This window comes from Oryza sativa, chromosome 11, assembly GCF_034140825.1.
Source record: "Oryza sativa Japonica Group chromosome 11, ASM3414082v1".
In the NCBI taxonomy this organism is placed as follows: domain Eukaryota; kingdom Viridiplantae; phylum Streptophyta; class Magnoliopsida; order Poales; family Poaceae; genus Oryza; species Oryza sativa.
In genome coordinates this window covers 27,421,177-27,524,312 of record NC_089045.1, presented here as the reverse complement: position 1 = coordinate 27,524,312, position 103,136 = coordinate 27,421,177, and the positions used below count along the sequence as shown (strand labels likewise).

At 43.7% G+C, this 103,136-nt stretch overlaps 11 protein-coding genes and 1 pseudogene across 15 annotated transcripts; 5 read left to right on the top strand and 7 right to left on the bottom strand.

Annotated features, from left to right (window-relative positions):
* Nucleotides 1-18,409: 18,409 nt before the first annotated feature.
* LOC4351013 (DNA damage-repair/toleration protein DRT100) lies at nt 18,410-19,939 on the bottom strand. Its single transcript, XM_015761100.3, has one exon. It carries the CDS (start codon nt 19,862-19,864, stop codon nt 18,665-18,667), a length of 1,200 nt encoding a protein of 399 aa, XP_015616586.1. The 5' UTR covers nt 19,865-19,939; the 3' UTR covers nt 18,410-18,664.
* A 4,789-nt stretch (nt 19,940-24,728) lies between these two features.
* LOC107276456 (receptor-like cytosolic serine/threonine-protein kinase RBK2) lies at nt 24,729-29,452 on the bottom strand. Of its 4 annotated transcripts, none has more exons than XM_066305122.1 (7): nt 29,193-29,452; nt 28,647-29,101; nt 28,133-28,548; nt 27,397-27,476; nt 26,389-26,524; nt 25,993-26,172; nt 24,729-25,087 (listed from the first exon to the last, which is right to left on the bottom strand). In XM_066305122.1, exons 2-7 carry the CDS (start codon nt 28,852-28,854, stop codon nt 24,860-24,862), a joined length of 1,248 nt encoding a protein of 415 aa, XP_066161219.1. In that variant the 5' UTR covers nt 28,855-29,101; nt 29,193-29,452; the 3' UTR covers nt 24,729-24,859. The 4 variants fall into 4 exon arrangements, with proteins under 4 accessions (XP_066161219.1, XP_066161218.1, XP_025877496.2 ...); XM_066305121.1 differs by having other exon boundaries at nt 28,647-29,107; nt 29,193-29,379; XM_026021711.2 differs by having other exon boundaries at nt 28,647-29,111; nt 29,193-29,372.
* A 1,954-nt stretch (nt 29,453-31,406) lies between these two features.
* LOC9266436 (sugar transporter ERD6-like 16) lies at nt 31,407-34,832 on the top strand. Its single transcript, XM_015761906.2, has 17 exons — nt 31,407-31,709; nt 31,836-31,898; nt 32,054-32,143; nt 32,243-32,302; nt 32,379-32,444; nt 32,548-32,613; nt 32,720-32,795; nt 32,887-32,951; nt 33,029-33,121; nt 33,208-33,373; nt 33,459-33,505; nt 33,589-33,651; nt 33,744-33,803; nt 33,923-33,976; nt 34,064-34,123; nt 34,232-34,346; nt 34,506-34,832. Exons 1-17 carry the CDS (start codon nt 31,587-31,589, stop codon nt 34,625-34,627), a joined length of 1,389 nt encoding a protein of 462 aa, XP_015617392.1. The 5' UTR covers nt 31,407-31,586; the 3' UTR covers nt 34,628-34,832.
* On the bottom strand, nt 34,788-43,789 carry LOC4351012 (nuclear pore complex protein NUP107). Its single transcript, XM_015761905.3, has 25 exons — nt 43,550-43,789; nt 42,440-42,798; nt 41,822-41,891; nt 41,411-41,526; nt 41,251-41,282; nt 41,015-41,140; nt 40,720-40,878; nt 40,279-40,371; nt 40,021-40,188; nt 39,771-39,869; nt 39,437-39,654; nt 39,300-39,357; nt 38,748-38,836; nt 38,536-38,667; nt 38,135-38,257; nt 37,591-37,689; nt 37,292-37,483; nt 36,959-37,130; nt 36,685-36,841; nt 36,351-36,553; nt 36,011-36,152; nt 35,773-35,933; nt 35,556-35,672; nt 35,380-35,469; nt 34,788-35,023 (listed from the first exon to the last, which is right to left on the bottom strand). The coding sequence occupies exons 1-24, from the start codon at nt 43,642-43,644 to the stop codon at nt 35,383-35,385; spliced, it is 3,267 nt and encodes a 1,088-aa protein (XP_015617391.1). The 5' UTR covers nt 43,645-43,789; the 3' UTR covers nt 34,788-35,023; nt 35,380-35,382.
* A 4,976-nt stretch (nt 43,790-48,765) lies between these two features.
* Nucleotides 48,766-49,323, top strand: LOC136354227 (protein SUGARY ENHANCER 1-like). The gene has a single exon (XM_066305917.1). It carries the CDS (start codon nt 48,766-48,768, stop codon nt 49,321-49,323), a length of 558 nt encoding a protein of 185 aa, XP_066162014.1.
* A 7,348-nt stretch (nt 49,324-56,671) lies between these two features.
* On the bottom strand, nt 56,672-62,538 carry LOC107275596 (serine carboxypeptidase-like 2). Its single transcript, XM_015760506.3, has 9 exons — nt 61,791-62,538; nt 61,148-61,277; nt 58,416-58,517; nt 58,242-58,325; nt 57,864-58,028; nt 57,664-57,735; nt 57,293-57,525; nt 57,135-57,180; nt 56,672-56,768 (listed from the first exon to the last, which is right to left on the bottom strand). Exons 1-9 carry the CDS (start codon nt 62,381-62,383, stop codon nt 56,685-56,687), a joined length of 1,509 nt encoding a protein of 502 aa, XP_015615992.1. The 5' UTR covers nt 62,384-62,538; the 3' UTR covers nt 56,672-56,684.
* A 5,403-nt stretch (nt 62,539-67,941) lies between these two features.
* On the top strand, nt 67,942-68,360 carry LOC136354226 (tryptamine benzoyltransferase 2-like). The gene is made up of 2 exons (XM_066305916.1): nt 67,942-68,139; nt 68,259-68,360. The coding sequence occupies exons 1-2, from the start codon at nt 67,942-67,944 to the stop codon at nt 68,358-68,360; spliced, it is 300 nt and encodes a 99-aa protein (XP_066162013.1).
* Nucleotides 68,361-68,800: 440 nt separating this feature from the next.
* Nucleotides 68,801-70,384, bottom strand: LOC4351010 (tryptamine benzoyltransferase 2-like). Its single transcript, NM_001423228.1, has one exon. It carries the CDS (start codon nt 70,343-70,345, stop codon nt 68,999-69,001), a length of 1,347 nt encoding a protein of 448 aa, NP_001410157.1. The 5' UTR covers nt 70,346-70,384; the 3' UTR covers nt 68,801-68,998.
* A 2,436-nt stretch (nt 70,385-72,820) lies between these two features.
* Nucleotides 72,821-75,122, bottom strand: LOC107279408 (uncharacterized; annotated as a pseudogene).
* Nucleotides 75,108-79,732, bottom strand: LOC4351008 (glutathione synthetase, chloroplastic). 2 transcript variants are annotated; one of them, XM_015759589.3, is made up of 13 exons: nt 79,407-79,732; nt 78,414-78,583; nt 78,067-78,142; nt 77,797-77,927; nt 77,591-77,713; nt 77,414-77,494; nt 77,054-77,134; nt 76,905-76,974; nt 76,557-76,678; nt 76,192-76,331; nt 75,916-76,108; nt 75,686-75,812; nt 75,108-75,594 (listed from the first exon to the last, which is right to left on the bottom strand). In XM_015759589.3, the coding sequence occupies exons 1-13, from the start codon at nt 79,707-79,709 to the stop codon at nt 75,589-75,591; spliced, it is 1,623 nt and encodes a 540-aa protein (XP_015615075.1). In that variant the 5' UTR covers nt 79,710-79,732; the 3' UTR covers nt 75,108-75,588. The 2 variants fall into 2 exon arrangements, with proteins under 2 accessions (XP_015615075.1, XP_015615077.1); XM_015759591.3 differs by having other exon boundaries at nt 75,108-75,377.
* A 13,433-nt stretch (nt 79,733-93,165) lies between these two features.
* On the top strand, nt 93,166-95,060 carry LOC136354080 (uncharacterized). The gene has a single exon (XM_066305712.1). The coding sequence runs from the start codon at nt 93,166-93,168 to the stop codon at nt 94,939-94,941; it is 1,776 nt and encodes a 591-aa protein (XP_066161809.1). The 3' UTR covers nt 94,942-95,060.
* Nucleotides 95,061-96,257: 1,197 nt separating this feature from the next.
* Nucleotides 96,258-98,123, top strand: LOC136354042 (putative F-box protein At3g44060). The gene has a single exon (XM_066305616.1). The coding sequence runs from the start codon at nt 96,339-96,341 to the stop codon at nt 97,818-97,820; it is 1,482 nt and encodes a 493-aa protein (XP_066161713.1). The 5' UTR covers nt 96,258-96,338; the 3' UTR covers nt 97,821-98,123.
* The last annotated feature ends 5,013 nt before the right edge of the window (nt 98,124-103,136 follow it).

Here is a 103,136-nt window from a genome sequence, read left to right as displayed (position 1 = left end):
TCTGGGTGGACCTTCAAGAGGCCCACCTATGAAAATATATTTTCCCATGCGGCCGCTTAAGACGCCAGTCTGGAAAAATAGTCCTATTTTGCATATGGCTCCTTAAGAGGTCCGTCTGTGAAAATAAATTTTTGTATGCGAATCTCTTAAGGAGCCGTATGCAAAAATATAGGTCGATTTTTGCAGATGTGGACACTTATGATCCGCCTGCAACTTATTGGGGTGCTCGTCCAGGAAAACTATTTGTGTAGTAATGTGAAGGAGGTCTCCGGTGTTCTTGATGGGTGGGACCAAGTGATGTGGATCGTCTTTTCCCAAATAAGTGCTCCCATGTATTGTAAAATCTAGGGTTCTCTATTAATTAGGGGGATTCCTATTAATGTGTATATGTGCTAGCAAGAAGTACTGGATACCTTATCCAATCGCCTTTTCCTTTCCTTGTTCAAAACTTTCAACTCAGATTTAAAAAAATAAAGTTAAAATTTAAAAAAATCAACATATATTTCATAACTTTCAACATAGATTTAGAAACATTTAACTCAGATTTGAAAACTTTCAATTCCATCATTGAAAAACTTCAACTCAAATTTAAAACTTCCATCTCACGATTCAAAACATTCAACTCAAATTTAAAAAACTTTCAATTCAGAATTCAAAACATTAAAATGAAATTTTAAGAAAACTTTCAAGTGAAAATTCAAGTTGAAAGTTTTCAATAAAAGGTTTTGAATTTTGAGGCAGATAATTTAAATTCTTAAGTATAGTAAACAATTCAATATAAAGAAATTATGTGCATGGGCTCGCTCCAGCAATACAGCTGGCACATTTGTATCGAATATGTTTCTCTGTTAATTAGGCTGTTACCATTCACATTCGAAAAGGCTAGCAGGCGATTGATTGCCTGGAGCGATCAGCCCCCCTCCTCCACATGGTTTCCTTTTTTGGCACCGCATTACTTTTCTATTTTAGTAAAGTTTACACATCTAAAGTTTAGAGACCCAAAGTTTATAAGTCAAAAGTTTATAACATGCATATTTAAAGCAGTCAGCAAATGGCAAAAATACAGCATTCGATTGCACTTTGCAATCATCTCCTAATCCCCAACCTCAACATGTTTTCTTCTGTTTCCACCAATGCAGGACAAGATCACATGCAGTCACTATTACAACTGCAAGTTAGTGACGGTACCTTATCTCATCCATTCAATTTTTTTTAACGAACGGTTTAGATTGAGTGCTATAGTACCAATACTATTGTGTGTGTGTGTGTATATATATTCTCATTTTTTTTGCAAACAATGCCTTCAGCAATCACAATCGTTGGATATGATCTGGATAGCCCTAGCTAGTGACTGCTTAAGTTGCAGTTACACTAAAAACTGCTCAGGAACCGAATCCGAACTCACTACTTTACCACCACCCTCACTCCCAAAAGGGCCCATCAGAATTCAGAAAGCCAAAAACCCAATAGAAACCCAACCAGCAACGTATAACTTGATGTTTAATAGACAGTATACTTAAACATTGAGTTTTCTTCACCATGTGCCCAATGTCTGGTCTCCCCTAAATTTATCAATCCTTAGTTAGATAACATAATGATTCAATCGACAAAAGATAAATAAAATAAATAGTATAAATCAGGTGGCATAAAACAAATTATTTTATTTTATTTATTTGGAATGAATGAGAATATATCCATTATCCTCTTCAACTCTTCCATTCTTATACAAAATAATTTTTCTATTAGGTATGAATCGTAAGATGCTTCAACCAGTATGATTAAAGCCAAGCTTCTTCCTTCTCTCTACTTTTTCATTCTCATATATAATAACTTTTCTCACAAAATTATGATCTATAGTAATAAGAATAAGAATATCATTAGAAATGTGGAATGCAAGCCAAAATCACCCATCTACATTAATGATCATGTTCGAACAGTATAACTTAATAGAAGATCAACACCATTCATCCATCATTTGAGAGGTGTTTCACGTCTTCAAAACCTGTTTCCATAAACATATTTAATGTAAGAATCCATTTAAGAATCGTATTAAAAAATAAACGGTTGGTTTAATATAATAATTGAAATAATCTCAAATTATGCTACCCACATATTGGTAAATAAGATAGCAATATTTGCTTCTCCCCAAGATCTCATCACCGAAAATTTTTTGGGCATTCATACCCAGAGTGAGATATTTATATGCACAAATATCACAGCATTGACATGAGCATCTCTTCTAAAAATAAAATGTGAATTCAAGGGCATTGGCATGGATTGGGCTACTATAAGGAACCAATCCAATGGTAATATATATGGCACTGACTGCAGTATATATATAGATATCTTGAGAGTGTACTGCAACACCCAAATTAATTAAGCACAAATCTGGGATTGACTTTCGTCCAGCACTTTAACATGAAGTTCATAAACTAAAACTTTTATCACAAAAACAATAAAAAAATGCTTCATATTGCTCATCCGGTGCCATTGTAAGCTAGCCCAGCCCATTGCAGTTTGGCCAAAGCTCCAGCTTGTGTGAAAAAAAAAAGAACAGACAGAAAACGACAGGAGCATCGAATATTTTTTTCCCGTGTAGCAAGATCTTTTTGGTTTATCGTATGACTATCACTATGTAGCATATGGCTATCGAAGTGTAACAAAAAGAAATATAAGGGGTAGTAGTGTGCTTATGTGATTTTTAAGCGAGCTATTTATGTGGAAACTTTCACATTGAGGGCATGAGCTTCACACTTCAAGTGGTTAGATTCATAGGATATTAACATGGAGAACAGATTAGTCGACTGGTGAATTTTGAATCAGTTCCATGATATGCATGCAAGAAGCACCGCTGCTGACTAGTGCCCGAGTTTAGTATTTTCTCCATTTAACAGCATTGGTAGGGCCCAGACAGCAAGTGGGCCCACAACACAATCAAAAAGTAAGAGTAATACAGGATTAGCTAAATTGAATTAAAAACCACATAGGAAATAGTCATCATGGAAATCATCTTCCAGTACCCTACAAGCAAGCAACACAGTCTTCATGAACCCAAGCAGAATACTCACAACAACAGGCAAATATTTCTTTTGTCCATGCCATTCAGCAATCAGCAGGCACAAGATGAGCAAAATCCATCACTCCATTGCATTTTTTTCCTGTCATCTACACTGCCCCAATCCGGTTTTGGTTTGCTTCCATTACACCAATGCAGAGCTAGAACTATACATACACAATTACACACACCTGTGAGCTGAAACACAATGTGCAATGGCTGCCTACTGCTGCTGTTTCTGAAACTCTTCTTCACTTTCACTGTCACCCTCATTCCCAAATGGACACATCAGAAAGAAAAAAAAAACAAGAGAAACCCAACAAGCAGAGTGGTGTATATAATGGTGTTGGAGTTTGAGCTTCTCTGTTGCTGTACTGTTTTCTCACTAGTGTGCATACTGCATATTCTGCGTTCTTTTCAGGCTAGTAGGATTAGATTCTACTCGTTTTCCGTTAGCACGCTTTTCAAACTACTAAACGGTGCATTTTTCTGCAAAAAGTTTCTATACGAAAGTTGCTTAAAAAAATCATATTAGTCCATTTTTGAAAAAAAATTAGTAGATACTTAATTAATCATGTGCTAATGGATCGCTCCGTTTTCCGTGAACACTATTGAGGGTGGGGAGAATCTGAAAAGAATATAGATGCCAAAGCAATTGGCACTGGACCAGCACTACTCACCCCGCCATTGCACTCACTGTTTGTGCATTAGTAGCAGCAGTATTTATAGCAGAATTGAATGTACAATTTGATTAAGAGAGAAGGAATCGTTCTCTCCGGTACATAAATGTACGAGGTAAATCTGTAACTCTTCCAAGCATGAGTATAATTTTATATAAATTATGATTGGTCCGAAGCAATAGGGCTTAAACTTCTCCTATTGTGGGTGCGTATGTATCTCTCTAGGGCATGTTGCTGCGTCACGCATTGCTTGCGCTGTGTGTGCCTCTCTTTGTGTTCTCCTCAGGTGCCTGGGGATCGATGCCTTTTTAGGCTGCGACAATAACAACGGGTTCGACTAATCCTCCTATAATTCCAGTCAAGATAACGCGTTTATATGTTGAAATGATCCTCCACTCTCTGGATAAAATCTTATGAATTTTAATATGAAAACACAGGTGGTGGCCTCACACGATGCATGTATCTTATTTGTAGGTTCATCTCGATGACAGGGGTGATCATGTTATTAATCACGCAAGTAATAACATTGGTAATCAACCAGCATGGCCTATTAGTTGATCCCTCTTCTCGTATATGTTCTTTGCATCATTATTTTTTACTTGAAATATCTAACAAACAAGTCTAATACTAATAATACCATCTATTATTTGATAATCCGGAGCCCACATGTCACTGTGCCATGCATTTATTCTGAACTGTAAATATTATTTTGCCTATGAAAATAATGCCAAGCAATTTTAGTAATATTTAATCAAATGGATTTATTTATACGAAAATTTATCGAATAATCAAATTGTGAAATGTTAAGACTTCATCAAAGACAAGACATATGCAACGAGTTATACAATGATTACAAATAGTTCTTTCCTATAAATATTCATCGATACCCTAAACTTTGCAGGATATATTTTTTAGCTTTCACCATAAAAGGTGACCTATAATAATTCCGCAACTCCACTCTAATTACACTCCGCAGCTCTAATCTGATTACACCACCGGTAAACTCTGAATGCTAAGTCACAGACAAAATCCTTGTTTGCACCCGCTATTTTTTATGAAGAGTTTCTATTCCAATAGTGAGTTGATTCATCCAAATGTATTTGGTTTTCTCCAAAATCTCACAAAGTAGCCGCTTCACCATATTGATAGTGAGTTGATTCATCCAAGTGTATTTGTTTTTCTCTAAAATCTCACAAGTAGCCGCTTCACCATCTTACCTAATGACTATCTACCTCTAATTCTCAAATGTAAAACGCAGCAAAATTAATATCAAACAATAATTTACATGGAGTACCTCTTGGTGTGATTTTTCTGATTCTAAAGAAAGCTATTTATATAGAAATGTCACAGTTAGTGCATGAGCTTCTCTCCAATCATGTTAGACAGGTAGCTTAAGAACCAGCTCCATGATATGCATGCAACAAGCTAGGACTCTCCAAACGGTAATGTTTTTGTTTCCTGTATTGCAGCCCATGTACAAAACAAGGTCCAACCGTGGAGCTTACCGACTCAACCTTGGAGTACTTTGGAAACAAAAATTGGCAACAAACTGTCCTTCACTCATATTTCCAATGAAAACAAATTAAAGAACTTCCCAAACAAGCGTGTTGTGGTAAATAAGCTGATTAAACTTTTTTTGGTTACACGGTAGACATAGACGCGCACACAACACTGCACAAGCAACACCACACTCACACACTCGCGAATGCGCCTCCTAACGCATGCTCAACACGATGGAAACCAATAGTATATCCCTGATCTCACTAAAAATCGTATTAAAAGTCCACCAGGATTTACGTCATTATGTGCGTAAGAAAACTGTATGAAATTCATCGTTGCGTGAATAAGCGTGGAAGGTGGAGTTGAAACGCAGTCACAGATTGATCACGATGACAGCAGTCATCAAGCTTTCTCAAGAATCACCCAGCAACCTGTTGTTGCGTCTACGTGTACGTATGAAGAGATTTCGTAACTATGCTACCATGCCAATTGTAACATGTATTTTTAAAATTCTCCCTATAAACCAATTTATTGCATAGGCCCACCCGCCTAAATTCTAACATCTAGGTTCTGTTAGTGGTGGCATCATTAGTGGTGGCATCAAAAATGCTATAAAACAATATGCCTAATCAAACAGACTCATCACAAACATCTCAACAATCATTTCTCATTACAAACGCATATACTTTATCAACTTCCATCTATAGTAATTATGAATTATTTTGTAACGATCGAGAAGCAAAGTTAGTTTGTTAGTTTGGATACACGGACTAGATCAAGATTGTTGATTTTTATTTACAATGTTGGTAGACTAAAGATTTTCTATATAAATCTAATCAAACATCTCTAACAGATGTTAGAGACTGAAACATATAATTTTGACTATCTAATTGAATAGCTCAATTAATTCTCATAAACTTGGTAACAATGTAAGTTATGGAGTATAAATACATATGCACCATAATTTGTCATCACTCATTCACAACTATGTGTATCTTTACTCCATGTAGTGGGCATCTATCGATAAGAAACCAATCTATTTGAAAAAAAATGAGAAAGTTAAAAAGGTAGAACTTAACAAGAAGAAAAAGAGGGATATCATATTATAGTTAAGAAAAATGTAGCGTTGGATTTTTTTGGAGAGTACATACTACGATTTTAACTTAAGTAAAAAAAAGTTAAATCACTGTATAAGTAATTTATGAGTGTTCAAATATCCTTACCCATATATGAATACATTAATAATATTTAGTTTTCTCCAAAATCTCATCACCACCAGTGCATGTTTATTTTATATATGATTATAGCAGTATTATCATTGTTAACTCTATCTTCTTTAAAAAAGAGTGAAAAGAGTTTGTAAGTGATAGGTCTGGTGTTCTTTTCTAGGATTCCGAAGCAAACTATTTATATAGAAATCTCACATAGAGGGCATGAGCTTTCTCTCTTCAAGTGTTAGTTTTATAACACAATAGCGCAATGGGGATAACAGATTAGGTGGATGACTTATCAATCGTCGTATTTCCTAGATTACCCATGTACGGCTCAAGGCCCACATCTGCAGCTGAGTTCGGCCCAGGATTTTTTAGGGCCCCGACCGAACAGTTGGTCCACAACACATCCTATTTTATTCTCCCAAAAAATAATAAAGTGTCAATATAAAAAAAATCAAGATTCGCCGAAATAAATCCCATATAGAAATTGCGGTTCTACCAGCAACCAGGGTTTGCAATTTCGGAACAGTGTTTTTGCCGGTGGGGACTGAAATCACAGAAATTTCGGTAATTTCGAAAATTTTTGGCCGAAATTTTTTGAATAAATTTTAACCAAATTTATAAATGTTTGGCAAAAACCGAAAATTTTGGGGAGATTTTAACCTTGCCGGTGGGTGTTGAAATTACTGAAGTTTCTTCCGAAATTTCGAACCAAAATTTCAAACCATGCCAGCAACAGTTCTTTCATAAATCCAACCAGAATAGTCACAACAACAGGCAAAATTCCGTTTTGTTGATGCCATTGGATCTGCATTTCAGCAGGCAGCAAATAAGCATGAATCCATTCATTCTGTTGCACTTTGCAATCATCTCCTATTCCCCAACATCAACCAGTTTTCCTCTGCTTCCACCAATTCAGAACAAGAATAACACTGAAAAGTTGCACAATTACACACACCCGTAAGTTGAACGCCAATGTGCAATGGCTGACTGCTACTGCTGCTTCTTAAGCTTTTGTTCACTCTCACTGCCAAACGAGCCCATCAGAGTTCAGAAATTAAAAAATCTTCTGCCGAAAATTAAGAGTAACACAAGATTAGCTAAATTGAATTGAAAACTACATTGGAAATAGTCATCATGGAAATCATCTTCCAATACCCTACAAGCAAGCCAACACGGTCTTCATGAATCGCAGAATACTCAACACAACAGGCAAAACTCCCATTTGTCCATGCCATTCAGTAATTGTCTGTATTTCAGAAATCAGCAGGCATCAGATGAGCAAAATCCATCATTCCATTGCATTTTTTTTCCTATCATCTACGCTGCCCCAATCCTGTTTTCATCTGCTTCCATTACACCAATGAAGAGTTAGAACTATACATACACAATTACACACACCCGTGAGCTGAAACCCAATGTTCAATGACCTACTTCTTTTTCTGAAACTCTTCTTCATTCCCACTCCCAAATGGACCTATCAAACCCAACAAGAAGAGTGGTGTAATGTAATAGTGTTGGAATTTCACTTTCTTTTGCTCCCTTCTGCTCTGCATTTTACCCTTTTTCTCACTCTGCCAAGCGTACTGGCAAAGCAAACAAGACATGCAGAGTCTTCAAGCTTTCAGACAAGCAGCACCGTTTGTGTGCATACTGCATATAGATGCCAAAGCAATTGGCACTGGACCAGCACTACTCACCCTGCCATTGCACTAACCATTTGTGCAGTAGTCGCGGTATGTAGTATTTAGAGCAGAACTGTATTTACAACTACATGATGGGTACAAAAAGAAAATGGAGCTAGTCAGGTTGTGACATGAGTACAATTCATCAGTCCATTAGCCTTGTTTACAACTTTACATTACCTGATTTCAATGCCCCCATGTAGTATTATATGTGGTCATGAATCATGACATTGTGCACAGCATTATGAACTCTGTTTGAGGTATTTCCATAAGACATTAATAACATTTTATGATCTTGAAAACATAATATTTCAGGTGCATGCCGATCAGATTTTCAATCATCCACGGCACATACAATCAAAACGTCACAGTAATAAAATATTCACATTACTACAGTTATAGAAACAATATATCTCGCGATGCAATTGAGCACCTTCGAACCTAACTAAATTATGGTGAGAAGGAAATCTTTTTTTGCCTGACATCTACAATTTTTTTTCAAACCCCAAATTATGCTACAATTGATGGCAAATTCTCTATCCAAACTGACCTTAGTGAGAAAAATTTACACTCCACTGTATTCACACAACAATTGATATGCTATAAAATTGATGGCAAATTCTCTATGCCAACTAACCTTAGTGAGGAAAATTTACACTCCATTATATTCACACAACAATTCACCAACACTATGCGCATTAGGCAAGCACCATATACTTCTTTTTCCGACACTGTCACATCTTCATCAGCACTTTGCCGACTTTCACAATGTAACTTTTGATCTTTATACATGCACCATGAAAAAAGATTGTCCGGAAAACCTTGTAGGATAAACTCGTCAGTGGAAAAAAAAAAAGATTGCCTCGACCTTGTAGAACTCGAACCCGTCACCGTGAAGTCTTCATATAATCATTTTGCTTCATATTTCCTTTCATATAATCATTTTGGTTCATATTTCCTTTTATGTGTGTATATGTAGTAAGGCAACCTTATCAACTTCTCAAACTTCCCACTCTTACACTTACTTACAGAACTGCTTGTTGCGTGAAAACCCCTTATAGCACCACGAGCAGCTGGTGGTACAGTAACGAGGCAATAAAGCTGACAAATAGTGCAAGATTATGTATCAGCTAAAGAAAAACTACAGTTTTCCTCCAGTTTCAAAATTCTTGACGTTTTAGACATGATCTCACATACCAAGAAATGATTTATTAGGGTGACTAATATCTAATTTGCCCATATTAAATATGCTTGTTAATTGAAATTTAAAACTCGCTCTATCACATATGGTTTGGACCTATCACCATACTGGGTTCAAGTCCCCTGAGTTTTTCTTTTTATTTAATGACATGCACAACGCAAGAAACAATGAGTTGGATTCTTAGTGGCTGCATGCATGCAAGGGCAAGCAGGTCCAAGATAGACAAACAAAACTAAAACGTCAATAATTTACATGCTTTGCTTCCACAACTAAAACATCAATAATTTTGACACTGAAGGGGGTGTAAAATAGTTATGCTCGTCAAATCTTACATGATTTCCATACAACGAAACTTTGGTAGTATCCAATTCTTATCCATCGATAAAAACAATAATTATATTTAGTTCTCTCCAATATCTCATCACCACAAAACCTTTGTCATTTTAGTATGATACTATCACTAACTAGCTAGTTGAAGCTGAAATGTCAAAAAAAAAATATTTTTTAGGTAGATCATGGTGTGCTTATGTGATTCTGAAGTGAGCTATTTATGTGAAAATTTCACACTGAGCGCATGAACCTCTCCCTTTAAGTAGTTAGATTCACATGACATTGGCATGGTCGCATGAATAACAGATCAGGTGCTGCTGAATCAATTCAATGATATACATGCAACAAGTCACTGCTGAGTGCCGCGCAACTTGGAGAGCTTTTTCAGTTAGCTACTCTGTTCGTTTGTCAACCAAATGTTCCAGTTAGCAGCTATATTCCTGAGTGCCCTCTATGGGTGTATGCCTAAGACTTTGGTCATGGTCGTCACCTCGCAACAACTTGTTGGCACTACAATGATATGTATTTTAAAATATTTCCTCAAATCTTAGTAAATTGGCTGACGTTCTGTCATCGGCCCAGTGAAAAAAAAATAAAGGTCTTGTACAGCTCAAGGCTCAATTCTAGATCTGAGTTTGGTCAGCATTGGTAGGGCTCAAACAAAGTGAGATACAACAGCCTGTTTTATAGGCTATGTATGTTACATGACGCAGAGGCTAGGATTTTTATTTCATTATTAGAAAACATAGTCTATTTTATTCTACCACGAGAAATGAGTGTAAATATAAAGGTTAGCTACTGAAACACACATAGGAAATGATCTTCATGAATCCAACCAACATAGTCAAAGGAACATGCAAAAATCTCATATTGTGTTCCACCTTGCACATGATATGCATAGTGGTGTTACACTCTTGATTTGATTTTTTTTTAGAAAATGGGATAAACCCAGCCTCTACATCCAATCAGATGTACATAGCCAGCACTATTGATTTGATAGTAATAAATATCTTATTCCACAATAGATGGTGCAATACATATACACTAACTCATTAGAGTCGTAGGGGGACAGCAAGCGCGCGCGTGCGCATCAGGAAATGAGCTGGCGGCCTGGCGCGCACGCCAGCTGGCGTCCTGCACGCTTTTCTCTCCAATCTCCTATTTTGGCGCTTCCTTTTTTTGGATTTTTTTTAAATCGCTTCTTTTTTCTCTCCACACACACATGATTTTTTTTGCAATATTTTACAAATTCAATCTTTCACCTTCAAATATCAGTTGAGAGTTTTGAATTTGAGTTGAATGTTTTGAATTTTGAGATGGAAGTTTTCAAATTTAAGTCGAAGGTGAAAGTTTTAATTTAAGTTAAAAGTTTTCAAGCATGTGTTAAGTTTTCAAATCTTGAATTGATTTTTTAAAAATTTGAGTTGAAAGTTTCAAATCTTCAGTTGAAAGTTTTTGAATCCGAGTTGAAAGTTTTCAAGTCTGAATTGAAAGTTTTCAAATCCAAGTTGAAAGTTTTCAAATTCGAGTTGAAAGTTTTTAAATCTTGACTTGGAAGTTTCCAAATCCGAGTTGAAAAATTCAAAAAAAATGAGTTAAAAGTTTCAAATCTTGAGACCCCCTACACGCGTGCGGTAATCAACTGCGAAAAAGAAAAAAGAAAAAAAACGACAGCGCCAAAAAAAAGCAAAAAGAACACCACGTCTGCGTGGGCCCCTCTTTTGGCGGCGTCTGCGCCCGCGGCGCGTATGCGCTAATTAGCTGCCGCGGAGTCATAGTGGTTCTTTTAGCTTGCTGACTAGTTTTTTCTTTCCAATAGTAGTTGGGGCTTTGTCCACCACTCTAAATTCTTGTAACATTAAAGAAATGATTGGTTACATGTCTTGTTGTTGTTTTTTTTACTTGACTAGCAAAAGTGCCCGTACGTTGCAATGGGTGATTACGGAGTGTGTATATTGACCAAAATTGTTGTTTGGTTTAGCAAAAGTGCCCGTGCGTTGCACCGGGAAGCGCACAGATCAGGAAAAATATGCAATTAATTAAAATACAAATTCGCTAAAATATTTGGTATTTTTAAGTAGGTATGTGTATAATTAAATAAATTTACAAGTAAAGCAAGTGTGAGAAATAAAATGACATTGTTAAATTTAATTTTATTAAATTCTCCATGATTAGTTACGCTCTTTAGAATTTTATTGGAATTTTCAGAGCTTAATTGCTAATTTTAATAATACAAACATCATTTAATAATTACTACTATTTAATTGGAAAAAGAATGAAAATCCTTCCTTTTAGGTTTGCTTAGAAATAAACACATTCAATAACTATAATTGTATAAATGCTTCTGAAAAAATGAAGCACTAAAAATGAACTTCTCTTTTTTTCGGCGCAAGGGACCTAATATAGACTTATTTCCGGCCCGAGGGACCTAAAATAGACTTATTTCCGTCCCTTGCCGGTCGGCCCACGGCCTTATCAAAACCCTAACCCTAACCCTCCCCACCCCTCCCCCCCCCCCCCGCCCCCCCCCAGCCGCTCGGCCGCCTCCCCCACTCCCGACTCCGTCTCTCCCCCTCCCCCTCTCCCCACCGGCGCCGCTTCCTCTCCCCTCCCCTCCCTCCGGCGCGCCGCTCCCTCTCCCCATCTCCCGCCTCTCCCCCTCCCCCTAGCCGGCTGCCTCTCCCACCACCGACGCCGCTTCCCTTCCCTTCTCCCTCCCTTCTCGACGGCACGGCGCGGCGACGGCGGGCTGCGGCGGCGGCGGCGGCAACGGAGGGTTGCGGTGGCGGCGGCGGCTTCCCCCACGCTAGCGGCGGCGGCAGCGCTGCCCTTCCCCATGCTAGCGGCGGTGGCGACGGCGGCTCTCCTTCCCATCTCGCCGGCACGGCGCTGCGACGGCGGATTGCGGCGGAGACGGCGGCGACGGCCGTCCCTCCCCCTCTCCCTCTCCCTCTCCCTCTCCCCATCGGTGTCGACGGCGACGGCGGCGTCGACGGCGACGACGGCGTCGACGGCGACGACGGCGTCGGCTTCGTCCGAGGGTGGATCCGTCGGCGGTGGCGGCCACCGCGGGCGGTTTCGGCAGCGGCGCTCCCTCCGCCGCCTCTCTTCTCCTCCGGCGGCGGTGGGTTTTTTTTTTTTTTTGCAATTTTTTCTATCGCTATTTCTAACCGAATAGGATTGTGAATGGACGAAAAACGGACGAAATTAGATGTGACGACCGGAAAAATAAGAATATTTATATTAGTTATTGATATAGATATGTGCCTTGTTTTAGAGGTGGAGACATTGTATATTTGCATTATCTAAAAAATTATTTTTGTTTATGTTATCTCTACTACCTTAAAAGCGAAGTTGTCCTCCTTCCATCGCCTTCTTCCACCATGCACACCACATTCGCAGGCATAGTGTACTTAGGTAATCACGGGATCCAATCATCCTATATTATCCTAAATTATCCTATAGCTCATATATATGGGCATGGCATGTTATAACGTAAGGATATGTTATTAGTGTATTTGAACACGCAACAAATGAACAAAAATACATCATTACATTGCACTGCAATCATCTCTCCTTCCACCGATGCAGGACAAGAAGAGCACTGAACAGCCACCCGTGAGCTGAACCCCCAATGTGCAATGGCTAGCAGCTGCTGCTGTTTCTATACTCTTCTTCACTCTCACTGTCACCCTCATTCCCAAAGAGGACCGTCAGATAGCAAAAACCCAAGAGAAACCCAACAAGCTGGATGGTCTAATGGTGTTGGAGTTACAGTTTCTTTTGCCTCTTCTGCTCTGTCGCTTTACTACTTTTTTCTCACTCTGCAATAACTACCAGCAAAGAAAAAAACACGCAGTGTCTTCAGGCCTTCAGACAAGCAGCACCGTGTGTTTTCATACTGCATATAGATGCCAAAGCAATTGGCACTGGCCGTCTGGCCCAGCACTCAACCTGCCAATGTACTCATTTTTTGTGCATTAGTAGCACTAATACATATTTGGAACAGAATTGTATGTACAACCACATTATGTGTACAAACATAATGGAGCAAGTCAGGCAAGCCCTTATACCAATTTTTCGTATGAGAAACAAATTTTATTATCCCTAAATCCTGATATAATTTATTTCTCTTTAAAGAATAACTAAGTTTTATTATCTTAAAAAAAAGATTCCTAACTAAGTTTTATTATCTTAAAAAAAATTCCGGGTGCATGCCAATCAGATTTTCAATCATCCACTGCGTATAAAATTGAAACATCATATAATATTTAAATATTCACATTATTTCAGATTTAGAAACAATATATTACAACACTTCTATAGTCTGACTAAATTCTGACGAGGGGGACATCTATTCAACTAGAATAAATATTCACAAACTAACTTACAGTACCTACTTATTGATGTACAGTACCTAATATTCAATCTCACTAGTACTGGTGGAAAAAAGTTGCACTTACCATAAGCTTACATAATACACTTACCTTCTCCAATACCGTCTCATTCGATCAGCACTTTCCCGACTTTGACTACTGTGTTGGACAGCTTCATTTCACTTTTGTAGCTTATGCTACTGGCCACGTAAAACATTGTAAACTCGATGAACCTTACAAAAAGACAAAATTATATCTCAGAAAAAAAAAACTAATGTTGTTGTGCTAATATAACAGTAAAATAGTTGTGCTCGTTGAATCAGACATGATCTGCTAGTAAAACTTCACAAGTATCCGATTCTTACCCATCTATTGAAATGGTAATTATATTCAGTTTTCTCCAAGATCTCATCACCACCCACTAGACTTGCTTCTTTTATCGTCGTTTCACTATAATACTATCACTATATAGTTGAAGTTGATAAAAAAAGGGTGAGAGTATTTTTAGGGTAGATCTGGTATGCTTGTGTGATTCTTAAGCGAGCTATTTATGTGCAAATTTTACACTGAGACTATGTTTAGTTCACACTGAAGTTTGGAAGTTTAGTTGAAATTGGTACGATGTGATAGAAAAGTTGTGTGTGTATGAAAGGTTTGATGTGATGAAAAGTTGAAAGTTTGGAAAAAAAAAATTTAGAACTAAACAGAGCTTCTCTCTTCAAGTTTTAGATTCATAGGACATTGACATGAAGTCATGGATAACATATTAGCTAGGCACTGATGAATGTGCCTGAATCCTGAAATACATGCAACATGCATTGCTACGTACTCCGTACTGACCAGTAGTCATTGACCGAGTTATTATTTCCTAGACTAAGATAGGCTATGTTCGGCACTATCATATCTGAGGTTCTACTCCCTCGTTTTTCACATGTACACTTCTCGAACGGCTAAACGATATAGTTTTTCAAAAAAAAATACTAGATATATAGAAAAATTGTTTTAGAAAATCATAAAAATTCATTTTTAAGTTTTTTGTTATTATTTAATTAATTATGTGCTAATAAACTGCCTCGTTTCACACGCCGGAAGAAGTTCCCAACTTCTCACACACACACCCTAAAGCCCAGGTACAGCTCAAGGCCCAAATATAGAACTGAGTTTGGCCCACCATAGGGCTCATACAAGCAAGTGGGCCGACAACACAGTCTATTCTCTTCTGTCAAATCAAGATTAGCTATTGAAACCCATATAGCAAATAGTCATCATGAAAATCATCTTTCAATATCCTACAAAAAGCAGTCTTCACGAATCCAATCAGAATAGCCAAAACATCAGGCAAAATACCTTTATTTTGTTCCACTATGCATATGATACTACTATGCTTGTTGATGTTATACTCTTAAAATCTGTAGTGAAGAGTCTTTCATTCCACGATTAAAATACTCTTACAATTGATAGCAAAGAGTGTATGATTCCTTGTAATAAATGTAGGCTAACCAGTTAGAATTGTTGTGATCCTTTTAACCTTTCCAGTGGTTTTTTTCTTCCCGACAGAAGTTTAGGCTTTGTCCCACTGCTCTGTCTTTTTTTTTTTGGACATTAAACTATTTGCTACTTTTTAATTTAGCGTTTAACTATTTACCACTGACATATTCGATTAAAACTTATTTTTTTAGTGGGACTAAAACTTGTTAACTGTGTGTTTTATACTTTTGCGTAAGAGATTGAGGATGTAAAATATTTACACTATAAATTAAACTATCCCTTTTGTTTATGTCATTGTGTGTGTTTCAACGGGCAGCAAATGAGCAAAATCCATCGTTCCATTGCTCTCATCTCCCAGGGGAAAGAGGAGAAAAGAAGGCAGCCTATAATCATCTCCCAGGCCACGTTCATTTTTTCATCTCACCCGTGAGCTGACAATCTGAACTTTGATGGCTACTGCTGCTAGTACTTCACTCTCACTGCTACTCACTGTCACTCTCGTTCCCAAATCAAAATGGGCCCATCAGAATTCAGAGATCAAAAACCCAAGAGAAACCCAACTGGATTCTTTATATTCTAGCCAATATTTTTTTAAAAAAAGTTATTTTTTAATTTCTTCGGTGCCAAACTTTTCATATGTTACATTTTTGGATGGAGCTAGTAGAAGTTTTTTTTAAAAAAATCAAATAAACCTATTTTTAAATTTATAGTAATTGATTCTAACTTAATCATATGCTAATGATCCGTCCTGTTTTTTAGCCATCAACAACTATAGCCGTACAACACATTCGAATTGAACCTAAGTTTTTGAAAATTATAAAATTGTAAAAAAAATAAAGAAAACCCAACAAACAGGCTGATGTAATGGTGTGGGAGTTTCATCTTCATTTGCCTATTCTGCTCTGCACTTTTCACTCTGCCACCATGCGTACCGGCAAAGCAAAAAAAAAAAAAAACACAAGAGTCTTCAGGCTTTCAGACAAGCAGCACCGTGTGTGTAGTGTACATAGATGCCAAAGCAATCGGTACTGGACTAGCACTACTACTGCCCTGCCATTGTACTCACTAGTGTTTGTGCATTAGTAGAACTAGTATTTAGAACAGAATTGTAGTATGGCTGCGATTAGTTCGTGTGCCAAAAAATAGTATACGGACACACATTTAAGTATTAAACGTAGACTAATAACAAAACAAATTACAGATTCCACCTGTAAACTGCGAGACGAATTTATTAAGCATAATTAATCCGTCATTAGTAAATATTTACTGTAGCATCACATTGTCAAATCATGGCGTAATTAGACTCAAAAGATTCATCTTGCGATTTACATGCAAACTGTACAATTGGTTTTTTTTTGTCTATATTTAATGCTCCATATATGTGTCTAAGCATTTGATGTCACGGAAAAGTTGGAAGTTCGAAGAAAAAAATTTAAATCTAATCACGGCCTATGTACAACTACATGATGCCTACAGACATAATGAAGTATATAATTCATCAATCACACCACTCATTAGCCATGTTTCCATCACCTAATTACAACCCATGTTAGCATTAGATGTTGGCCCTGAATCATGACAGTGTTGCACAGCAGCATTATGCAGAGATGCAATGGAAACAGAGGCAATGATACCTCATGATACTTCACATGTCACCACTATATACATACACACAAGCATCATTCTGCTCATCTAGTGTTATGTGAGCAAGACAAGCAACCAAAAAAAAGAAAGGATTTTGAGGCCATGATGGTGAAGAAAGAAGGTGAAAAGGTTTTGCTTGCATAGAGATGGATCATGCTTTGCATGTACTGATGATGTTCAGAACGTCAGATGCTTGGACAGATGAACAGGTTCTCCAATATGCAGCCATAGTGTGTGACAACCAATTTCCAGCATGTTTATATGGCATGGCATGATATGAATGTCTCGGATTCCCAGAGATTGAGACTGTAACTTTGTTTGTAGCTTTGTTTAAAGGTTAAACAAAAACAACAACAGACACTCCAACAAAGCAGGTTAGACAGACATGTTTTGCACAGCTTTGCATGAGGTAGTAGAATCCGATATGGAAGACTGTAACAACGGATCATTCTGGTGAATTCTTCAGCTCCTAAAGTGAATTTGAAAAAGGGAGAAAGGAGAAGAGGAAAGGGAAAGCAGCTCGAATCTTCAGATAAAATTCAGTGAAGAATATGATGCAGCTTCAGTGCTTTTAAGTTTTTTAGAACAAAAGTGATTTCATGTTTCATCCAAGTAGCTACACTGCATTTGTTCTTCGGAACTACAGTTGGTAAAGTCTTTTCCTCTTCAATGCTGAATGTTTGCTTTGCTGTGGGTATTAATTCCCAAATTTTCAGAATTAAAGTAGATTCTGTATTTCATAGTAAATTAAATTATTTCTAGTGGTGAGAGATACAACAATCTTCAGCAGATCCTTACTGAATCGTACAGGGGCAAAACATTTCCGAATTGTACTGAATTATTCTTCAATGCTCAATATTTTAGTAGTTAAACCCTGAATGTATTTCCATTTTGGATACTGGGATCAATTCTATGGCTCGTACAGATGTAATTCATGTCAATTCACATCAGATAAATTATGTCCAGCGTACTGGTTCTTTTTCACAATCAATTCCATAATAAACCTTATTGTACAATTTAGTCCAGGATTTATAGCACATCAAGATCAAATTTATTCAAGATACAACTCATCATGACAATTTTCACTTGTTTGCATCAACAACTCTCAACAACCCAAAGTACTTACAGCTCCACATAACAGATTGTTGTCATTTGATTTGAGATTCACAAGAGGCAATTTTAGATGAAAATTCGCAAAAGACTGGATTAATAATAGATAGAAACAGGGAACATATCTTTACACCAAAGCTTTTCTATGTAAATTGCATCATTGGCACTGAAATACATCAATCCACCGTTCATGTTTAATTGCAACAAATCACAGCCGTGTATCTAAAGATTAAGTGATGATTAACCCCAAAAGAATTTACACCAAAAACTAGTATTATTCACCCAATCTCATGAGTCATGAGACCACATTTAACCACTAAACCCCCTCAAAACCCAAACCTTAAACCCCCTCCTTAAACCCAGTTTGGTCCTCACCTCACCTCACCGCCTCCGGCCGCCGCACTGCGACGGCGGCCGGCGGCGACCCCTGCCGCCCTTCGCCGGGCACGCCGCCACCACCGGCGGCGGCGGCGCCACGCAGTTCATGTGCGCGCACACGGCGGCGCTCGCCGGGACGCCGCCCACGCCGATGCCGGTCAGGAAGTTGTCCTGCAAGAAGAGCACCCGCATCCGGCCGCCCTCCGCCGCCGCGGCGATCTCCCGCGGCACCTGGCCGGCGAACTTGTTCCCGTTCAGGTACACCGCCGCCGCCGGCGCCAGCTCGGCGGGGACGCGCCCGGACAGCGCGTTGTGGCTGAGGTCCACCGTGGCGCCGGCTGGCACCCGCCCCGATGGCCGGAGCTCGCCCGAGAACGCGTTCTTGCGGAGCTGCAGGTAGCTGATCCGGAAGGAGAACACCTCGCCGGGGACCTCGCCGGAGAACCAGTTGCCGCCGAGGTCAAGGAACGAGAGCCTCGGGAGCCTCCGGAGCACGCCGCCGACGCGGCCGGAGAACCTGTTCCCGGCGAGGGACAGGTACACGAGCGTCGCCGGCAGCGGCGGGACGCCGCCGGTGAGGCGGTTGTTCCTGAGGTCGAGATGGACCAACGGGGAGCTCACCAGCTTGGGAATCTCGCCGGAGAGGGAGTTGTGGGAGAGGACGAGCGTCCGGAGGCTCCGGATGAGGGGCAGCGACGGCGGTATCCTGCCGGAGAATGAGTTCTTGCTGAGGTCGACGGTGCGGAGCATGGGGGAGAACGTGGCGGGGAGGTCGCCGGAGAGGAGGTTCCCGGCGAGCGCCAGGAACCGGAGCGACGGGAGCGCGGCGACGGCGGGGGGGAGCTCCCCGGACACGCGCCCGGGGACGAGCGACAGCGACGCGAGCTCGGAGAGCCGCGCCAGCGCGGCGGCGGGGAGCGCGCCGGACAGCCCCGGCGCCCCCGCGCGCGGGTCGCCGAGCGCCAGGGTGACGACGCGGCCGTCGCCCGAGCACGACACGCCCGCGAACCCGCAGGGGTCGCCGGTGAAGTCCCACGACGCGAAGAACCTCGACCCCGGCATGTCCGACAGCGCGCGCCGCACCGCCTGCAGCGCCAGGTAGTCCACCGGGTGCAGCGTCGCCGCCGCCACGGGCACCGCCACGAGGAGGACGGCGGCGAGCAGCATTAGCGCCCGCGGGCGCCGCGCGGCCACCATGCGCATCGAGAAGATCGAGAAGGAGGAGGAGGAGGAGGCGAGGCGGCTGCGGCAATGGAGGAGTACGCGAGCTCTGAGCTTGGAGGGAGAAGGCTATGGGGATGAGAGCGAGCTATGCTTTGATAGCCGTGCGAGGCAGCGGGAGGTGGGGCCCACGGAGATGGTTTCTCCGCTCACTGACAGGTGGGGTCGGTGACCAGGGTGGCCCACATGGCAGTGGGTAGCCTTTTCGGAGTGAGGTGCGCGTGGAAAAGCGTGCTGGTGGTGGTGGTGGTGGAGGTGGCGAGGTCAATGCGGTGTTGAGGCCTGACGGGTGGGCCCGGGTGGGCAGCTCTCTCAGTGGAGCTTGTGGAGTAAGCTCTGCTGCTGGTTTTTACTGGAGCAGAGTGTAGTAGCTTTAACCCATCGTGCAAGCCATGACCACGCTCGTGTCAATGACAGGTGGGGCCCAGAGTTATCCGATGGGCCCGCATGTCAGTGCTCCGTGTTTCTCTCGCGTGAGCGTGTTGTGCGGAAGACAAAGTTTTACTACTACTTGCAGTACTATCCTACTCTTAACTCTTGATACATCTGATAGTTTATATAATAATTTTATATAAATATATACCATATAATTATTAATATCTAGTTCATCTCTTACACACATACTCCCTCTGTTTATATAATTAATTTTATATATGTTTGATTTTTTCAGACGGGGAGAGTACTGTTTTAGAGTGGTGATGTAGCTAGTATAAATTTATAGTTCGTTTTTTCTTCTCTTCCCCACATGTGCATGTACATGTAGCTAGCTTACGATCTTTTATCGTATTTTCTCTAACTACAATGATCCTGTTATTTTCTCAATAAAAGTTTCACGCAAACTCTTCTGAAGATGAAGATAAAGATTAAGTATTTCACGTAAAACAAGATTATAATAACGTGTGATTAATTGAGTTTTAATTATTACAAACTTGAAAAAAATGGATTAATCAGATATTTTAGAGCAACTTTCATATAGAAAGTATTCAAAATTTCATCCAACTCTTGTTGGAGAAATGAACGCTTAAGATTAAGTTGGATGAAGATTAAGATTTTAGTGGCACGCTTTTTAAACTGCTAAACGGTGCGTTTAGTGCAAAAACTTCCTATATGAAAGTTAGTCTAAATAAGTAAATATCATATTAACCTATTTTTTAAGTTTGTAATAATTAGAACTCAATCAATCATACGTCAATATCACATCGTTTTGCGTGAGAAAAGAAGACCACCAATGTGGTGCTATGTGCAACGAGGAAATTACTACTCTACCATCAACACCCGCTCAATGACAGATGGGACCCACGCAACGGGGAGAACCACGTGGCATATCCTACTGGCGAGGACAAAGCTAGCTGTATTTGGACCGTGTTGCCACTGTGGCCACCACCGGGTACACGTCGGCACATGTGGACAGTTGCTGCTTCCCCACCCCCCACCCCCACTCTGACACGTGGTCCCGGATGTGGTCCCCACATGTCTGTCACCTCACCTAGGGGCGGAAAAAGGGCGCCGCTTTGACAGTGAGTTGCAGAAACAGAGGAGATACAGGTCAAAACAGTGGGAGGCGTGGCACCCGTGCGCGTGTCACTGGCAGGTGGGGCCCACCGTCCCCAGCACGAATCTCCACGCGGCCCTGATAGTTTTTCTTTCTTTTTAGCTTTTTCATGGGGAGGAGTGATCATTAGGATAGATGACACTATGACCAGTGGGTAGAAGAGAAGAGACAAGCAGAAGGGTAAAAAGTGAGAGGATTTGTCACAATTTGGAGGGGTTTGCTACTTTGGTTTTGCACTAATGATGGGTTAGAACAAGAGAGACAAAAAGGTGGATTAAAAAGCATGAGGAGCAAACACACTTGTTTTTGCTTTACCCTAATGTCCCTATCAGGTCAGAGTATCTACCAACCTATCTAATGTATATATCACCTTTTCTTGTTTACATTACATGGCATGCTGTCTTCATGCATGCTGGCTACTGTTAAGCTAGGCTCCAATGAACTCCATGTTTGACTGATAAATCCATGGATGCTATGACAAATCACAAAGGCTAGCTCAGGTGTGCCACACAGGAAACTGAAATTCCATTTCTCTCTTCTTCTTCTTCCTCTTTTGTTGTTCTTTTACATTGTAGTTCTAATCATTGGTTTACTTGGGGGTACTCCTAATAAACAGGAAAAGCGATGAACCATGCATTGATTTCTGACCTGTTGCTTTGCTTTGCTTTTCAGTAATGTGGTTAAGACAGCTATATATATGCAAATGTTGAACTCTAGTACAATGCTCTCTATATCTGGCGCCATTGCAACTGCTTAACATTGATTCCTGATTAGTTTTGTCATACCCCTTTAGACAGTTTTGTAAATGTAGTGCCAGTATATTAGGTTATTTTGTCGGTTTTTCAGTAATGTGATTAGACTGCATTACTGTCGTGCAGACCTATTACTAAACATAACTTGGCTTTCAGTAATTGCAAACGATTGGTTCCAGAGTAAATATCTGTTTTGTCAGATTGCTTTCAATTTAGATGGCTCTATAATTGTACTAACACTACTCTACTATATAATCATCATTGTAAATTCCCTGACAAAATATTAGGTTATCTTGTCGTTTTTCCAGTAATATCATGATTTACTGGAATTGCAAACCAATGTCTCATTTGTCAGAATAACATGCTTTCAATTAGATTGGCTCCGCAAATGTACTATTACTACTACTTTAACTACTGTATAATGATCTCTGTAATTTCTCCATTTTTGTCAGCTACTTGGTCCAATCCTAACCCAGACCGATCTATCCTACAATCTGCAGCAGCGCTGTGCATCTCGTAGTACATTGTATTTGCTGTTCCTCAGCTGTATATATTGGCCAGGCATGTGAGCAACAGCACACACCCGTATGAAAACCTATAAATTTGCTGTCCTTAGAGGTAGGTTACAAATCGACAAGAGCAACTTTAAAGAGTGTGAATTATGAGCTTCCTCCCTCCCCTGAGGACAGTTTTATATTTTCAGATTTGCATGCACATATGTACTATACTACAGTAGCATTACACTACTGCATCTGCATGCTCATTTTCAGTTTTTTCACCTTCTCTGAAGCCTGAACCCTGAAGCTTCGTCAGATATTGCTCTTGCTGTGTTGCTGAAATCTCTGCATGTGTGTGTGCATGACTTTCAGTTAATGCACCGAACAAACCAAATCGATCGGTGCATTGAATCGATCAGCGTGTGTGTGTCTGCTTCAATGGAGGTAGAGATGGTTACTACCACTACTACTGAATTACTACTCTCGTTGGCACTGGTCTACTGGCTGTTGCATCTGTTGCCTGCTTGTTCTTGGCAGGCAGTAATAGTAACAGAGGTGGTGATATTCAAGATTTTTCAGGTTCAGGGCTGGGTTTAAATTAAATGTTTGATGAGCCATGGGATGCAGGGGGTCTGGGGGACCGGAACTCTGCGGTTTGGAACGAAAAAAGGTTTGAAATTTGAATACATTTTCACTGAATTTGAACAGGTTCAGAATTTTTTTGGCGGAGGCACATTTTTACAGTGATTACACTGATAGATCCAATATTTCAGACATGCTTCAGTATGGTGGTTAATTTATCACCATGTGATGTCCTGATGAGACAGATAGCAATGTGCCGCGTTCCTATGTTGCAGAGATTGCATCGGTTTTAAATTTTGCTTGGACAAAATACGGTGGTTAATTAAATGCACAGCGATTAGTTACGGAATGTACGCTTGGATCATGCTTGCAATTAAGCGCATCAGTGTTGCAGGTAGATCAATTATAAGTGTCGCCGGTCACAAGATTTAATTGCTGTGGATTGCACGCGTTCCGGGCATGGTCTAATCACTCATCTCCATTGCTAAATTGTCCGTTAATTTCGTTCATATGGTTCTTTTAAGCTAGCTCATTGGTCATGTTATAAATGCTCCGGCTAAATCTAATGACGGGAGAGGTGAAATGGTAGCTTTGAAGCTTTCAGTGTAAAGTTTGGATTTTGGTTGAAATTGGAGATGATGTGACTGAAAAGTTGTGTGTGTATGTGATGAAAAAGGACTGAAGTTTGGATCCAAACTTTGGATCTAAACACTGCCTTAATTCAAGCTGCTGCTCTAGATGTAATTTATGGTCTTTCGATATATGAACCTTCCCTTTCCATAGAACGCGGTCAGTGAGAATTAATTATTGGTGTCGTTTTTTTTTTTAGCACAGAGGGTTTGAACTCATTTTCTCTGTTCCTTCTTCTTCATGTTAAACAAATTTTGGCGATCAAAGCATAGGCTGAGTTTAGTTCTCAACTTTTTCTTCAAACTTTTAACTTTTTCATCACATCGAAACTTTCCTACGCACACAAATTTTTAATTTTTCCATCACATCGTTTCAATTTCAATCAAACTTCCAATTTTGGCGTAAACTAAACACACCTATAGACCAAATGTTTTAGCTGCACATGTCAGTCAAATGGTTTGTTATTAAAATAAATGGAGGAAATGTTTCATCTTGCCGATAGTCTAGCTTAGAAGTGTCATCGCAAACTATTCGCAAAATTATCTTCCAGGGATAAAGGAACAATCCAACCTTGAAAGATTGAAGAAGTAAAATACATTCCCTGGCACAAAAAAAAAGTTTAAAACACTCGAACCAACAAAAGACACTATCACACTAGTAGTGGACCACTTTCCGTAACAACCGCGAGCGAATTATTTACTCCATACCTATAATATTTTGTTTTCTCAAATATTTTTTTACTACGTTGCTCAGATCATTTGTTCTAATCTACTGTCTATTAAATTTCTTGATCAAAATATATAATTTATACCTATAATCATATAGATAGTCCATTATAATAATTCGGTCAGTACTATAAATTAAACGCGAGGAAGTTTAATTAGCTTTTCAAATATGACAAAAATTGTACGCATCAGAATAAAAGGTGTACGTACACTTGGATCAAAATTGGCCAGAAATTCAACTAATTACTGTGATCAGAGAGTTGTTCTATTTCTGCTGATGACGTGTGCTCACATTCGAAATCGAAGGCGAGCGCCATGTGGCGCCTCAGATCGTCCAGCTGTCGTCTCGTCGCGGAATCCTGGCCGTTCGTTTCGTGCATCTCAACGGTGCGATCCAAGGTGAAAGTCCTCCTAGACCCCTCCACACTTCGTCGATCCTCTTCGTTTTCTTGGAGTATCTGTGTAACCTACACAAGCAAGATCAATCGTTTTACATTCTAACGCAATCAAGACTAATTATTCTTACTTAATAACCATATTGATTTGCATAAATATCATCCCAAAAAATAGCGGGTGCCTCGGTTCCTCTCATCGATTTTTTTCGCGAACACGTAAAAAAATTACACGTCAATATATTAAAAGAAAAGAGTTTTTCTTACACAACGTAATCAGCCAGACCAACTTATGCTAGGGGAAGGGAGAAAAAACAAAACCAAGGAAAATGAACTACTACGACGGCTCAACGCATCTCCAATCAGCGAGAAGGGGGATGAGCCACACTACACTCCAAAGAACTCCCCCAAAAGTAGTAGTGCCAGCTAACGACCACAAATAGCCCTCCAAAAGGATGAACTCTAGAAACACAGCTAACGACCACTCATCGGTTCCTCTCATCGATGACGGACGGTGGCATCGAGAGCAACAGCCTCAGGATTGGCAGCGGTGGCCTTGGGAGCGGCGGCGGCGACGCCACGTCCTAGTTAGGAGGGGCGGATCCGTCCCCGCCAGCCTTGGGAGCAGTGGATCCACCACCGGCGAGCACAGGAGCAGCGTCGATGATCGTGCCAACCTCAACATTGACCTCGACCACGTGATGTCGACGGCCTCACGGCGATCCTGGTTAGGGTTTTGGATTTGTCCTTTCTTTTTGAAAAAAATCATTGCAGTCTAGCCTTGGCCGGTTAAAAAATTGGTTTTTACAAGCGGCCTCCTTAGAAAGTCTACCTACGAAATAGGTTTTCACGTGTGGTTGTAACGTCTGCACGTGAAAGTACCGATGTTTCACACAACTGAAGCAAGGCGGGCATGCCCACCTGACTTGAAAACGAGTTTTGACTTTTTGTGAAAATCATTTCTGTAGCAGTGAACGTACCTCGCTCATTTTGGGCCTGAGCTCCGGCGAGTTCTGTATGCAGATCTTGGCGGCGTAGGCGACGACGGCGAGCTGCCCGGCGTCGTACTGGCCGCCGAGAGCAGGATCCACCATCATCCTCACCGCGTCGTCGTCATCATCGTCGCCATCACCGCCTCCTCCGTACAGGAACGGCCTGGCCTGCAGAGACGATGACACGCGGTGGATCACGCGGACACGCACGCCGCCATGAATGATCATCACTCCATGATTGGTTGCATATTGCATCCGTGCACATGCAGAAATAACTAACGGTATGTCGAAGAGTGTACGGATGCCGGAGGTAGAAGAAGAAGATGGTTGGTTGGTAGCCTAATTAATTTAAGGTCGGAGTGAAATAATTAATTAATTACGTACCCAAGTGAGGAGGCTGAGCTTCTTGGCGTCAATGGCGCGGCGGCCGGTGAGGAGCTCCAGCAGCACGACGCCGTAGGCGAACACGTCCGTCTTCTCGTTGAAGATGCCGTGCGACGTGTACTCCGGTGGCAAGTACCTGCAAATTTATCGTGTGTTTGGTTATCGGCCACACTTTATTACAACTGAGGTTAATTAAGTTGTGATTTTCATAAAAGTATGGTGAACAAAGTTAGCCATAAAGAGTGGTAAAGTTAGTAAGAAAGTGGCAGTATGTGACATGTGGAACCACACTATTTAAAAAGTGTGACAAGCTATAACCGTGACAGTCACATACCTAACAAAATATAGCAGCTAAAAGTGTAACATGATAAAGTGTGGCCAGAAACCAAACACACTCTTAGAGGATGTATGATGATGTCTAAAGATGCCACAACTAATCTTAGATAAATTGTGGTATGAAGACTAGAAAATATTTGACCATAATGTAACATAGTTAGATGATATTTAGGATGGCCTAAGGCTAAGAAAGTACTCCCTCCGTCCCATAATATAAGGGATTTTAAGTTTTTGCTTACACTTTTTGACCACTCGTCTTATTCAAAAAATTTTGGGATTATTATTTACTTTTTTGGGACCTACTTTATTATCCAAAGTACTTTACGTACAACTTTTCGTTTTTTATATTTGCATAAATTTTTTGAATAAGACGAGTGGTCAAACATTATAAGCAAAAACTCAAAATCTCATATATTATGGGACGGAGGGAATATGATATGGCATAAATATTGCGTAACAAAATGAGGGAATGAACCAAACACCCCTCTAATCATTCATAATCAAGAGGAAGATTACTAATAAGAAATTCATTGGATAAATCGTTGATTAGTTCCTTTGAGAACATTATGATGTGACTAATTATAAATGCGTGTGAGCATAAATAATCATCAGAATGCGACATTAATTTTGCATTTGAATTGAAGTGTGCGTGCTTGGTGATTTGAGACAGACCCGAATGTGCCTTCGAATGTGGTCACTTGGTGATGCGTCATGCTGGCCGGCAGCCACTTTGCAAGCCCAAAATCACATATCTGAAAATTAAGCCCAAAAACCAAAACCACAATTTGCGAATTAAGCAAGGCCCAAGCAAAATTACGTTTTCCCTTCTGAACCAATGGACATTCCTGCAAATTATTGATATTCACAACTATGTTTGAAAAAGTTATGCAGTACTCCATTCGGTTATAAATAATTAATGTTTATATGAGAATATTCGGATAAAATTTTAAAACTACAACCATCATAACATTAAAATTTTATAAACAATAAATATTCGGTTCTAAAGTATTATAGTTAATTTTTTTCGCCGGGAAGTACTATAGTTAACTTACTACATTTTTAAAATTTGACTGATTCTTATTTTAAACGTTACTCCCTCCTTTTCATAATATAATATAAGCTGTTTTTACTTTTTTTCTAATTAAACTATTTTAAGTTTGACTAAGTTTATAGAAAAATATAAAAACATTCTCAACAAAAAACAAACATATCACCAAAATATATTAATCTTATGTGATAAATATATTGCTAAATTTTTCTACAAACCTGATAAAAAGTTTGATTATAAAAAAAAGTCAAAACAATTTATAATATAAAATGGAGGTAATAGATATTTATGACCAGATTATTAGGAGGATTTAAAAAGAATATTGCATGCAATTCAAGCCAGAGTTAAGTTGAGAGATACCATTGGCTCGTAGTCGTCTTTGAGGAGGATGTTGGCCGGCTTGACGTCGCGGTGGACGATCCGCCGCGCGCACCGCTCGTGGAGGTACTCCAGCCCGCGGGCGGCGCCGACGGCGACCCTGAACCTCGCCGCCCACGGCATGGCCTCCTCGCCGGCGGCGGCGCCGTGGAGCCTCCCGGAGAGGCAGCCGAGGCGTGAGAACGGGAACACCAGGTGCTCGCCGCCGTCCACGCCGACGCCGACGAGCCTCGCGACGTTCGGGTGGCTCAGGCTCACGATGTGGCCGAGCTCAGCCAGGAAGCTCTCCACGCGCCCGCCCCTCTCCGGCGCCGACAGCCGCTTCACCGCCACCAGCTCGCCGCCGGGGAGGCAGCCTCGGTACACCTTCGCGTGTCCTCCCCTCCCCACCACGTTCTCTGCATCCATGGGGCACGTGTTCGTGATCGATCAGTTCTTGATTCGAGCTCGATCGAGCTTGCTATGTGTTAATGGCGATGGCGGCGGCGGCGGCGACCTTTGCTGAAGTTGCGGGTGGCCTTCTTGAGCTCGGAGAGGGAGAAGGTGCGGATGGGAGGGCGGAGGGCGCAGGCCTGGCTGCCGTCGGCGGGCGCCGCGGCCGCGGCGGAGGCGGCGCTCGGCCACTGTGGCCACGCGCCGCTGCGGATGCTGAAGCGGCGGAGGGTCGACGACATCGTCGGCGCCAGCGACGGGAGGCGGCGCATGGTCCTCGACCTCCACGCCTCCGCCACGCCCTTCCATGGCTGTCGCGCCGGCGGCGTGCACAGCTTGTCGTCGTCGGCGTCGTCCTCGTCTAACGAGCTGCTGCCAGACGTCGTCTCCGTCGCCACCGCCGCCGTCGCCGCCGTCCCGGCAATATCGCAGCTGTTCTCCGCCGCCGCCGTCCCGGCAATATCGGTCGCCGTCGTGATGGCGTCGCCGCCTCGTCGCTGCTCCGCCGCGACGACCTGTCTGAGCCTTTCTTGATGGAGATTTCACTGTGCATATTTACAAACCAAATGGGATTTTACAGAAGCAAACGAAATGAAACGAAAATCTTTACCAATTGACGCGAGCAGACACGACACTCTGCAAATCCATCTCCGTCAGAGATTTCAGCTAATTAATCTGCAGATAAGCACTCGATGATCGAGTCATCCTTGGTTGTAAACTTGTAATTCAGAAGTAATTCATTGATCTATTGAATTGCTTCTCCTTGTTCCTCGATCGCCTGCATGCAAGAACAAAAAAAGAAAGAACATTTTTCCTCTTCTTTTTTTATTTATGGTTTTGGTTTCTGACAATGGCGATCTTGTTTTGGGCCTTTAAATTTTGGCGCGATATCTACGCAATGGCGCCTCTTCTTCAACTAACATAGAAAATTTACAGTAAACAATTCAATTCAACTTTCATATGAACATGAAAGTTTCCACACGTTTCAAACAGGGTCTCACAGGTTGGCAGTAAACAAAAAATTAGACAGACTAAAAAAACATTTAGATGATAACCTTGTGGTTTAAACCTTTAAGGTGAGCTGTCATCTGTATCCATTTTGGTACATTGGCGGTTACAGGGAAATTTTTTGGACTAATTTCAGTCAATTTTGATGCTTGTTGCTACGGAAGTAGAAATACTCAAATACTCCCTCCATCCCTGAATATTTGACGCTGTTGATTTTTTTAAACATGTTTGACCGTTCGTCTAATTCAAAAAATTTAAGTAATTATTATTTCTTTTCTTATTATTTCATTCATTGTTAAATATACTTTTATGTATGTATATTTTACAAAAGTTTTTGAATAAGAGAAATGGTCAAACATGTTTAAAAAAGTCAACGGCGTCAAATATTTAGGGATGGAGGGAGTATTTCCTTACAAAAAAAAAGTAGTAGAAATACTTGGGCCAATAAGGCAATAACCATGCATATTTGGTTTGCTTAATGGGCTGTATCTGGGCCTGACAAGTTGTCAATTAAAAACGAAGTATAAACACTTCTCTAGCAAACAAATTCCCGACTCATATCTGACTCAGACTCAACCAGATTCTTTCAAACTTGAGCTTAATTATACAGTAAAAAAGACTCATCAACACCTACCATTAGGCAGCAGATGACAGAAATGTTCTACATGTGCATCAACGTGATCACATTTCGACAATGATCGATAATACACCAACATGCATCCCCAAATAGCTTGGGACTGTACTACTTGGTATATAGTATAATACCATCTCCAATTGTTCTTGCCATGTTTGTTTCCTGTTGATCTCCTTGTTTTGCATGAGCTGGACATTGGTAATTAAATTACTCGTTAGACAGCTCCCAGATCCATGTGGGTAATCAAGTTTTTAAATTTGTTTATGCCTTGATGACAAAAATTAGCCATGTTGTCCCAAAGAGATCAAACCAACCCTAATTGTAAATTTGAACTTTGCATCGAGTTCCATGTTACTATATGTCTATCAAATCAGGCGTGTACGTCCTTATTCCAAATTTAAATTAAAGAAGTTGCAGTTTGTAACTTAAAATTGTCAAGATGTCAAGATCAGTATAGCTGCGGCAATCATAAGCCTTAACAAGAGCATGGGAATGATAAGAGAGAAGCATCCTTTGGAGACTCTACTTTATTATCACTTTTACTTTTGCCATCAGGATATGTTGTACAGCATGATAAAATGAGGTCATATTTGTTTGTAGCCTTATATCAGACTAAATTATCCATATTGCAAGTCATTTTTGTTTTGTACTAAGTCAAATTTACATAACTTTAACCGAGAGAATAGAAAAAATACACTAATATTCACAGTAATAAATATATGCAAAGATATGTTTCGTGGTGGATTTCAATGAAACTAATTTAATGTCATAGATGTTGGTATACTTTTCTGAAAACTTAGTCAAAATTAGAGAAGTTTCACTTATAATAAAACTAAAATGACTTACAATACGGAAAAAGAAGGAGTATATGCAAACATTTAGGTAAATACTCACAATTATTGTTCTTCTACAACATGTTTCACAAGGAACAGTACTTGTATGTCACTCCATTCCTCAATGTTATGTGGACCTGAACTCACATGTCACATAGACAACTGGAGATTTCAAAAATATTCAGCCGCAATCCTTCTCTTTTTACACCATAGAATATTTTCTTCCCTCACTGATTCTTCATATTTTAAAGCCATTGTTGGATATAAGCCACAAAACTCCAGATCTGGCAGCTGATAGAAAATTATAAGTTTCTAACCAAAGCAAGGGGTCCAGCTTGTGCCATCCATCGATCTCCCTATAAATTGGAAGCCACTTATCACTCTAATCACTCATTGCATACACGGTTAATTACATAAAGCCACTTACTATATATGCAGCTTAGTAGCAGAGCTCAAGGTTGTAGCTTCAGTTCAAGCAAGAACTGAACTTGTTGAAGGTTAGCATCAGTTAGCAGCTAAGGCCATCGCCATGGGAGTGTCCAGTGGTGCAAGCGAGTCCCTCCTTCCCCGGGCCGGCGGCGATGGATCGCTGGCCATGGTCATCGCCAGCACCGGCGTTGCCGTGCTCGGCTCCTTCGTCTTCGGCGTCTCGGTGAGTTCAAAGATCAGAATAGGATTGAAACACACTTGTCAACATTCCTTTAGATAATGGAGATTTCATTCAGAAATTACTTCTGAATTTGCAAGTGCATGAATTAATTGTATTATTCTCTTGCAGATTGGTTACTCAGCACCAACTCAGTCCAAGATCAGGGAGGATCTTCAGCTCTCGCTCTCCGAGGTTGCCGAAATTTTCGCTACTTCACTCAAATAGTATTTCTGAAATTTGTCGCAATGCCATTCTCAACTGAATTTCTACTTCTGTACAAGTTTCCCAAAAGGGGAGGACAATGTAATTCTCAGTTCCTGATCATGTTGTCCTGTTATTCTCCGCAGTATTCGGTTTTCGGATCAATAATAACAATTGGGGCAATGATAGGAGCAGTTGCAAGTGGGCACCTTGCTGACATTTCTGGAAGAAAAGGGGTATCTACAAGCCTGAATAATCTTTTATCTATTAAAATCTTTGTGAGAATTCATCAAGAGTTATAATTCATTAACCAAAAAGTTTTGTGAGTGGAGCAGGCAATGAGGACTTCTGCTCTTGTTTGCATTGTCGGATGGCTTGCAATCTTCTTTGCACAAGTACGTTTTCTTAATCTTATACTTCAATAAGTCAAGAATGTCAAGAAACTGCTTAACTGAATTCACAACTTTTCAGGGTGCTGTTTCACTTGATTTTGGGAGATTCTGTACCGGATTTGGAGTAGGAGTATTTTCATATGTGGTATGAATGATCAATCAAGGACATCACTTACTGAACATATTAATCTTTCGAGCACTGAACATATTGTTTAGATTCACTGACAGCAGCTCTTGTAACTGAACAGGTACCGGTTTTCATAGCAGAAATAGCTCCGAAAGCTCTTCGTGGGGGGCTTACAACACTGAACCAAGTAATTTTACTCTTAACAAAAACTAAACAACCTGAAGGTGCTGCAACACTTTTTAGAAAGATATATCATATTAGTGTTTGAAATCAAATTGGCGTTTCAACTGCAGTTGCTGGTGTGCACTGGGTTATCTGTTACTTATATTGTCGGTACTATGGTGACATGGCGCATGTTGGTCATAGCAGGTATATTCATAGGAAAAATCCCATACTATCATCTGGTCATGTAGAACTTACAACAAGGTAGTGATAATTTTTGTATTTGACACATTTACAGGACTTGTACCGTCCATAATTCTTATAGTTGGTCTTTCCTTCATTCCTGAATCCCCTCGGTGGCTGGTAAGGCATTGAACAATATACTTAGATTTGATTCTGAATTTCCATTCTAACAATTCAGCACCAAATTGAAAACACAGGCAAAGGTTGGACGGCAAAAGGAGTTTGAAATAGCGCTCCAACGCCTCCGTGGTAAAGATGCGGATGTGTCCATTGAAGCTGCAGAAATCAAGGTTCGACATCGTTAACAGTATATTTTAAGATACAATTATGGTGCAGAAAATTGTGATTGTTATCAGTAATTCCTCAATATATACAGGAGTTCATTGAGACCATTGAAAACCTTCCAAAGGCTGGAGTTCAGGATCTTTTCAACAGAGCCTACATCCGTCCTGTCATTGTTGGTGTTGGCCTGATGGTGTTCCAGCAGTTTGTAGGAATTAATGGAATCTTGTTCTATGCCAGTGAAACTTTTGTATCAGCCGGTAAAGTCGCAATTTTTCGCGCTTCAAAACACTAGATTTTGTCAGTTCCAGAGATGTCAGACTAAATTGTTGGTTCATTATGCAGGGTTTGCTTCAGGAGACCTAGGAACAATCTTGATGGGGTGTATCCAGGTTAAAATAATAGACGTGCAGAACTTGATCAAATTTTCCTTAAATTCTAAGTAAAAGTTTTGACTGTATACTGTTAATAACAGGCGCCAATCACAGCTGTTGGAGCATTACTGATGGACAGAAGTGGTAGAAGGCCACTGCTGTTGGTAAGTGCACTCAAATTTTCAGCACTTGGGGAACTGTTACAGCAGAAACTACTGAAAAACACACTTAACCACTTCCTTTTATTTCTATCCAGATTTCAACATCAGGACTCCTAATTGGCTCTCTCATGTCAGCAGTATCCTTCTACCTGAAGGTAATATTTGACAAAATCACTCAATCCTTACGCCTATTTTGCATTTTCCCCCAAGAAGATTTGCACCCATCTTTGTTGGGTTATGTAAACCAAATTGAAGCACATTATTTGTTGTGTAGATTCATGGGCTTTTCTTGGAGCAAGTACCAATCATCGCACTCACTGGCATATTGGTACATTGAAATTTTTATTCTGTTTGATTATTTCGAAATTTATCTGTAGTTCAGTTATGCTAAAATCCATTTTTATAACTGAAACAGGTGTACATTGCTAGCTATTCAATAGGAATGGGGGCAGTCCCTTGGGTCATAATGTCAGAGGTAAAGTGCCAAACATTCAACCACCAGATTTCAGCCTTCACTAAAGATTTCATCAAATAGAACCAGAATTCAGTGTAACATTAGCATGTTTGTTCGTATTGGATGCAGATATTTCCCATAAATATAAAAGGAATCGGTGGAAGCTTTGTGACTCTGGTGAACTGGTCCGGTTCATGGGCAGTTTCTTTTGCCTTCAACTTCTTCATGAGCTGGAGTTCTTCAGGTGAGCCAAATCTCTAGTCATGTTTTGCTGACTTTAGCCGTCTTTCACTACAACCGTGCAAAGGATAATCTTGGAAACAGTTCAAATGTACACATTTTCAAGTTTACTGTTAAATTTGTAACATGAGTTTGGAGATAAACCACATTCTGTTTCATGCAGGGACATTCTTCCTTTTCGCATTAGTTTGCGCAGTGGCCATCCTTTTCATTGTGAAGATCGTGCCAGAGACAAAAGGCAAAACTCTGGAGGAGATTCAGGCCTCAATGAATAGTAGCACATAGGTGCCAAAGGGAAAACAGAAGCCCTGACACTTTTTTGTCGGTCCATGCACTTGTTGAAAGCCATTTACCGGTTTGAGTCTTTTCTGCTCTGTAATAGAATTCAAGTTCATTTGCTGCTGCTATCAGCCAGTTCAGTCTTTCAAACAGTGCAAAAGAAATATAGTGAAAATAAAAGGCTGAGATCAATAGATATTGAGTTTGACAACCAGATAACCTTTTTACATTTGTTTTCAACTCTTCTGATGGAGCATGAACAACACAGTTACTTACAGCTGGTACTTTCTATTTCTTTCGTGAATGGATTACAAGTGATACCTAACCACACGGTGGGGTACGCCATGTTTGCAAACTAGATTTGGACAGCTGGTGGATACACCCATCACAGGTATACACATCCTGCATGCACAAGTTAGCAAAATGTCACCTGAGCGAAATACCAAACTCGACAATGATGTGATATTGAGATCAATAACGAAGAAATAGAGATGAAATATACTGGTTTTGTACATAACTGCCGTGAGCAGCACATTTAGTTATTTCAATAAAAACAAATACTGAGATGTGCAATTTCCCTATTCCCTGAAACATCATTCTACATTGGGCCATACAACCACACATTTCCTAAATAAATAAGTAGTTTATGTTGCATGTTTCGAAAATGTAAAATATGCACAGACTAGTCTTACTGATTCCTCTGAGTACAGGAGAAAACGGTTAAATGGTCATTATTACAACCAAAATGTAACATCAACCTTTTAGCCATCAGCAGGTAACTGCTCTAACTGCTCTTCCTCAAGCTCCATTTTAGATAGGTAGCATTCTCTCTCAAAAAGCAGGAATTCCTGAATTAATTACAAAATATTGCTGTTGACATTAAGAAGTTCACAAGTAATTTATATTGACCAAATAAAAAGAATATAACACTAACCTGCAACTGCTGTTGGCTGAACAAATGCATTATTCCAGATTCCGATGAAGCAACCAACTCAATGAGCTTATCACAATGATCTAGAGAATCACCTGCTTCAGATAGAGCGATGGATGCCTGAAAAATATAAGAAACATGTATCAATATATTAGCTATATACAAGCAGCACAGTAGCAATCATTTCATCTGCAACAAATCGGATATATTGCTACATCACCTGCATAGATCGTAGAATAGTTTCTGGCAGGCAGCATCTACGACAAAGCCCACGAATTATGTATGCAGCAGTGCTTTCTACTGAACCATGACCATCAGAATACCAAGCATCAAGCCGTGATATTTCAATTGAAACTCCAGGTTGAAATCGATTGAGTTCACCTGCCATAATGAATTATTCACATAAATATTACAGACTATTCCAAATCACAGTATCATAAAGTGTCGATAAATGATACCTTTGAACCCAGCAGCCATAATTGCAGCAAGAAGACCTCCATCATTGGCTTCATGAAGCCCCAAACCATCACCTTCTACTGCTAGGCAGAGGAGAGAAACTTGAATACAGCAAGGATCTTTAGATGAAACATTCACATCCACCTGTTCCATGGATTAGTCAGAAAGTGCAGGACAAACTTAGCTAAACAGTAAGTGTAAGTTAAAATGCAAATGTGTTTTGAACATTCAGTGTTCCTTATTAAAGACAGGTTACAAAAAACAATTGAGCATGGACTAACACTTCATCTTTTTATGCTCAAGAATAACATGGCATAAATTTAGGCAAAGTTTGGAACCAACCTTCAATTGACGATGCAACACTTCCGTTTCACTAACAGTAGAGTACAATGCACTTGTCAAAGCTGTGCATGATGTTGCATCTGGCAGCATGCACTCCCCAGAAGGTAGGCAGAGTATTGCAGTTGCATGTAACTCAAGAAAAACATGTTCTGAGGGCTCGATTGGACTACTCTCGACAGCATTTAACCATGGAATATCTTCCCCTGGTTATGAATGATAACAGCGTAAAAGAGGTGGTAACAAAGTTGAATAGATAGTTCCATATGCTATCAGAAGTTTAAAGTTTTGAGAAGAATATATGCAGATGAACATATATCAACATTTAGCAACTTACTGTATAATAATAAGAATGCTAACTCCAGCGTTTCTTTCGCTGCAGCAACAGCTTGACTCTTTTCTTCTGCTGAAAGCATTTCAGGAGAAATAGACGCATTCTCCATCTCAAATTTAAGCCAACTCCGGTAAGTAGCATCCAGGGAGTAATATTCATGCTGTTTGAACATATAGCAGTTACTTGGTCAAGAAAACTAACAAGATTCATAAATAAAACTATCAGTTCTAACATAACGAATAGAATATGCAAGTCAGGAGAAAAGGAGGCATCTTACCCAATCTTCAAACTCCCGTAAATTATCAGATACCTCAGGATCTTCGAGTGAAATTAAATTTTCTTTTTGTTTCAATGGTTCAGCCAGGATGGCAAGCAACTTGTGTGGTCCTACTGGTAGCTCAGGAACTCTCCTCATTGATATCAGGGAAAACTCTCTGAATAGTGTGTTGCTGATGGAGAAAGGAGTAAAAAAATAAATTCCATGGACAAAGGGAAAAGATAAATGAATACCCTTTCACAAACATGCAGTGCAACAATGAATATACAATATGGAATGACACAAAAGAGGGTTCCAAAGTTAAACTGGCAAAACAATTGAACAATCAGTTACCTGTGCATCAGTGCCCGTATCAGAAGCTTTCCACTGATCATCTGAAAATCTGGAATCGAGGATGGCGGTGTGAAGCAAAGCCACTGAATGACCGTTGCTTTCTGGAGTGCTTGTAAGTGATGCATTTCCGCAACATCAAAAATATCTTCGTCATACTTAATGGGTTTCGGTTCGCGGGATCTTGAAAGAACCCTGGAGTAAATTGAAATTCTTGTTACAACTTATCCATGAAAACAGATAAGCTAAATATCTCAAAATAAGTTCATTTCATTGCCATATACATCCCATAATCATCAGACCTCTCAATGATCTCTTCAAGAGAAGCCTTGGATGCATCTCCAGATGAGAATGGCAAATACTCCACAGCAGACAGGAAGAGCTTGAACATGGTATGCAAGCTGTTGCCAGGGGAAAAAATGAGGGTATTTAACCAAGTATTACAACTTGCAATGGCAGTCAGTAAAATAAAGAATCAAATAAAAAAAAGATTGAGAATATTTTAACATAAAACAAGGAAATCACGGTACATCAAGAGATATAGTTGCCACTTGGATATTGACACTATTTTCTATAGCAACATGCTTAGACAAACTCAAAACCGTATAGGATTGGAAAGAAAAAAGAGAAGATCAAGCTAATAAAGCCTGTACTATATATGAAAACCATATTCTATCAGGCAAATATCACATCACATTTTATCAAGGTATGTATGGACAACTGAAATACTGTTGTTGATTTTACTAATAGTGTTAAATACACTATGTCAGGAACAAAGATGAGCAAGCTTATAGAATATAAGTAAATTAATCCCACAAGTAGATGGTAAATATACGATAGTAATACCTGCTATTTAATCTTAGTTCCATCATTTCAACAAACAACTCAATGCAAAGGTCACGCTCAAGCTGAGAAGCATATACTCCAACCAATTCCTCTTGCTGCTCTGAAAACAAGTACCTCACATACCTGGAAAAAATCAATGACTTTCTGATCACGAATGAATGAAGTAAATAAAGACAAGCTAAAAACAGAATACTTAGAAACATGAGAACAAGAGTCAACTGAAGATAAAATCCCTATTTAACCATTAGATAAGACACAGAAGGCTAGAAGCAATGGATGTGAACTACTAATAAACACAATTAATATCTAAGGTTTGACCAAATGGATATCAAGAAACAACAATACAATTTGAATAATTCCATGCAGCATAAATTGCAGTTCATTTCATCAACAATACTTACATGTTGATGATGAGATCACCAACAGCAACTAGCTTTTCCTCAAACTCATCTTCCATTTCGTCGCTGAAAAGGTATCTCAGAACAAGAACAATATGTGCTCCGAAGCGTATCATATCAGGGTCATCACGGGGCCTAAATGACCAGAGAAGTTAGTCGTGAAAAAAATGTGGAATGTATTTGGAAACCATCTCTTGGAATCATAAAATACATACCTCAATATGTTTTGGTCGTCTTCAGACGGTGACACCCATGACCATAAAAGATCAAGAAGATGAGCTATATTTCCACTCATGAGATTCATCTATCAAATAATAATACGGGAAGTGGCCATTAGAGAGTGGTTAAACAACTTCCTATGTTCACTATTATAATGGATGACTATGCAAGGAGTGTAGTTTCTTGAAATTGTCTATATGCTCCATTTAATACCATGCGAAAATGATTTTTTGTGAAGAATTGAGTCATGGAAAATGATACATAAAAATTTGGACAAGTGGGAGAAATAAACAACAAATATAATATTCAAATGCTTGGAATTTAAGAACCATAAACGACTACAAGTTTAAAAAATTGACTGCCCTAGTCTAAAACTGGCTTTAGCAAGTAATTTTGGATGAGTTGCTCCCAGTTTAGAGCATTCTAATGAAGAATGCATAAAAAATTTATCTAATTTAATTCTGGCATACCACATTAGATAAACTAAGCTGAGAATGCATAAAAAATAACATGACAGGTGGTTCACCGTTCTTGCAAGTCTATTTTACCTCGATTTGTCTATGCTGCTCCCGGCATGCTCGAGAAACAGTTTCATGGACAAGGTCGCTGCATCACAAGAATGACAGAACATATAAATAGGCAAAAGATGGATTGATAGAAGTGCCATGCAATGCAATGTTAATACCTCGAGTGGAGTTTCTGCAGAAGCGCAGATATATCACGGGGTTGCTGATCAAGAACACTGTGTGGCCAACTTTCTGGGCCAGCTGAGTTCAACATAGGTTGGGTTCCATTCATCTCGTCATCAAACTGTTTCTCTTCTGGTCTACTGGTTTGGTACTGAGACAATACTAGATCCACTTGAACACCTAACCAGGATTTTGTCATTGCCCAACAAGCTGACTAGGAAATCAGAGAGAAAATAACATATCATATGGAGGTCACGCATTCAGTCAAGGAAAGAACAACTTCAAGAAATCAAACTCAAAACGTTTGCATGAGCTGAATAAACAGTATACCTCCCAGTCAGTACAGATCGGCAAGATACGCTTTAAGTTACTGCATTGTAAAGCATATACTGCCATCTCATATCGGCCACCATCTTGTTCAGCAATTTTCTACATAAATATTATCAATTTCAGATTTAGGTTTGCAAAGCATTATGTGCTGGCTACACAAAAGTGTAATGAATTTGAAGAAAATAAAAAAATTCAGACCATTAATTGAGAGCACAACAGAGCATAGTTCAAAAACAAGAGCATGTTTAACCTCTGAAGCACAATATGAAGCCCATTTCCAAAGACATAACTGCCGTCCAACACCACTTTCCAATTCAATCGCTTGCAGTGTTCTAGACTTTCCATTCTTCAGCATGGCCTCCAAGGAAGGAAACAAATCTATGCCACCAAAGGGGCAAAGAGTTGCAGCTCTCCATGACTGAAAACATACTCAAGGATCAATACACAACCAAAAGAAGGTAGAAAGATACATTATAAGAAACACATGGGATACAACTAACTGGCCTACCTGACCAGCAGACCGACACAGTTCAGATGCCTCTTCTAACCTTCCTGCTCTCAAGAGAGTCCAGATATCCTCTAAAAGCAATTCATCTTGCTTCTGCTCCCACACAAAGAAAGATGTTAACCATTATTACTTCATTAGAGATGCTAAAACATGAGATATTTAGAAAATGACTATTGAAGGAAGCAGCTTTATTTTCTAAACACACAGCACTGCCTGCTGCTGCTAATCATGTGGTTTTGCTCGAGTCTAGTTAAGAAATAAAATTTGAAGCATTAGACATGCTAGAGTTATCCACGACCTGCTATGCTATAATGAACTTAGGGAGGTCTCACATGCTATGCTGCACTACTGTTCAAACAAGGAAATTAATATGTAATGAATGGTTCTGGTAAAGTCAAACCTACCAAGTACAGTTGAACTTGCGATACATCAGTAGCCTACCTTGTCATCAGGAAGAAGTTGGGCTCCTTCACGAGTTGGAGCATCAAAATCCACATGCTTCACTATAGTAGTATCATTGTTCTTTCTCTTTATGTACCTTTGTGTACGATGCCAAACACCAGAACTTGGTAGGTATGAACCAACATGAGATCCTCTCACCTACATGGCATAAAGGCAGGATATTCTATTCCATGTCAATTATGCGGCAATAAACAATTCCTACCAACTTCTCAGCAGAAAATGAAGAACACTGAAGTGAAGTCTTCGAAAGAAAAAAAAAAACAGGCACTTTTACCTTTTTCTCCAAATCAAGAGCTTCAGAAGCAAGACCCTCAAGCCAAAGTACAATCCGTAGACATAACTGTGCCGTAAGGTCTGTTACAACAAAGCGGCAAGCTTCTTGATGGGAAGTAGTCGGTGCCTATCAACAAAAATATTGCAGACTTTAGGTGATTTTACAGTTTTGACTTCAGAGGACAAAGTATGCAGATAAATGAACTTAATACATCAGCAGCTATATATGTCTCTTACCACAAATAGCTCTCCAGGAAGCTCCTCATTTCCTGGCATGTAGCAGATGAAATTTCATTGAGGGTACAGTAAAATGATTACTTAAAGAATAATGCTGATCTATGGTTTCCATTACTGAAAGGAAAAAAAAGGGTCTCGCTTAAGTGATTGAAACTATTACCTTTCCCATAGAGGTACCAAAGAAGTGACCAAGAAGCAGCCTCATCCAGTAACAATTGCGCTTTTTGCTGCATAAGTCTATCCTCCACCATCCGAAGCTTTCCTGTCCCAGCGGACCTGAATATTGGATGGCATTGCCCAGATACCAAAGAATAGGCATCAGAGCTATGATAAAAGTATTCATCTTTGCAACTGTCAGAAATTATACACAAATTGTTTGGAGTAATCATGCATAAGATTTATCAGTATAGCATGATGCAACAAAACTATGAGTTAATGATAGGATAGCAGGAACGTTTTCAATAGCAGAGAGATAATCTAAGAATCGCTGACTGGTGACAAACAGACCGAATCTAGCAGCTCATAGGAGGCTATAGAATTGAACATGGTATAGTGCAAAGCAATAGAAAACCTTATCGACTCTGAAGCATTTCGACATGTCCTCTCAAATTGTAAAATCACATCCGAGAAGGGCATCAATCCTGCAAGAAGAATCACTCGTCAGAATTCAGAAGTCATTAACCCTTTCAAAGTAAAATCAACCATTGACTGGAAGGGAAGTTAAAAGGAGCAAAGATACAGTACCAAAAATGTATCTCAATTTAAATTTCTGGTCACATAAAATTGCCAGCTTCTGGTGCTACTATTAATGTTAACCATTTATTTGGCTATAGTATTGTGCAGGAAGAGTTTCTCTTGTAAAGTGAAAAGACATATTTTTAAGAGTAAGTAGTGGGCATGATTTGCAAGCATCCATCGTTAACTGTGCTACATGAGTTCCATGCAAGTTAGCTTACAGAAGAGCCTTCGTAGTTTCATGGTTGATCAAATTAAAGCTAATAAACAAACGCAATGGCATGAGGTGAAAATTACAGAGACAAAAGGGTGCAAATAAAGCTTGGAAACTACAGTCTATCAGGCACCAAAGAGACATCAAAGAAAAACACACAAGTAAAGGCTGCCTATGCCAAAATAGATACAGAACAGTTCATAAGACGCTTGCTATCCAAACTAAATTGCTTGTACCAACCTTGGATTGCAGAATCAAGGAGGGATGCAAAAATTGTAGAAGTTGTTTCTCCTTCATGTGGCATATCCTCCTCCAGTTTGACTGATTTCAATGCCGACCGCACTGCCTGCCTACCTGAACTGAAACCTGCATCTGAGGCATCCAATGATGCCCTTTTTTTTCCTGATCCAAACAGCTTAGATTCATCCAGGCTATCAAAATCAGAAATATCAGCAGCCTCCTGCTTGATATCTTCAAGGAGTAGACCAGCATTGGGCCGCCTCTGTATGCTGTTTCCATCACAGAACAGCCTTGCTTCTGAAAATTTGGAGACCGCAGTACCCAACAGTGGAGAGGCATTTGAAGAAGATAATCTCTTTCTGTTTAAATTATAGAGGAAAGAAAAATAATCAGCTAGTATAGTAGCCACCCCCGTAAGAGTAACAGGTTCTCACCATTTTATGCAACTAAGTTACATTTACTCTTTTCTGCAATTTTAGCTACAGCAAGTACTCAACCGTACACAAAGAGAACTCAGTGAAGAAATATAAGCTAGAGTACTGACTATATCCTGGCTTAGAACATAACTGGTTTCGTGCAGATCTTTGCGAATACAACCTGCTTGGGCATGGATCACTCAAAAGCAAAACGAGGCAGATTCATGTGCTCCACAATAGACCTTTGCCTCATGGGGAAAAAACACTAGACGGATATCTGGTTTGGTTGATTACTTGACTATTGATTTGGTCAATTCCCATTTCCCAGCACCAAAATTGACCATAGATTTGTTGAAACAAAATGGACAATCTAAACTGTCACCAAGCTGAGGCGGACAGTACTTAGCAATCTGAGCCTGACAAGAGAGACTTAACTACTGTTCTGCGACCGACTGCGACGAACCAACAGCCTGAACACCTCGTCATCAAACGCAACACCAGCACATCTAGTGTCCTCACATACAGGAAATCGATCTCTCCTCAACCAATTTCACTCCATTTCCCCTCAAACTAAGAAACCACCACAGCATCACGCTCACTCGCAGCAACGCCCGCATCGGCGCCACTCACCCACCCCGCCGGCGAGCGCGCGAAAGGGTGGAGCGCGAAGAGGAGGGGGAAGAGAGCGTCTCACCTGTAGCGGCGGTACTCCTCCCGGCGGCCGGACGACTCCGGGTCGAAGTAGTTCGCCATCGGCGGCGGCGGAGGCGGCGGCGGGTCCACCTCCATGGCGAGGCCTCAGGGACGGTGGCAGCTAGGGTTTGCGCCTCCCCCCTCCCTCTCCAATGGCCGCCGCGAGAGCTCCAAACCCCCAAACCCTAGCGCCGCCGCCCTCCTCTTTTTGGCTCGACGTGTTCGTTCGAACGAATTTTCCGAAATTTTCCTCGAATTTTCCTTCGAATTTAGAACTGGACCTTTTTTGCATGGGCCTTTCTTGTCTGGGCCCATAAGTAAAGTAGGCCCATCAAAACGGCTCAACGCCGGAGCTTTTGGGCCTAATGGGCTAACTGAATTTGGATCCGTGACAAATCCATTTCCACGATGGGCTGGGCCACACGGAAGCACAGTTTCCACGTGCGCTTTTCGTGTTCGTGTATAACACGAGTGGGTTTAGTTTATCCATAATGGTATATGATGACTAGGATGCTTTGGCGTATGTAGTATGTTTATGGCGAGCCACGTCATCTTCTTCGTGCTAATGATCATCCGTTGATTAATTAAGGGCCCACTTGTGATTAGCATAATCATAAGTACGTAAGTGAGGTACATACGTAACCATATCTCTTGGATTGGAAGAAATACATTAAAGTACTGTCAGCTCCATTAGTTGCCTAAACAAACCAAAGCAAATTGTAAAAAATGGATTCTAAAATTTAATTTTAAAGTTGATTTAGCCTACTCGGTTATACAGTTAAAATCATATATCTCAAAAAATAAACTTAGCCAATTGTTGAAATCCATGTGGTTTAATCAATATGGCCCAGTTCTTTTTCTCAACTCCAAACTACAACTTTCTCATTTTCTATTAACACGCTTTTCAAACTATTAAATGACGCATTTTTGATAAAAAAAATTATAAAGTTGTTCAAAAAAATTCAAATAAATCCATTTTTAATTTTATAATAATTAATACTTAATTAATTATGTGCTAATGATCTTTCTCATTTTACGTGCGCTGAAAACTAAGAGATCGAACGGGGCCTAAGTAGAATAGTTTTTTTTTAGGAAAACATATTTTTCCAAAACATGTAGAAAATATTACGTTTTAATAATCTGGAGAAAAAAGCTTGGAGAAAAACCAAAAATAATACTCCCTCCATTTTATATTATAAGACGTTCTAGCATTATCCACATTCATATAGATATATATGTCTAGATTCATTAATATATATATATATATATATATATATATACACACACACACACACACACTAGTAAAAGTGCCCGTGCGTTGCACCAGGAAGCACACAGATCAGAAAAAATATGCAATTAATTAAAATACAAATTCGTAGAAATATTTGGTATTTTTAAGTAGGTATATATGTGTATAATTAAATAAATTTACAAGTAAAGCAAGTGTGAGAAATAAAATGACATTGTTAAATTTAATTTTATTAAATTCTCCATGATTAGTTACGCTCTTTGGAATTTTATTGGAATTTTCAGAGCTTAATTGCTAATTTTAATAATACAAACATCATTTAATAATTATTTAATTGGAAAAAGAAAGAAAATCCTTCCTTTTAGGTTTGCTTAGAAATAAACACATTCAATAATTATAATTGTAAATGCTTCTAAAAAAATAAAGCACTATAAATGAACTTCTCTTCTTTTTCGGCCCGAGGGACCTAATATAGATTTATTTCTGGCTCGAGGGACCTAAAATAGACTTATTTCCGTCCCTTCCGGTCAGCCCACGGCCTTATCAAAACCCTAACCCTAACCCTAACCCTAATCCTCCTCTCCCTCCCCCCCTAAGCCGCTCAGCCGCCTCCCCCACCCCACTCTCGACGCCGCCTCTCCCCCTCCCCCTCTCCCCACCGGCGCCGCTTCCCCTCCCCTCCCTCCGGCGGCGCCGCTCCCTCTCCCCATCTCCCGCCTCTCCCACCACCGGCGCCGCTTCCCTTCCCTTCTCGCCGGCACGGCGCGGCGACGGCGGGCTGCGGCGGCGGCGACGGAGGGCTGCGGTGGCGGACGGCTGCGGCGGCGGCGGCGGCTTCCCCCACGCTAGCGGCGGCGGCGCCCTTCCCCACGCTAGCGGCGGCGGCTCTCCTTCCCGTCTCGCCGGCATGGCGCAGCGACGACGGGGTGCAGCGGAGACGGCGGCGACGGCCGTCCCTCCCCCTCTCCCTCTCCCCGTCGGCGTCGACGGCGACGGCGGCGTTGGCTTCGTCCGAGGGTGGATCCGTCGGCGGTGGCGGCCACCGCGGGCGGTTCCGGCAGCGGCGCTCCCTCCACCGCCTCTCTTCTCCTCCAGCGGCGGTGGTTTTTTTTTGCAATTTTTTCTATCCCTATTGCTAACCAAATAGGATTATGTATGGACGAAAAACGGACGAAAATTAGATGTGACGACCGAAAAAATACGAATATATATATATATGTGTGTGTATGTATATGGGTGTGTGTGTGGGGGGGGGGGGCGGGGGTAATACTAGAAAGTCGAAAGTGTTATCATATGAAACGGAACGGAGGAATTACATAAACTGGCGTGTGGTACCGCTCGTGGCTCTCTCACATTCCAAAATTGGGTACAGATCTAAAAATCTCATCTCCTGTACAAGCTGCGATGGGAGATGTAAGCAAAATATGCTAAGTTAGCTCGTAGCTATAGAACCCTAGCCATGGCAGTATCTACACACAATAGTACAAACGCACAGTACATTGGGATGTGGTCATCCCCACTAGCTCGCCCAGAAGATAAGAGAAGAACGTATCATCGCGTTAGGTGCAACACACATGCACATATATACAAGACCTGTCCCTCTCGATCGTCGGGAACTTATTGCAAATTAAATCGATGAAATGCACAACTTATGCACGGCCAAAGGGCAAAGGACGAGATCGGGTGTGGTGTGATATGGTCGTGTGGCAGATATCTTTGCCCTTTCTGGAGCTGCAAACACATGCTATCGATCGTATCGTATCTGTGTGGCTTTGGGACTTATCTGTTGTTGTTTTTACAGAGTTTTAACGAGGAAATGTGTATGGTTTCGTCGCAGTGGACAGTATGCAACAGGGGCAGAATGAAGCACAAAGATATCCACATGGTCTCATCTATATTGTACTACCATATGGACATTGAATTTGCTTGCTAGTGATTTAACGATCATATATAAACACTACCTTTAATTGTATTGTTTTAGTGGAAATGTAGATCTAATTCTGTAGTAGCTAGAATTTTGCCATAGGAGTTATATGACCTGGTAAAATTATATTTGATTTATAATTGCTGGGTGAAGTTTTATGCCCTATTTGAAACGGAGATTATATTATTAGATCATTAAAATGGATTATTAACAAGATTTATTTTTTAAAAAATATTTTTAAGAAGCATATGGAGCAAAAAAAAACCAATGGCAGTAATCGCTAAAAAAAAAGAATAGGGCATCCCTAATTATCGATTTAATTTGCATCCATGGTTTCTTTTCTATGAAGTGTACTACTCTCTATATCCCAATTTGATCATTACCTAATTAGGTATTTCCAAAATATCATCCTTTAATGAGCATCTCTTCATTTATTTGTAAAAAAACAATATTTAAAACTTGATGCAGTCCACGAGGTACGAAGCGACGTAGCACCTTATGATAATTAATTTTAGAATAACAAAGATTTTCTTACTCTTGGTCTCTGGACTTTTTACTTAGGTAGTGTTTGGTGGTAAGGATGGGATGGGACGAACCCGCTTTTAGGGGTGTTTGGTTAAGAGATGAGAGGGATGGGTTGGTCCCTGAAGAGGAATATTCCTCTCAGATTCGGGACTAACTGATCTCAGGACGAGCGAACGGCGTGACGACGCCTTGCTCGCGCGCTCGCCTACTCGAGCTCCGGAGCTCCAGCGTGCTCGCCCTACTCGCCCTTGGGAGCAGCGGCAGACGACTCGGGCGACGGCGACAGCGGCGGGCTCAGCAACGGCGACGACGATGGTGGGGGACTCGGCGATGGCAAATCCAGTGGTGGGGAGGACGGTGGTGGCGGATCTAGCGATGAGGAGGACTGCAGCGGTGGATCCAGCGATAGGGAGGACTACGGATCTGGTGACGGAGGAGGAGCGGCGGCGGTGTGCGAAGAGGAGCTCGCGAAGGTCGAGGGGCGGCGGCGTGCCATGGTCATGTGGGAGGTGAGCAAGCCATGGTTCTCTTCCTCTTGCTCTTGCTCGCCGCCGGCTTGCTCGTCTGCACGCCCGCTGGAGACGATCTCTTCCTCTTGCTCGCCGACAGCTTGCTCGCCCGCACGCCGGCCTGATCGTTGACGGTGGTTACAAACAGCGTCTATCCCATCTCTATCCCATCTCTCCCTCATCCCTTCAACCAAACAAAAAATTAAAATCGTCCCATCCTACAAATCAAACATGTGAGTGGAATCATCTCAATCTAAAAATCAGGGATGGTTCCATCCCATTAGTCCCAAAACGAATCACATGCTTAGGTGATAGATTAAACTGGAATGGAGGGTGTAACAAGTGATCTCAGCTACCTGGAACTAATTTACTAGTACTACCTAGTTAGGGATTTCGAATTAAGCTCGATCACGCTGCCTACTTGCCACTTGTACGCAAGAATCCATCGTCCCTTTGTTGGTGCCCATTTACTTTCTCCTCCAAGGCACCAGCATCCAAGGCCGGCCGCCTTGAAACCCGTGCCCCCGGGGGAGCTCTTCGTTGCATTGCACTCCAGCTCACACGTCTCACCCCGCTCACGCGCCCCTACACCCCCCACCCACGTCACCGACCACCGGGCCCCACCCGCCCACGGACCCCACACGTCGGTGACTCTCCGGATAGCGTCGTGGGTGGCATCCACGTCCGATTCATCCTCCCGCCAACTTGGAACCCCCCATACGCTCCCGCTCTCACTGACGTATGGGCCCGTCGCCCCCACGGTGGGGCCCGATCGGCAGTGACACGTCCTCCTCCCCGAAATGGCAGGCTCACGCGGCGTGGGCGACGGATTCGGTTGCTGACAGGTGGTCCCGCGGGGTGGATGGGGCCCACACGTCAGTTGGGGGATCAGCCTTGGAATAGTGTGGGAGCAACGGAATTACGCTTTCGTGCCACTCGCCTCCTCCCTCCGTATATAGCGCTCTCCGCCTGCATCCACTCCGGCGAGAGACGGAGAGAGAGAGGTCGCCATGCTCCGGCGAGCGGCGGCGTGGTCGTGCACCGAGAGCTTGGGCTCCGAGAGCGGCGACGTCGGCGGCTGTGACGACGACGTCGTCGTCGACCACCACGAGCAGCAGGCGGCGGAGGCGGAGGGGCCACAGACGTCGTCGCCGGAGAAGAGGAGGCGCACGGACCAGAGGCGGCTCCCGCCGGCGATGCCGCGGGCGGCGGAGGGGGGGCCGTTCATGCGCGCGGAGCGCCGCGGCGGGCGGCTGATACTGACCGAGGTGGCGCGAGGGCCCGACCGGCGGCGGGAGGTGTTCCGCGCGTCCCGCGCCGGCGGCCGCCTGCAGCTGCGCTTCGCCGGAGTTGAAGAAGAAGAAGAAGAAGAAGCGCCCGACGGCGCTGACGCCGACGCCGAGCCTGCTGCGCCGGCGGAGACGGCGGAGAGCGTCGCGACTACGAGCGGCGGCGGCGGCGGGGTCGTGGTCAGCGGCTACTGCTGCAACGGCGGCGGCGGCAGCTTCTGCCAGGTGGCGGGCGGCGCAGGGCGGCGCCTCGAGATTGGTGCCGTGATGGGGACGTGAGGCCGAGATGAGCCGCGTCATCCTCTTGCGTCACTGTGGATGGATGACTCCTGCATGCGAGCTTAATTAGCTGCATTTTATTGTTTTTTTTCCGAGCATTGTTGATTTTCCTCTCTCTTATTTTGTCTCCATTTATTTGATTTTCGAGAGAGAACAAAATTGGTAGAATTGAGATCGAGGTAATTTTGATTTTGTGTTGGTAAATTATATGTAGTTTATTTAATTTGTGCCCTTGAAGAAACATTTTTTCATTTTTGTTGTTTACTTGCATAATGTGCAAAATTTGCATGAGAGAACATTTTTTTTAAGAACAGAGAAATTATTAATTTATGGATCAATCATAGGATGGATTAATTAAGCCAGGGCAGAGCTTATCTCAAGCCTTGCGTTTATCTAGTGATAAGGATTACCGTTGCGCATGCATCAATTAGCGGCTAGTATCTTTTTTTTTCATAGTTATGGTTTTATTTGCTTTACAAGAAAGTAGAAAGAGTAGCTATTAAAACGTGAGTAGTAGTTAAGAGAATTTAGAAAGAGAAGAAAAAAACATTATCTAGCTAAAACAATGGTGGCAAGCACCTCATGAAGAATTAATAAGACAAACTTCACTACAAATATCTCACATGCAAAAAAAACAAATATAGCTAAGCAGACAATGATTACTTACTGTTTTTTTAATTTGCTGCTTTATTTTTTTTTTACTAAATGGAAGAGAAGATTATTGTGGTGTGTCTGACATGGTAAGTTAGACCAATAACAATATAGCACTACACTGATTTCTCATTTGCCCCTTAACATGCCATCTCTTATTTAACCATTATAAGTCACTCACATGTGAGTCTTAGACCCATGTATCATCGAGAGAACGATGAACGAATAACTGAACAAGGGATGGGGGCAACTTTCATGAGAAAACAAGAATCATGTTTTCTATGTGCGCAACAATTTGTTTTCTATATTTTTTTTATCAAAAGTAGCAGGGGAGTAATACTGTTTTACAGTGCATTACTACTACAAAATGGCATAAATAATGCCAAAAAGTGCAAGCTCCAACAGATCAATGACGTAAGGAAAAAAAGAAGCCGCACACATGCTATTTTCATTACGTAAGACGGAACAAACCGGTATTGTACATAAGTTGGACATAGTCCCTGTTTTAAAATAAAGAAATGAATAAATTTCAGTCGTTGGTATATAGTCCCTGTTTTATAAGTCGGACGCCATTACTTTTTATCTTTTTATATAAGTGGGGCCATTTATCTTATTTAAAAATTTGTGTACGTATGAAAACTATAAATCATACTTAGAATATCTTTAGTGATAAAACTAATAAATAATATCATATTTTCTTAATAAGATGAATGGTTAAATGATGAATGTTTAAAAGTCAAGATGTCATGGAATATCTATAATATGCATGCCAACTATTTTTATGGTATAACAAGATATCAGATCTAGACCATATATTTATATGTGTTGCTCCACTTCTGTTATGTAATTAAGATCTAGCCAACTAAAAGGGAAAAAACAACAGTCAGGGCATGGCATTCAATCTTATTGCGTCAGCATATAGAGATATATGCTTGTTGCAACCTCTTCTATCTCAATTTTGACAACTATATATTTTAGATGGTTATGGTCAGAATTCAACGAGACGGTCACCTATCGATCATTGGCAACACCATGCATAAATATACATATGACAATCTTTTTTTAAGGGTATAGGCCAACAATTTTAATACGCAAGCATATGCATTCATGCATTCGGACTTGGTGTTGTGGAAGGCATTTGGTCTCCATAAACTACAATAAAATAAAATAAAAAATACATGGCTCACACGCTTCTTCAAGCCAAATTAAATAAAATTAAGTGAAGATGATTATTTGTCGAATGAATCCATGCAGGGAAATAAAATTTACTCCCTTTGACACAAAATATAAGAAGTTTTGGTTGAACGAGACACATCCTAACACTATGAATTTAGACATACAACATATACAGATTCGTATTCTATGATATATCTAATCCAACCAAAACTTCTTATATTTTAGGACGAAAAGACTCAAGAGTAATAAATAGAGTAGAGAAATACTAAAAGAAAAATCATCGCGGGAGTTCATGTTTCATAATATGCAATCTCATATATTTTTTAACCATTTCTTTTATAAAAAAATGCTAAATATATATGTCGCATAATTATTAACAGAGTATTATGGGGAAGAGGAGTTTACGTGTAAGAGCGAACTAATTAGAGACCCTGAATCAAAACAAATAAAAGGGCTGCTAGCTCTAGCTATAGTTTGAGCACGGCGATCGCTCTCATGGAGAGGAAAATGAAGCAGCACCGTCACTCCGAAATCAACAACATGCATTTTTCTTTTTCTGCAGTGATGTTTAAACACATATTCACTACACCAGATCCTCACACCTGTGACGACATATCTGTGACGGGCATAAGTGGTAGTCAGTGATGATGGTCACCTTTGACGGGTTCTAAAAGATTCCGTCATCGGTGAGCTATTCAGCTCTGTGACGGGTCGAAAACGGAACCCGTCAAAGGGGAGTTAATCCTCACCTCTGATGGTTTCTACTTCCGGCCCGTCACAGGTGACTAATTACCTGTGACGAGTTGCAACCGGATGGCCCGTCAGAGGTGAGGTTTACTCACCTCAAATGGGTTCAAACCCTAAACCGTTTGAGGTGAGTTGTCCCACTATATATACTCGAAGCCGTCACCTACCTTCCCAAGCCGAGCCAGAGGAGATATTTCTTCTCCCGGCGGGGCCCACACTCAGAAGAGATAAGGTTGTCCTCTCTCTCTTTCTCCATTTCTCTCGAGTTCTCTCTCCCTTTCTCCATTTCTCTGCGTGTAGCGGCTGCGCCGGCGCCGGCCTGGCAGGGGCGGCGGCGCCATCCCGTCAGATCCGGCAGGGGCGAGAGGGGAGGCGCGGGAAGGGAGGCGTGGTGGCGGAGGACGGCGTGGATGGTGGGAGCGCCTTCCCTCCGCCAGATCTGGAGGCCCGACTGAGGGAGGGGAGGCGGTGGCGGCCCGACGGTGGCAGCGGTGGCGCCCTCCCCTCCGCCAGATCCGGCGGGAGGGGAGGCGGCGGCGGCTCGGGCGGCAGCAGATCTGCCCGTCTCCTCCCTCGGGAGCGACTGCGGCGGGCTTAGTTGAGTGGGAGCGAGCGGCCATGGCGGCGGTAGCTGCGACAACGACGACGACGATGCTGACGGCGGCTGCAATGAAGACGATGAGCGACCGCCCCCATCGACGGCGCCACCAGCTTCTACGCCCACAAACCTCGGATCCGCCCGCGTCGTCTTCCAACGCCCACCCAACAGCCGCCGCTGGATCCGGCCTCCACGGGGTTCTGGTACGTGGATCCGGCTACCGCAGCCTCCATCCCCCAACCGCCGGTGTCCACGCCCTCTCCCCCCGACCACCGGCGTCCTCCACCGTCTCCTTCACCCACGAGCGCCACCGCCATTTCTGACTCTTGTAGGTTGTGCTTGATTTTTCTTATCTTGCAAATGTTCATTGCCAAATTTTAGATTGGGCCATATTCTGTGTTGTTTGTGTGGATGTCTAGTTTGTTAAGATGCAGATCATTACTAGTGTGATGTATATTGTTACTCAAGATGTGTGATGTATATTGTTTCTCTGATGTTATCAGATCTGCCAAAGAAATGCAAAGTTGTTGTCTTGCATCTTGAGATGAATCTTGCATCTTTTGCTTCATGTCGTGAGCTGGGGGCTGAGGGGTTTTGAATTTTTTTTGGATGATTTTTCACACCTGTGACGGGTGATAAATTAGACCTGTCAGAGTGTATGTCACCTTTGATGGGCTGGAAAGAGTCACCCGTTACAAGTGATTCTCACCTGTGACGGGCTATTTCTATGCGGCCCGTCAAAGGTGTTAATCACCACTGACGGCTTTTCACCCGTCATAGGTGAGGTGCAGTCATCAGTGACCACTAATCTCTGACGAGGGCTAAATCCATCAAAGGTGATGACATGGGCCCGTCAATGGTAAGAGGGTCCAGCGTAGTGATTCAAAGAGAACGACACGTGCTTAATATTTATACAAGCATTACGATTTAAACCCAGGTTGATAGAGGCGGAGCCACACATGAGAGATCTGGCCAGAAGCCGATCAAGAAATTAATTAAGTATAATTCATCTATTTTCATACATGTATCGTCTTAATCCAAACAAAAATAGACTAAAACAAGTGATCGAGTGACACATCTTTCTTTCATTTTAGCTCTGCCTCTACAGGTTCATGGAGTTATGCATCCGTCTACTCCCTCCGTCCCATAATATAGTAACTAGGACTGAACGAGATATTTCATGGTATAACGAATCTGGACATATATAAAATGTCTTATTTTTATTATTATATTTTGGGACGGAGAGAGTACACGAGTATGACTTAACCACTGCACCAACGGTCCTTCTGCCCAACGTGCATAAATTATATATGTACTTGAAAGTAACCCATATATGCATGGAGTCTTAATATACCTATCAGCGATTTTGGCTTTTGTATGACAGCGCGCGCGATGGACGGCTCACACACATATTGTCAGCCTAATTTTGTCACCATCGAAAGCTTGGTTTCCACGCGTAGGTTGTAGGTTGCGACTTTAGTACGTGACGGCTTGGGGTTGCCACGTTGCATTCAACCGCAGCCGTTGTTAATTTTTTTTCCTTTTTTTTTTTTGGGGGGGGGGGGGGTGGTGGGGGGGTGGGGAGGACGGTGATGGATGGCGTCAATCGACGGGTCTGTTGCAACCCAATAGCTCTGGGCATGGGGTTAGACCAGCTGGACCCGAGCTCAGGTGGAGCAGGCTAAGGCCCTGTTTGGAGGAGCTTGTCCCAGCTGCAGCTTTTTCTAAAAGCTGCTTCTGCTAGAAGGGTCTAGCAGCCCCAAATAGTCCACAGCTTTTGAGAATATGTAGTTACATATTTTGAAAAATGAACTAAGAAGCCAGAAGCTGGGTTTCAGAGCTTTTCCAGATTCTCAGAAGTTGGCTACCAAATAGCTGCTTCTCAGAATCTAAAGCTCCTCCAAACAGTTCCTTAATTTTGTTCGATCTCTCCATGCATCGCCTGCGTACCTTCCTTATTTAATTTCCTTCAATGAATTCCACCGACGACTTGTTCTTCTTCTATGCGTACGTCATCGCCGATCGTCCGATTACATAGTTCACCTTTTTTTATAAACACAACATAACATCAGGTGTTGCTCATCCCTATAAACATATACAAACACACCTTATTGGCCCCCCACACATCCTACCCCTATAAAAACTTCCGAATGACTAGGTCAGTATATCCGCATACCCTACTCTTATAAACATATCTTGAGATTGGTGAAGTCATCATAGGTGTCTCATTGTAAGCATCCTCGGAAGACTGAACCGACATATCTTGATATCGATAAAGTTACCAAGAGCACCTCATTGTCGACATACATCGTTTATCATTGAAAGAATAATTAGCTGTAAATACGACACACACGCGTATAGTCTAAGACTTGAATCCGGGTGAGTAGGTTACATCAGCTAGTTAGGTTTCCTTGTGATGTTTAATTGAGTGCGTTTAATTTGTGTTCAAATCGAAGAGCAATGGTTTAGTTCAGGGAGATTCAAGAAACAATTATAGAATTAGTGCTGGGCCGTAATTGCAGGCCCAAGCCCAGCATGCAGTCATGCATCACGAGGACCCGAAATGGCTGCTGGCCCACTCAATCTGATGGAACTTGATCCAGTTAAGCCCACTAGTGAGTGACCTAGATTCATCAGTAATTCAGTATTAGTCTCAGTATTAGTTAGCTGGTCAAGTATTCTCATGCAATCTTCACAATCTGATGTGGTTTCATCTTTTTTTTTCTTATGTTTATACTTATCAGCTAAATTTTGAATTTTCACCATAAATTTTAAGCCGATTTTAGGTTTTTTTTCATCGAAGTTTATTTTTCAGCCTTTGCATTTAGATCGCTAAGATCACGTATATAAAAGTTTTATTCGCAAACTATTTTTTATTAAGGGCCGGTCTGACTTGCAGTTCATTTCTCAAGACTAGGCAAGATGCACTACTACGAAATGATTTCTATATACGAGGGCCCCAATAGGTTACATGTGAATTGTAACTGGTCACGTCTGAAAAATCAATTTGCATTTTCGCATATGGCTTCTTAAGAGGCTACATGCAAAAATCAATTTTCGCAGACGAATATCTTAACATACCCACATGCAAAAATAAACATATTTAACACCTTAAAATATCTAGTTCCTTCCTCCACTCCTCACTCTCTCCCCACTCCTCCCTTATCCTCTCCTCTCCTCATTCGGAGGAACCGTGCATCAACTACGGCGGTAGCCCTCCCCCGCGCGGATCTAGCGGTGGCAACCATCCCCCACGTGGATTCGGTGGCAGCAGTGGGGCCCTCCCCTGCACTCCTCCTCCGGTGGTAGTGCTGCTCCCCCACGCGGATTTGGCGGTGGAGGGGCAGTGGAGGTGCGGGGAGGGTGACGGCAATGATGACAAGCAGCGGCAGACTACCGCGATGACGTCGTCGACGTATGGGACCTAGTTAGGGTTTCGACTTTTGAAATTTTTGGTTTTTTTTGAATTTTTATTTTCCGTGCGAACGACGTAAGCATCTGCACGCGAAAATACAGAATTATATTGTCATTTCAATATTTTTCTTTCATAATAGTGTGAAAGTATACATGATATTATATTAAAAACTTTCATAATAACGCCAGTTGCGCAATTTGCATGGGCATAGTAAATTTCAATACTTACAGTATAACTTTTTTTTATTAAGGGCGTAATAAAGCGATACATGTCTATTTAGTCTCACGTATATATGAGGTATATATATACGCTCTTTTCAATCCTCATATTTTGCACTGTATTCAACCAGACGCAATGCACACGCGAGCAGGAGTCTCCACCGCAACCCTTGGGGAAAAAAATCCACTGTGATGGATAAAAAAAATATGTCACCACAATTTTAGCAAAATCGCAAATTTTTTGTGATGTATATTGTTTGAATCCAGCAGAAACCTTGTGATATACTCCCTCCGTTTTTTAATAGATGACGTCGTTAACTTTTTCTCACATCTTTGACCATTCGTCTTATTTAAAAAATTTATGCAAATGTATAAGATATAAATCACACTTAAAGTACTATGAGTGATAAAACAACTCATAACAAAATAAATTATAATTACATAAATTTTTTGAATAAGACGAATGGTCAAACATGTGAGAAAAAGTCAATAGCGTCATCTATTAAAAAACGGAGGTAGTATATGGGTAGGATGTTCTCTTACATGTACACCATCTTCAAAGAGGATCTCTGGACACCCACCTTGCAAGCATAGTAAGGCATTGCTTTGGCATGTACTCTGGAGCTGTATGTCCACCACCCTACGCAAATTAACACCAAAATACTATTTTTCATTATCAAGTCCCAAGATTTTAATTTGTTAGTCACTCAGTTTCGGATCATAAGTCGTTTTAACTTTGGATGAAATCAAACTGCTCTAAGTTCGATCAAGTTTGTTGAAAAAAAGTAGTAATATATTGAAGACAAGACAAATGTATTATAAAAATATATTCAATTATAGATTTAATAAAATCAATTTGGTGTTGTGAATATTATTAAATTTGTCTACAAATTTAATCAAACTTAGAATAGTTTGACTTTGATCAAAATTAAAACGGCTTATAGTCTGAAACGGTGGTAGTACAGCACATGAATCCTGAGAAGGAAGCTAGAACGCCGGCCCATACCTTGACAGTTGCGAATGTGAGGTTATTAGAGTATGACCTTGTATATCTGCACATATGACAGACGAATACACACATATGATATATCGCACACAAGTAATTAATCCATCGAATACTCAACAATTAATAGGATGATACCAATGAATAGTGTGAGTCCTCACCCTCCAACTTGTCCATCCACAAACCATGGTCTCCACTTATCCACAACAGAGAAATTCAGAGACTTAATCCAGGCTTGCGTGCCGATGAAAGGGATAGCCATGTCATGATCACCACTGTAAATTAGGCTTCTGTAGCCTCTAGCTGTCAAATCCAGATGGTATCTTATTGAACTTTTGATGTCGCGAGTGTACGGAATGTCAAAGTTGCATCTTTGCCACGAAGGAACTGTTCCCTGCATTATTGCAGAATACCGTGGATAGGATAAATTAATTACATTGCATTGTCTTGTTTAATTTGGACCCAGAGATGATCGAACCTGCAGATTACTGTTCAATTATTCAATGATGAACAGACAGGTGTATTTATGTACCTGGTGTATTCCAAGTGCCTCTCTTACTGTGTCATTGTTTGCCCATATTCTGGACATGGTATATCTTGCTGTCTGATAAGAAGAAATGCCAAATGGCAGGCATGTAAGATATAAATGATGATATATATATACTGGAGTAGTAGAAGAAGAAAAGGAAAATTAGTATTAATCAACAAATTAATTAATGAAGGTACACTAACTCTGCATTCTGAAGAAATCTCAGACAAGTGAAGGTCTTGGTCCTCTTGGAGTTGGAGCATCTGCCGTCCTCCTGAAGTAAATGGCTTATCGATGCGCGGATTATGAGGGCTTGCCAACGTGCAGTAAGGCTCCAGAATGTGATTTTGGTATATGTCCTTGACACACTTCACAATTAATTACCAATTGATTAGTCAATAGCAGAATCACTGAACTGAAGAACAAAATACTTTCCTAGAATTAGATGCGGTGTTTCTTAGCTAGTACAATGAATCCGAACAGACTCCAATCCAGATTCGTTATACTAAGAAATATCTCATCCAATCCTATATTAATTTGTTTTGAGACAAAGGCAAGGAGTAAGTTATAATAATGCGTGCCTCATCTATGGCATCAAGAGTATTAGTGCACTGAACGCTTTGCTGCTGGGTGTTGTCCCTGACGCTGCAGCTCTTCTTGTATGCCTGAAAAATCATAATTATATATATAAGATGCTAATAATTCCTTCACGAAGCAGGATAGAGACGTTTTTCATACTCATACTGTATGTTTACCTCGTACAGTTCGTCAGATATGAGACCCATCCCATGAGTAAATGGAATTTTGGATGGAGTGTCGAAGTTGGGATCAGTGACTGGATTGCCCAAAAGGTAGCCCTGATACATGACGATTTGGCAGGTAGGCAGATGGATATTAGTGTGCAGTGCAGTTATTATGTACTCCTACTCCCTCCTGATGAAAATTTAAAAGATTTTAGTTGAATAGAACACATTGTCCTATCCTAGTACCACAAATCCGGATAGCTCTTTATCCAGATTCGTAGTCTTAGATGTATTATATCCAACCAAAATCTCTTATATTTCAGGACGGAGGGAGTAGACGAAATTAGAGTTAAAACTTATAGTCGTTTTATATTATAGTCGTTTGAATTTTTATTGGTCAAAATTCATTAGGTATGACCGAATTTATATAAAAAAAAGTAACATTTGTAACGTTAAATTAGTTTCATTAAATTTAATATTTAATATATTTTGATAATATATTTTTATATTAAAATTATTAGTATATTTTTCTTTATAAACTCGGTCAAATTTAAATAAATTTAACTTATACTCCTTCCGTCCCAAAATATAAGCATTTTTAGTATAGTAACAAGTCAAACATTTTTAACTTTGACTATTAATAGAAAAAAAATAAAAAAGATCAATCATGTAAAATTGATATTACTAGATTTGTCATTAAACAAACTAACATAATATGTAACTCTTATTATTTAAAACATCTTACTCTTTTATAGATACTAGCATAGCATGGTGGCCCACGCAGATTGCACGGCTAGCATCATTATATTTTCTCTCATATAATTGTATATATGTTTTCTCATTATATTATTCAAATATATTAAAATGACAACATAATTTTAAATTTTGCAATAACTTTACAAAACTACTAATGTGTAATATTCATATTATATTTTATATACGTGTTAGTTATTAATTATTTTTAATATCAAAATTTAGTTATTTGTAAATTATATATATTCCTATATAGACTCTAGACTCGTCTTATAATATTTCTTTTTTTTAATTCTGAATTTTCTTTAGATTGTATTTCTATATAGACTCTATACTCTTCTTCCAATATTATTTATTTTTATTTTTGAATTTTTATTATTTCTAATTGTATTTCTATATGGACTCTAAACTCATCTTTCAATATTCTTTAATTTTTAATTTCGAATTTCAGTTACTTCTAAATTGTATCCTATATTGACTTTAAACTCTTCTTGCCATGTTTTTTTTAATTTCAAATTTTAGTTATTTGTAAATTGTATTTTTATACGGACTCTAAACTCTACTTTTAATTTTATTATGTTTATTCCAAATTTTAGTTAGTTTTAAATTCCTATATGGACTCTATACTCAACTTCTAATATTTCTTTTTTTTAATTCCGAATTTTTATTTTTTTTCTTAATTGTATTTCTATATGGACTCTATTCTCTACTTCTAATATTCCTTATTTTTAATTTCAAATTTCTATTATTTCCTAATTGTATTTCTATATGGACCCTATACTCTACTTCTAATATTCCTTATTTTTAATTCAGAATTTCAGTTACTTCCTAATTGTATTTCTATATGGACTCTATACTCTACTTCTAATATTCCTTATTTTTAATTCCGAATTTCATCTATTTCCTAATTGTATTTCTAATATGGACTCTGTTCTCCTTTTCTAAGATTCCTTATTTTTTTAATTTCGAATTTGAATTATTTCTAAATTGTATTTCTATATGGACTCTAGTCTCCTCTTCTAATATTCCTTATTTTTTAATTCCGATTTTTAGCTATTTCTAAATTATATTTCTATATGGACTCTGTTTTTTCTTTTTCTTCGATTAATGTGAGAATTTCCAGGCCATGAGAGCGAACGTGGAGGCTCCCTTTTCTATTCCTTTAATAATATACTCCATCCGTTTCATAATGTAAGTCATCAGTGGTGAAGCCAGGATTTGGGTATAGGGGGTGCTGGCCAGGAGACGTAAGAACTCACCAGCGCCTCGGTAGATAATATAGGGTGGATCTTGGTGTATAAAATTGAACTTATTTTAGAATGGAGGATGTATGTCCGAATATATGTTAATATAGTATAAAAAGAACCATTTTTAAAGTCACTAAATAGCACCAACTTTACTCAATACAGAATGACACACGACATCATTTCTATTCATCCTTTTTAATTTTGGAGACTTGCAACCACATCGCTTAGTTACGTTAATAGACTTGCAACCACATCGTTTAATTACGTTAATTAACTCAGGTAATCACGTAAAGCTAAAACCTATTGGACAGCTAGGTAGGTATAGGCTCAACTTGCAACAAATTAATGAGCTAATTTTATGGATTAGATGGCTAATCATCCGGGGGTGGGGTTTGCAGTGCATGGGGATGGGGGGTGCCAGGCCCACCCCGGCACCCCCTGTGGCTTCGCCACTGTAAGTCATTCTAGCATTTCTCATATTCATATTGATGTTAATGAATCTAGACATATATATATCTATATAGATTCATTAACATCATTATGAACGTGGAAAATACAAGAATGACTTACATTGTGAAACGGAGGAAATAATAGATTATTGATTAAAGTAACATCTCGGAGACCGTATCAGAGCCTAAAAATGCTTATATTTTGGGACCCAGGGAGTAATATAAAACAGAGGGAGTAGCTGTATTGTAGCAGATGGATGGAAGGATGGAGGAACGTGGCGCGAAGTGAATATACCTTTAGATTGAGAGATGGTTGATGTGGTTCAGGTGAAGAAGTGGCGATCCCCAAGGCAACGGCCGGCACAATCATCCCAGAGTAGGAGTCGCCGGCGATGTAGAGAGGATTGGAGAGGAGATCCGGGTGCACCCAGTGGCGAAGCCACAGGGGGTGCCGGGGTGGGCCTGGCACCCCCCATCCCCATGCGCTGCAAACCCCACCCCCGGATGATTAGCCATCTAATCCATAAAATTAGCTCATTAATTTGTTGCAAGTTGAGCCTATACCTACCTAGCTGTCCAATAGGTTTTAGCTTTACGTGATTACCTGAGTTAATTAACGTAATTAAACGATGTGGTTGCAAGTCTATTAACGTAACTAAGCGATGTGGTTGCAAGTCTCCAAAATTAAAAAGGATGAATAGAAATGATGTCGTGTGTCATTCTGTATTGAGTAAAGTTGGTGCTATTTAGTGACTTTAAAAATGGTTCTTTTTATACTATATTAACATATATTCGGACATACATCCTCCATTCTAAAATAAGTTCAATTTTATACACCAAGATCCACCCTATATTATCTACCGAGGCGCTGGTGAGTTCTTACGTCTCCTGGCCAGCACCCCCTATACCCAAATCCTGGCTTCGCCACTGGGTGCACCTCCTGCAACCACTTGCGGAGGAAGACGAGAATGTGGCGGACGGCAATGGTGTCGCCGGTGCGGAATCCGGCGCCGTCGGTGTCGGCGTCGGCGGCGTAGGAGAAGCCAGTTCCGACGGGGGAGTCGAGGAAGATGACGCTGGCTCGCTTCGTCCACGACTCCGGCTTGTACAGCAGTCTCGGCAGTCCGCCATGGCGGCCATGGTGGAGGTCGAAGGTGAGGGGTCCGACCTCGTAGACGAGGCCGGAGAAGGCGGAGCAGCCGGGGCCGCCGGTGAGCCAGAGCAGGAGGGGGTCGTCGTCGGCGGCGGGGCGGCGCTCCGAGCGGATGAAGTAGTAGAAGAGGCGGACGCCGGCGATGTGGTCCACCTCCACGTACCCGGTCTCCAGCTCGAACGGGAGCGGCCCGTCGAACCCCGGGAGATGCCTCACCACTCTCCTGCTGCTGCCGCCGCCATTGCTTCTCGCTCTCGCACCCGCACTCGCGGACACGCGGCTGCAGAGAGGAGAGGAGGTGAGGAGGAGGAGGAGGAGGAGAAGCAGCAGCAGCAGCTGCCGCCGTGTTACCGCCGGCTGCTCTGTACATAAATTCATGAAGAAAAACAGCTGCAGCTTAAGCTTCAGCTAGCTAATTAATTCTAGCTTAAGCTTGTCTCTGTCCTTGCCGCTCTTTATATTTCTGATCGATATCGTTTCTTCATTTTGATTGCGCTGTCCTTTTCTCGCACTACTCTACCCAATCTTCTAGGAGTAATGATTCTTCTTCTTTTTCCTAAATATTCTATTCCCATGCTGCGCTCGTGCCGCCTTAATTTATACGTACTGTCTTCCACTTGCTAATTATCGTTGCATTTATAGCATAGTGGCTCTTGTAGAATAAAAATTGAATATATACCTTTTTTTTCAACGTTTTGCATTTATACACATGCATGAAAAAGAATTGCGAAAATATACCTCTACCGCAGAATGGAGGTGCGGGACCAAGAGGGTGCCACTCGCTCCCGCGGAACGGCCGCGCGGAACCGTCGCACCCGCGCGCGACATCACGGTCCCGCGCGGCGGGGGCGCGCGACCGACGCGGTCCCACGCACCGGGGACAAAAAAAATTGTCCGCTGATGCTCCAGGAGCGCCGGTCCCGCGCGGCTGCACTGCGGGACCGAACGGTCCCGCATACCTGCCCTGCGGAGCCGTGCATGCATCCAGCCGAGCTGACGCAATGATGACGCAATGATGCAGCAATGACGCAATGATGCATGCATGCTGCTGCCGACCGAAACGGTCCCGCGCAACGGCAACGCGGGAGCGCACGGCGAGCGGCGGTCCCGCACGGCCAAGCTGCGGGAGCGCGCGGCGAGTGGCGGTCCCGCACCTCCGTTCCGCGGAAGATGTATATTCATGCAATTCTTTTTCGCCCGTGTATATAAACACAAAATACGAAAAAAAAAAGATATATTTTCAAATTTTATTCGGCTCTTGTATCCACTTGCTAATACAAGCTCTCTATACTAATGTATCTAGAGACTATCCTGCTACAATAGTAGAGACAGTAAGATTTCTAAGCCGTTAATGCACTAAATAGTTTTTATTATACTTCTTTCCTTTTTTCCACCCTCATGCAACAATTTTTCTGTTATAAATGCTAAAAGTCGACTCTGAGCCGTTGTGATGCGTAGCAATGATGTTTCTCATTCCTTCCCTCTCTTTCTTCCACGTCACCAAATTTACTTATATGACAACGAAGAGAGCGCGTTATTAGACGCTATTGTACATGCCCTCAGTCATGGTTTCTTGTAATGGTGAAACTAAGTACTCCTTGCTACTCCCTCTTTCCCAAATTGATCATCATATAATAAAATTTAAAATTTCTCAAATTGATCATCATATAACCGCATGAATATGGATTTCATCAGAAATACAATTAATGCAGCATGGGAGAATGTGTGTATTCTAATTAAGGTATAATTGGCATGTTATTTTAATCGATACATGCATTGTGGGAGATTGATGTGATTTAAATTATCCTTAGGCTGTGTTCGCTAGGAGAGGATGGGAACATGCGCACAGTGCGCACGGAAAACTGAGTAGTCCATTAGCACGTGATTAATTAAGTATTAGCTATTTTTTTCAAAAATGGATCAATATTATTTTTTAAAAAACAACTTTCATATAGAAACTTTTTTACAAAAAACGCACCGTTTAGCCGTTTGAAAAACGTGCACATGGAAAACGAGAGGAGAGTGTTGAGAACTTGCTCTTGTAAAAACAGCCTTAGTCTTGATGTATAAACTTATATAATGATCAATTTGAAAATGAGCGAGTATATTTTTTTCGAAACCAATCGAGCGTATAATTTTTTTCCTTATCATGTGCATATTGTTTAGTACTATATAATCAGTCAAAGCTAGTGGATCTACGTTTATTGCAACCCAATAGCTCTGGGCATGGGGTTAGACCAGCTGGACCTGTGCTCAGGTGGAGCAGGCTAAGGCATAGTAGTTTAATTAGCAGTTAGGACATGTTAATGCTTAAAAAACACTCTATCATTTATGTAAAAAAATACTATGTTTGTACATTGATCGACTTAGCATAATATCATTGCAAGCATCATGTTATTGGTAGGATGATCACTTCAGATGAGTTCACACGCAATATGGAAATATTTAATTGCTTTAGCATTATTATTTATTTTAATCTTTTCTCCATTTTTTTATTTAATATAGCATTCCTTTTTGTGTCCTTAATATTTTCTTGGGTCGGTTTACCATTTTATTTGGAGATAGAAGTGTTGTTGTTTTCTTTGATGCCAAAACTCAATACCCTAATACGAGGATATTGGTATTTCAAAGTTTGGTAGGGAAATAAATCTTTGTTACTTAGTTAAACGACAGATTTATCTGGTTATTCCTTATAAAGTGACTACATGTAAAGTATATACATGGCTATTCTATCATATTATTTTATGCTTACATTTTTTTTAATAAAAATGAGTTGTAGCATCCTCTCAAAATATAAAATTTACAATTTCACATTTAACTTTGCCATATATCATGTTATGTACTATGAGTGAACCCCATAGCAACAATAGCACAAGAAGTAAGGAAAAAAAGAAAGAAAGAAAGGGGAGCGAGGCTGGCCCAAACCAAACAGGCCCAGCCCCTCCCCCTCTACTACCTGCTGGGCCAGCTGTTGAGTTCCAGCCCAAGCCGGCCCCAGCGTCCGCTAGTTTGGCTCACACGCGCACGAGTGGGGCAGTGGGCGAGCACGTGATGGAGCAGCAGCACGCACGCGTTGTGCAACTATTGGTATCACGTGGCGCATAATTTTACAAGAAAAACCACCGGCTTTAAAATATTAGATATGATAGGCCTGTTTTGAATTAGATTTGGGACATAATCGTGAGAACCCAAACCATTAGATGGTCTACTCAATATGGGTCGCTTGGCATGTGATCAGACCGTGGTCATAGTTCAAAACTCCAAACCGCATGTTGGAAAAGAATCTTCTCTCATTTTATCTTCTGGACAATGAATACATTTTCATCTCAATTTTGTTACATGGTAAACAACAATTTTATTGCAAAAATCAACAATATTATTATGTAACAAGACTACCGACAACAAACAAAGGCAGATCCACATGTGGTGCTACCCCTACCCTCTGGATTTTAGTTCAATGGCAAAGCATGAGCACGTACACCCCACTATTTAAAAAGGAAAATGCTACGCATACGATTTTTTATTTTTTCTTCCGATTTTTGTACGATCAAACGTAACGGCGCCGACGGCAGGAGAACCTAACGCGAGCGCACGGCGCACGCACATGCGGCTGTACTCAGGGGCGCTCATGGGCCCTAAAGCCCAATTAACCTCTTTGCATCTGACTTAATTGAGATTATATCTATACTTGAGATTATATTAGCACGATCTACCAGAGTATTCAATCTAACTAAATTTACTATCTAATCTAAAGGGAAAAAAAAGATATTTTGGGCCTTCTATCCCATGACTAAAAGAGTGGAATTTTTGGAACAAGTTATGCTTCATCACCATGTGACATCAATTAATGTGCTGAGCAGCACTATACTATGGCTTTAAGTTTGTCTCTAACAACTCTATCTGTATCTAAACATATGCAAACCTTGTTTGACATTGGTTCATATATGAACTTTTTCTGCATCCAATTCTGATAGTGGCCATTAGAATCTACTTCCAACTAGGGTTGATGCTATCCCTGTCCAAGGTGCAAGGAACATATATGTATGAGTAATTTGCTTAACCTGCCACATGATAAATGAGCGCTAAGTACAATTACTGTATAAAATATAATTAGGATGAAAATTGCTTAATATATAATTAGAAAGAAGATTGCTTTGGTTGGCTATGCAAGCATGCCAATGAGATAGCAGACCAGCACGTCAGGATCTTGGGCTTTGGATATGAGCTCAACAAGGGAGGGATCCGTTTCATAGTAAAAAACGTTAGGAGTCAGGAGAGAAACGTTTCATCGTACAAACGTCGTACAAAAATAATCGTACGTATAGCAGTGCTGATTTAAAAAAGAGAGTAACAAATGAGAATATATCTCTTAATGAGTAAAATAGTGAGGAGGTTTTATGACAGTGATGATAAAGCAAAGTAAGGGAGCAGCCGACCAAGTGGGTTCTAGGCATCAATAGCTAGCGGCGCTTCAGCTTCCTTGGCGCACCCTGACCCTCCCGGCTTGCAAAGAAGATGGTGACAGAGGTGGAGCTCCTCACCGGTGATGGTCTTTTAGAGTTTGTGGCTACTGTAGATGGCTAAATGGTCTGTCTGGCATGACTCGGTCTGAGCATAACCAAGATACGACCTGAGATACTAGCACGGGCCAACCGACACGCCGTGCTGTACCGGTCCACAGGCTGTACCTACGGGCCTAGGAACAACACAATAAAACTTGGGCCATGCCGTGCCAGCCCGAAGGCATGACCGGTCCACCGTGCTCGTCGTTGAATTAAGTCTATTTTACACCCCTCACCACTTTAGACCACATGTATAAAAGAACATAACTTCACACACCACAATATATATGAATTAAAATCCTCTTCAATCCTTAATTAGTTAGCCTCGACGAACTGTACATTGTACTTGAAGCCGACAAGAGGACTGGAGAGAGCGTTATCCATCGCGTTCGGTCGACGGGCCGGTATCGGTATCAATGTATCCGTGGAGACTAGTGTCTCAGCAACCTCGACATCCATGGCGACAATGACAATACGCCTAGCTAGCTACCTCGCAGGCTGGCTCCAACGAGATTAATTAGTTTAATTTGGTTCACCGCTCCATGATTTTTCCCAAAGGATAGAGGCTTTTGGAGATAAAATGGTCTGGAAATGCACGGTCATCATATGGCTTCTAAGATTGTTATTTATTGTGTATTATGTGCAAGGTAATAAATAGTGTATAGCGGTTGTTAGCGGATTAGTATCTTGTGTAGCAGATTGCGGAACGCGGACGCTATTGCGGACACTAAGTTCCAATAGCAAATATAAGAAAATAACCATAAATACATCAATATTAACATCAAATTCATGTAAGAATTAGAATTAATAATACATTTTTAATTACTCCTATATTTTATAACATAAAAAATATGAAGTAACATATAGATATATAAGATAAACAATGTAAAGTTCTACGATCCATATATGAAGAACAACATTTAAGCTTTATAACGGTCCAATAAAGTCAATAGCGGACTGTTATAGCGGTCGCGAAGCGCTATAACAGGCTGCTATAGCGGTAGCGAAACGTTATAGCGGGCACTAAGTTACAACATGCTATCTTCAGTCCGCTACCTTATAGAGCGGCCGCTATTACGGGCGCTACGAACGCTATTTATTACCTTGATTATGTGTTTGGAGTAACATGGTACAAATGCAGGCACTCATAGCACGTGCACGACTACGCACCCTATTCTATAAGCATATAAAAGATTGATGAAGTCACCGCAGACATTGGGTACATGACTTATCATTGAAAGAATAATTAGTTATAAATACGAACACACATGTGTCTGGAGGGCTGGTTAAACCCCAAGGAACATAGTCAGTTGAGCTACGCTATAATATAGTGCACAAAAACCACGTACATATATGAAAATCACGAGGAGCGCGATGCTGAAGCCGCCACCGGCGACGGCGTACGGCACGGCGCCACACCCGCTCGCCGGCGAGAAGGTCCCCCTCACTGCCTTCAACCGCGCGGCCTTCGACATCTTCGTCCCCATGGTGTTCCCCTACCGTGCGCCGGTGCTGTCCAATGAGGCGATCATGGAGGGCCTCCGGATGGCCGTCGCCGCGTACCCTCACATGGCGGGTCGCCTCGCCCTCGCCGTCGACGACCGCGATAGCCGCACTAGTACAAAACATCAAATAGGTGTCGCCACTATAGGTGTCGGTAGTGCTATAACTTCAGGCCGGCGCTTCTGCAGGTACAGCTCACCCGCTTCAGGTGTGGCGACCTCATCGTCGGCCTCATCGTCCACCACCACGTCGGCGACGGCCACTCCATGAGCGCCTTCTGCGCCACGTGAGCGCGGGTGGTGCGCAAGGGCGAGGCATTCAACGTCCGTCTCCGTCCCTCGACTGCGCAGTCATCGGCGCGCCACGCAGTCTGCCCGCGCCAGTGTTCGACCACCGGTCCATCAAGTTCGAGGAGGGACAACAAGCAGGCCGTCAAGTAGCATAGTCGCGACGATTAGCGTGACTTCTAAAAAGTAAAATATAAACTCCAACAATAATCATTTTCAATATTTAAAATCCCAATAATAATAATAATAAGGGTAGGCAGCGGACGAGAGCCACGAGAGGAATACAGTGGTGGCATTTGACAAAAATTTTAAAAATTATAAAAACGAAACCCGACGAGACAATAAACTTTAAAAACTAAAAGAACCAATTTTTAAAGATTTTAAGGGGGATGAATAGAACCCGTAAAGCTAGGTCGCACGAGCAAATAGAGGTGTGACAAAGTAATAAGGGTAACAACCGGTATAACTTTTAAAAACTATAAAATTAAAAACTCAATGATAATAAGGTTCAATCTTTGAAATTCATAATACAACAAAATGACTATTTAATAAATTTTAAATTAATTATATGTAAAAATAGATAATTTTGTGGATGTTAGCCGTGGAATTATGCGGGCCAACCCAGGTAGTTTATTTATGATTTAAAGATGAGAGGGGATAGCATGTTCCTCCAACGAGTAGCAGATCTGCTCGAAAACTTGTGCGCGATCGTCGGCCAATGCGACGAACAGGTCGACGCCGCCGCCGTCGCCGCCCACCGGCACGAGGATCATCAGCCCCTCGATGGGCAGGTCCGGCGACAGCACGGCGGCCGGCGGCCCGGTGCCGAGGTCCATCTCGTGGAACCTGAACCCGAGCCAGCTGTCCACCTCCAGGTCCGGGCACAGCGTCTCCCCCGGCTCCGCCGCCGTCGCGGCGAGCTCCTCGCCGCGCGCGTCCGCCACCTCGACGTAGTCGACGAACGACTGGATGTACTCGCCGTCGACGCGCGCCACGGCGGCGCGGATGGCGCCGACCACGTCGCGGTAGCTCGCGCTGAGGAGGCGCCGGACCTGGAGCCTCGGGAACGCCCAGAGCACCATGTTGCCGAACAGGTCCGCCGGCGCCGGCGGGTTCGCCCTGCGCCTGCAGTTGACGGCCACCCTCACCCGCGTGAACTCCTCCGGCTTCAGGCCGCGCGCCGCCGTCATCTTCTTCCACGCGTGCGCGAGAACGCACTCGAACGTGCTGCACCGGCCGCCGACGCGGGCCTTGAGCTCGGCGACGAACTTGGCCGTGAAGCGCACGCCGATGTTTGTGATCTTCTCCACGGCGGCGGCGGCGGCGCCAGACGAATCGCTGGATTTATTACCTACCTTGAACTCGATTGACCGGTGGTCGAACACCGGCGCCGGCGGGCTGCGTGGCACGCTGGTGATGGCGCGGTCGAGGCATGGAGACGGAACGCTGAATGCCTCGCCGTCGCGCACCGCCCTCGCCCACGTGGTGCAGAAGGCGCTCGTGGAGTGTCCGTCGAAGACATGGTGGTGGACGATGAGGCCGACGACGAGGCCGCTGCACCTGAAGCGGGTGAGCTGTACCTGCAGAACCGCCGCCCCGAAGCTATGCTCCGGTGGTGCAGGGTACAGGTCGGTGGCGACGTTGGCGGCGAGCACGGCGTCAAGGTCGGCCTCGACGGTGGCATCGAGGACCAGCGCGCCCTCGTCGTTGACGTGCAGGACACGACGACGGCGCCGGCGCCCCTGGCCGTCGGCGGCGACGTCGACGGCGAGGCGGCCAGCGGCGAGAGGGTACGCGGCGACGGCCATCCGGAGGCCTTCCTTGACCGCCTCGCTGGACGGCGCCGGCGCGCGGTAGGCGAACACCATGGGGACGAAGACGTCGAAGGCCGCGCGGTCAAAGGCGGTGAGGGGAACCTTCTCGCCGGCGAGCGGGTGCGGCGTCGGCGTCGGCGCCGGCTTCAGCATCGCGCTGCTCGTGATCTCCATTGGTGAACTGTACGTTCTCTTGATCTTTTGCTTGTTGGTGCTCTTCGAGAGGCACCAATGGCATCATATATATAGAGAGCGGAGATAGGTAGAGAAATGATAGGAATTAATCGAAGCCTATTTTTAATAAAAGTGTTAAATTGTCAAATCTCTCGTAGAAGGCTAGGGGCTTGGAAAACCATTGCCAGTTATCAGCGGAAACTAGTGGAATCTGGACAAATTTTTGGTAAAACCTTAAAATCAAGACACTATCAAGGAACTATTAAGAAAGTCGTAGGTGAAGAAATAAAAGGAATTGGTTAAGATAAGACACTAGATAGAGAAGTTATTGTATTTTGGGAGTTATATCTTGTGACGGTGAGGTAGTATTTCGAAACTTTTCATAAGGACAAATCTAGCTAAAGCATTTTTCAATAGTTTAATTTAAATACTAAAAGACATTTTATGAGGCACAGTTTAAAATAATTGACTACATCCATGTATTATGTATACACAAAACATAAAATTTCTTGCGTGCCTATTATTTTTTTCTCAATCCCTTTTATGTTTTCGAATTTTGTCTTATCCCCTTCATATTCTTGAGTTTTCATTTTAATCCCCTATATACCCCCCTTCATTTGTTGAATGTGAGTTGGTTCTTAGATTTTTCCTAAAATAACTATATTGCCCCTCTCAAACTTATGTGCTGGATTACAGAGAAAACATAATTCTCAATGTGATTTTTTTTTTTAACAAACTCAAATGGGACGGAATTATTTGAACCCATATCTGAATAACAAAATTTAAATTTTCAAGCATAACTTTTAAACAATTAATGAGTTCCATATGAAAGTTTCACTGCAATTGAAAATCAAAATTATTTTATAATTGGGCTTAATTTTCGTTTGAAAATGTTATATGAATATCATTGAATTTGATTTAAAATTCATTTTAAAGTATTAAATTTCAGTTTTAAAATTTGTGCTCAAATAAATATAATCCATTTATTTTCTTTTTATAAATGAATCTTATCGCGTTGAAGTATGAGAGAAGAACATAATTAACATTCTATGAAGAAACTAGCTATCAATTCATGGTCAACAACTCAGGACATGTAAAAGATGCAAAAAAAGAAAAATACAGAGGCGTAGAAGAGATACGTACAGCGAAAACTTATAGGTACGTAAGGAATTTCCTATATACAAAATGTAATTTTTGCAACCGAAGGTATCGTGTGTATATTTTTACAGCTCGAAAAAGTAAACTATGTAGAACTTAACTAAAGGTGTGTGTAGTTTCAAAGTTTTTTTTTAAACTTCCAACTGTCCATCACATCAAACATTTTATACACACGTAACTTTCCGTCACATCAAGTCTGATTCTGTGTCGATGCTTGAATTTTATACTAGTTACATGAGGTTGTTCAATTTGGTGCTTCCTAGGTGCACGCTGGATTTGGATCCCAATTCGTGCATGATTCCTGTAATCTTGGCATGCAGTGGACCCTGTGCCTGTACATAGTCTTACACTTTCCAATTTAGTCTGGATTGCTTCAAGTCTCTTCTTTAGTCTTCACATGCATGTACAAACTCAATTCAACGGTCTAATACTATTCAACTTTTGAGTATTATAAAAAAAATTTCGGCTGTTAAACTGCGGAAGTTTCTGAATTCGCACGCGGGCATCTTGCTAATTACTAGCACGTGGCGTTTTAGTTATACCCTATTACTCCCTCCGTTTCAAACTGTTTGACACCGTTGACTTTTTAAGCACATGTTTGACCGTTCGTCTTATTAAAAAAAATTATGAAATATGTAAAACTATACATGTACATAAAAGTATATTTAACAATGAATCAAATGATATGAAAAGAACAAATAATTACTTAAATTTAAATAAGATGAATGGTCAAACACGTCTTAAAAAGTCAACGGTGTCACATTTTGAAACAGAGGGAGTACTATGCATGTGCTAAAGTGAATGCACGTATGACAAGACTAACGGAAGAATTTGGTTACTTTTCATTCAAGTACGTCGTCTCCAATTAAGACTTGTAGTATATCTTTGTAAGACTTGTATATGTTTGTGCTCTGGGCTTTCTTTCAAATCCGGATAATGAAATTGCCTGTTCTCTTGAAAGAGATAGTCTCTTCTCTCTAGTCTCTACACTACCTGAGTTTTTTTTTCTCCCGTGATCACATCCCAACATAATATTGATCATATCTAGCGGCACTCCCTCGCGGAACCGTGCCACGTCGTCACCCTACGCCGTTCTCGCGAAGTGGTTCTGCGATACCATATCACTTTCGCACTCTCACCCAGCGACGACGGTATATTTGTGCCAAAAAATTTGTATCCTGAATATTTTTGAGGAAAAAAAATAAATAAACAGCATATTTTCAAATTTAATTGGCTCGGCGTAGCACTAGAATAACCATCTTTTTGACTCGATTGTATGACGACAGACTAGAACTGTAGAATAAAGAACTCAGGACATAGGGGAAATCTTTGCACAAGCAACGGTCTCACTAAGCAGCCAAGAAAGTGAAGCTGCGATAGGTACATTTATTTTGCTTTTAGAAAACAATGGCTGACACGAATAACGTTACAATTTTACGTCTCAAGACCATACTACAAGGTTACAATGTTTTTCAATCTATAAACTGAAAAGAAAATTCATCATCATCATAGATGCATGCACAACGGGTCACCATGATTACTTTACATTTACATCCAGTAGAGCAGGGACACACTGGTGATCTTTATTACCAGTTCATATACTTGCCGGCACAAGCTCACTGATCCTATTTCCCTTCCCTTTCAGGGGGTAAATCAGTAGTAAACTTGCAATTGTTATTCCATCTTTCTGTGGCGAGTAAATTACACTAGCGGTCCTTAAACTTGTAACGAGGTTTCACTTAGGTCCACGAACTTGCAAAACGTGCATTGAGATCTCTAAACTTAGTTTAATGTATCATCATAGTCCAAAGTTTCGTTTAATCGTGGTCTTGCCTACGTGGCATACTACGTGGGCGATGACATGGAAAGTTTTTTTTATATATTTTTTCCCTTCTTTTTTTCTCCCTTCTTATCCCGAGTCAAGCAATGGGGGCCGTGTCAAGACCGCGGGAACACGCCGAGCATATTGCCTATGGCGACGCATTTGGCGAGCTTCTTGGCGTCGTCGACCTCCGCAGCGAGGAGGCCCTGCAGGAAGCCACACGCGTCGGCGGCCACCATTTGCTTCCGACACCGCCGGGACGGTGAGACGGCGAGCAGCACGGACACAGTCGGCGAGCCTCTTGGCGCCGTCGACCTCCGCGCCGAGGAGGCCCTGCAGGAAGCAGCACGCGCCGGCGGCCACTATCTGCTTCCGGCATCGACGCTGCCACGGGCGGCCGGGACGGCGAGACTGCGAGCAGCACGGACACCGGGAACCACGCGTCAATGCCGCCGCGGGCGGTGCTCGGGTCGAGCAGCTGGACGACATTGATGATGCCTTGCTCCTCTTTCTTGAAAATTTTTTGTAGCTGCTCGCTGCGACGAGTGCGGCAAGCGCCCTCGCCGCGGCGTCCCTCTTGGCGACGTCCCTGCCTGCCTTGGCCTTGAGCATCCAGATGAGGCGCGGGACGGCGTCGCCGACGTCCCCGCGTGTCTGGCCGTGGCTGGAGGCGTTGCAGAGTTCGGCGAGCGCCATGGCGGCCAACGTGCGCATGGCGGCCTTGTCGCTGCTCAGTGCGGCGAGGACGTGGTCGACGAAGCTGGCCGAGACGGCTATCTCGGCGATGTAGCGGAAGGAGGCCATGTTGCGGAGGAGGCCGAACGCGCGCGGGGTGCCGAGGGAGACGAGCTAGATGAGTGACGGGAGCACGCCCTCCTCGCGGAACATCGGGAGGAGGTCCGGGAACGCGGCGAGGTTGCGGAGCACGCCCGCGGCCGCGGCCTGCGCCGAGGAGAGCGGCCAGCCCGCCACGCGCGGCCACGGCCGCTGCGGCGTCCCGCGAGTCCGTGGTGAGAGGGCGCAGCGCCACGAACGCCTGCTCGGTGTCGGCGCCGCCGGACTCCAGCGCGTGGCAGAGGTGGGGCACCACGGCCCCCGCCACCTACGCCAAGAACCAGCACGTGGGCCGTGGCGTCCGAGGACGCGAACGCGGCGAGCACGGACACGACCTTCTCGCGTGACGCCGGCAGGATCTCTCCCGAGTCAAGCATCGCGGCCACGGTGGACACCGTGCCGCCGCTGCCGGCGGCAGTGACCCGACGAAGTCAACGAGCGTGGGATCAGCCCATCCGCCCCTACCACCACCCCTTCACCCCCACCGTTCCCGGGCGACACGAGCAGCCGCGCGTCGGCGGCGAATTGGGACAGCTCGGTAGCCGAGGACGACAGTAGCGACATGGTGTGGAGGTGCCCGAGGTTGTTCGCGGCGCCGTTCGCGGCGACGGACACGTGCGCGGAGAGTGCGGAGGTGAGGGGGCGGAGGAGGAGCGGCGCGGAGTGCGGGAATGCAGGGTGGGAGAGCGACGCCGAGATGGTCGGCGTGTTCCCGCGGTCATGACACGCGTGCTGCTCCTCTCCTTGCCGGCCGCCGCCCTCGCACGCGCGCTGCTCCTCTCCTCCCGCCGGCTGGCGCCCGCGCACGCACGCTGTCGCTGGAAACCTGTGAGGAAGGAGAGAAAAGATGGAGAGAAAAAAAAGGAAAAAAGAAAATTTAGCCACGTCATCATCTACGTGGCATGCCACATAGGCAAGACCACGGTTAAACCAGGCTCTGAACCGGGATGACACAGTTAAACAAGTTTAAGGATCTCGATGCGCGTTTTGCAAGTTCGTGGACATAAGTGAAACTTCGTTACAAGTTTAAGTACCGCTAGTGTAATTTACTCTTCTGTGGCAAAAATTGTTTAGGTTATTTTATCTGTCATTGATGTATGCCTGTGGCTGAGAAAAACTGGTGCTCAACCGAATCCTGAGATTGCAACCTTCTGTCAGCCAGGTTCATTCCAGTGTCTGCTAGCTGTCAATTGTAACTCTTGCTACCTTGCTTCCTCACTGCAAGAATGACATCACAAAAGACAGATTCAATTCAAAATTTCAGAAGAGAAGAAGAAACTAGAGAAGAATATTTCAGATTTTTTTTGGTCTATTCATTCTACGGTGTGACAGGAATGCCTCAGAAACTGGTTGAAGTTGACTGGAGCATATGCTTATCAAGATTGATTTGATATTTGGTGTGATGGTGCATGGTGAGTGACCCTCTGCTTTACCACTGCAGTAGGGAAATATATACATTTATAAAGTTTTCATCACTAAGAACGTTGATGAAGGTATTATTACAATTAGTTGGTATGTAGTATCACCTCATCTGTGAGGAGAATACTATCCAGAACAGCAAATCCTGCAGCAACTCCACCTTCGTTTGATGAAGAAACTTTGGTGCGCATCAAGTAACCACACTGATTATTCAGGACTACCTTATCTTTGTTCCTGAATATGCATTGTAAAGCGAAGAATTCGATCAGAAAAAAGGAAGGGAACAAGACAAATACATAAAAATACAGAAGTTCTGAGCTTCCAAAGGGTTAATTACCGCAAATAGGCTCCAAATATCCCAAGCTCAGATATTGTAAGGTCCTCAAAGCAAACGCCACCCTGGACCAGATGAGTAAGAGAAGCTCTTGGAAAAATCCTTTGCATCAGTATGTAGGCTGCAAGTGCCTCTCCCTGCTCCTTCTGGAGTCTGACCAGCGTTTCTCGCAGATCATAACCATATATGTTGTTTCCTGAAAACAAATATTAGTAACAGCACGTTTCCAGAAGATTTATAGTGAACAAAAGGGTGTTCTTAAGTGCCATGAAAACAGACCTCCGCCTTCTCGCTGAGGTTTCAGGACAAACAAGTCAGGTTTTTCTATTGCAGTCTTCACTATTTCTTCATTATCTAAACTCCATAAGCCTGCAAAGCATTTCCGTAGCTTGGCAATGTCCTCCTTGTTGTTAAGGAATCTGCAGACAAATAGAATCAGATAGTGGTCAGTAACACATGGCTAAACAAACTGAACTCTAGAAGTATAGCGCTAGAAATAAAAAAAATGATATACTGTTCATTCAAAAAGATGCATATTGACCAAAGTGAGTAACAAATTCAATAGATCTAAAAAGTAATATGCAGAGCACCACAGGGATATTAGAAAATAATAATCATCCAATGGTAATAAAAATGACCATTACCTTTCAAGAATATTAGGTTTTGCTAGTTCTTGCTGGATCTTTTTCGTTCCCACTAAATGGTAGGATATTGAAGGGCACTTTATAGCAGATGACTGCTCCATCAAAAGCCTGGCTCTCCATTCCTACAATATAAAGAAAAGACACCATGGTGAAATGTGAATAAGCATTCCTTTTTCTCTGAAGAAACAGGAAGCTATGAAACATGAACCAGAAAACAAAAATACAAATGCTTCTGAAGCAAAACCTCTTCCAAGGAACTTCGTGATTAATACAAAAATAGGAATCCAAAATAGGAATCTCCTCTCTAATGAAAAAGGGTATTCACCACACAAATGCAGTAGCGCATACCGCTTCAGAAGGATAATCATTTGGAGAATATCCAGCTCTGAAATACACAACAGAAACTGTCTGTCCGTCTCTGCATTTTCACACATTTAAATATTAGAATGCTAATAGAGAACAGTAACCCTGCCTTCATGCCTACACAGGACACATACACCACAAGCGTTCCATCTGGAAGAACCTGCCCTTCAGCCTCTACCTGTGCCAATGTTTTCCTAATGGTCTTCACACCATGCGTAACAGATAGTTAAGGAATACCTATTTCCATGATTTTAACTGTGGTAATCACATAAGTATTAAAAACAAGTGCTTACCAAGCCCAAGAATTATTTTCCTAATAAAAGTCAGGCAACATGTCAATACTTAAATCACATCCCCGAGAAAAGGAAAACTTAAATCATATGAACAAAAATCAACACATTAGAAAATGAATAGGAAATGATTGAAGTTTCAATATTTCAGAAGTTAACAGCTCAACATTACAGCACAAAAAGAAACAAATAATCAAAGGATATGATTCCTTCAAATGATTGATAAGCCAGTATTGGTCATACATGTTTCTTTCTTCAGGTTGAACAACCATCATAATTACAGCACTGGCAATCAAATGGAAGAAACACGTGTTAGTTGAAGCTTGTGTTTTATAATAACTGAATTAACACAAACTCATAGTGCATAGGTAAAGTTTAGACCTCTTGTTATTAAACTCAGTCCAAGCCATGCTCAATGCTTCAGCAAATTGGGTGGCAGCCCAGTTCTGAGGAATCCTTTTGGAATCAAGGCCTAAAACCTTGCCATGTCGATTAAGTAGGGTCCTGTAGTTAGCAAAACAATACTACTAATCAGGTTAACACATTAGAAGATTAAAACAAGGCAAATCTGTAGAAATTAACCTGACCTGTGAAGTTCGCTTACAAGGGAACTAAGACCAGGAAATGATGATGAAATAGTGTTGAGCTCAATTTGGAGAAGTGAATTGGTTCCAGAATCCAGCATGTAATCAGATCGATGCAACCCTAAACGGATATCCTGATGGTTTATTAATAACTTTTCAGTACCTTATGAACTGACATGTGCCACACACAACACACGAAATAAAAAGGATAATTTAAAAGATGTATGTATCATACTTCAGAATCAGAAATTAAACACAAATATAGTTAATTACCTCCTCCTTATTTACTTCCATCATCTTCGCATGAATGTCTAAGAGCCTAGAAGTGAAATCATCAACTTGTCTTGTTCTGGAATCACAAAATAATGATGATTTAATATAAACCTGGCAATTCCTTCGAATCTAAATTTTTGTGTAGCTGAAATTCATTTTTTTTAATGAGGAAAAATTGCACAAGTCATTTCAATGATCAGAATATCAGATGATAATATGCACTTGAAAATTCAAGGAGGGAGTCTGTACAATATCAAACAGTTCAGTATCTGTCCCCTTAGTACATGTTTAAAATGGATCTCCTCACATCAGTATCAACATAATTTGATGTGAAACTTGGAACTTACCTAGATAAGGAGTCTTGCAAAAACTCGCCATCCAAGCTCACACGATCCACAAGATCATTGAAAATAGGAGCCAGTTCACGTGCTTGCTTCCAAAAAGATGCTGGAAAACGTGTTGGAAGTAACGCAAATGGAGCATGAACCAGACCAACACCAGGAATAGTTCCTGATCTCTGCAAGTAGTGGCAAAAATGCTACTTAGCAAGTACTATCTTACATTCTCGCATAAAAAATGTTATGATTTTCATTTCAATTCTTGAGTCAACATTTAACACCATATGAAATTCCTGATCCAACACATGGCATGAGGATGCAGAATGTAACCCATCAAATCTTCCAGCAATGTAACTCCACAATCTACATGTATCATTTACACAACTACAAAGATTGAAGCAAACACCTCTTTTGTACGTAATTACATACTTCAGCATAGTTCAGTTCCATAATAACAAGTTGAAATTCTATAGGTCAACCTCTGCCCAAACTGCAACAGACGATGCAGTGGTGGACTAAAAAGGCATATGGATCTTATTTATTTAGCCACCTAGTAGCATCAGAATCGCAAGAGAATGTGCAGGCAAAATGCTAAGCACTAGTGCAGTACTATTACATATTGTCAACACATTCTTCGAAGACGGAAGGTGTCCCGTATTTCACACAAGACAAGATGTTGTAGACTGAATGTACCACTGTAGTGTACAGCAACAAACTATATATATATATATATAACAATCTCTTGGTAGAGCATACCGGGTTTAGTGATTCAGCAATTCACGGATGGGATCAACACACTGAAAATGGGACAGTAAAAAATAGTGTATGATTTTTCTCCCGCATTTCCAGACTAATGCGCGAGCAAATAACCACATAACTACTCCAATAAACGAATCTTTCATCTACTGATCAATCACCAAACCTATCTCAGAGAGGTTAAAAAAAAAAAAACGCAACCTATAGAGCAGGAAGCCAAATCCCAGGGAACCAAAGCAGCCGTACCGGTTCCGCGCGGTCGCCGACGACGAGCCCGTGCACGGCGCACCAGACGGCGGCCTCCTCCGCCATCTCGTCCACCACCGCCGCCATCTCCTCTTCCGCCGCCGCCGGCGCGACACCCAGGGGCGCCTCGGCGCTCATCGCCCTCGAGGCCACCGCGCGGCGGGGGGGGAGGGCCACGTGTCTCGCGGCGGCGGCGACGACGAGGCGGGGGCGGGCGGGAGGCGCCGGTGCCTGGAGGCGGCGGCTGCCGGAGCAGCAGCCATGGTGGTGGTGGTGGTGGGGGGTGGTGACGTAGGAGGACATTGGCGATGAATTTGGAGAATTCCGAGGTGGTCTCTGCAATTTGTCCCGTGGAATTGAGTTCGTGGTGGCGGCGGAGTTTGGCCACCGGCGGGTCAGACTTGGGAATCTTCGAGCCGTCTTTGGTTTTATTTTCTGTGGCGTATTATCCACATATATCTCTCTCTTTTCTTTTTCTATTTCCTCGCCTTTTTCATGAGCTGAAAATGAATGCAGTTCGAGTAGTGCACGGCTGCACGCCCCATGTGTCAGGAAACACTAAACAGCACTGTACATATAGTACCATAGAGGATCTAGAGGCGCTGAAAATGGCCTGAATCTGTGATTTATCAAAGAAAAAATACGAATTACCTTCCGAACTATCACGGTCGTCTGAATTACCTCCCTGAACCACAAAACCGGACATTTTTCACCCCCAACTATAAACCGGACGAATTACCCCCTCGACCCAATCCGCGGTGGTTTTGGTCTACGTGGCATACACATGGCAGTTCAGTCAACATTCTATTTTTTATTAAAAAATGTGAGACCCACCTGTCATACTCCTCCCACTCTTCCTCTCTCTCTTCTCTCTCTCACTCTTCCTCTCACTTTTCCTCTCTCTCTCACTTTTCCTCTCTCTCTTCTCTCACTCTTCCTCTCTCTCACGCGCACGGCGAGGCAGGTCGGAGGGGCGGCGGCGAGGCGAGCGCGGCGGCGGAGGAAGCGGGGGATGAGGATGACGACGGGTGGGGAGGTCCACGCTGGCAATGGACTTGACCAGCGACCTTGGCGCCGTGGAACTCCTCGCCGCCGCTCGCCTTCACGAAGACTCCGGCCTTCCCGTCTTTCTTGATGACACCTTGGTCGCATTCAGCACGCCGCCGTCGCCGCCTCCTCCGGGTCACCCGCCCGCCCCCTGCGCCGCCGCCTTCAAGCACTCCACACAGCGCTCGCCTCGCCGCCACCCATCCGCCCTGCCTCGCCGTGCGTGTGAGAGAGAGGAAGAGTGAGACAGAGAGAGAAGAGAGAGAGGAAGAGTGAGAGAGAAGAGAGAGAGGAAGGAGTATGATAGGTGGGTCCCACATTTTTTAATAATATAATGCTGACTGGACTGCCACGTGTACACCATGTAGACCAAAATCACCGCGGATTGGGTCGAGGGGGGTAATTCGTCCGGTTTGTATAGTTGGGGGGTGAAGAATGTCCGGTTTTCGGGTTTAGGTGGGTAATTCGGACGACCGCGATAGTTCGGGGGGGGGGGGGTAATTCGTACTTTCTCCATTTATCAATTAGTCATTCACAGTACCGTCGGTACGATAGCGTTGCTGATTGTCGAAACTAGATTTCGGCAATAATAAAAGGGGGTGGCTATCAAGCTGGAAAAGTGTATGGGTTTGGAGACAAAGGATTTATACAGGTTCAGGCCTTCTTATTCAAGAAGTAATACCCTACTCCTGTCCGGGGATGAATCCGCCGAGTGTATTATTAATTGTATGATTTGGAGAAAATCAACATCTGCCCCTAGAGGCACCCGGACCCCCCTTATATATGGGAAGGAGTCCGTGTTACAAAAAATAATCTATATCCCTAACGGAATATGCAGATACAGATAAAATACAGTCGTAACCGACTAAGTCTCAAGGTGTTTCCTTGATGTACAAGTTGAGAAACAAACCCGAGATACAAATAAGATATTCTATCTATATTCGGTATCCTATATTCAGTCCAAATATCATCGCCGTGTAGATATGGGGTATCCATAATCTCCACAGTAGCCCCCGAGACCTTTGCAGTCAACCATCATAGCCTTCCCAAAGATAATAATCCGAGTGCTTCAAACTTTTCATGCCAAGGCCTGCCGAGTGGCGAAGACGAAGACTGTAAAGGGCGAAAAGATAAAGAATATGGTGCATCGAATAGATGCACCTAATTAGGTGTAGCCCCCAACTATGTGATTAGTTAACAAACTAAACATATAGTTGAGAACAAAATAATAGCACAATTGCGCATCATATGACAAAAGCATACGCGGCGCCTAAAGAGGCATTCTAGCCGACTGCTTTTTAGCCATAATAAAAAGAATCCGAGTGGTTAACACTCTAAAAGGTTCACGAATGAACACACTTGACAGGCATCCGAATAAAAAACTCTAAAGATTACCCACCAAATATTATAAAAATTATGGTAATAAATAAATCTAATAGCCTAGGCTATGACTATTTACCATAATGAAAACAGGTATATAACATACCAAGGAAATGACTATGATAAAAACAAGTCATTCCAAGTTAACCCAGACAGCTTTTGTAGCCTAATAAAGCTGACAAAAAGCAGTATAACACCTTTCTGTCGGGCACCTTTTAATTTGCATTGCAATAATTCCAAAGAATTATATGACCGCATAAAAAGGATTTTATCAGCATTGGGCAACACTATTGTGTGCATAAATTGCCAAAGCAAAAAATGCCTAAGTCCCTAAGGAACACAATGGGCCACGCTGTCAAAGTACTGGGCTGAGGTACTGTTCAGGCCTAAGCCCATTTGCACCTCCGATACCCTTAACAAGAAATTGCGAGATCCAAGCGACACTTCGTCTTCCCCGCCGGAACTCTCGCCATTTTCCCCACTCCCTGCTACAGTAAAGAACTGCGCCGGCAAACTAGGGTTCACCATTCCGCTCAAATCCATCTTCGAAAAGTGCATCAAAATCCTTCCCGTGATCCACCGCCTCAATCCCTCACCTCTCCCTAGCCATCCCTCGAATCAAATCAGCGCATTCGGGTAAAATCGATGGCGGAAGAGAAAGAAAGCTTTGAAGGTCAATGGGCGCCATCCGACGTGACGGAGGAGAACCTGAAGGAGATGGTGGCGCACGGCGTTCTCCCTGCCAAGGAGATCATCGGGTGGCGGCCAGCGTGCGGTGAGGCTTTTCCGTCTCCCGATACACACGAGGTTGTAGTCTTCTCCCATTTCTTCCATGGCGGCTTTGCTCTTCCGACCTCAAAATTTTTCCGTGGGATATTAAACTTCTATGGAATCAGCTTGCATCACCTAAACCCAAATTCCATAGTCCATATCGCCAATTTCGTTCATGTCTGTGAAGCCTTCTTGGGAATCAAACCCCACTTCGCTCTGTTCCGCCGGATCTTCTTTCTCAAGCCCCAACCGAACAAGAGTAAGACATGTGTAGTCGGAGGGGCCGGATTTCAGTTGAGGGGAACTCTGAGCCAGAAGTACTTCTCTATGCCTTTCAAGACCTCAAACAAAGGGTGGCATGCGAACTGGTTTTATGTTCAGAATCCTGAGCCTGCTCTTCCCGAGTACTCTTGTCTTCCTCCGGTGTACCAAGATACTTGGAACTCTCTTCCAATCGGAGATGAAGCTGCCCAAGCATTGGAATTAATGGATCGCATGCTAAAACTCAAAGAACAAGGCTTACAAGGAGAGCAGATTACTCGGCATTTCATCAAATGCCGGCTGGCACCAATTAAAGAAAGATCTCGTACAGCATTCGAGTTTGACGGCAAGCATGATCCCAATCGTGAAGAACCAGACTCTCTGGATTTTAAAATCATGAAGGAGAGAATGTATAAAATCTTCTCAAACGCTATTGTCGTCAGCTACTCACATCAGCTACCGGTTGTGCCATATAATGCATTCAATCCGCCTCCGCAGGTATGTATCTGAAACCTTCAACCCATGACCAAAACATAATCTTGTCTTCATGTTGAGTTAACTAACCATGGAGGCATCTCATTCAGGAATATGTATTGATGAAATCTGATCCCCCAATCACTCAGCGCCGGTCTCCTCGCCAACACACCGTTCAGGGAGGTGGAGGGCCAACAATCAGATCAGATCCGCAACCTCAAATCTCCAATCCAACTGGACAGACAAGTTCCCGCAAGAGAAAACTGGTGCTTGACAACGATGAAGGCGATGACAACAACAAATCTGGGGACAAGGGCTCGCCTAATAAACTCCCAAAGCGTACCATGCCCAGGAAAAAACTGGCTAGCCGTCCAATGCCGAAGATTAGAACATCTTCCAGGTATAAACCTCTTGGTACCATTTCACTTCGGCATTCTTCTCTCATGAAAATAATACTGAATATTGAAAGAACACTTTTGCAGGAAACCATCCGACATAGATCCAACTGGAAAAGATCCTGATCCGGCTGTGACAGAGCCAAGTTCATCCAAGGATCCGGAGCCGACTGCCGAAAGCCAGCCAACTGGCGTCCATGCTTCGGGTGATAAGGCCGATCCGAGTGACCAGCCGCCGACTGGAAACCAGTCGGCAGCAGCTGAAACTGCAACAACCCAAGAGCCCCCGACTGGAAACCAGTCGGATGTAGGTCCAGATCAAGAAATTCCCGAAGTTGAAGCGCAGACGACGACTTCTCAAGGACCAGAGGCTGGTAACGACTCGATGATTGGGTCTCTAAATAAAGAACAAGGGTCACCTCACGCTCAGCTAGGAACATCCTCAGGTAACCCACCTTCTCAAGTGATGCCGATTTAAATAACTTCAGCTTATTCGTCTACTGTCTTGGAAATGCATCAGGAACACCAGGCGAAGACGAAGAAGCAATTCCTCGCATAAAGGCGGCTGATGACTCTCGTCCTCCTATCTTGCTCAAATGGTGGGACGAGAACTCACAAGTCGCCGGCATCGTCATAAATCGTCAAAAAGAAGATGAGGAAGTGTGCCAGCTGAAGAAGGCACTTGGAGAAGCCACTCGCATCGTGAATGTAAATCTTCCGGGTGACTGCCTTTGATAACTTTGTTCTCTCTTAAGCAGAACTAAACCATGAACCATCATGCAGAGAATCCATCTTCGCAATGAGGCCAAGACTACAACTTTGGAAAAGCTGGTTCCTCATTTGGGAACTCTTGAAGCAGTTAGGGACCAGCTACATGAGGCCAAGGAGCTCGCCAAAAAGACAGAGAAGGAATTAAGGGACCGAATTGCCCAGCTCCAGGATTCAAACTTCGAGCTGAGTGGTTCATCAAAAGGTAATCTTCTAGATCTATCCCATTAATTTATGCTGTCATAACTGTATCCTCAAACATTTGGATTTCAAACAGCGCAAGCCACCAGGATGGCTCAGATGGAGAAACAAATTGAAGCCTTGAAAAGAGACAAAGTAGAACTGGCTGCGCAAAGGGACTCGGCCTTGAAGGAGGTTGAAGGTACTGCCAGCTGACAATCTGAACTTCTCCCTTTTTAATGCAGCTGAATCTTATCATAAATGTATTTTGTAGACCGCAAAATCAAATCTCAAGCTCAATTTGACGTCCTGGTTGGTAAGATCAAGAGGCTTGAAGGAGCAAGAGATGAAGTCGCTAATGTCGCTACACCACTCGTCCAAGCTATGTTCCTCAATAACAGTGGTCCGAGTGCACTCGACGCAACCGAAATATTCGACAAGCTGAGAGTTGCTCCGGATGTATATTTCAAGAATATCAGGAAAGCTGGAAGTATGGGAGCTAGCATGGCATTGGCGATGACCAAATCCTTGTACCCAAGGATTGAAATTGACACCATTGATGGCTTTGCAAACGGGACAAGCGAAGAAGCTGCTCTTGATCTTATCAGCAATGCTCAAAACGCGGCTGACAAGATTGCAAGTGACGTTGTAGAGCAATTCCGCAACAACGATCTTCAGCCGAGCAACAATAACTCTGATGATGAAAAGACTGATTCTGACTGAGTATGAATGTAACAAATGGAGGCTCAATTTGTACAATACTGGCGTATTTATGCTGTGCTTGATAGTTCTAACCAAGTCTTTGATTGCTTAAAAGTTTTTATCAAGCTTTGTTGAGCCTAAAACCCAAAGAAGCTATTAAAAACTTTCAGTCCTCGCAGACTAAGTAGAAAAAACCAAACAAGGCAATGATAGACCAAGTAAGCAAATTAAATTGATAAAAAATCACACTCCATTATTATGATGATAGCCCCCAACTGATAACATCAAGAAGAAAACTTGATGTTGACAGTCAAGATAGGGAAGTACAATGATAAGCTTAAGCGTAGAAACGACGAAGATGTTCAATGTTCCAAGAGTTGTCGACGATAGTACCATCTTCGCGCTTGAGTCGATAGGAACCTGGCCGGGTGACTTCAGAGATGATAAATGGCCCCTCCCATAGAGGAGATAACTTGTGCCGATCCCGTGTAGTTTGAATTTTCCTCAAAACCAGGTCGCCGACTAAAAAGGCACGGGATCGAACATTGCGATTATGATAACGCCGCAACCCTTGTAAGTATCGAGCCGACCGAATTAAAGCTGCTTCGCGGACTTCCTCCAATCGGTGCAAGTCATCCACTCGGTCCTCATCGTAGCGTTCTTCACGGAAATTTCGAAAGCGCAAAGACTCGAATTCAACTTCACTTGGCAACATTGCTTCTGCCCCATAGACAAGGAAAAAAGGTGACTGGCCTGTGGCCCGACTAGGTGTTGTTCGCAAAGACCAAAGTACTGATGGCAGCTGTGTCACCCATTTGCCGGCATAGGGTTTTAGCCGGTCAAAAACACGCGCTTTAATCCCTTGAAGTATCATGCCATTGGCTCGCTCCACCTGTCCATTGCTCATGGGATGCGCCACTGAGGCATAGCAGATCTTAATTCCAAAGTCTTCACAAAAGTCTTTAAAAACTCCGCCAGTGAATTGTCTGCCATTATCAGTGATGATCCGATTGGGCACTCCAAATCTATGCACAATGTTGATGAAGAAGTCCCGAGCGTTATCTGCTGTGATTGTGACAACCGGTTTAGCTTCAATCCACTTGGAGAATTTGTCAATGGCCACAAAGAGGTGCGTGTAACCGCCGACTACCTTTTTAAACGGGCCAACCATGTCGAGCCCCCAAACCGCAAACGGCCAAGACAGTGGGATGGTCTGCAACTCTTGAGCTGGTAGATGAATTTGTCTGGCGAAAAATTGGCAACCTTCGCACGTGCGCACAATTTTGTCGGCGTCGGACGCTGCAGTAGGCCAAAAGAAACCCTGTCGGTAAGCTTTGCCGACAATGGTGCGTGCGGCAGCATGGTTTCCGCATATCCCAGAATGTATGTCTTTCAGCAATTGTCTCCCTTCCTCTAAAGATACGCAGCGTTGCAGAATCCCTGAAGGGCTTTTCTTGTACAACTCAGCTTCATGCATAACGTAAAGTTTGCTCCGCCTTGAAATCCGCTCGGCCTCATCTTTGTCTTGTGGGAGTTCTTGAGAAGTCAAAAATCGTATGAGGGGCTCTCGCCAGTCGGCTTCAACCATAGCTATGTCATGAGTGCCCGCAGCTTGAGTAGTATCTTTGTGAGGTACTGTCGGCGTATAAAGGTGTTCGACGAAAACATCAGAGGGCGCCACCTCGCGCTTGGATCCAAAGTTGGCGAGTCTATCAGCAGCTTCATTATTGTGTCGAAGAACGTGACTGAGCTCGAGTCCATCGAACTTGTCTTCCAATTTGCGTACCTCTTGTCGATATGCCATCATATTGTCGTCAAGGCAGGACCACTCTTTCATAACCTGGTTGACAACCAGCTGTGAATCGCCTCGAACTATGAGACGCTTTATCCCTAGGGAAATTGCAATCCGCAGTCCGTGAAGGAGCGCTTCATACTCGGCGACGTTGTGGGACGCCGAAAAATGTATCCAAAGCACATAGCTTAGTCTTTCTCCAGTTGGGGAAATCAAAACCACTCCTGCTCCAGTGCCCGAAAGTCGTTTTGATCCGTCAAAATGCATGGTCCAGTGCTCCATCTTCTCCGCGGGGGTATCCTCCTGGCACTCGGTCCATTCGGCGACAAAATCAGCTAACGCTTGGGACTTGATTGAAATTCGGGGCTTGAATGATATGTCCAAAGACATCAACTCCAAAGCCCACTTAGCAATCCGTCCGTTTGCTTCGCGATTATGCAGTATATCACCGAGTGGAAATGATGTGACCACCGTCACCGAGTGACCTTGAAAGTAGTGAGATAGCTTCCTGGTAGTAATTAGAATACCATATAACAGCTTCTGAACCTGAGGGTACCTCGTTTTGGAGTCGGCTAGGACTTCGCTGACAAAGTAAATTGGTCGCTGGACTTTCTGGACATGGCCTTCCTCCTCGCGCTCAACGACCAAGACTGTGCTCACAACCTGGGAGGTGGCTGATACATACAGCAACAACGGCTCCTGCGGATGTGGTGAAGCTAAGACTGGTGGCTCAGTGAGGAGTTTCTTGAAATCGTCGAAGGCCTTCTGTGCTTCGGGTCCCCACTGGAAATCATCTGTTTTCTTCAGTAGCTTAAAGAAGGGCATCCCCCGCTCGCCAAGTCGTGAAACAAATCGGCTGAGCGCCGCCATGCACCCAGTCAGCTTCTGAACATCTTTCTGGGTACTTGGCGGTTTCATGTTGAGGATAGCTGTAACTTTCTCCGGGTTGGCTTGGATGCCCCTATGAGACACCATAAAACCAAGCAGCTTCCCTGACGGTACTCCGAAGGTGCACTTTTCAGGGTTTAATTTCATCCTGAAAGCACGGATGCTCGCGAAGGTTTCTTCTAGATCCAAGATCAAATCATCCTTTTGCTTGGTCTTGACGACTACATCATCCACATAGGCTTCAACGTTGCGACCGATTTGCGTTGAGAAGCATCTCTGGATCATACGTTGATAAGCTGCTCCTGCATTTTTCAGTCCGAATGGCATGGTGACATAGCAGTATGCTCCAAAGGGCGTGATGAACGAAGTCTTCAAGCAGTCGGATTCCTTCAGTCGGATCTGATGATACCCCGAGTAGCAATCCAAAAAACTGAGAAGCTCACAGCCGGCGGTCGAATCGACTACCTGGTCAATGCGAGGCAACCCAAAAGGATCTTTAGGGCAAGATTTGTTGAGGTCAGTATAATCAACACACATGCGCCATTGCCCCGTTTTCTTCCGAACTAGAACCGGGTTTGCCAGCCAGTCGGGATGAAGGACTTCTTTGATGAAGCCTGCCGCTAACAGCTTGGTTAATTCCTCCTTGATCGCGTCTTTCCTGTCTTGTGCGAATCGGCGGAGTCGTTGTTTGATAGGCTTGGCATCTTCTTTGACATGTAAGGAGTGCTCAATCACCTCTCTAGGAATACCGGGCATATCAGATGGTTTCCACGCAAAGATATCTTTATTGTTCTGAAGAAAGGTGATGAGCGCGCTTTCCTATTTACAATCTAACTCGGCGCCTATTACAGCAGTTTTAGTAGAATCAGAAGGATCTAGGGGAATCTTTTTAGTCTTGGCTTCGCTTTCTCCACTTTTTGAAGTCTTGGTAGCGGGCACTTCTCCTTCGCTCGCCGTGGCTGCAGCCAGTCGGATGTCCTCTCGGGCAGACGCCATCTCGCGAGTTTGGGCCATGTCGCAACTCTCCTTGTCGCATGTGACGGCTTGCTTGATGTCGCTCCGTAGGGATAGAACTCCTCGGGGACCAGGCATCTTCATCATCATGTAAGTGTAGTGCGGGACGGCCATAAACTTGGCTAACGCCGGGCGTCCGAGTATGGCATGGTATGCTGTCTCGAAATCGGCGACTTCAAAGCTGATATTTTCTGTGCGGAAATTTTCCCGAGTGCCAAAAGTGACCGGGAGAGTGATCTGGCCGAGTGGAGTTGCGGATAATCCTGGAATTACTCCGTGAAAAGGCGCATTGCTTGGTTTTAGCTCGGAGCGAGGAATCTGCATATCATCCAAGGTTTTGGCGAAGAGGATATTGAGTGCACTGCCACCGTCGATGAGGGTTCTGCGAAGCTTGACATTACGGACCACTGGGTCTAGTACCAGGGGGTACCGCCCCGGGTGGACCACTCGGTCGGGATGATCCGAGCGGTCAAACTTGATTGCAATCTCTGACCATCGAAGATACTGAGGCGTGTCGGGCTGGACAGCATTGATCTCCCGTTCAGTCAACTTTTGCTTCCTTTTAGACTCATAAGCCAGGGGGCCGCCGAAGATATGGTTGAGCTCCTTGCGGTGGTCTTGAAATCCTGCCGGGGTGTCGCCGTCGTCCTTCTTCCTCGACGTGCTTTGTTCTTCGTCAGAGTTCTTCCGCGTAGTCTTGGTGTACTGCTCCGCAAACTTCTTGTAGACGAAACAATCTTTGGCCACGTGGTTGGAGTTAGGATGGTGCGGGCATTGGGAGTTCATGATCTTGTCGAACGTGTTGACGCGCGAACGCTGTCGAGAAGAGTGAGTGGCGGTTGCAACAAGTTCCTCAGGCTTACGCTTGCGGTCCTTATGGTTGTGACTTCCACCTCCTCCCGTAGCCGGCGTACCCTTGTTTGGCTTCCAACTGGGACCCGACTGCTTTGATGCGGTGACGGCGTCTTCAGCTTTGGCGTACTCGTTGGCTTTTTCAAACATAAGCTTGACTGTCCTGGGAGGCTTACGCCCGAACTTGCCGACCAATTCTTCGTGGCGAATCCCTTTGGTGAATGCGGCAATGATAACGTCGTCGGTGATGTCGGAGATCTTGTTACGTTGTTCAGAAAATCGCCGGATGTAATCTCGAAGGGATTCTCCGGACTTCTGAATAACGTTGTAGAGGTCGTATTGTGTGCCGGGACGCTCGAAGGTGCCTTGAAAGTTGGCGATGAAGTGGTCGCGTAATTCAGCCCAAGATCCAATTGTACCACGGGGCAACCCATGGAGCCAAGATCGGGCGGAATCCGCTAAGGCCACTGGTAAATAGTTCGCCATGGCCTTGCTGTCTCCTCCTGCTGCGCGGATTGCGAGACCGTAGACGGTAAGCCACGATTCTGGGTTAGTGGTACCGTCGTACTTCTCTATTCCAGTCGGCTTGAAGCCGGCTGGCCAATCCACTCGACGCAGGTCGTCGGTGAAGGCTGCTACTCCGTCAAGGTCGTCGTCGTAGCGGTCCGGCGAATGATGATGGCCTCGAGCTGCTCGGCGCTGTATGATTGTGTCGCGAAGATCGACGGGGCGGCGACGAGGTGGTGAGCGAGGCCGTTCCACTCGGCGCTCCCTATGATGGTCGGGAGGTGAGTGAATGGACCGCTCGTCGTGACCCCTGCTCCTGCGATTGGATCCTGCGCCGGTGATGCTGAGGCTTGGATGACGGTAGTCATGAGATCGGAAGTGGGGGACTCGGCTGCCAGTCGGCGTGTGGACGCTTTCGGAGTTAACTGGGACCGAAGCCGCAATCATGGTCTTCGTCTGGTTCAAGATGTTGACGACGTGATTAGATTGATTGAGCTCGTTTTCCTTGAGGAGGGTGTCGAGGAGGGTGATCGCGGCAACCGCATTCTGTTGAGGGGTGCGGAAAACCGGTGTCCCTTCAACATCTTGTTGGCCGATGAGATCACGCGCTCGACGCCCTGCTTCCAAAGCTCGTTGCCGTCGATCCTCAGCCTCCTTCGCGGTCCGCTCACGCTCCTGCTGCTCACGCCGTAGCCGTTCTTGTTCTTGTGCTTGATGCTCCTCCTCCAGTCGGCGACGCTCAGTCTCGCGATGTGCTTCGGTCTCCCGGGCTTGGCGCTGCTCCTCCGTCTCATTATTGGCCATGAAGACGCCGAAGTAGAGAGGGGTGTAGTTGTCATCTAGGCTTTCGTCGAAGTCGTCGAGATCCGGGTCGTTGTAGCGAGAGCTAAACTCGTCGTACTCCACGATGTCGGTGGGGCGCGAGTCGACGGTGGGAGAGCTGTAGTAGCCATCCAGCTGATCCGTCGAAACCGTGCCAAGTGGTTGGAGGATGACGCCGACTTCCCTGAAGCTAGGCGAAATCGGTGTTGAAGCCGACTTCCGCCTAGGCCTACGGGGCGGAGACGCTGTCGTGATGGAGACGGCCGCTAAATCGTCGGGGAGCTTCATCAGGATTGGTGGGTAAGCCCCATCATCTTGATCTGGTGTCATTGGAGAAGATGCGATCTCGGCCGAGTGGTTTGAAGCCGACTCGATTGAGATGGTCTTGAAGTTACTTTCAGCCGCGTTTGGGAGTCCAAACGGGACTGAAATCCGGTTCTCTCCCGACTGGTCTGACACCGAGTCAAGGAGAGAAATCTTGCCGAAGTTGTTGGTGACGAAGTCGAGGCTGCTGAACCGAAACGTCTGCCCGGGTGGGAAGACGAGGTCGTCGATGCCGGAGACGGAACCCATTGCACTGATCGGCGAAAAGCTTGACGCTACCCCTACCTGGCGCGCCAACTGTCGAAACTAGATTTCGGCAATAATAAAAGGGGTGGCTATCAAGCTGAAAAAGTGTATGGGTTTGGAGACAAAGGATTTATACAGGTTCAGGCCTTCTTATTCAAGAAGTAATACCCTACTCCTGTCCGGGGATGAATCCGCCGATTGTATTATTAATTGTATGATTTGGAGAAAATCAACATCTGCCCCTAGAGGCACCCGGACCCCCCTTATATATGGGAAGGAGTCCGTGTTACAAAAGATAATCTATATCCCTAACGGAATATGCAGATACAGATAAAATACAGTCGTAACCGACTAAGTCTCAAGGTGTTTCCTTGATGTACAAGTTGAGAAACAAACCCGAGATACAAATAAGATATTCTATCTATATTCGGTATCCTATATTCAGTCCAAATATCATCGCCGTGTAGATATGGGGTATCCATAATCTCCACACTGATATTTAATCCAGTGAGTCGATCTCATGTCATCGCAGTGTTATGGTCGACACTTAATTTCTTTCCTATGGTCATACATGTCCGGCAATGTTTTAAGAGTAGGGTCAATCATGCCTTACAAAAGCTAATTGAGCTTATCCGATAGTTCTACTCGTAAAGCTTGGAAGTCAGTCTCATAGCGCACCACTCTTTTATTTGTCCACCCGCGAAAAAGAAACGTGTGGATCAGCATAGCCCAAGAAAATAGGAATATGTGTTATGTTTGTTCATTAATAGTCATAAAATGGCACCCTTGAGAGGGTAATCTATTTGTGCCTGAAAATTATGTTTTTTTAACATAATACAGACGCATATTCATGTATACACGTGCGCATTCTCATTCTTACGAACATCATCTATTCATCTATCACTGAAAGATTATGAGCATTACATCATCTATGACTGAAAGAAATTAGCTGATTTACTTGTTGGACAATTTCCAGCACAAAAGTTATGTAAAATTTATGTATGAGTTGCATAACACAACTTCATGAGAGGCAATAGTTCCTGCCATTTGCTCATTAGTTAACTTTAATACTATGAAATATCATAATAATTCTTATTATTTTTAGTATCGAGGTAAACATTGTTGCACCAAATACAACAGGCTTAATAAGATATGATAAAAAAAAGAGTCGGGCACTAATGGGCTTTTATCAAAAAGAGAATAAATTATGCCCAATTTTAACAGTTTGGCACGAATTTGGCCCAGTTGTGCTCTCCAATCTTAAACCGACTTGTATTCCCGCAATCGCCGCCGCGATATAAACCTCCACTACATCGATCCGTACACCGATCGCGCCATGGATCGCCACGCGCCGCCGCCGCCGCCGCTGGAGATGGCCGCCGGCGGCGATCGCCTGAGCAAGCTGGAGGACGAGGTGCTCGGCCACATCCTCTCCTTCCTCCCGGCTAGGGAGGCGGCGCGCGCGTCGTCGCTCTCGTCGCGGTGGCGCCACGTGTTCGCCGCCGTGCACACGGTGTCCATGGCCGAGACCGACGCCGACCACCCCGCGATCCGCGGCTACGTCAGCCCGTCGTACCGCCGCGGCCTCGACCCCCTCGCGCCGCCGGTCTTCTCCGCCGTCGTCACCACCGCGCTCCTCTCGCGCCACCGCCGCCTCCACCGCCGCCCCGTCCCGCTGCGCGCGCTCCGCGTCGACATGATGGGCTACGTGCGCGCCGACTCCGCCGCCGTCGATCAGTGGGTCTCCTACGCCGTGCAGCAGGCGGCCGCCGACCACGGCCTCGAGATCGATCTCCGCCTCGGCCGCCCCGCGATCTGCGACCGCGCCTACTCTCTCCGCGACGGCGAGAACATCGCCGAGGACGACGACGACGACGACGACGATGACAATGCCGAGGACGAGCAACATGACAACGCCGCCGACGACGACGACGAGAAACAAGAAGCGAGAGATCGCTCGCCGTCGCCGGCGAGACGGGCTCCTAGTCATAGCCCCTCTAGCTCGGACTACGACGACGACGTCGCCTCCTCCGACGACAAGAAGGTCCGTGGCTACACTCCTGTCTTTCGTCCATGGCGGCCGGTGCACACCATCCCGAGCATGCTCTTCTCCTGCGCCGTGCTGCGGTCGCTCACCCTCGGCTCCTGCGGCTTCGCGCTCCCGGCCACCGTCGCCCTCCCTTCCGTCGAGACGCTGGTCCTCTCCCACGTCAAGGGCCCAGCGAGCGACGTGCAGCGGCTGGTCTCCGGCTGCCCGCGCCTCGCCGACCTGACGCTCGAGGCCTGCGGCGCGGTGACCGCGGTCACCATCCTCGGCGGCGCGCGCCTCCGCAGGCTGGCCATCCGCTGCTGCCACCGCCTCGCCGCCGTCGCCGTCGACGCGTCGGAGCTCCACACCTTCGAGTACAGGGGCGCCGTGCCGCGCAGCCGCGACTTCCTCACGCTCCACCACGGCGACGCGGACGCCAGACGGCGGCGCGGCATCGCGTGCTGCCACGTCGACATCTGCGGCAAGGAGGCGACCTCGGAGGAGGAGCTCACCGGCCTGAGGCGGTTCCTGCAGCTGTTCGCCGACGACGCCACGCACCTCCACCTCCAATCCGCCCGCCTCGGCGCCGGCGCCGACAAGGACGCGCTGGCCAGCTTCCCCACCTTCCCCAACCTCCGCCACCTCGAGCTCTGGGGAAGCCTTCCCGACGACGACGCCGCCGCCGCGGTGACCACGGTCACCACGATCCTCAACAGCACGCCGGGGCTGGAGGCCCTGTCGCTGGTGTTCCACCCGCACGGCAACGGCGACGGCGACTCGTACTCGCAGAATGAGCTCCGCGACGCGCACCAGCTCAGGTACAACCCGCACGCCGTGCTCGCCGCGGCGGCGGGCGCCATGGTGGTGCCTTGCCTGAGGAGCACGGTGAGGGAGATCAACCTGGTGCACTACCAGGGCGGCATGGCGCAGCGGTCGCTGGCCAAGTTCTTGCTCTGCAACGCGCCGGCGATCGCCGAGCTGTTCTGCGTGTCCGCCGAGGGGCCATTGTTCATGCTGGAACAGCTGAAGCAAGAGCTAAGAGGATGGTTGATGAATAAGTCGGCCAAAACATGCTTTCGCTGATGAAGTATATAATAATTATAGTATAATTGATTTTAGTAGACTTGTATTAGATGCAATATTTTTGACATTTTCGACTCATACATAATTCTATCTAATTTATAATACTTCCAAATTAAAAAAAAAAAGCTCTCTTCAGTCATGAAAAATTATCATTGAACATAAAAAAACACGAATATTAAGAAATGACCTAATATCGAATACTCCCTCCGTACCAGAATATAGCAACTTAGGACTGAATTGGACGTCACATCCGGTCCTAGATTACTATATTCTTAGACGGAGGGAGTAAATAGAAAGGTTAAGTCTTCGAACCTAGACTGATGGAGCTAGACAGAGGACCCGTGTACGTTTCTCGTCATTAAACATCATCAAACCTTTCAAAGTTGAGCAATTGCATTTTTAATGTCTAATCTCATCTACGAAGATTAAACATGTGGATTTATCTTGAGAGTTTTTTTTTTCATATAACTAAGATTTAGATTTTGATGCTCTATCGGTGTGAATGTGATAATCGAGCTTGGATTATTGCCGTGGAGAGAGAGAGGAGAGCAAGGGGTTCTTGGATGATGATGAAGGCAATGATCACGACGAGCGAGGTTTCTGACATTGCAGGAGTAAGCCTGCAGTTCGAAAAGTCAAATTCCTTAGGGCGTTTACAATGTGCCGGATAATTTTGCTGGTTCTAGGCTGCTAGGTACGTAGTAAGTCACAACTGCTAGCTAGATAGGATGAGAAACTTCACAAGTCACAAGATTCGAGATCCTGTGCAGACTATTTTTAGCGGGTCCCGTCACAGGTCACAAGTCACTTTTCATCAATCCCTCCTTCTCTCCTCCCTGCTTTCTCCTGATAAATTCTAGCTTTCTCTTACAAATTTTGAGGAGGTTCGGATGGCCAAATGAAGCTCCCCGTTCTTGGCTGCTCCTCCCTCCATGCTGACGTGGTTTAGAATCTATGCGCTCGTGAGGTGAGGTTGAACGTCACCTCACCGCACTGTGAATGGCCTTAGGAAACACTTTAAAAATATATATAGGCTCATTGGATCAATTTTTATCTGTAATTTGACCAATGTTTAATTATAATCTGTTTTTAACTCTTCAAAATCGAACCATTCATAGTGACATTAATGGTAGGAAACCAGATTCTGATTTGCCATCGTCTGGAAAATCTCTGATTGATTGATGAAATTTAAATTAGACCTAAAATTACGACCCACTATTTCCTTTGAAAAAAACTACTGCCCAGCCCATTTAGCCTGATGGGCCAAGCCCCATTTGGTCCAAAGCCCGCCTCGCCACCGACTCCGATCCATACCTTAGCCCGAACCAAGATCGATCTCCCCCATCATCGTCACGTCTCGCCGCCGCCGCCGCGGCCGCCACCGTCGTCCACGACCGATGTCGGCCGGAGACGACCGCCTGTCCGCCCTCCCCGACGACCTCCTCATTCGCGTCCTCCACTTCGCGCCCGCCAAGGAGGCCGCGTCCACCAGCTTGCTGTCGCGGCGGTTCGGCGCGCTCTGGCGCTCCTCCGGCGCCGTCAACCTCGCCGCGTGCGTCCCCGACGGCAGGGACGCCTTCGTCCGTGCCGCCGAGGCGGCTCTCGCCGCCGCGGACCGCGCCGTCACGAGGCTCACCCTGCACGTCGAGGGAGACGACGAGTGCTCCACGTACAACTCGCTCAGAGTCGGAGATCACGACGTGCTCGACGCCGTGGTCGCCCACCCGGCGGCGCGCCGCGTCGAGGAGCTCCGCGTCGCCGCCGTCCACCGTGGCCAGCCGGACGAACACGACGACGCCGTGATGGACGACGACGTCTTCCTCTACATCCTCAGGTTCTCCTCCCTCCCGTCGAACACCCTCCGCGTGCTGGACCTCACCAGGTGCCACAACTTCTCGCCGCCGCCGCCGCCGCGCACCGCCTCCGCCGCCGTCGCCTTCCCGAGGCTAACGACGCTACGGCTGCGACACTGCACGTATAGCGTCAAACACCTCCACGGCATCGTCGACGCCGCGCCGGAGCTCGCCACCGTGCACCTCGAGTTCGTCCTCCTCTCGTCCGATCGCCATCGCCGCTTCGGCCCCGTAACATGGAACACCGGCCTCCGCTTCCCGTCGGCCACCGTGCTCGCGCTGATCCACTGCCGCGGCGAAGAAGGCGCACCGGGCAGATCAATGGAGATCACCGCGCTGAGGCTGCGATCCTTCACGTACAAGGGAGAAGCGGTGCTGTTCGACCTAACCTCGCCGCCGTCGCCGGACACGACGACGGTGGTCGCCGCCGACCTCCACTTCACCCATGGCATGGGGCGATGCGTCGACTACTCGCATTTCATCCACAACTTCACCAACGCCAAGGTGCTCAGGCTCAAGGCGAACCACCTCGACGACATGGCCGTCGCCGAGGTGTTCCCCGAACTGGAACACCTCCGCCTCGAGCTCGACGGAGCTTACAGCGGCTGGAGCATGGCGGCGGAGACGGCGGCGGCGACGATCGCCAGCCTGCTCCATTGCTGCCCGGTGCTTCGTCAACTCGAGCTCAATTTCATCAGCGATTTGCCACCTGATTCCTGCAAGAACTCCAAGCAAGTGAAGCATTTGTTTCAGAAGAAATGTGATGCGGATTTCGGGAAGTCGATCGATGATTTCATGCGCCTCATCAAATTCGAATCGAATCAGAGATTGGATATCCGTGGACTGAGTGATTGCTCCTTCGCATGCTTGAAGAGTAGTTTGAGAAGAGTCAGTCTGCAGTTCAGGTTGGGAGAGGATTCCGATTGTTTTGGAGTTCGTCTGATCAAATTCTTCGCTGAAAACGCAATGTTTCTCGAAGAACTGCACGTTTTGACAGCGGAAACCGAAATCAGTGAAAGTACATAGATCTGAATGTTGAATGATGGATTGCGCCCAAATCATCCAAGAGACCAAGATTATTGGTTTGGACTTCGGAGCACATACTTGAAGAAAGTTTATGGGAATTTAGTTTCGAAAATTATATATGCCTGGTTGTTGTAATAGTTCGTCCCGATTTATAGTCTCATCTCTTAAAAGGTAAATGATCAGGAATACATGGATTCATTGGCACAATTCTGTAGTTTGGATTCATCGGCGTCACACAAAAGTCCACAATAACACATCTATTGTACATCGATCAGTCCAAAATAACAAATGATAGACCAAGAATATCCATATGCCAATGAGATTTTTTACCTCTACAAGTTTACGTGTATATAATGGTGGAGTGAATCCTGTGCCCGTGTCGCCTCGCTCTAGGGCAACTAGGGCGGCGACGCCAGCCACCGCCGCCAGCCCCCCTCCCTTGCCTTCTCTGCCTCGCCGCCGGCAAAGCCGGGCGGCGGTAAGGACAGCAGCGGCGGGGCCTTCTTTCTCCCTCGCGCCTCTACCTGACAGATGGAGCTCTGAAGGGGAACAGATGGAGGGACGGAGGCGGGGGTCTTCGGTGCCGCTGGCGGCCGGAGGCGATGGATCTGACGCAGGCGGATCTGGCCCCCCCGCGTGGCCAGGTCGGGAGGGAGCAGAACCGGCCGCGTCGTTTCGAAGGCCGGTAGAGGAGGTCGAGCTACCGGTGGAGGAGGTCGTGACGCCAGCGGAGGTGGTTGCAGCGCAGGCGGAAGAGGCAGACGAGGTGACGACGGCGGGGTTGAGGGGCGGCGGCGGCGGCGAATGGTGGTGGAGGCGGCGGGGTGCAGGCCAGCGGCGGCGGGGATGGAAGGCAGCGGCTAGGAGGGCGACGGCGGGCAGGACCCGGTCGCGCCGGGGGCAGATCCGGCCCCCTGGACAGTGGATCTGGTGCGGGGCGACCTCGTGGCAGTGGTAGCGCTGCGGAGCCCGCGGCGTCGGCGTCGGCGGCAAAGGCGCGACGACGACGGTGGCAATGGTGGCGGCGGCTGAGGAGGTCGAGTAATTGAGGATGGCGACGACGAGGTGGCTGGGCGTTCAGCAGCAGCGGCTGCGGTGGCGGTGACCATGACTGCGGCCACAGGAGGCATGACGGTCTCGGACGGCTAGCCGAGGGCGTGGTAGACGGCTGCAATTGGCCGGTGCGGCATCGTTTGGAGGAGGGGTTGGAGATCGGCTTGGCGCAGAGAAGCGCAGCCGATGGCCGCGGAGGCCGGCTCGACGCGAGAGGCCCGAGTGGCAAAGATGGAGGCCGGCTTGGCGCGAGAGGCGCGGTCGATGGAGGGAGGTCGGACTGGCGCGAGAGGCGCGTCCGGTGGAGGAGGCTGGCTTGGCGCGAGAGGCGCAGCCGGCGGTGGAGGAGGCGACCTGGAGCTGCCGGTGGGTGTGGCGTGGTCTTCGGCGCACGAAGGCTGGCCGGCGGGGGGCGCCGGTGCAGGGGTCCCACATGTCGGCAGAGCTTGAGCGGTGGTGGAGCATCGGAGCGTCAGTCGTGGATTCACAGATGTTGAGCAGCAGGTGAAAACCCAGCCCGGCTTTGCCCGGACCGACAACGATGGTTCGTTCCCCCTCTTAAAGGCGTTGTCATGCTGTTCCACCCCTCAAGGGTGTTTGCCGGGCGTAAGCCCAATCATGGCTTTATTGAGCCCCGACGGACGGCGGCGGCAGTTTTTCCGTCGTTTCTCTTCTTGAAGACGTCGTTTTGGCATCCCCTCGGGGGCGATCTCGCCTGTGTTCCTTTTTTGGTCTAGCAGCGGTCGGTCACGCTTAACGGCGGCCGGTCCGGTGATAGCCTTCTCCCGTATTTGTGTGTTGGCGCTGTCGGTGTGTCGGTGGTGGTATATTTTTTTTCCTTTTTCCTGGTTACAACCCTTAATCTTGTAATTTTTTCCTACTCTATCAGTAGAACTAAGACACTCATATAAAATACCACTACAAACCTAACCTAGTATTTTAGAGATACTTATAGAGAGATAAATATACGTTTGTACTTTTATAGAAATAAGTGAGTGTCCGTGTTTATACTATATTTAAATAATCCTTCTGCGATCGAAAAAAAATTGACTGTAATGCGATCGAAAAGCATGCACCTAAAATCTATGCTTAACCGAAAAAAATATAATTAAAACCGAGACTACGGTTTGCCGTAATCCGTGTTTTTTTTCCGGCGGGAGAAAAAACACAGCCTATTTGCCGCAACTAATTATCAGCGCTTAAACGTCCCGATCCAAATTATCAGCGAATCAAAGGTCGATTTAATTATCTTTCGCCGATTCGATTTAATTATCTATAGCCTCCCCCCGGCCGCCGGCATCGACGACCGATGGCGACCGGCGACGACCGCCCGGCCTGTCCGAACTCCCCGACGACCTCCTCCTCCGCCGTGGAGGCCGCCACCACCACAGCGTGCTCTTGCGGCGCGTTCGGCGCGCTCCGGCCAGGGTTTCAAATTTCGAAATTAGGTTTCTGCCGAGGGGGAGCGATAGAACCGAAATTTCGGAATTTTTTTCGTACGAAATTTTTTAAAATTTTGACTGATTTTGAATGGATTTGAATAAAATTTGACTAAATTCACAAGAAAATTGTAAAAAACCGAAAGTTTCGGATGAGATATGAACATTTTGGTGGGGGGCGAAAATTTCGAACTGAAATTTCAAACACTGGCTCTGGCGCTCCACGGGCGCCGTCAACCTCGCCGCGCGCGTCCCTTACGGCAGCATATACTCCGTACATCGGAACCACAGCTCTGCTCGCCCCGCCGCGACGCCTTCGCCCGTGCCGCTGCCGCCGCCGACGACCGCGTCACGCGGCTTAGCTTCCACGTCGAGAGCGACGAACATGATCATGATGGCCATTTGGCCAATACCTGATGTACAGGTTTCGTCCACGGCAGGGAGAACGTACGGGCAGGCGGCGGCGGCGGAGCCCGTTCACGACGTGGTCGACGCCTTGTCGCGGCAGCGTTGGGGACGGAGTAGTAGGTTGTAAAAGTTCACTCTGCAATTGTTGCGAAATTAATAGATGAATATACGTTAAATATTATAGAAATAATGAATTTTGAAATTTTGTGAAAATAATATGAGAAAGATGATTTGTTTGGGCTGTGTTCAGATATGGGAAGTTGGGAACTAAACTCCCCGCACGGAAAACAGAGCGGTCTATTAGCGCGTGATTAATTAAGTATTTGCTTTTTTTTAAAAAAAGGATCAATATGATTTTTTAAATAACTTTCATATAGAATTTTTTTTGTAAAACACACACCATTTAATAGTTTAAAAAGCGTGTGCGTGAAAAATGAGGGAGATGAGGTGAGAACATGGAATTGCAAACACATATACTTATATGTTCAACTCTACAACATTATATTCTAAGTAATGTGTCATGCATGTGACATAAGATGTTCTATATGTGCAGTCTATGATCAATGTTATGTTGGGATGGGATCACGGGAGAAAAAAAAAACTCAGGTAGTTTAGAGAAGAGACTCTCTTTCAAGAGAACAGGCAATTTCATTATCCGGATTTGAAAGAAAGTTCAGACGTGCACAAACATATACTCCCTCCGTTTTTTAATAGATGACGCCGTTGACTTTTTCTCACATGTTTGACTATTCGTCTTATTCAAAAAATTTACATAATTATAATTTATTTTGTTATGAGTTGTTTTATCACTCATAGTACTTTAAGTGTGATTTATATCATATACATTTACATAAAATTTTTGAATAAGATGAATGGTCAAACATGTGAGAAAAAGTCAACGGCGTCATCTATTAAAAACCGGAGGTAGTATAAGTCTAAGATATTCTAGCTAGGTTGGTCTTAATTTGGAGACGTACTCGGAATGAAAAGTAACAAAATTCTTCCGTTAGCCGTTAGTTAGTCTTGCCATACGTGCATTCACATTAACACATGCATAGTAATAGGGTATAACTGAAACGCCACGCCACGTGCTAATAATTAGCAGATGCCCGCGTGCGAATTCAGAAAAAACTTCCACAATTCAACAGCCGAAATTTTTGTAATACTCAAAAGTCGAATAATATTAGACCGTTGAATTGAGTTTGTACATATATGCCTGTGAAGAATGAACAAGACTTGAAGCAATTAATCCATACTAAATTGAATCGTACTCCCTCCATACTCGTAAAGGAAGTCGTTTAGGGCAATATTTAAGTCAAACCTTTGAAAAGGTAAAAATTATATGAATAGATTTGTCTTGAAAAATACTTTCATAAAAGTATATACATATATTACTTTTACATAAATATTTTTATAGATACAAGAAGTCAAAATTGTGTTTTGAAGACCGTGTCGCTGTCCTCAACGACTTCTTTTACGAGTACGAAGGGAGTATAAGACTAGTACAGGCACAGGGTCCACATGCCAAGTCTACTGGAAGCATGCAGCACGTACGTACGTCGTACCCAACCCTACCAACTTGCACCTAGGGAGCACCAAATTGACAACCTCATGTCCCTAGTGTAAAAGTCAAGCATCGATCAGGCTTAGTTAAGTTCTACATAGTTGACTTTTCTGAGCTGTAAAAATATACACACGATACGTACCTCCGGTTGAAAAAATTACATTTTGTATAGAAGAAAATTCTTACGTACCTATGAGTTTTCGCTGTATCCCTCCTATGCCTCTGCATTTTTCCGCATCTTTTATGTCCTGAGTTGTTGACCATGAATTGATAGCTAGTATCTTCAAAAAATGTTATGTACGTGTTCTTCTCTCATACTAGCTTCTGTGCTAATTTATTGAGAAGAACAAAATTCTCAATGCGATAAGATTCATTTATAAAAAGAAAATAAAGGGATTATATTTATTTGAGCACAATTTTAAAACTAAAATTTAATATTTTAAAATGAAATTTCAAATCATATTCAATGATATTCATATAACATTTTCAACGAAAATTAAGCCCAAATATAAAATAATTTTGATTTTCAATTCCGGTGAAACTTTCGTATGGAACTCATCATTTGTTTAAAAGTTATGTTTGAGAATTTAAATTTTGTTATTCAGGTATGGGTTCAAATAATTCCGTCCCATTTGAGTTTGTTAAAAAAATCACATTGAGAATTGTACGTATTTTCTCTGTAATCTAGCACATAAGTATGAGAGAGGCAATATAGGCTGTGTTCTTCCCCAGTTTTCTCAACCCACCTCTCTCGTTTTCTGTATGGACGGTTTTCAAACTGTTAGTCGGTGTGTTTTTTTTGTAAAAAAAAAGTTTATATGAAAGTTGTTTAAAAAAATTATATTAATCTAA

Coding starts and splice junctions, on each gene's coding strand:
- LOC4351013 (XM_015761100.3), bottom strand. CDS start 19,864: ATGCGCATGGTGGCCGCGCGGCGCCCGCGGGCGCTAATGCTGCTCGCC.
- LOC107276456 (XM_066305121.1), bottom strand. CDS start 29,230: ATGGATTTGCAGAGTGTCGTGTCTGCTCGCGTCAATTG. Junction 29,108..29,192: donor GTGTCTGCTCGCGTCAATTG/GTAAAGATTTTC, acceptor CCATCAAGAAAG/GCTCAGACAGGTCGTCGCGG. Junction 25,088..25,992: donor TCAGGCCCAAAATGAGCGAG/GTACGTTCACTG, acceptor TTGCTTGTGTAG/GTTACACAGATACTCCAAGA.
- LOC9266436 (XM_015761906.2), top strand. CDS start 31,587: ATGGGAGTGTCCAGTGGTGCAAGCGAGTCCCTCCTTCCCCGGGCCGGC. Junction 32,144..32,242: donor ACATTTCTGGAAGAAAAGGG/GTATCTACAAGC, acceptor TGAGTGGAGCAG/GCAATGAGGACTTCTGCTCT. Junction 33,374..33,458: donor TGAAACTTTTGTATCAGCCG/GTAAAGTCGCAA, acceptor TTCATTATGCAG/GGTTTGCTTCAGGAGACCTA.
- LOC4351012 (XM_015761905.3), bottom strand. CDS start 43,644: ATGGAGGTGGACCCGCCGCCGCCTCCGCCGCCGCCGATGGCGAACTAC. Junction 38,668..38,747: donor GACGACCAAAACATATTGAG/GTATGTATTTTA, acceptor CTGGTCATTTAG/GCCCCGTGATGACCCTGATA. Junction 35,934..36,010: donor TATGGCTGCTGGGTTCAAAG/GTATCATTTATC, acceptor TCATTATGGCAG/GTGAACTCAATCGATTTCAA.
- LOC136354227 (XM_066305917.1), top strand. CDS start 48,766: ATGCTCCGGCGAGCGGCGGCGTGGTCGTGCACCGAGAGCTTGGGCTCC.
- LOC107275596 (XM_015760506.3), bottom strand. CDS start 62,383: ATGAATTTATGTACAGAGCAGCCGGCGGTAACACGGCGGCAGCTGCTG. Junction 58,518..61,147: donor AACCATCTCTCAATCTAAAG/GTATATTCACTT, acceptor GTCATGTATCAG/GGCTACCTTTTGGGCAATCC. Junction 57,736..57,863: donor AGATTTCTTCAGAATGCAGA/GTTAGTGTACCT, acceptor TCTTCTTATCAG/ACAGCAAGATATACCATGTC.
- LOC136354226 (XM_066305916.1), top strand. CDS start 67,942: ATGCTGAAGCCGCCACCGGCGACGGCGTACGGCACGGCGCCACACCCG. Junction 68,140..68,258: donor TCGCCGCGTACCCTCACATG/GCGGGTCGCCTC, acceptor GCGCTTCTGCAG/GTACAGCTCACCCGCTTCAG.
- LOC4351010 (NM_001423228.1), bottom strand. CDS start 70,345: ATGGAGATCACGAGCAGCGCGATGCTGAAGCCGGCGCCGACGCCGACG.
- LOC4351008 (XM_015759589.3), bottom strand. CDS start 79,709: ATGTCCTCCTACGTCACCACCCCCCACCACCACCACCACCATGGCTGC. Junction 78,143..78,413: donor TTGCAAGACTCCTTATCTAG/GTAAGTTCCAAG, acceptor TTGTGATTCCAG/AACAAGACAAGTTGATGATT. Junction 76,679..76,904: donor ATGATTATCCTTCTGAAGCG/GTATGCGCTACT, acceptor TTTATATTGTAG/GAATGGAGAGCCAGGCTTTT.
- LOC136354080 (XM_066305712.1), top strand. CDS start 93,166: ATGGATCGCCACGCGCCGCCGCCGCCGCCGCTGGAGATGGCCGCCGGC.
- LOC136354042 (XM_066305616.1), top strand. CDS start 96,339: ATGTCGGCCGGAGACGACCGCCTGTCCGCCCTCCCCGACGACCTCCTC.